This window comes from Centroberyx affinis, unplaced genomic scaffold (genome assembly GCF_046629955.1).
Source record: "Centroberyx affinis isolate AG114_WGS23_722 - 3 ecotype Tasmania unplaced genomic scaffold, CSIRO-AGI_Caff_v1 ptg001600l_1, whole genome shotgun sequence".
NCBI classification, from domain to species: Eukaryota; Metazoa; Chordata; class Actinopteri; order Beryciformes; family Berycidae; genus Centroberyx; species Centroberyx affinis.
In genome coordinates, this window is record NW_027280046.1 from 1 (window position 1) to 144,179 (window position 144,179).

Below are 144,179 nucleotides of genomic sequence, written 5' to 3' on the forward strand. Positions count from 1 at the left end.
GTCGTTTTTTCACATGGGTGCACGTTGTGCATTCAAAGGTTGTGATTGGTCAGGTGTAATGGAACCACACCAGGACATTTAGGGGAATTGACAATATAACACTTAAATATCAGCAAATGGCATGAACATTAACTGTGGAAAAATGAAACAGCGATATATGATTATCTATGATTAATTGTGCAGCCCTACCTGCACCTAGCATCTTTAAACGGTGTAGTACATGAATCTCAGCCACCCATGTCTAAGAGGGAGAGATACAAAACACAATCCTAGTAACAGGTGTCCGCTACATTCTGTTAGCTAACAGGCTGTCACAAGCGTCATAATACCAGCCTAATGGGAGTCATTATGGACCAACATCATGGCTTTTAACTTTAACTACCCTTAGCTAACAAATAAGAGTGTGTGTGTGTGTGTGTGGGTGGTGTGTGTGCGTGTATGTGTGTGCGTGTATGTGTGTGTGTGTGTGTGTGTTTGCTTACTTACAAGTGCACAAGTCCAAAGCCTTCCTATATAGTCACTGCATGCTTTCCGGCCGGTGCGGTGTTTGCATGTACAAGTACATGCCATGCAGTGCAGACATATCTGTGTGTGTTTTTTTTGGTATGTGCGCCTGTGTCTCTTTGTCTGTGTTTACGTGCGTGTTTGTGTGTGTCTAAGTGAACGAGCGTGTGTTGCAGAGGGTTTAAATGCCCCAGCGCCTGCCCGGGCACATCCGTAGGATGGTTTCCGCATAAATGGAACGCTGCAGTGGATTAATGGGGAAGGGCTGGCAAGCCGACAGGCAGCGCGGGGCCGACAGGGCTGAGAGGCTGGACGTGGGCGCACTGGGTTTATTTTAAGTAGAAATGCCTTCCAGTGCCTCTCTGGAGAGCTGGAATTGCCAAGCTGCACCCTAGCACACTGAATAGACAGTAGACGCATTGCAGGCGAACTAGCCAACCACGCAACAGCTAGCTCAATGATACTAATACTAATGCTGGAGGAGCAGCTACTCAGTGCTGTGGGTATCACATTGTTATTTCAAAGTCCCCATAAGCCTCTCCACATGGCATGTAAAAACATTGTATCAAGGCAGTCTAAATGTACGTTGTGGAAGTAAACACCCAGAAGTCCAAGGGTGTAACTGAGAGAAGAGGCATTTTGTAGGGCCAGTGTTGGAAAAACATGTTTTTGAAAATTGAAAGGGCACAGAAAAAGGTCCTTTTTAAAGGCCTTGAAATAGTTATGACTTCCAGGTTTCCTCAATTCCTTTGTTGTATGAACATTTTGGAAGTGAAACCAATTTGCTGTCCCTGCACAAAGAACACTGTTGTGTTGCATAATGTCAGCCTATAGTTAGTGTAACTAACTAACTAGTATAGCTAGTCTAGTTAGTGACCTCTAGCTTGCAAACACTTTCCTCTTTGAGAACAACAAAGGGATTGAAGTTATAGTACAGTCAGGTTGTTTAATCAGAACAAATGTCTGTCTGACGTGGGACATGAGGAAATATCAGAGGACAAAGTATGAAACGTCATTGAAGTGACAACCACATGTTACATAATAATGCTGATTGCTTCAACAGATGGCATTAAATCTAATTTTCTGGACTTGGTTGGCCAATAAGTTAATGTCAAGGATTGCACAAACTTTGCCAGGGTTTTGTCATGGACTTGAACTCCATACATTTGAAATGCCTTTTGTCTGTGTATCATATTTTGATTCATTTAATCCATGGCTGAGCCTAGCCAAATCTGTGTCATGCAGAGTCTAATCCTGACTTACAACCTGGAGAAAAGTAGTAACGGTATAATATCTCAACCTGGACCACCCAGCTGAAGAATATAGATGTCTGACTGTTTGGATGGCATGAAGCAAGCCAAGCAGGAAGCCAGCCAGTGATCACATAATAGTGTTTGAATGTAGGTAACCACAATCCTCGTACTTTGTGCTTATCTGCAGGTGCTTTGTGTTTGGATTTGACTGAAAAATGTACTGATTCGTTTTTAGGAAAAAAGTCAACAGTACATGCAATAGTTAAACTTCCTGCAACCTTGAGTAATCTCATTGTGGACAAAAGATAATCTAGCCAGCCACTGTACTGTAGCTGCTGCTGCTGGGGCATCAGAGCCATAACTGTGAAGGTAAATGAAGCTTGCTAATTACAGCTGCAGCTGGGGGCCCCATCATCGTTGACAGTATTGTGAGGTTAAATGCTCATAATTGCATTGAATGGTGTCAGGAGTGTTTAGTCATCACCACAAGCATAATTTTGACCGGTTCCTTCTCTCTCTGGCGGTGCTAACTTTGAGCGCACGCGTTCAAGAGCTGCTGAGCCCATGAGAAGGTTCGAAAGAGAAATGAAAGCTGCGAAAGAGATCCTGTTTTCTGTTGTGATAATCACACCCACACCCACGCACACAACCTTGAGTTTAATGACCAGAGATGACCGTAGCATGATCAGAACAGTGTCTCTCCTCCTGCCTGCGTCTCATCTTGTCGCTCCAATGAAAATATAACGAGGGGTCGGAGGAATGTTGATACTGTATAGTTGGACTGACCTGTCCTCGTGAAAAACGGTGCCAAATTCCCTGGTTTCTCCAGAGGATTGCGAAAGGCTGTAACTCAACACACAGCCTGACTGAGTACAGACGGTAATGATGATCGCCGAGACCTTGGCCAGGGATTGAGAGAGCGTGCCTTGGCCCCGGCCTCGCTCTCATTGTTCATTTCCAGCGCTCTCGTAGAGATAGGGGGCCGTCGGAGTTGTTCGCGAGTCACGGAGAGTTTTGCAAGATGCGGGTGTGTGGGCCGAGCAATGCCTCAGTCCAAAATGGGAGTCAATAAAGTACACTGACAAAGAGTGGTCAAAGAGCATTCTGGAGAGCGTGCCTGCTTCTTTCCCTGTTGCACCATGACTCTGATGTTTGAGCTTAAGCCGTCTGGAAGCACAAAGATTTAGCTTAACCCAGAGCAAAGCTAAGTTAGCCATCGGGTTTAGCTAGTTAGAGTGCTGCCAGCAAACACTCCTGCTGACTCGTGCTTTTAGACACCAAAAGCAGTGTGGTGGCAGAGGTTAGCCCAGGGGTTTTAACTGTGAATGCTTTGCTCACCATTTTGTGCTGCCACTGTTTCTTTAGAGGGCTCCTTTGGAAAAGCTAAACGCAAGGTAATGATTGGCCCTCGGTTACTCTCTTCTCCCTCTCTTTCTCTCTCTCTCTCTGTTAACACACACTTACCCAGACACACACTCATACACACACACATATACACACACATGGACCCTCTCTATAGGGGACGAGGATAATAGGGCCTCCAGTCGTGCTGCTGGCTATCGGTAAGGGGCTGAATTCCACAGCGCTGCTAATTGCTCTCAGGAATGGCTCAGGAAATGGACACATTTGGTTGAGCTGAAGACAGATAGAGTATGTGAGCGGAGAAACTCAGGGATTTTAATATATATATATAGGACACACTGCCTGTACACTCACTTATATGGCCCCTCACACACACACACACACACCTATGCACACGCACACACACTTTGACACTCACACACACACTCTTTTCACGCACACCTCCACCTAGCCGTGGCTCGCATGCAGTTGGATTGGTCTTGGGCCGCTGCCAGAGCCCGCTTTGAGTGCAGTTCTATATTTCATAACTAATACATGACATTTCCGCTCCCCACCCTTGGTGCGCTTGGCTTCAGCTCCTCTCCTCTCAGCGGCCCTGAGCAGCAGCAGTGCCCACACCGCTGCTAGGCTGTGTAGGTGTCTTTGTTTGAGGGCAGAGTGGGCCTAAGCCGTGGCACTGGCTTTTCTGCTTGACTGCAAAAACACAGTAACGGCGTTGCATCATCAAACGCTGACCACTAATCCTGGGCAGCAGGCTGCCGGTGACAAAAAAAAAGAAAAATACCCCTCTTTTGAAAAGTGTAAAATCTCTTTGACTCATGCTTTTGGGTATAATTATCGCAGTCCAGCAAATGCATGAGCTAAGTTTCCCTGTGTTGCACAGATGAGACTTATTTAGGGTTTCATGTTTTGACTGCATGTTGTTGAGGCTTGAAGCGATGTTGGTTTTGCAAGGGGGATTTTTAAATACTTTTGTGGCAGGTTGAAAGAGGCTGAACAGACTAAACACAAAACAAACGTTCTACTACTTGACTTAAAAGTCGAGTTGAACTCAAAAGCCAGCCATGTCAAGAGTCGATCTGATGCTTTAGTTTACAACAGTATTATAAGTCGTCTGGAATGGTGTGCGATCCACTTTTATGTTTCATAATTGAAAGGAATCTTACTATATACTTTGTTCCATCTGTACTTTGCAACCCTCTGGCAAATCTATCTCTTCTCTGTGGATTTTTTGTGTGTGATCTCATTTCATGCAGATAAATACTAGACAACAGGTGTGTATGTGTGTGTGTGTGTGTGTGTGTGTATATGGGGTGGGAGGTGGGGGGCTTCGGTGGCAGCAGAGGTGGCCTCAGATGAGCTAGCATGTTTGAACAAGCCATACTCAAGAATGGGGGCTTTCCTTGCAATGTGTCTGACTGAAAACATAAAGTATACAGTAGGCTGCATTATAATGTTCTGTGCATGAGCCAGTTGAATAGACATGAAATAAGGTTAGTCCCTAACTGACTTATTTTGTTAGTGTCAGTTTCCATTGAAAAATCATGTTTGTCTAGGACAGAGCCTAATCCATGTCTGTAAACCGGTCCTGAGTGTCTGGCCAACTTAGGATATTGGACTCCATTTTGGCTCTGAAAGCGATTTGCTCAGTCATTCCTAATGGGTGCTTTAGTTCCTGTGGCTGTTCTTTTGGCTCAGGGGCGAAGTTGGATTCCATCTTTTGAATTCCAGCGCAGTTATTGGTCAGCAATGAGCAATGCGAGAAAAAAACATGACATGCTGTTGAATCCCATGTCAGCATCTTTAACTGTTCATGTTTGCCTGATTTCTGGATGGACAGAGTAGAACCTACAGACACTTGAAAGTAGACGTAAGACTTGAAACTTGCACTATAACTACAAGTTCAGTCTACTTTCGCTTCTGTAGGGACTGTGGTTATTCAAAGAATTTTTTGATGGTTGTGAAATATAGATCAGTTGTGAACAGCATCATTACCAGCTCTCGGTTTGAGTACAGTAATCAATGTTACAGTACAGATGTCACTGTGTTGTAAACTTACTGAGGTCAAGTCTCTAACAAAAGACTTGATGGTGGATGTGGCCCAGAATGTCTGAGCCCTAATGAACAGCGACGGTTCAACAGTCCAACAGTTCATAGCGCTGTCTGGCTATTTTTATAATCTCTTTCTCTCCCGCTCACCCCCTGTATTAGCGAGCATATGGTTTGCCTTGTTCTTCGACAGTCTCTCTGTAGAATGAGCAGACCTTGGCACCTTCCAATGCCTAAACCTCTGCTGGGAGTTAAGAGAGAGGGAATTTTGTCTGAGACAGATTTTTACCAGGGCTGTCTTGTTCTTTTCCTCTCCAGAAAAAACAACAGGCTGCTGCCAAGTGCAGTGTAAATGGGAGTATACATACAGTTGGAGAGGGAGAAGGAGAGAGAGGGAGAAAGAGAGAGAGAGAGAAAGAGAGAGAGAGAAAGAAGGGTGAGGAATTAAATAATCAAATGCCTCATTGCAGACTGGCTCCACACACCAACTTCTCCTTGGGGCCAATAAATCATGCAGGCTGAAGGTGGTAGATGACAGGTCAAGAGAAGTCTGGAGATGAACTGAAAGGTCTTTGACCATAGATGTTTAATCATATCTTCAATCTAGATGTACTGTAATATCTTAGAACAAAGATATTAAGTACTTAATGCTGGACGGTTAGCATCTCCAAACTGTTGATAGATGCTTACATAATTGCCCAATTAACAAAAGTTGTAAGGTAACGGATTCTGGGTGTATTTCTGCCTCAAACTTGATTTGTTTTACTATTTTTCACCATCACCTTTTCTCTAATGACTATTGCACATTGTAACTCCAATGAGTTATAATGAAGATGATATAACTTAATTATGTGACAGATATCTCCTTGTCCTGAGACCAAATCCAAACTATTACAACTCGAAAGTGATCACTCCCCAGTAAAATAGAGCTGATTCGGTCTCACCATGCTCGACAGTAAACTCCAGTCCAACTACAAAAACACTTTGAGACCAGCCCATAGCAGGGTGGAGTACATTAGAATAGAGTTACATAACCCTGCTTTTTTCATTACCTCCTCTATGGCTTTTGTAATAGAGCAAGTCTTTCAGCAGTGAAAAAAAAAATTGCCAAGAAAGAAAAACTTGGTCTTACAATACAGTCAGCCTGTCAGCGAGTCACCCACCAGCAAAGTCAGCTGTCTCGCACCAGCTCACAATAGATGTCTTTGTTGGGCCCATATGAGAGGGGCTTTGTACAGTTTGTGCCCAACCTGTAGAGGTTGAGCGCCAGCTGAATACTCAGGAGGCAAATGTGACTTAAGCTTTTAATGTGGCAGACGTGTTGATATCATCAGTCTTTTTAAACTCTGTCCTGATGGCTCTAGGTATGGCCGGTAATCCTAGCTGACATTTTATCCATGTGCCAAAATGACTATTGTTTAATTGTATCAGTCATGCTAGGGTCTCACCAAAAACAAGTTGGATCCAGTGAGCCTGTTGCTTTTCTCCCATTTCATCAGCAGAAATCTGTGAGATGGCAGCTGAACATTTTGCCTCCATTACCTATCTTTTATTCATTTTACATATTTGATCTGACATATTTCATCTGGATACTTCATGTATCTTAAGTGTTTATTTTCCTACATAACAAACACTATACGGTGAGAGAGAGACGATTTGTAGTCTGACTTCTGAAATCCAGTGGTCTCGCTCTGCCTCTCCGCTGAGATTGCAGGGATGGGCAGGGTAGAGTCGGCTCATGTTGCACTGTTCCCATCTGTAACATTTGTTTTTTATTTGGCCATCAGAAGTTTTCCAAGTCTTGGTCTTACAGTAATTAGAGAGACGTCTTAATTCTCCAGCCACTTCCTCTAGGCCTGCACAAGCTCTCCTTTTTCTCCTTTCTCTCCTTCATTCCTCCCTGATTACATTAAAAAGTACTGTGGTCAAACCCTCTAAACTGCCCAAAATTGTTGAAAGAGGGTGGCGGTGGAATGCATGAGTGTTATCCACTCTGTTTCAACATGAATGCTTTTGATGTCCTTTAAACTCTCTTCACAAAAAAGTAAATGAATATTCAAGCTGAATTCATTCAATAAATTACGAGAAGCTTGTTAACATAAGAGGTGAGCCTCAGTTTATGTGATCTTATTAAGAAACGAGTTTCATAGCTTCCCTTTTCATGTCAAGCTACAGAAATTAGAGTGTGACTGTGGACAGTGTGATGTTTGTTTCTTTATCTGTTGCTGACTGAGAAGAGAACACAGCTGTCAAAGCTGTCAAAGTGTGAACGTAGTCTTGGATATTACAACTAGCAGTTATTCAAGTATTTGATGATATGGGCAACAGGCAGTAAATCAGTCTTATTGTGGATTTACGGCCATTAGGCATTTACTATAAGATCACACAGAAGCTACTCTGTGCATACAGGATACTGTCACATTACTACAGCGTGACAGTGGATGAAGGGTATAGCTTTACGGCTTGCACTATGACTGTGATTAGTCACAGAACGGGTGAAAGAAAAATGAATCTATTTATACAACACGATGCCATAGAAAATGCTGCTCTCTTTCAGGCCAGCACACAGTGCATACACATGCAAATGCAAGCCTACACACTGTAGCATTTGCAGTATATATACATATACATAACGCTGATTGCAAATATTGTGGATATCAAAAGTCTACACACCATTTCAAGTTTTCTTGTTTTACGCAACCGAGGTGTTTTAGCGCTTTGGGCCTTTTGTTTGTACCTTGATTTTGCTGTTTACGATATCTGAATGAAAATGAAAAACAGCTGATTTAATGGGCTTTTATTTCTTCCCGCAAGGCAATAAAAACATAAAAGGGTGTGTAGACTTTTGTATCCACTTACTTAAAAAGTTGCATAGTACTTTCATTGTCAGTGAGTTCTTTTTAATCTTGACTCTCTCCTCCCAACCCATTCCTTCTCTTCCTCCCTCCTCCCTCTCTCCTCCCTCCCTCCCTCCCTCCCCACAGCGGCGGTGGCGGCCGGGTCGGACATGATGCCGGGACAGATACCTGACCCCTCGCTGGCGGCGGGCTCCCTGCCCAGCCTGGGCCCGCTGGCGGGCATCTCGGCCACCACGCTCACCGATCAGCTTAAGCTGGCTGACTTCCGCCAGCTGGGCGCCATGCTCTCCCCGCTGCACTTCCTGGGGAGGCTGGGGAAGAGGCCGCTGGCCATCAAGACAGAGGTGAGAGAGGAGAAAAGAGGAAGGAGTGCAGAGCTTTACTAGGGAGTGCAGTTGTTGTAACCCAAGCGATGTATACAGCTATTACATTTTTTTTGTTCAATTTGCATTCCATTTGGAAGACATACATCTAGTCGGAGGGGAGAAAGGAGAAGGAGGGAGAAGTCAAAGGTTCAGTTCAGGAGGTTTTGAATTCCCCTCTCAAGACATAACATTTTTTTTTAAATCATTTTTGCTTCTTAGAAAATGTCATCAGTCTCCGGGTAGCATCTGTCTGTTAGTGGGGAATCACACTATTTGTCATCATCACATGCAATTTCATTTACTTCCATGAGCTTAAGTGATGGAAAGAATAAGAAACAGAGCTATTTGAAATGATTGAAATGATTTCATACCTTATTGCCAGTTTCTCAGAAACAAACACCATCATAAAAACATTTTGAATGTCCTGAGAGGGGCTGGATCAGTCAGTAGCATAAACTTTAGAGGCTTCTTCTGAACTTTTTCCTTCAAGTGGAAGATAAATGGAACTGATCTGGAAAGTCAAATGTTGTTGTGGATGCACCGCTCAGAGTGGCCCACTTAGCTTGTTATTTTAAAAAGTTTACAAAGTAAAACTATTTAGCGTAATCCATTTAAATAAATTACATATATATTTGGGCATGTGTTTAGTTGTCATGGTACAGTCCTGGGCTTTAGGTTAAAATTTTGCCCCCTCTAGTGCTGGATACAAGAATTACTTTAGAGGTTACACAACATGAATTACCACAGTAGTTGTCTTCACACAGTCTTTGCTTCATGATGATCACTACCACTGGTTTCGGGCTGATCTAATAATAATTTAGATAATTGAGATAATTATCTGATTTCTTTTTGAAACAAAATATAAACCTGTAATATCTGCTGTTCTAAGATCCCAACAGTAAATACTATTATATTGTCTCTATCAGAACATCTTCTAGATATAAAGATAGATTATCTGTTACTGGTTGTTCATGCTGTATGTCATCCTACATAAGCCTCATGTCTCCAGGCAGCTAATCGTATGCTCTCTTTGCAGATGGATGAGGATGAGGAAAGGAGGAAAAGAAGAAGAGAGAAAAACAAAGTGGCAGCAGCGCGATGCCGAAACAAAAAGAAGGAAAGGACTGACTTCCTTCAAAGGGTGAGTTCACAAGGCGGCACAGCATACTGATGTGAAGGAGCAGAGCAGCCTGAGTCCTTATAAGCCTCAATATTTCCCTTGGTCGAGTGGGGACTCCCCTTGGATGACTTTTCCATTCCTACTTTTAGTCAGTAGAGTAGTTTAAGTTCAAGCTGCGGAAGAAAATAGTGTGTTTTTTAGACGATCCAGATGAATCCCTCACCATTTTCTCCACTAATTAAATTTATTTAACATAGGCAAACTTGGACAGTCTTTTTCACCAACCTCCTTTTTCTACTTCTTTTCCCCTCTTTCAGTTGACGTTTCTTTCTTATCTTCAGAGTTAACAGACTTATACTTAAACAAAGATGAATTGTTGCTAGCCCAACATTTCGACCATCATCTTATAATTCGATGTCTCTGTCCAGGAATCGGAGCGTCTGGAGATGGTGAACTCGGAGCTGAAGGCCCAGATCGAGGAGCTGCGCCTCGAGAGGCAGCAGCTCATGGTCATGCTCAATCTGCACCGGCCCACCTGCATCGTGCGGACGGACAGCGTCAAAACGCCTGAGAGCGAGGCCAACCCCCTGCTGGAGCAGCTGGCCGCCGACGCCAAGTGAAACCAGGAATGTAGAATCTCTGGAACCCAACTAGCACCGCCGTGGCAGCCATTTTTTTTAAAGAAAAAACACGTAACTGGCAATACATTTCTAAGTAAGCACTTGAGCTCCGAGCTGGAGATTTTCGGAGACTCTGCCCAAAGACCCGGGGTTGTAGGGCTTCCTCAGTATTGCCACATGAGCTGGCTCTGTCCATTGGAAGACTGGAACAAAATCCGGTTTCATCTCTGCATTAAGTGTTGTTGTTGACACCCGCTGTGCCTCGTTGTTACTTCAACCATCTCTACATAAAGGGACCGATGGAAAAGTAGTGTACGACTGGAAACAACACTGAGGAAACACACTAATATCAACATGGTGCTCTGTTACAAAAAGCCCTGAGTAGGTTTGTGTGGCATTGTTTTGATGTAGAGGCCCACAAAGGCTTAGTGTTCTGCAGTTTTCCTTTGTATGCTAGCTGAAATATACAGGTGTAGTGTTTTTAGGATTCGATACTCGATACATGTACACCAGATGGAATAGAGTTTTTGTTTTTATAACGTTGATTTTTATACCCTGCCTTGACGATGGCAGTTACCGGTTGATCCGATCTGTGGTGACGCTGGCGTCATGAAAAGCACATATACACAAAATGTTTACACTCTTGTTTTTTTTGCCTTGTTGTATGTCCATTATTGTACTTGTTTTATACTGCTTTATATACATAAACCTATATGAAATGCTTGTTAATCACTTGATGTGATTTGTTTTAACTTCTCGATCTTTCCAGTCTTTCTATGTCATCAATATTGCGCTGTCAAACAGCTGTGAAAATAAGCAGAAATCTTATCAGCTGAGCAGTATTTCAATGTCTGTTTTGGACCTGTACCTACTATGTATGACTTTGTTACTCTGAATAGATTAAATTCTATTTTCTAACTACAGAAAATAGCATTTCTTTTTTCTGCATCATGTAATTTGCAAGGCTAGTCAAGGTGTTGGAGAAGGAACATCAGTTGGAGCCTCACTTTCACTTCACTCAAGTATCTGATGGAGATAATAAGATGGAAGAGAGCGGTATAGAGTCTGAGAGGAGAGGAGCTTCTGGTGGGATTTCTTTATGTTGGCCAGCAAGACGCTCCCATCTTCACCTCTGGCTCAGTGCGTAGGTAGATCATGGCACCAGTGTTGCTACAGTTAGGATTTGTAGTCCTAGTGGAAATACCCCTACTGTTTTTCAGCCATGGCATTTTCATAGCAGTTGACTGTTTTTAATTATGTCAGCACTAAGAGGTCACTGTAGTTTGAAGTGCCACTGCCTTGGAAATCATTTTCTCTTTTGTCTCATGTACATAGATAATACAGACAGATATAGACAGAGAGAACACTCACACACACACACACACACACATAGGCCTACACAAAATATTTGGAGGTAAAAAATAAAAATCTTCCGCATATTTTAACCACTAAAAGTCCTTGGATAATACCTAAACCTAATACCTAAACACTTAAAGTCAGTTCATCTTTTGTAATTTAGGAATACACTGATTTGTCATATTGTTACAAAAATAAGAAAAAAAAAGAAATGGTGATGATCGGTAAATGTATCTTTAAACACCCAATGTGTGTAATGGTGAGGAAATGCAATCCTAATCAAGGGACATGAACTCTACTATAAATTTGTGTTCATCTGACATGGTTCACCGAGACTCTGTTCACGGTCAACATCTCCATCTAGTGGAGGTGTTGGAGAACTACATGATTGTGGTAAACTAAACAATCGGCTATTGTCAAGACAAACGTTAAAATGGTGTCTCCTGGTTGTGGGTTTTTAACTTTTCTGTCAACAGTAGCCTACTCAACTGGATCCTTGCTCGTGAATTTAAATGGATTCTTTCACCTAGGCAACAGAGTCTTGAAATTCTGCGGTTCTTCGATGATCTTTCTACAACTCAGAAAGTGACACAACTCAGGTATTGTTTTTTTACACTTGTTAGTTTGGACAATAAGGTACATTTTGGTAGATGACTTGATTAACTGCCATAGCCTACTAAATAAATGAAGGAATTATGAACAGCGAGCCCGGTCATTATAGCGACGCGGAGCGGTCTTTATCACACACTGGTTTATCTTTTACTAGGCTACGCAACCTGTCTAATCGCGTTTATCACGCCTGCTTTCCAAACACTAATCATTTGACACGAAATACCTATTCAAAATTATTTTATTACAAGCCAAAGTAGGAACAAACTTCGCCAAAAATATGCACTAACCAACATCTTCCATATCATCAGAAATCAACAAAATGAACTTTGAACTTGCTGCAGACTGCAGTCACGGTAACTGTCAAAAAAACAACGAATATTGACCCTCTTTTATGCCTCATAACATTTCGGCTCGTAATGAAGCAATATAACTATATATAGGCCTAACAACTATTCATTAAACAACCATCAATATGAGTGATAACTGCCATTCTCATCCACTCACTGCACTCCTCCTCAGGGCTTATTGTTGGTGTGTTGTTGGTCCAGGTGAGAGTCTCATGGTCTACTGATGGCTCAGTGTGAGGAAGACATCATGGTCCTGAAGAGTGGTGAAGAAAAGGACCAGTCATCTGAACAGTCAGACGCCCAGGACCAGATGGAGGGCAAGGAGCCCACCCAAGGGCCAGAGGTGGACAGTAGAGACGAGTGGGACACTGATCTGGAAACAGACGGTAGGTTACAGTCACCATACAGTTAGTCTCATTTATGAATATAAAATGAGGATGGACATTTTTTTGCAATACTCCTTTTCCCCCCCTTATATGTGTACGATAACTCACCTGTAAAAAATGATTTGTTTCATCTGTTCTCATGTATATCCGTTTTTTCTTTATTTTTATTTCTCATGTTTTCTCTATATCTGCATTGAAAATTCTTTTTCCTATTTTCGACTGTATGTCTAACTCTGAAAACCCCAATAAAAAGAGTTGTAAAAAAATAAAATAAAGTGAGGATGGAGAATGTGCAAATCACATTGGTGATGGTGAAGAGAATATCACAATTCAATGTATTGTGGCTGCGGAGCTAAAAATATAGATTGATCGCCTGCACATTCAACTTTTAACATGCTACTTTATTCAGAATGTTTTGACAGCTTTTTTCATCAGGTCAGTCGCTCAGTAAGCATGTGCAGTGTGTTCAGTTATGAATACAATGTGAAGAACAACTGTATTTGCTTGGAAAGCGTACTGCTCAAAACAAAAGTATCATCGCAGCTTGGACAACAGTCAGGCTGCAGCTGGGCCTTCTGACATTTTCAGTATAAGTTCCCAAGTCTTTCTGACATATTCTTTCCAAGGCTCTCAGTTTCTGTCACTCCCTTGCCTTTTTCTCTCTTCCCCTCTTTCTTTTCTCCCCTTTCCCTCCATCTCTGCCTCCCTCCAGACACCGACCAGCGGAGCCGGCTTGTCTCCCGCAGGGAGACGTACCTGCAGGCCTGCCTGCAGACGGGTACTGTTCCTGCATCCTGCTGCCTCCGTCAGCTGGGCGAAGCCTCTCTCCACCTCAACCACTACGGCCTGGGACCGCCGGGGGCCAGAGCTGTGGCCATGGCCCTGCTGGTACGAGCCCAAACTCTGCTCTTCTCTTCTGCGTGTTCATTTTCTATCTATATACACCAATTATCACTTTTTTTTCATCACTATATAATGTTTGTGTTAGGCATGAGGTCTCCAGTGAGGTTATGGTTTGGGTTAAGGTATGGTTTAGGTTGATGCTAAGATTTTTAGGTGAAAGTGAAGTCTTCTTCCTCTCTTTTTTCTACTTTTTCTCCTCTTTTTGTGCCCCTTTTGAGGTAATAATAATGTGATGTTGGACCTGATAGATAGGATCCCTTTTTAAGAGGCAGGAGGCTGCCTTGCCTCTCCTTGTCTTTCCAGGCAGTTTATAAATTGAAGAGAAAATGGGAGAGAGAGATGTGTGTTACGAGAAACAGATCTGTTCACTTTGTTCTTCAGTGTTGAGTATTTTCTTTCATTTGTTTAATTTGTGAGTTTTTTTGTTACTGTGTTTAGGCTGACATTCATATCACCAGCCTTGAACTGGAGGGAAACTTTCTCCTGGCAGAAGGGACACGCTCTGTGATGGAGATGCTCCAAGAAAACTGCAGCATCCAGAGTCTTGTAACTACTCTAAATCTGTGACATCAAATGCATCAGTATTGCCTCACTGCAAAAGTGCAGAGAGTAAATGATGTATAATTTGCTTGAAAAACTTGTATTTAATTGCAATATGAATATGTGCTTTTTATGTATTTAATTATATTTTGGTTACTCTAATGCTTTTTCATCTCAGCATTATTTGCTACACCTTATATTTATCATAATTATAACTTTTTAAGGTCATTTTTTCCTCTCTGCCTGAGAAATGACTGAACATCAATTTGTTTACTCCAGAATCTGTCCAACAATCGCCTGCGTCTGGCAGGAGCTGACAGCGTCTCCAAAATGCTTCTGGAGAATATTTTCATCAAATCCATCAAACTCTCAGGTGCTGTATGGAATAATTTTCATAGTCTGAGTTAAGAACAGACAAAAAAAATACTGCAATGTGCAATGTAACCCATGCTTACCAAGTGTGTGGCCTTCCCTGCATTGTTGAAACAGTCAGAATGAATGGGCCTGGATAAGTGGTTTCTTGGTAATTTTTGATTATTACATTAATCTGAATCACAAAGAAGTTTTTATTTGTTGTCCCTCAGGAAATGAGTTCAATGATGATGCTGCTAAATGCCTTGCTGATGCTTTAGCGGTAAGTCCCAGACATCGACTGTAGAATCAATGAGCCAAATGAGCAAAACTGAGTTGAGTTCCTGCTCTGTCTTCACATGCCCGACCTTTCCTTCCCTAATTCTCCAGGTAACTAATGAAATGAGTACCTGAAACCTAGATCTACATTAAGTTTTCTTTTCTTTTCTGCCAGAGCGACAATGTGGTAAACGAGCTGGACCTCAGTCACAACAAGTTCTGTGAGACCGGAGGAGAGCAGCTGGGTCAGATGCTAGGTACAGTGACTGAACTGTATTAGGAAAAGGTCACTGCTGCTGCCATGAATTAATAAATCAATTTATCTTATAAGTCTGGACCAACTGCAAAAGAAACACACAACTACAGATATAGATAGAAGATGGTTAAGACTTTGACTGTGCATAATAGAATCTATGAGTCTATTGTATGTTTTACCAGCACCTTGCTAATCCCCTCCCTTATAGCCACTAATGAAGGTCTTGAGGTACTAAATCTGAGCTGGAATCACCTTCGGATGAGTGGTGCGGTGGCTCTGTGTGCTGGGCTGAAGGTGATGCATGGCAGCACACACACACACACACACACACACACACATACCAGGTGATGTCATCACCTGTTGTACTCTATAGAAGCTATAGATCAGCCAATAGCAGATGGCAGTTTCAATAGCAAGTTTTTTACCACTAGATGTCAGGCTTTACACAGATTTGGGTTTGGAGTTTAGTTACTCCTCAAGTCCGTTTCATGTTATATTCATTCGTTATTCATATTTCACCTCTCTCTGCCTCTCTCTCTCTCTCCTTCTGCCCTGCAGGTAAACTCGACTCTGAAGCAGCTGGACCTGTCGTGGAACGGTTTTGGCCGCCCCGGGGCTCAGGCGCTGGGACAGGCGCTGCAGCACAACACCACCCTGCTGCTGCTGGACCTCGGCAACAACCACATCGACGACGAGGCCGCCGCGCTGCTCTGCCAGGGCCTCGCCGCCAACGACACCCTCAGGGTCCTCAGGGTGAGCGGACGGGTGACGCCACCTGCCTGTGGGCATTAGTGAAAGCCTGTTAATGTAATAATGGGTCTTTAGAGTAGGATGGTGCGATCCTTTGTGGAACTGACTGGTGCTGTTGGGTGAATGAGGCGGGTATGGTGTCAGCATAAAGGCATACACTCAAATATTCACTTTTTACTAGACTGTATGTCTGTTTCATGAGTGGGTTCAGTTTCTAGACTTTTCTGCTCTTGTGAGAATATACATTAACATATACATAAACATTGTACAGCTTTCTCAGGTAATGACGGTCTGAAGTCTTTTGCATTCTAAGAAACAGCAGATTCAACACTAAAGTGAAAGTTTGTGTTGAATCTTTTCAATTTGTGTGTGTGTGTATTTTGTTCAGTTGTCCCATAACCCCTTGACGCACATTGGGGCTCTGACGCTGCTCACCACGGTCAAGAAGAACATGAAATCAGCATTGGAGGAGATCAATATTTCTGTAAGTGAAGCAAAACTGCTTTCACCTCAGCATATGAACTACAGTGTATCTGTGAATGAATATTATATAGTATATCATGTTTATACATGTCTCCTATGCTGAAGATGTCTGTGTTTATGTATGTCTCTCTCTGCCTGTGTGTGTCGGTGAGTGTAGACGGTGTGGGTGAACGAGGCCTTTGTGGAGCTGTTGGCAGCAGTCTGTCAGGATCGCTCGTCTCTGGACGTCCGGTACAGAGGCATTATGGGTTCCATCACCAGGACCAAGACGCCCTCTGCTGCCCTCCAGATCTTCCAGGTCAGCGGTCAGGAAAGGAGGGAAATCACCTGACAGGCATTTTTTTTTTTACTGCAGGGAAGAGAGATTTTCTTCTGGGATTTGACACACTGTGTATTAGTGGCATACATGTGTTAATATTTGAATGAAATATATGGCATGACAACAAATTGAGAAAACCTTACCAAATGGTGTACAATCAAGATATCCAGATATATTTAAATTTTGTATGAGCATTTCTTAAACATCTAAAAATTTTGAAAAAATATAAAATATATTATATAAAATAATATATTATATAAAATAATGTATTAGTCTTTGATAAATGATGAAAACAAACAGTTCTTGGTAGTGGACTTTGGACCCCACTGCATACTGTGAAGACAGAACCACCTTTCCTTTTTGCTCTGTTGAAACTTTTTTTTAGAAAAGAATTAAAACAGTTTCCGAATGGTATTTGAAACAGATGATCTGGATTCTTGTCACAGAAATACTTTGAGGAGCGAGAAGAGAGCATCATGGATTTCTTCCAGGCTTTGGATAAAGAAGGAACCATGAAGGTCTCCAACTCTGCCTTTAGGAAGACAGTACAGGTTTGGGGTAGCAGTTTATTAAACTGCACTGATAATGTCATACAGTTGCTCTTAATGCTTTCAAGAATTAAATAAATTCTCTACTGCACATCAGTGTGCACAACAAAGCTATTGTAGAAAAGTGGCTCTAAACTAAGAATGTTCCCATATTCACTAAAGCACGGATGATGGTCTGAGGAAATAATGTTGTCATGCGTTGCAGGCAGCTAACATTCCTCTGGATCAGCACCAGCTTGAGTGGTTTATCAAGACGTTTGACAAGGACTGCACAGGCACCATAAGCTACAGGTCTGTCTCTGAACAGGTGTACTGCAGGAAAATGACAATAATCCTGCTGCCATTATCATGTTATCATCACATCATGCAAAAATCTGATTAACTTTACTTAAAACAGCCTGTTTGAAGAGAAAGCTTGAGCAAAAAAGTGTTTAGTTTTAACAGTTGTGTGGACACGCACTTGGTAACACATTTGGTAACACTTTACAACAATGAATATTCGATTTTGCCCCAAGTAACCGATAAACAAATTTAGTGCTGAACATCTTATTCTTACAGTGCCCATGGTCTAGAAAATTTGGCCGGTGTGGCAACTCTGTGCTGAATATTTTGAAGAGATCTTGTTTTATTCATCCAGCCCAAGATAAATACATAGCCAGATGTGTTTTCCCCTAAGCTAAACTGAGACCAGCCGCTCAAATACAGCTTCAAGAAGATCTTGTCTTGTACTTTGAAGAGTAAGCATCGCCGAACTCCCTAAATCCATCTTGACTGAAAGCCTGGAGTTATGCAGCTGTATTCATTACTCAGGGAGTAATATAATATCCAGTTTTCTCTTTGAGCTGTCTCTCTTTCTTGCAGTCAGTTTGCTGAGCAGTCATAGGTTCAGGGACATTCAACAGCGCTAACATGAGGATTGAGGATGACAGATGAGAGATCTTCAAATAAAGGCAGATGAAGTTTGTATTGCATTGAGAATTTGTGTTATTCCCCTGTGTTATACTGTAATTGCATCATCACTCAGTGACAGATTAAACACTCATTAATTCACAGCCACATAATTTGTCCAAAGCAGTATAGACTACGAGTGCAAATCTCTGAAGCCCAAGAGGAAAAGAGAAGGAGGGGCACATGACATCACAAACCCAATGACATCACGCACCAATGAGAGCAGCACCCTAACACCGGCCTCCTGTGACGTCAGTGGCTCCACCTTCACTTCTCCTTCCCCTGCAGTTCTTAGCTCAACCCAATTCTCTCCGGTGTGAATACTTTAACCTCTAACCCCGGCCAGCTGCACCCGCATCGGCTCTGCCAGCTGTGCCCGCCGTCGGGCCACGGGGGCCTCCGCCTCATTCTCTCCATCCAAAAATAATCTTCTGGTATGACAACAGAACAAGAGGAGGAAGAAAAGGAGAGCCAGCCTCCATATCAAAGGGCCGAGAGGAGAGAAAGAATAGGGCCAGATGCGAGGTAGCCGTTTCGCCACATTGGTTCGGCTTTGTAGGAAACGGCCTGTAAAGGAAACAACACGCTTGTGAATATGCATGTGCACCATTACTTATGCAGGCCCCCGCAGAGTGGGATTATTAAAGGCGTGTTGATGAATTGTGTCTCAAGGTGGGCAAGCTGTTCATGTCAGGTGCCTCCGGTGGTATAACAAGGCTGGGCCTAACTGTCATGTTGTGACGCTCCTGGGTATTCTACCAGCCCGTTACCTTTCAGTCAGAGCTGGCTGACAGCTTACTCACAATATTAACAGTTTTCAAATGTCCAAGGCAAAATTTCTTCTTCTTACTTAAAAGAAAGCTACCTGACACATGTAGAGCTGCAAAAAATCAAATGTCTAAGTTGGGTTGTGTTTGTATTGGTCTGTGACTGAGTGTCCTCATGTTGTCAATTCCAAATAAATTGCGGCAACCCTTCAGTGATTTTCAGCCGTCGTTCTGCTTAGTCTTTATATACTGTCTCCATCCCTCTCTCTCATACTATATATTTGACCAAGTCACAACTGATAGACCTGCGCATCACTGGCTGAGCTGCCTCTTCACGATTATGAGTCATTTCATACTTTTTTGTCCATGTTTGATCTGACAGCTGTGTGTCCAGATAAAATAATAATACAAAAACATTAGCACTTAGTGCTCTTAGCCTGTTGATTCGGTCCATTTGCTGCTGGACAGCCATGTGAGGATTTGGGTTCAAAGGGTTTTTACCCCCAAAATGTATCATTTGGCTCCGTAACTCCATCCACAGAAGAAGCTTACACGTACAAAAAACGACAACAAGTGGATCTGATACACTTGAAACCAAGGTGAGATGTTCCTGAGGGCGTCTCTTATCAGATTATTCCTGAAGTCAGTTTTAACATGCATACAAGGGATGTGCATTTTTTAAAAAACAAACTGAAAATGTTCTACCAAAGTAAAAGAGCTGTTTAAAGCCTTTTCACACTCAAAGTTTCTGGGGAAAGGCCTCAAAGTAAAAAATAAAATAAATATATACAACCAGTCCAATTTTGTTGGTGATATATTATCAAATTAAAGTCCAAATACACTTTTGCAATAGGACTAAAATATAATTCTTTACATAAGGGTATTGATATAATTGGCTTATTTGAAAGATGGAAAAAAATAACAGAATAATTTAGGTAAATTATCCCTCTGATGTGGCTTAATGAAAACAAACAGCTAGCTGCCAATTTCTAATGGGCCATCTTTCATCTGAATGGACACAAAGACTTAAAACCCACATCTTATTTAGCAGTCCAATTGGAAATTCACAAATTTGGCCAAATTTTAAAGACAAAACAAAAACCCGCCAACAAACCCCTCAGATATCTATGCACCCACTGGCACACGCTGCCAATTAACATGATCTCGAAAGCGCTAATGGAATCTTGAGTGGTAATAAAAGTAAATAATTTAATTAAAGGATCCGTTGTACCATTGTCTGCTGTATTCAAGCCCATTAGGACCTCCAGTATTCTCATGGTAATCTAATGTTTGGGTTTTTTTGTGTTCCCATAATGAATTCTGTGTTTTTCCTCCAAATGGCGTTGTTCAGACATTTGTGTAGGTGCTGGCAGGGAAACAAAGACGTACATTAGGACCCATTGTCCTCCGCGATTATTAAAGTAAACAGAAATACTGAAGGGGTATCATACACAGCTGCACACACTTGAGTCAGTGTTTGTGAAGTGGGAGGAAGGGCCAAGCAACCCTCAAGACTTTGTCAGAGATGATCCCATTATTGTGGCGCTCCTCAAGAGCCGAGCGCCAGGCTCGCTAATGAGGCTTTGAAGATCCATCTTTGGCACAGAATTCATCTGCAATTGGCCCAGCAGAGAATTCAGGAGCAAAATAGGTTTGGCACGGGATAAAATGCTTCAGCCAAGATTAACCATGAAGATGTTCCCTGCTTGATCTTTATGCTTTCTATTGTGCCATTTTGGGCTATTTGAAAGGGGCTATTTTGCAGCTCTTTTCAAAAAGATGATGGTGCCAGTTCTTAATAGATGCCAGTCAAGGAGAAATACGGTCAACAGTTTCTCTGATGCAGACTAAGCTTAACACTACAGTCATTGTCGGATTTTGGGAGTAAAAGACCAGACCAATGGCAAATACAGAATATATACACAATGTTCAAAAAGGAAACGGTCAATGCGAGTTTAAGTACATAAAACTCTGAGATGTTTAATGTTTAAAACTGTTTTCTTTAAATAGATACAAGTATTTTATATAGGGTAGCACAATGAGAATCTGTTCCCCAGACACTGGAGAGCTCATGAGAAAACCCTGCTGCCAAATTGTGCGTCTTCAACACTACTCCCAACATGAAATGCTGCCTATGTAGTTGTTTATACAATATATATATATAAAAAAAAAACATCCTGAAAGGAATAGTGTCTGGTTTTGCATGGTTTCTGCTCATGAACTGTGAATTCATGTAGGAGGAAGTGCGTTCTGTTCTACTTAAAGCCCATACAATATTTTGATCAACATTCATCAACAGATTTGAGATTTGGACCTTTGTTGGACTCGACTCAAAAACAGGGGATGTTGTAGGAAAGAGAAAAAAACAACAGGACAGGCAGTACGGCTGAGCTGACTCCAACACATGCTCATCAAATGGTTTACATGGATTTAAAGGCATGGAGCTGCTATCCGGATGTTGCTGGTTTCCACTAACAGTTCAGCTAGGTTCCAGTGTCACTCAAATCCTACCCCAGGCAACATTGTTGCGATTATTTTTTGCAGCTTGTTGCCAGCAACGACGACTAGCGATAGTTTCAAATAAACTAAGGAATTCTTTCAATCCTTTGTTAACATTAAAACATCTTGAACTGGTTTGAGCGAGCTCCACTTGGCTCCACTTGAAAAAGCGCCTCAGGAGTCCTAACCGATGAGCAGAAATGCCGAGTCAGGCAGTCAACTCTACTGCCTGGAAAAGACATTTTGTTTTACGATTACACAGCTGAGACAAGAGTATAGTGAGGTGTCAATCTAATGCTTCATATGTTCAACTTAAGAGCACATGGGAATCATTACACAACACTTGCTAGCTTCAACATGTTCAGCCTGTGTGCATGCCAGTTAGAGTTTCCATTTCTTATCTATGTTGAGGATTTAAATTGTGACTTGTTTCTTTGTGCAATTGTTACAAGACAATTATTGATACAGAGAGCACAGGATTCAAAAAGAACAAAATGCTTGTTTAAACTTTCCAATCCAATATTGAAATTAGAGTAAATTTTTGCCAAAGCCCATATTAAACCTATTCCTGTAATCATGGATTTTTCATGTTACAATCAAGCACCCTTTACTCAAGCTTCATGAGTGTTGGAGCCCAACCTTAATTTCCCCCTGCAGTCTCGTCCAATTGAACACTTAAAAAGAAGACAATGGTTTATAGGCGATTTTGTGCGATGTTTTTGGAGGGGGGTTCATGTTATGCAGGTGAGCTATCTCTAAATACAGCATAGTGGTGAAAGGGAAATCACATGTCCAGCAGCAGCACCCGTGGGTCTTCCACCACGGCTTTGATCTTGCGCAAGAAGGTGACCGCTTCTCTGCCGTCGACGAGTCGGTGGTCGTACGTCAGCGCCACGTACATCATGGGCCGGATCTCAACCTGCCAAAGCAAAAAGCCTTGTGTGTTACGGTTTACTCGCATACAAGTAGATCAGATCTGGATCAAAGAGTAGTTGCAAATTATTTGTAGTGTCTGTTTTAAACCATGACAACAACAGGGTTTACCACATCAGGACAATTCAGATAGTGTCACATAAGATATCAATCACAAAGAAAGTATACTAAACTGACTTCTAATAAGTCTTGCATTTCTAACGTTCATTGTATTGTACTATGTGGCAAACTCCGTACTGTTTTTGTACCCCAAGCAGGTTAAAACAAAACACTAAGCATTTGTTTATGCAAACACTACTTGCAAAATACCAGGTCTATGGTGAATACAAAGAGAACATCAATACAGTGAAGAAAAGTTTCACTTCTTGCACAGTTATTAAGCTTGTAGGGCAGTATGCATTAAATGAATGAATCTATTTTTTAACAAAGCACAAGATACTAATTGTTTCACCATCTGTATCTCGGGATACAATTCATGACTCACCTTGCCATTGATGGCCACAGGTCGGTCGAAGATGCCGTGCATGCCGAGGATGGCGGACTGCGGCGGGTTGATGATGGGCGTTCCAAACATGGAGCCAAACACTCCGCCGTTGCTGATGGTGAAGGTTCCGCCATCCATATCCTCAACAGCCAGCTCGTTTTTACGAGCCTGAGACACACAACACAATCAATCCACTTATTTTCTCATGACTTCCATGATGAAGAAGGTAAAATAATAAGACATATAATAGATTTTTTTTCTAAATTACGTTGAGGTCGAGGTTGACATCAATATCAGGGACGTAATTCTAACCACAACGGAAATTTAAAAACCATATACAATAATCTTAGGCGGTCACTGTGTCCAAACATTTGCACAAAGCTTTTTACCTTTTCTCCCAGTGCACTAATGGTTTTCTCAATGTCAGCAAAGTTCATGGTCTCAGCATTGCGGATCACTGGTACAACAAGTCCCTAACGGAGGTTATAGAAAGAAAATATGAGAATGGCTACACACAAAGTATCTTAGATGCCAATTTATTTACAAGGCATTAGAGTGCTACATCCAACATTTACCAGCAATTGCTTTTTAAAACACATAAAACTTTAAAAAAAGGTTTTGTAGATCCAAGAAGTCATACCTTTGGAGTTGCCACAGCCACACTAATGTCTACGTAATCCCTGTAGACGATCTCTTTGGTTGTATCATCAATAACTGAGGGAAGAAAAAGAAATAACTTAAAATTAATAAATGTAACATCTAGTTAAAGATTTTTTCCTGACAAAGTAGAATATAAGATAAAAAATTAAATGTTTCAAAGCAATGCAACAATGTAATTAGGGAATAAAGCTCCTTTGTGGCTTAAGAAAGCTACATGACATTACTTAAGCTGGTTGACCTCTAAATAAAAACAGTGGAAGTAATTTCTTATGGCGTCTTACCCGCATTAACAGCAGGCTGGTCAGTCAGAGCGTGCGCTGCCGCCTTCACAAACGCTGACATAAAACCCAGCTTCATGTTGTGCTTCTTTAAGAAAGCATCCTTGTGGATTTTCCTCATCTCCTGGATGTTGCTGAAGCAAAATTGAGGATATATCAATGAGTTTGTTTAGCAAAAAACACATTAGTCAATGAATCCCTTGTGTGATACTGATCTTATGGTTATATCTTGATAGCGACATGCAAATCTTGCAAGCACCACTGCCATGAAATGTGAATCAAGTTCTTCTGCATTGAGACTTGCAGCCCTAACTGGCGAGGGTCTAGACCAGTACACACACACACACACACACACACACACACAGGAGACAGTTGTATTCACTGATTTTAGAGATACTGTGGCTGACCTCATGTCCACCTCGTTGAAGGTGGTCAGCATGGCGCAGGTGTTCTGAGCCTCCTTCAGCCTCTGGGCGATCCTCAACCTCATGCGGTTCATCTTCACCTGAATAGGAAGAAAGGAATTAAATACATGTGAGTGAAAATACTAGATGACACTGATACATCCTTCTCTCCTTTAAGTGGTATATATTTTAGGTTGAAGAAGAAGAAGAATAAAACCATGCAGCATAATAAGGTCCTTGTTTGAGCATTGCTTGCATGTGCGTTACCCTGTTCTCTGCTCTGACTCCTGCTGGTGAAGGGGCAGCAGCCGGAGCTGGAGCTGCAGCAGTGGGCTTGATAGCAGAAACTATAAGGAGAGAGAGGGATTGACACAAGATGAGCTCAAGAAATTTCTCAAAAAATGAAACAAAACATCTATAATAAAACATGGGTTAACAAGCTGTCATCAGAGCCAATAAGAGTGCTAGTCAGCTGCTCAGATACTCAATTCTAGAAATATCTGTATAATGATCCTTAAATGATGCTACTTGTAGCAGAACTAAGTAGATTTGTGTGGCAGAGTGTGAAACACACCAGGTTTGGCTTGGGCAGCTTGTGCTGGCACTGGGGGCACTGGAGGCATGGTGGTAGGGACTGGGGTTGGAGGAGGTGGAGGTGGAGGAGGGGCTGCAGCAGCCGCAGCGGGGGCTTCTGCAGCCGGGGAAGGGGCAGCTTTGGCAGCACCAGCTGAGGAGACAGAAGGAAAGAAAGATAGATAGTCGTTCTGTTAGTCAGGTTTGCCATCAGTCTCTAGATTGTGTGCAGTAGTCGAGGGGGACACAATTGATTCCAACATTATAAGTATTCCTGAGATCCCATTAAATCTTGAATCCAGAATGTGACAGCAACTGGTGAGATCTATACAGAAACTTTGTATTACATACAATTTAATGAAATATAAAAACTTCTGGTATGTGCCTTTACTAGTTAGTTTACCGCACTGATACAAAGTAAACAAGTGCGCACCTCCTTTCCGGAGTTTGAAGAGGGGCGTTCCTCCCTCCACTCTCCCTCCATCGGGCACCAGCAGTTCCTCAATCACACCAGCGGCTGGAGCGGGTACTTGTACCGAGGTCTGGAGATACAAAACACAAACAATTTTAGCAGTTCAGCATCTAACATTTTCTTTTACTCTGTTAAAAAGTAAAAAGTTGTGTTCTTCATATTTAGATGATTTTTTCATACCTTGTCCGTCTCGATTTCGCACACCACTTCATCTTCTGTCACAGAGTCACCCACAGCTGAAGGAAAAACAATTAATGACCATTTATTTTACGTGCAGAAATACGATACAATCATCGTTTGGCTCAGTGTGGGACATTGGCATCTGTGAAATACTGATTACATTTTACTTCACTTTTACCAACCTTTTTCCCACCTGACGTCCCCCTCTGAAACAGATTCTGCAAACGCAGGAGTTTTGACAGTGACTACTTCGTCCCCTGTACAAAAACAAACACAAGAGTTAACTCAAGTTAAACATTAAACAAACAGTTGAGTTCAACTCATTATGTTGACAGTCGAGTATATATATGTTTTGGTACGTACTGTGAACAGCAGATGTCTTGAAGTATCGGATGTGGAAGACATTGGCTGATGACAGCGATTCACATCTAAAAAGACAAAAATATGTTTAAAAAAAAGGGCATTTATTTTTAGATACATGTAATAAGATGCAATTCTACAATACAAATTACTTTGTGAAAAAACATTATAATGGGCAGATCTCCCAATTTTTTATTCTTACTTTATATTTACAACACACCAAAGCAACATTAAGCCAATATTTGCTGCATAAGCCTATAGCTGAGCTTGTCATAAAAACATAAACAGGTAATACAGATCTTACACCAACAACACAGCATTGTGCTGAAGGGTTTCTAGATAATGAGGTTATTGTAGGGCATTCAAAGGTAACAGAATGGAGGAGAGCACTTACGGCTGAGAGTTCCTGTAAACAACCCGGTTGCACACGGAGAGGCCTTAAGGTGAAGATAAGAAGAGAGAGGAAAAACAAAGAAAATGAAAGAAAAGGGGTTGTTATTGGCTAGATGATAACAGAAGCAGCGACCACTGAGGCTCTCGAGGGTCTGATATATATACGTGAGTGGAGTTCTGCAAAAGGTACGTCTAACCACTTGTGGGCTCCTCAGGCATCTCTGCCACTCAACAGGCATTATCCCATTCTGCGTAGGATGACCCATTTAAAGAGCGTGTTTATTCAAGAAAAACAAAGACAGCAGTCTTAGATGTTGCATTACTCCTGAGGTCCTCAACCCCAGCTGAAGGACTAGACTACTTAGTTAAAGGCGTACTTACCAGATGCACATCGTCGAACCAACACATTATTACCCTGAAAAGATTGGAAAGTACACAAATCAGTTTCATTCGCTCAGTTACCCATTCATTTATTTGTGTATTGTATATCAAAATACCAAGAATCACTATTGTTCTCAATGTAGGCAGGCTGTGACAGCCCTTCACTGGTAGCCTCTCAAACCACAGTAGCATGATTTAGATTAACTGTGCTTCCCCAACCAGATAAAACAGTTCTGATTAAAGACTCTGAAAACAGGTCGGCCGTCAAGGCTGAGCATTCAAATCATATCCTTATGTTTTTTTAGCTGAGAGACAATAAGGCTAAAAGACAAAATCTTGTGAGCCGCCATAAAGCGGAGTACCAGAGCTGTCACGGTTAGTTTTGTCCTCAACACGCAACCGAGTCATAAAATCTAGGGCCTGAGGTATAAAACTTCAAGAACATTAACCACTATGAAGCTGAATGTGCAAAAACACAAACAAATGCATAAACACATTCATCCTTAGATTTCCAAATTGCTGTGCACACTCTCCCACTGTGCAATTTCTTGTTATGAATTAAACAGCAGATTGAAGCAGATTTGTGTGTACATGACTGATCTCAATATTTACACCCTGTTAACACACACGATTGGATAGAAACGGCTGTTGGAAGGCCCCATATTTGTCTACGTGGCATTTAGTGTTTCATTCAACTCATTCAGTCTTGCCAAGAAAATAGAAAAAAAAAAAAAAAAGCACCAAACAGTAAACCTAAGCAACCACAGCATAGCCAATTGTGAAGTTGAGCAGTGTTGACAAGGTTGACAATGGGCTCACAGAAAAAGATATCTGGAGGCATTTCCTCGCATTACTAAGTATGAATTAATGAACATTTGCCAAAGAAGAAGCGATGGCAAAAGATGTAAAGTTTGCACAACATCAAGATCACTGCTAAATACACTTTCTATTAAGTCTGCCAGTCTTCCAACAGCGGCAAAGCAGTTACTGTATATCATTATGCTTGAATATAATGTGATTAGTAGCTTCACCCAAATCAATGGAAAATGTACACATATCTTGTAGAAATGCAGTGTAAGACACTCATGTCAAATCCCAAACTTTGTCTGGAAATAAGTACCTGCATGTATTACTTTTTATATGCACTGATTTTATATAAAGAGACAAATGCTAAGATCATCTATGGGCTGGACATGAACTACACTAGATCACTTTTTTACTCAAATGTGTGGTGATTAATCACACCCTTCTCCTTAATGGGAAAATGAGGAACTCTCAACTAACAAGGTTTAGTTAGACTTTCTAGACTTTTCAATGATCAGTTACACCACTTTTCAGTTATACCACTGGATTTTCTTCTTACTTTCGTTTTACACTGACAAAGGCTGGCCACTGTAAAGATTTTAATTACACTGATATGTTTATAGGACTTTTGAGGGTGGAGGCCCGAGCCACAGCACTGACAAGCTTAGGCTTCTTCACACTGTCTTTAGTCTGTTGTATTCACTAAGCCCACAAACTATGTTCTTACTGGTGAGCTGATGTTGACTGCCAGAGTAGGGTGGAGTTGTCAGAAAGTGAGTCATAATATATAGCAGAACACAGCATATACAGGCATGCACGCAAGATCTATTTGTGTTTCCACTGTCTATACCAGTGGTGTCCAATCATGTGCTATGGAGGGCCAAGAGTCTGCAGGTTTTCCTTCCAACCAACCACTACACTAGGTGATTTATGACCGAAACCAGTGTCAAATTGACTAGATATTTCGTATCTTTTCCTTACATTAAGTTTTTTAATGTGTTCCAGTAGACTCATTTCCTTAGAGCTTCTTGATGGATCCCAATGTCCTTGTGCTTATTTTCAAAGGTTGCATTATGCCATTACAGATTTCTCAAACAACCATGCAGCGAAAAACCAACTATGTTGGCAACATTACCACCTAAGCCTCTCTATGAGTTATGCAGAGGAATTGTGGGAAGGCACCTGATCTACTAGTCGGACAAGACAAGCATATTGCTATTGTGAGTTCCTGCTGAAAGTAATGACAAGGCAGCTGAACTTGAGGGCAAACCTTGCTCCTCACGGCACATTCATGTCTAACATGACATGGGCTATTTCTGGCTGTCAGGTCAGCTGCACACACCAAGCGCCGCCATAACATACTTACATTACTTTGTCAAGAAATTAAGGCTGCTCCATATGCTGTGAAGCCATTCATGGATAAAAAAAAATTGCACACTGATACGACAGACGGGGGCAGAGGTTAGTTTCAGAGCTAGTTAGGTTAGCTGCTCTGACCTGCTCGCTAAAGCTAACATTAGCTAGGCAGCTATGTCGGACATAACTATGTTGAAAATTTAATTTTAAATGAACATTTACATATTTTGACGATAGCCCCAAGTCTAATCGGATAGCATGCTCAGTTTCTTCAGAAAACCGCTCACTAGCTAACTTTGCGGGTGTCAGTGTGGCTCTGCCCTTGGTGGATGAGGCCTTGCTTGACATGAAGCTAAGTTAACGTCAGTTGCTCGCTGTGGCCTTGAACTACCCGGTCGAAACCCTTCAGAGCTCAAAGAACCGGGACATTTCAGTGACCTTTCCATCCTACCTGGCTTAGCGCGGACACCGAGCGGCCAAGCGTCCGGTAAAGACATCGGGATTGCGATAACATAGCTGACGTCTCTGTTGTTTGGCAGCGACCGAGGGAGCGGCTGAGAGGCTCGCGCTACTCCCGATACGTGGGCGGTCCGAGGCTCGTGAGGCCGAGTCACTCTGGGAGATACCACTGTGGCTGGCAGAGAGGGGGGCAGTCTGTACCATAATGAAATAAATTACTTTGCAGTTCCCTATTATTTACTGGCCATTCGTTATACTTCAAATTGACCAAAACTATGACTGGGGAGATATAAATAGTAGACTGAATTCTCTGATGATGAATATGTATTTTAAACGTAACAGGATTGTGCCATAGATTAAATAGAGTAGGGCTACTACTCAATGAATTCAAAGTTTAGGAAATTTGCAATGAGCCACACTATTCTGAGCAAGTTCAGTTCAGTAGAAACTGGACAAACAAGTCAATTTTAAGAAAACATAGCATTAGATAAATATTTAATTCTTCAACCTTTTGTCTAATCTTTGGTTGTCTGGTACACATAATGGATTCGGTGTAATTATGGGCCAGGCAAAGGGATGGGATAGGGTGGCAAATTTGACCACACCTCCTCGTTTCTGGTCCGGCTCAGTCGGGCTAGTAGAAATACTTGAGACGTCCTCTCCTCCAGCAAGCATCCGACCTGCAGGCTCTACTGCTCTCTCCGAAAAGCAACAGGTAGGGTGTCAGTTATTTATTTGCATGATGTCTTTGAATTCTGCATGTTATAGTTTCATAAGGTGACAGCAAAATAGGCTACACGGTGTTTCTCTCAGTCTTTGACAATAGTTTGAGAATCTGATCTGAGAAACGGATACATGTAAACTGAAGAGACGCAACAAGAAAACTTACAGGACAGACTAAAGCATTTCTTGGATATAGAAGGATGAGAAGAAATCAATTTCTTGCATTTTGAAGACTAGTTTCTTACAGTGGCTCTGTTATAGCTGTGCCAAGTAGGCTACATTTTCAAATGTAACTCAAATTAGTCACAAATACTCAATTGACACTTTAAATGTCTTACAGGTTAACCTTACATCTAGACAAGACATATTAGTATGATTTAACGGTTTAATAAAGTTCAAGTAGCATACATGTCAATTAAATCAATCCAAAATAAATAAGCAGTAGCCTATGAGAATTTAAAAAAGTATTTAATATTAGCAACAATTAACAATGAACCCTTTTGATAGAATGAATCTAAAACAACATTTTTCATTGTGACATCTCCAAGCACTTTGATTTTTGATTTATTACAATACTTATGCTATATAATGACGTTTAGTATTCTTTTTCACTGCTGTCTTTCTTAATTCAACAAGCATGAATTCAAGTCTTTGGGACAAAGGCATGTATTCCAGCAACATCTACCTTGACAGCTGCAGTGCAGAGCATCTCCCCTCTTTTCAACCTGATCCCACTCTGTCATCACATTCAGATGAATCAGGTATTTCTGTGCTGTTGCACAAAGACATTGGAAGCAATAGGATTCTACCGGAGAGCGCTTATTACAGCAGCAATGATATTGGTTCAAGTGTGATCAGTTCAAGCCAGGTGGAGCCCAGCAGCAGTCCGTCCACAGACGGCACCGTTGGACCTTTGTCCACAAGACGGCACTTATCCCCCGCAGCCAATTCTTGCGCTCCCCATGACTGGACCCTGAATAGTGGCCATCAGGCAAAGCGTGCCAGAGTGGAAAACATCATCAAAGGCATGACAGGCTCCCCTGGTATGCATTTCACAGATGTGGCGGCGGCAGCGGGTCAGCATGAGGAATCAGACAGCGTGCGGGAAAACCAAAGGACACAGGACCTGCCTCTCCATCAGGACCACATGCAGAGAAGTGGAGCTGGTGGCACCAGTCACAGGAGTCAAGAGAACCAGACAACAAGGAGGCAGATTCAAAGCGGGCATCAGCCACTCAGACAACTCCGGACAAGGTTTACCCATGTGGACGTGGTAAATGAAGCTGAAGAGGTCAGTAGGGAAAGTTTTGTGGAGGAAAATGATCCCACCTGGAGCGATTCTCCCAGCATATCTCCAAGAGATACGTTTACAGATCCATCCAATGAGTTTGAGAGCACCTCAAGTAGAAAATACCAAGGGTGGAAAAAGGTGAAGCTGATGAACTACTTCCAATCCAAACCTGACAAAATAAAGTTGATGGCAGATATTTTAAAGTACGAACTGTCAAGAGCTGTCAGTATGAGCGTTGACTCTATTTTCAAAAGCATGCCGCTTTTACAGGGGCCGCCAAATGATAAGGGGAGTGTAGACACTGATAATATGTCTCTTCTTAATCTTAATCAGAAGAACAATAAATCAAGACTCCCATGTTGTGAGAGAGCAGAGGTCCAAGTCCCAGATGTTCAAACGGAAGCGCTTTCTCTGGTTGTGCAAAAGCCTCCACAGGCCAGATGTGGTGCGGTTAACCTCCAGCCCAAAACAAGACCTCACCATTGTCCAAAGCCTCCGTTCCCCTTCGGTCATCACATTGCTCTTCATGAAGATCGGGCGTCAGAGAATATTCATAACGGCGGCCATCAGAACGCCCTCAGATGCTTCCAAGATGGATATCCTGGAGTTGATCAAGCAAAGTTGGAGAGATTCGATGCATCTTGGAACCCGGTCAAAGTGAGATCCAAAGTCAACTCCAGATCTGTCAGAAGTCCCCAGACTCATCCTGTGTCGGTGGATCCCATGCTTTTGGAAAGCCTGTGTCTCCCTCATGTCAAGATCGAGTCAGATGGCCTGCAGACTATGGTGAAGAATAACTTGTACGTGCTGAATGTATCCTTTAGAAGTTTTCTAATCAAAACATTGTTGTATAAAATGCTTGACTAATATTTGACCGCTTAATCAATTGTATTCTGACTTTCACATGTACCTTTAAGATGAGTGAACAGCAAAATGCTAGGGCTCGAAACGGTCTGATATTTCTTTCATAAAAGAACTGTCTGTAGCTTTTGAAGCAATTGTCTTTAGATACCAGTATTATTATACCTCACAAGACAACTTCTACCTCTGCTTCTTTGAGGTTCAAGTGCCAAATAACAAACTGGCATGTGCTCACAAACCTTCTCATCACCCCAGGTATCTGCTATAAAATGAGTCTGTTCATCAACACCAATTTTCCTGTCTTTTCTAAAGAGGGCAATAACTTTGCGACTTGGTTTGGCCTAGAGACTCCAATAAGTGCCTCCTTTGATCTTGTGAGCTCTGAAGAAAATTGCAATGTCTCCCTCTATCTTGAGTCGTAATGATTGCCGAGAGAGAAAATGTTTCCAAAGAATGCTGGGCTTTCTAAAAGAGAAAGGTCATGCTGTTTCTTATGTGTAAGATGTGTGTATTGTGTCCTTAATACTGGTGCATTTAGGAGGGTCTGACCACAAATCATCTGAAGAAAGCGAAGCTCATGTTCTTCTACACTCGCTACCCCAGCTCACTAGTGCTGAAAACCTTTTTCCATGATGTGCAGGTGAGGAGGTTTTGTAGAGATGCAACAAAATTGTTGTGTACATTTGTGTCATTTTAAGTGACAGGATAGAAAGCATGAAAACATGATGAATCTTGGCTAATCACAACACTACATGTTTATAGCATTCATCAAAATCTTGGAAAAGTTATTCTGCATATGCAGCAATGCATATTGCTGCTGTCGTGAAATCCCATAATTCATAAATTACTTCAAAGCTTTCATGATCCTTAATGTGCCGGACAGGTTCTATCACCCTAGGGTCCATGAAAACAATTTCAAACCAATTGTGTGTTTTCAAAAATGTATCATTGTGAAAGAAAGAATCAATTCCTGAAAAATGTACTTATGATATGATATGATGTTTCTGAGCGACAACAGCAATATAATTCAACAACTAGAGATTAGGATTACCAAAATTACACCATCTTGAGTATTGCATGTCTGTAAAATACAGAGGTGTAAAAATGACAATACAATGATGTGGTAAAAAACTTTATTGCCATTTTATTTTCATCACATTGAAAACATTTTACACTGTAAACCACACTTTAAGTACATAACAGTTAATCTCTCACACAGACAAAACATTAAACATTACAACAATCCTAAAAATTAGCTCCAAGATGCAGTGACTCGTTACCTTCAGACATCGCAGCAACTCACTTACCCTTGTTCTGTTTCGTTCCCAGTTCACGCGCTGCATCACCTCCCAGCTGATCAAGTGGTTCAGTAACTTCAGGGAGTTCTACTACATCCAGATGGAGAAGTTCGCCCGCCATGCCATCCTGGAAGGAGCGGCCGATGTGATGGATCTGACTGTGGGAAGAGAATCGGAACTTTTTAGAGCTCTCAACATGCACTACAACAAGGCCAACGACTTCCAGGTGAAGTACAAGGGAAATCACCAAGTAATTCTATACACTGATATACACTGAATGGACAAAATATTGGGGACATCTTCCTGATATTGAGCTGCACAATCCACTTCTCAATTGTCTCAAAGCTGAAAAATCCTTCTCTAACATGTTTGCTGCTCTTTATCTGCATCTCCTCCGTTGTGATTGGTTTAGATTTAATAAGGGAAATCAATAAGGGATAATGGATTTTACCTGCATTCACCTCATTAGTGTACTTCATGAAAAAAGTAAGTGTCCCTGATATTTTGTACATTCAGTGTACATTCCAACATGATACAAAACTTTTTTTTTTTTTTTTTTTACTGCAAGTCCAGTGAAAAAGACTTCAACAAAAGGCCTTTTGCTGTACAGGAAGAGGTCTTGCAGTTATGTTGTATTTGGCACATTAGATAGGGAAACACCGACAGATAATTCCAAGATGATGGATAAACAATACAAATTGAGTTGTGCTTGGTAGCCAGTGTTTTACATTTATTAGTTTCATCCATATACTAATAGTATTGAACCCACATTAACCAGGAAATGTGCAGTTTGTCATCTGTGCCTAAAAACATGTAGACCTTTATGCACCAAAACCTTCTTGGTTCTCACAGATTTATGATTTTAATCTCTTAACAAGTTAATAAGTCTATACTGTCTCTACTGTATTAGTGAAGATGACATACACTTTATTAGGAACACCTGCTTATTCATGCAATTATCCATTCAGCCAATCATGTGGCAGCAGTGCAATTCTCTTCAATTCCAAGATATTGCCTTAAAAATGTCAATTTTGTCCTAAAACACTGCATTTTGCTTGCGGAGACTGTCACATATTGCAGGGAAATTGTTGTTATTTTTAGGAACGAGAATTAAAATGATAAAAAATAGATTCTGAATTTCTGTTGCGGAGGTTTCAGTTGCATTGTCAAGCAAATGGCTAGTTAGAGGCAAGTTGAAAACTGTTTAATTGCAAGACTACATAGATAATAAATGTAATTTATGATAATCAGTTCCAGTTGCATTACAGTAAACGCAAGCTGGTAGGACCTCATTCTTTTAACACTGTTAAAATTTAAAATTAAATAAAACTGTTACAAACGGCCAGTTCTTACAGCTTACCTGGTAAAGTTGATTACATTCTTCTGGTGTCCCAGGTCTCATTCAGCCCCTGATAATACACCAGGTGAACATAATTAACTACCAGGTAAAATAGAAAAACAGCAGGCCTGTGGGGGTCTCTGGGGGTACAGGCACCCTCTCTGTTAGGGATCAGAGAGCAACACTGTCAAATGCATCTCATTTAGGTGTAAAAGCAGAAACACACATTGCCTGTCACAAAACTTAAGTCTCATTCATTCACCGCATCTCATTTTCTTGGTATGCCTCTGTTGTCTGATTTTATGATAATCTTATTAATGTATGCAAATTCTTAAATTGAGTGGTATTCCCCTACATGTTCCAGGAGGATCTCTCTGGTCATGTGATCAGACCAGTGAATCCAGTTCAGTACCACTATTGTGAGAAGTTTAATAAAAATGGGCCAGATGCTGTTAGAGCGTCTACATGGGGGAGACATGTTGGCAATTGGAGAGTTACTACACTTAAAACACACTTTTTGTCTCCTGAAGACTCCCAATCAGTGTACTAAAGTGATCTTTACATTATGTGCATCGCTTACCAGCTCCAACAGTCAATTAATCCAACAATATCACCCTGGAAGAAATTAAATTTCTGTGGATGCTCTGTATTAAAGTACTTGAATTCCTAGAAAAAACACAACTGCAGTTACATGAAAGCGTAATAGAGCAAAGAAAGGTGTAGACAGTAGGTCAGACTATAATTTTGATTATTGGTTTTATTTGATTCTCACCTGAGAATAGTTAAGTCCCTCTGTTAAGTTTCCACTCATGACTTACCTTAAACGGACATGCACAATTAGTAATATCAGAAATATATTGTAAATCTACCCACTTCTCTTTTTCTGTCACACAAACACACACACACAGAATCTTTAGAGCATTAGAGTATCAACAGCTAGTTTATAAGGCCTTATGTATTTTTTTTTTTTTGACAGGTCCCTGACAGATTCCTTGAAGTTGCTGAGATTACACTGAGAGAATTTTACATTGCTATTTCGATGGGCAAAGACCGTGATCCATCCTGGAAGAAGGCGATCTACAAGGTAATATGTAAACTGGACAGTGACGTACCAGCTGAATTCAAAAGTCACCACTCTGGATAAGAGTCATAACCTTTCACGTTCTGCATAATGCCTCGAGAGACGTACAGTACTGTGGATGTATTTAGGCCCTGATGAGCCAGCTACTGTATTATTTATTATGGATGATGAAGATATGCTGTACATCACATAGCTTACCTGAAAAGTAAAGTGGAGCCCATCTCCTATTTGTAATATCCAAAATAACTATTCCTGAGGACAATACTATTGCTAATCATGACATATGCTGGTGCAGTTGAACAGAATATGTATTTTTGCTATATCAAATAAATAAACAGCAATAATACACATTTTGTTTGATTGTAAATTTGATTTTAGTTTGGGATACGTCTTGAAGGCACAAAGGGCAACAGAGAATAGATGTTTTCTGTGTTTACAAGAGCATGTGCTCGTTAGTAAACACAAAACAAATGATGTCCACACCACATAAGAAAAAAGTTATTTAATATTCAGAAGAGCTGTTTTCTTACTGTTCATTCTGTAAGTATGTACATAACACAAATACCAATTTAACGATAAATGCATGATTTCAAAAAGAACAGAATGAATAATGCTAATATTCATAATATTTACACCATCTGTGCCACAACTCCACAAGCCCCTCACAGTCTGGTGTTGAGATGGGAACGTTTCTTTCTCTCCATACTTACCATGAAGATCCATCCAGCCCTTAAACAACACTATCCAGGAGCTAATCAAACATGGTCTTCATCAGCAGAGCTGTGTGTTCCAACATGATTCCTTGCTTTGTCTTCATTTATTCCAGTAACATTGCTGATAGGATACTCAATGCAGAAATTTCTGTTGTGCGCATTTCTGGAATCTTTGGTTCTGCAGTACAAAGTTAGCAAATGTTTTCCTTTTAAAAAGGGAATATACCTGTGTTTATATTGCCATATATTGTTGTACGTCACATACTGTCACCATGATAATCACATTCAGTAGGAGCAATTGATTGTATTTGATTAATTTGAATACTTACAAATATACATACAATGTGCACATAGGCATTTCCACTGAACAAACTGCTAGTTCACAAAGAGCTTGTAGTGAAGTTCCACAGAAAACTCAAATACAACTGCAGCATGAAAACGCAAAACGACCACAAGCACACTTCAATGTGTGATACGGAGTTACTTTTTTATCAAAACTGCTCTCAACAACAATGAGAACAATAATGGTCGAACAAGCAAAGATATGTGATGTAAAGCTTTTCCCTTATACATGTGATGTGTGCACCGTTACGTTGTCTGGACAGTTTTTCTGCCACATTTTGCAGCTGCTTTGTATCACAGCTAAACTAAACGCACTGATTATACTCAGCAGCTCTGACCAACTTGCAGGCAACCAACCAATCGCTGTATTTTTATAGATTACCGCACTAAGAAAATATAGAAATAAATTAATTCAGATGAGAAATAAATCTTTTTGACTTGCAGATTGTCCTGTTTTTCTTTGTTTACAATTTCAACTGGCTTGTGAGACTTTTTGATACACCAGTAAACAAAAATAAGGCACCTCAGTTGCATTGTACTTGCTTATACACACTGATATTATGGTTGCTTGTAGGCATTGGATGGTATGGTATTACATTTTAGTATCATGTATAATACTACTGTGATATCTATTCATTGTCAATTTAGCAGCGGTAGGGTAACCGTTATGCCAGTTTAATCTTTTGTGTGACTTAAAATTTTAATGTAAGGTTCTTAAATAGGACCCAAGTGAGAAGTTTTGTCTGTCATACAGGTCATAAATAAAATATTCTTGTCATTAAAGGCCACAACCCAATTTGGGTCCTGAATTATAATGCAAGAAATCAGGCTTTAAAGTGAACAAAGCCCACACAGCACCCAACATGTCCTGCCCAATTCACAGTTTTCTCAAAATAAAGGAAACACCATTACAATTTCTCTGAGCTAGTGGCTTAAATGTGTGACACTTTTTCTGGCATGGTGTTGCTCCACTAAGGGCAAAGTCAAAGCCAATCACTACAACTGTAATGATTTGGACTTTGAATGATTTGATTATCTGGCATGGACACTGGATTTCAGCATCTCCCATACATGCTCAACTAACATCACAACTGGTTATTAATAAAGCCTTAGCTTATGGCTAACATTATCATCATGCTCTTCAAACAGTGAAGTGGACAGTCATGCCTTGGTAGGTGCATTGTTATCCTGGAAGACACCCATTAAGAAAATTAATACATCATGTGGTAGGAATTTTCCAAGCCAACTTAGAGATAACTGGATATATTACAAGTATGGGAAGCACTCCACAGTACAATTTCACATTGTTAGCTCTATTTTAACTATACTCTACAATGATGTACCTGATTACAGCCAGGACTCTCTGAAACGAGGCTGAATTACAGAGAAAGATACTGTAGTGTTGTCCTGTATGAGATGGACATCCCCAAAGGCTTAAATGGGATAGTTAGCTTTGTAAGAATATTGTCCGATTTTTATTTTTAGCAATGTCGGTGAAACGCTAAAAAAACATGTCCATGAAAAGTCACATGTAGAACCATGATTAAAGTAATAGTTCAAGGATAATTTTGCCTTCGTGACAATGGCAGCTTGACGTAGCTTCAGTTCACCGGGAGCGCTGCTCTCCAATACGCACTCAAGGGCCAAAGCAATATCCAACAGTTGAACCCAAAAATTAAAACACGTCCTTTCAACACAAAAACACTCAGACTGCAATGGGACCTGCCTACATCAGATTTCTGATTATCCATGGCCTGAAACTTGCATATATTGCGGCATTAGATGTTATTTTAACTAGCGTGAGCTAGTTGGCAAGTAGATCGCTCAAGTACTCTGATGCTGCGTTTATGTCAAATCGGATTTTCTGTAGATACAAACTTCCAAGTGGGAAAAAACGTTCACGTCAGCCTCCTTGTGGCGATTACAAGTAGGACATGTGGGAATTTTTTGCGGGCTTCAATATCTCCCGCCTGGCATCATGAATTGTAGCAGTGTGTCAACATAAGTGTTAAACACAGCAGGGAATCCACCGGTGTCGCCTGTCCAAGGTATTCAAAATCAAAATGATCCGTTGTATTGACACTAATAGAAACAACCATACTTACGAAAAGCAACAAATATCTGCTGTAGTTTGCTTATGGTTGATTTTAAATTCATACATACAAATGATTTTAAATGTGGGCGTTCCAACAAGTAAAACACGTTAAGAATTCTTTAAAGCTGAAGCAACAAAATCCTGTTTTTGCACTTATTGCGATATGGCGTGAACGCGACAGAATAACGGCAGCTAGCAAAGTAAATAAGGAAATGTGCGAGCAACGCTAAAAAGTAGCAAATGGGCTATTATAAATGTCATAATTGTTCAATCACAGCTATTTAATGACGTGTAATTGCAGTGTGAGTGTTACTGTGTTGATAGGACGTGTTTTAATACATTTTTGGGTTCTACTGTTGGAAATTGCTTCGGCTCTCTGTGTGTACTGGACAGCAAGGTACACAAAGCTCTGCAGTGAAGTGACACCAGAATTATCCTTTTACTATGAAGGGACATGACCTTCCAGATAATTCTTTTTCAGCTCTACTGACTTGCACTATCATCACTAGCACCTCCTGCTTCCACTTTCTTGATAGCAAAAACACTGTTCTGAGGACTTTGTGTGGACTGAGGACGCCTTGATAGTGATCAATCAGATAGCCTTCTGAAAATGTAAGCTATTTCGCAAAGCTGAAACGATAACTCAAGTAAGCCACTCCAAAATCGGTAATTTTGTGAAACTTTTATTCTTTCTTCACTTATTCATGGACAAAGCAACAGTGCTACATGTATACACAGAGCACGTAGAGTATAAAACAGCAAAGCAAACATGACTTGATATAGAATACATCACCAGAAGAAGCACAGAATTGAAAATAAACTATACATTTATTTGTGAATATCAAGAACGCCTGCTTAAAACTTAACAAAAAAGCTATATTGTATCCCTAGCACTGAAATAAACAACTAAGAATTTCATACATATTGGTAACATCATCTTGATGAGTTGAGTTCGATGTTTCACAAGTAAGGTTCAGTGTTTTCAGAAAGTGGACACCTGAGGGAAAAAATAAATGATTGATAATTGTGCCACGGACAGAGTTATATTTGTGCTATCTCTACTTTAATTGTGTACCAAAAACTTGAACTTAATTTAATTAGCTGACTTTTAGGCAATATAAATTCAGGTTCACATCGCAATTCACAAGTCCTGATTACTGTCTTATTACACAGAAAAAGGACTGTTATAAATGTGTGAGTCATTAGAAATGCATTTTTCAGCAAGGTTATTGATTCATTCAAAGCATTTTAGCCACGATATATTGAGCTTAAGTTTGGAAATATAAGCACAATCTTTTCAGGGCAATGACTTGCTAAACAGTAGTGGGATAAGTCTGTCTGGATGAATCAAATATTTTGCCAAATGGGTAACCATGTTATATTGTTTTGAACTAATAGGAATTGATTTCAACTTCAATTTTATAAACTACTGGTCCACAGGGTACAGTTCAAATGGAAGGCACAGCATGCAATAGGAAAAGGTATTAAACATTTCTTTATGACATCATTAAAAGTGCAGCACTAGGAAAATATCCAAATGGCATAATTAAGCCGCTAAAATAGGTTTTAAGTCGTATTTTCACAACACATATTTCCTTTCTCTTGTTTCTTTTATCAGCTATCAGTAACATCTATAGCCCTCGTAACAACAATGTAATTCAGTAGACGAACATACAAACCTTTTAATGAAGGGACAAGACAAGGGGAGTAAGATTCTCTTCTTAGAAATACTTAGTGCGGTTGAGAGCTCTCTGTGCCAGCTGGCCACTCTCGTCGGTTATTCTCTCCCAGTCCGTTTGACCCACCACAAAGCCGATAGCACGCTTTCGATCTGCTTCCTTCTGCTCTTCAAGATCAGCCCACCGAACCTTTAACAAGAATGAGAACGACCAAGATGTGTTATGAGCAGGAAATGGACAAATGAGCATCATTCCGGCTAAATGCTACAACTTTATTAGTTGTTAAAAGACTTAATTTGTATAGTAGGTCTCAATACAAACTGAAAAACAAACTTGGAGCACTAGGCATATGATATTCAATTTTTTTGTGTTACCTCATTGGCAAACAAATAGATTCTAAGATTACCAAAGAAACAGGTTTGTAGTGTGGCAATTTACCCTTTTCTTTCCCGGTTCTGACATGCGTGTGGCATAGTCGTCTGGCAGCTGAAGGAAGTCCTCAATGCCTGCCACGCCTTCGCCTTCACGTTTCCTCTTCCCACCCCCCTTCAGGCCATCCAACTTGTCTGTATACAAGGAAAGATGCTGTCCAGGTCACCTCTGCCCTCACACCAAAAGATCCTTTTTAGCAGCTGCCAAAGTACAACCACAGTCTTCTTCTATTGACGACTAAGCAGTTCCATTGGAGCAATTTGGGGTTTAGTGCCTTACTCAAGGGCACCTCGATAGTTAGTCGCAGTTTAGAGAGGGGAGTGTTTCTTATTCACTTTCCCCTCTCACTTGCCTGGCTTGGGACTTAGGAATGATGGCCACTTGTGTATGCCAAAGGCAGGAACGGATGGGCATTTTCCCAACTCTGCTTTACATGCAGCACGATGCTCTGATTCTTACACATTTCCATGGATAAAAAAATCATGATTTTACCAGTTAAATGGGAACTATTTGAGGAATTGCTATCAGTTTTTGCTGAATTTAATTAACTTTAGTAGCATGTCTCAATCTATACTGACAACATGAATGGAAAATTAGCTTTGAGCAACAATAAATGAATCCCAAAGATCATTTTAGTTGTCAATACATTCTCCATTTATACTATTTTATATAGTGGTCTATATAATGCCACCTTTTCTGTGAACTTATGCGGTGTATTAAGCAGACTGAGAGAAAGACAGACAAAGTAATCACCATGTGATAAATTGATGGACCATTTCTCCTCAGACATCGTCATGACAAACATAATTCACATATTTACACAGCATACATTAAATAAAAAGTTTGATGGCTGTAGGATAAATGAGCAAATTATTTTGACTACTGGACCATCATGTGGTGCAGCTTATTCTCTGCATCCAATTTCAATGTCATACATATTGGAATTTAACTCAAACAAATATAGCGAGAGAAATAAAATGCATACAAGCACAAATATCAAAATATGAAAAGCTGAAACTGATGAATCCTCTATATTATGTGATCTATATCAAAGAGTGAGCCAATCAAAGTCATAAAATAAAGTCCACCAACAAAAGGGAATACCTACCGAGTTTTGCCTCAGATGTGTCCATCTCCCATTTGCTTTTTGGAATGTAACCCTATATTATACAGAAAAACACTGCAACAGTTAAACCTCTGAGTGGCAAAGGGAAAAGGGAAAGGGAGAGAAAGAGGGGAAAGGGGTTGGCTGAAAAGAGAGGAAATTTCTTTAGAGGTTAAAAGAACAAATGTCAGCAAGGACAAGTGCAGGAATGAAACTGCATGAGTAATTATGTAGTACAGACATTTTTAGGTTACATACTGGCATGCAAACATTTTTGATGTAATGACATCTTGTAAGTTGAGATAAACGTATGCGTTCAGGCTAAGCCTGATTCTAGGGAACATGCAAAAGAAAAGTTAGCATTGACAGCAGCTGTGCTCTGCTTTATAAAACAAGTTCTGTGCCACAGTGCTTCACTTACAAATGGCCTTAAAGTGACAGAGGCAGACGTCTATTTGCTTCCAAGTCAGAGGATCAGCAAACACTCATGCCTACGTTAACTAATGATCATATGATCAATACATTACATTTCCAGTTTTTTTCCCAAATCTTTCCAATTCCTGACATGGTAACAAAATGATGCCTGACACTACAAAGAGCAAAGGCACTTGGGTCCCATCCTGAGTTTGCATTATCGTTGCTTGGAAAAACTATGTTTCAAGGTCAAGAATTTGCAACATTAATTATATATAGTTTATGGACCTGGCATCAATACAACTTTTTATTGACAAATTTCTAATTGTTAAGTTACAATGCTTTTAAGGAAAGCTATTTGGCTGGCTAGCTAACAGCAAATTGCTGACTGTCCATAGCACTTGCCAGCTGGTCAGTAAGGACACACTGATGTATGCTTTTGAGACATTTACCAATTTACCATTTAGGCTAGCTAGAAGGAGCTGGGTGGGAATTATGGAGGTAAAGTGCCAACTAGACCCCTGCTGGCAACGGTCATTGCTGAGATAAATTTCCATTTATGTCCCTATAGACTAATGCAAAAATATTTTTTCAAATTAAGAACTTAATAAACTTTGTCACAAATGTCATTTTCAAGGAGATAATATTATATTTAAATGAAGTGCAATTAAATCTAGCCGAAAATCCGATTTTTGTTCATAGCCAGTAGCCACTCAGTAGCCAGTTTATTAGGTATAACACCCATTCATGATAATGGATTGCTATAGACTTGCGGGGACATGGTTTGCTGTATAAAGTAGGTATTAAGGGATTTAGTTATTATTTGATTCAATGTTAGACTGCCCAAAAGGAGTAACCAAGGTAATTGTGAGTGGTATTGTTGGTGCCAAATGCCCAGTTCCAGTATCTTGGAAACTGACACCCTCCTGAGTTTTTCCATGCATAGCAGAGTCTGAGGTTTATCATGAATGCTGCGGCAAAGAAAAAATATCCAGTCAGTGGTAGTCCTGTGGGTTTAAACAGCCTGTTGATGACGTTGAAGGAGAATGGCAAGAATTGATTAAGCCAACAGACTGGCCACAAAGGATGGCAAATAACAGTTCAGTTTATCAGTGGTGCGAAGAAAGACAACTCAGAATGCATCGTTCGCAAGTCCTATAGACTGTAGAAAGTATTGGACAGAGTGACTGTGACGTCACCTGATGACCTTGTCCTGGCCTGTATGCAGCCTGGGAAATGGGATTTCTGGGTGCCAACTTGTATTTTAGGAGTAAGGGAATGTGCAACAAAGTACAAAGGTGGAGCAGGTGGAGCCCACAACTGCAGGAATAGTCAGCCCATATTGCCTTATATGGTTATAAAGCATGGCTGTGTAGCTCAGATCCATCGTCACTGCCAAGAACAGGATTATGCAGATACGCCCAGTTACATGCACCACCAAAAAGAATAGGTAACCATGTGCCATGGAGGGCCGGGAGTCTGCAGATTTTCATTCCAACCAGACCTACAGCAGGTGACTTCACTGATTAGTTCCTCCTTTCTGGTTGAAGAGGTGCTATCGGTGAAACCACCTGCTATATGTCTGGTTGGAATGAAAACCTGCAGACTCTCAGCCCTCCATGGCAAAATGGTTGCCTATCCCAGCAGTACAGCGATGCTTCAAAAGCCAAGGCCAGTTTTGGCCCCTTGGCCAGTCCTTATCACATACAGGTCATGGTAGGAAACAACCACCCAGTACTAAAGGAGTGTACCTAATAAACTGGCTACTGAGTGTATAAGGAAATGGAACTACTGTCATGTGTATGCTGAAATGTATTTTCATCATTCTCATTACCTATTGAGTGATTAAGCTGGTTTTAGCAAATTTTGAATGTAATCACGATGGGGCGGAATGACGATTTTCCCCTCATAGCCCCTCTCTAGTACAGGGTTTCCCACAGTGCTTTATAGTCAAAGTGGTCTGCCTTAACCAAAGAATACACTGGTTTGACTGTAAAACCCTAAAAAATCCCAAACTCACAGACAACAAAACCATGCTGACATGGGTACGACCACATCTGCTGGCCAAAAGCAAAAATGTGACCCATGAGGAGCATATCATCACATTGTGTGAGTAAAGTTAATTGTTATAGCTTCAGCTAGTGTTGAAGCCATAATATCAGCATACTCTGTCTAAAATGTTGGTATGTAGCTCCATTAGCAAGTAAGTCCGTTAATTAAATATGTTAGCAACCTTCAATTATTTCCTTCATGCTATTGCAAACCATGACTTTGCACTGTGATCCTTTTTGTATTTTCTGGTATGGTTATGGTTGTATTTTCTGGTATGGTTATATGGTTATGGTCTTTGTTAGCTACAAGTAAGATGATAAGAATTTGACACAATGCAAACTAATTTAATTAAGTTTATGTGCTCCTGTATTTTAAAACAGAATTGGCAGATCGAAAACTTTAAAAGAGTGTGTTATTTATTTAGGTATTTAGATTAGTCAGCTACCAACACATTTCCTGCGGGAACTGTTGAAGTAACAAATTTGTGGCCATAGCAGAGGTTTTGTGGGTAATAGGTCACATGATGACCTATTTAAGGCTTAGAGATATTTGCTTAAAATCAGTATGTGAACAAAATATTGCACTTTGCTTTAAGACAGACAAATACAGCATTCTTTCTATCAAAGTTAACTCAGCAGTATTGTATAATCCAAGGGTCCCCAAACAGATGCCCCCATTTGATCGAGGGTTTATCTCCCACATCTTTGAGTTGTGTTGTGTCTGTCTACACTGTGGATCTAGATCTACTGCGGACCCTCTGACTCTCAAGCACCCCTGGGGGATCGGTTTGGGGAGAACTGGTAAAACCTCCAACAGTGCAGCAACAACAGTGTCTGTAACCAACAATATAGACACCGAGTCTCAGTGTGAGTCTGAGTGAAATATTTAGGGATTTTTTGGGGAATCTAGATCATCAGTGTAATTTTAGAGGCACTCATTTCCTTTTCATTCAGCTCATTAAAAAGGCAGTGTGTAGTTCACACACTCACAATTTTTAAAGCATTGTGGTTTGAATCTAGACATCTGGATGGAATGTCTCATCTGAGAATCTATGGCCGTGTCTGAATATCAGTTCCTTCCTTTTCTTGTAATCGTTTCTTGATCTCTTGAACAAAAGTCTATTAGAGATGTCAAGGAAAATGTACAACAAAAGGAAAAAGCGTAATTTTTTTATACACTCAAAACAGCAGCCATCTCCACTCTGTGGAAAGTGTATGAGATAAACCACTTAAGAGTTCATTTGTCAAGTCCTGACAGACACGCATTATACAAGTTACCACAGTTTTCCACAATCAGAGATTATGTCTAGGAATGCATCAATATTGGTATTAGATATCAGGCCCTATGAAGCCTCAGAATTATCAGACTTTCTCCAATACTCAAGTCTTGTACCAAAAGCCACGTGTAACAAACCAGAAATCAAAGTTGGTCTAAGATTATGATTAAAATGCTTTTTGGTGATCTGAATGCCTGCTCACAATTGGTATAAGAAGTGGAAAAAAGATTGAGTATATAGTAATATATAGAGTATTGATTCAAATTTAATACAACATCATGTTTAAAGGATTCATTAGCCACCATTTGAAATCAATATGATCTAAACACATTAATTCTAAATCATGATTTGGGTAAAGCTACATTCACACTGTGAGATTCTGTCCTAGACAAAAAACTTGATGTCTTGGACAAAATCATCTGGGGCTCCGAGGTGCTCGGACTCTTCCGGTTAGTGACGACTCGCAGCACGACCGGCTCTGACATCGTGCTAGAGCACCATGCTGATGCCAGGTGCTTGGCCCTGTTTCACTACTCATTTCAACATGCCCTCGTCGACTTCCCCTTGGCACTCCCCCTTGGGGGAATCCCCGCTGCCATTTAAGTGCTGTTCCTGCACCCTGATAAATCAAGTAACATTTCGGAAATCAACCCTTTGAGGGCCGAGGGAGCAAGTCAACAATTATGCAGACTTCAGGAGCGAATCTCGTCCAGGACACATTGTGATCGTTCGTAATTTCCTGAGAAAACATATTACTATACAAAATTATTATGTGTCATTTTTCTTCTCTCCGATTTTTGCTTTTTCTTGTTAAATACTGAATAGTTAGCCTTTAGTAGCCTTTAGGCCTCCTCTGATAATGAAATGAAACAACCTGATGCAGATGCAGCCTGTAACAGGGGTCGCAAATAGGCATCGCTTCCTTTTAAGGGGCCATGAGCCCAAAGAACCACTGTTCTAAACCACATGTTGATAACCATGTGAATAGTTGAATGGATGGAAAACTGAAATCAGGGTTTTAGTTTTTTTTTCAGTCCAGAGAAAGATTTATATTTGCAGTTGCAGAGCATTCTTACCTGTGCTTGTCTATAAAGCTCTCTCTTATATGAATGCATCACCTCAATGCCAGGGCATGTTGGATGTTGTTTATCATAGTGTGTTCAGTAACTGTTATGATACAGTGTATTGTAGTGTAGTTCAGTAACTGTTATGCCCTCACTCGTCATTGTACTTTGAATTCCAGGGCTGGTTGGTAATCTCTATCCATACATGGGCTCGATGACTGTTTATGAGGCCACACATAAATTTGAAGGACATCATAGTCTGAGGAACCAAGAGTCATTCTGCTGACTATGATCATGCACCATCTGCATGGACTAGCCAGTAGAAAGATTTGAAACTTGGAATTGGTTACTTGTTGCGAGTTTAAAGCAGTTGTTCAGACATGAAAGAAAGGTCTATTGGAAATTAAATTAAGTTTATTCTCATAGGATAAGGTCATTGTTTAAGGTTGAGTTGATTTGTTGTTTTGTTTTTGATTATTTTGTTTTGGGACTGTTCAACCATTTAGTCTCTCTTTATCCTTCTCCTCTCTCTTCTGTTCTTCTCACTTTACTTTAGATTATTTGTTACTTGTGTAATTTCGAACAGTTTTTCTGTGCTGCTGCTGGCCTGGTCTCTGTTGTAAAAGAGAGCCTTGATCTCGATGCAAGATAATGGATAAATATAAAGAAATTAAAAATCTGTAAAAATACTTTTCTAAAAATTTTGAACAGCTTTCATTTTCCACGATTTTTTTTAACCTGCTTATCAATTTCACTTATTTAAATCCTACCTTAATAATAAAAGTTATTAAAAGACTAAAAGCTAATGTTTTGGTGACAGTTAAACTGACAAATCTGATGAAGAAGAAGCACAAAGAAACACCAAAGACATTAAGCCTCTTCCTACAAAACCTCAAACATTCATAGCTTATAAAGACAGCATTGATACTGAATCAGAGACTTGAATCATCCTTGTGTGGTAGATGTGAGTACACATCAGTGAAAAATGAGGTTGACAACTATGTGGCTACAAATACAAGCTTTTCATATCCTACCAGATCACCCTCTTCTTCCTCCTCCCTCTTGGGCTCCTTGGGCTCATCATCAGGATTGAAGTCCTCCATTTCAACCTAAGAACACAAGTACATTTGAGCTTATTTTCATCTTTGATTTAATTAATATTCAGAGCAAAAATATGGCTTCTTATTTCATTCAGAAGTCTGAAAACTGTGAAATGAAAAAGATCTCACCTCCTCAATAGCAGCATCCTGAAGCAGGGATCGGACATCCAAGCGCACCATATGACGTGGCGAAGACTCCCAATTACTGGACATCTGTGTGAAGAATATTTCATGAGCAAAGTATCTATCACCTTTATGTACCTAGGTGGAAATTATGAATGTTTAAAAATGTATTTGAGGTGTCTAGATTCCCATACTGACCTTCATTATGTCCTTGAGTGTGCGGCCATGGACATTTCTCTTTGTACACGTCTGATTGTCTGCAGTGATTTCAGCCACATACACCTAGAAAAACATAACTATCTTTAGCATACTGCAGATTAAAATGACTTTTGTTTCCAACTCATTCATTAAAATCAACTCACCTCAAATCCTTTCGTTTTGGCTGCACTCCAGAACTGATCAAAATGTTTAACCCTGTCATTAATAGTGTCTATAATAATGAAGGGGAAAAAGCCGTCGTCCAGAGTTTTCTTAAATGTTTTAAGCATGCTGCTCCGGTATGTGTCCTCCATCTCTGGTTCATACTCGTACTCAAGAACCTGCAAAACAGAATTTTAGGTTATTTTGTTGTTAATATTTACAATAAAAGTCGTAATACATCTGTGCATTGATGTTCTGTCCCACTGATGTTGAGATCAGAAACATGATTTTCAATCCATATCCTTTTCCATTAATATTGGGCTAAACTCACCTTGTTTTTGACTCTTTTCCCTGTGTCTGGGTCCTTTTCAACTTTCTCGACCTCCGTCATGAAGTAGTCATCCAAAACAAGAACTCTTGGTGGGGCACCACCGCAATCTACTTCCTTGTCCTTAACATTGCAAACAAGATTAGAAAGCAAAGTTTGTCAGAGAAGGCAAAATATTTGTGATCTTGTCAAAAAAGATTTTTGTCTTGGAAAAGCATAGAAAACAGGCTTTATTTGTATTGTTCCTACTACTTTTCCAAAAGTAATTTCTTATCACAAACAAAAAAGTAGTCATTCAAGAAAGCAATCCTGCCATTACAAAATGCCACAATTACATTACCATATAATTTGCTGTTCTGATTCCACTCACCCGTATAAGCTTTGCTACATGGCTTTTGCCACTTCCTGGAAGCCCTCTCATTATGATGACAATCTGGAAAAACATGTTATTTGTATAAATACTTAATATTATACAACAAAAAATGTGATACTGTAGCACTGAGAAACATGGCAGCAGTAATTACGTACTCTTTCTGGCCGAGATAATCTGCCTGGTGGTTTGAGGAGATCGTCAATATTCTTGATTTCTGGTTTCTTCTCGACTCGTGGGGGAGGCTGAGGTGGAGGTGGTAGAGATGATCCAGAGCCAGACCCTCGCTCCTCTGGATAACTCCTTCTGTCCACTGTATGATATTATATGCAATTCAAGTATTTCTTGACTTGGCATAATTGTTTCATTGTAGATTCTAGCAATGTATACCAGCAAAATGTGTTTTAGCAATTGAGAAATAAACTGAACTAAACCTGGCACTAGAGTGAAACCAGTATCAATCAAATCCTATCACCATAGACCAGGTCTGTGAACAACACTGTATATTGGATGGGGGACTTCACGTACTGTAAGGTGAGGAGCCATGGCCATAACGCTCCGGCCCACTGCGTTCGTGTCCGCTGCGCTCGTAAGGAGGTCTATCGTAGCCAGACCTTCCATAATGCTCGTCTCGATCTCGACTGCCACTGCCCTCCCTCTCTCGCAGGTCCCTCTCTCTTTCCCTGTAGCCTGGGCGCGGTGGGGGTCCCAGTGGAGGTCTGTACAGATGAAAACGGGATGATTAGGTTTCAGGTTCCCAACAGAATTTCCTATTTCAAACTGGCACACACCGATGACTAATCACAATGTATGGTACAATGTGATATAATACCTTTCTTCAACAACCATGGGCTGTGTGCTTGAAGCAAAAACAGACAAAAAGAAAAGAATATTACATATGTACGGAAGCAGCAGTAGTTCCCGACAGTTTGGATAAAGGGGATGTCGAAACCCTGAGAGAAGACATACTACCTGTCGTCTCTAGGGGGGTAGCGCTCTCTCTCAAATCTCTCTCTTTCATAATCCGATGGAGGCTTGTCTCTGTACATCTCCCTCTCTCTGCTGTACTCCCGGCGGTCCATGTAAGGGTCTGGTCGTCTTTCATAGTATGAGTCTCTGCTATAAGGCTCTCTGGGGCCAAGAGGTTCTAGGAGGAAGATAAAATAGTTCAACAATAAGCATGGCTAAAAAAATAACATACCACCCCGGTCACAATAAATGCAAGCTTTATTTGATTGGCACAAGATATGCTTTATGGTGTTGATAAACTTGCTGCATAACACGATTAAACTCACCTTTTTCATACCCCCTCTCTGATGGCACCGGGTCAGGCCTCAACACAATCCTCTCACCATAGGAGATCCGCTCAACAGTGGTACCAGGTTCTAAATATTGAGAGAGTTAATTTTACAAACAATGTCCTGAAACCTTCCCTGTCACATTTCTATGAAATGATGATGCCTTCTTTGCTGTTCCTACCATGCCCATGGCCATAATCCACAGTCTTTGGAATCACTGGAGGCTTGGGTGCAGCAGGGAGAGATGTCTGGTAACTTGTGGTGACAGGCTTGGTATCCCAAGATGCAGGGTCAGTCGTAGTCTGTCCAGATGCAGCCATGCCCTAAGGATGAAAAAAAGATGCAATTTGATATAGATCTAAGAGTAAAATACATTATGTTAAATATGTAAATGTAAAATAAAAATATATAAATAAATAAATAAATATAAATTATAAAAATAAATGTAAAATGAATAAATAAATAATAATAGTTATCATTTACCTTTAGAGCATTCCTCACTTCTGGAGGGATCTCCAAACCCAGAAGACCAGCAGGAAGCTCAGGTGTGACTTCAGGTGCAGCAGGCTCGGTTCCAGGCGTCTTCCCCTCCTGCATTTCTCTGTAGAACAAAGGAATGTTAGTTAAATGCTCATAAAAGTTCCCCCAAAACCATCTTTGATCGTAAAATAAGTCATGCAGATGTCACATGTATGCAGAGGGGTCACCTTTGCATTTCAAAGATAATGAAAGAGTAGTAATATAATTTACAATTAAAGAGTTATTATTTTCTGATCACAATTTTTAGTCAGTTTTTATTTCTGACTTTCACATATTGCCTGTTTAAAATATGGAATTTGTCATTTAGTGCACCAAAAAAATCTGGTCAAAAATAAGCTTAAGTCTAAATATAACAAATGCAATGATTAACTTTTTCTTGCTTTTTTTTTTTTAAATGTTAAAATTCAAACATCAATAATGAAATGTAAATTACCTTATCAATTTAAGCTCTTGTGCAGCTTTCAGGATGATTTCATGCTGACGCTGGGAGAGAGCAAGTACACCTGCTGCGTTTGCTGCTTGAGCTGCCGAGTCATGTGTGCTCTCAGGCACCTTTGTGATAGGTGCAGCCGGGGGTGGTGGAGGAGGAATATCCAAAGGAGGCTCTTCTCTGTGGTCTTCATAGTGGGGTCTACGATCCTCATAGTCTGGAGGATACCCTCTCTCAGCTGGTGGAGGAGGTCTTGGAGGCCTATCCCACTCAGGAGGGGGTGCTGTGTATGGTGGTTCTTCTTGCCGATATGGTGGCTCATCCCTGTACTCGCGTATTCTAAGCTCTCCTCTTCCCCTTTCGTGCTCTTCATATGGATATGGGCGACCTCTTTCCCTTTCCTCTGGCCAATGGTCATCTCTGAAGCGCTCTGGTGGTGGCGGCATGCGGGGAGGGTACTCCCTCTCTGGTGGGGCACGCTCTCTGTCCCATTCAGTCTCATAGAACTGATCCTCATGTTCATACTCCTCAGAGGGATAGTCCCGTGGTGGTCGCCAGCCATATCTGTCCTCCCCATGGCCATAATCCTCGACAAAACCCTCACTGTACCCCTCTTCATATTCCTCATGAGGTAGACCTGGACGCCGCATCCCTCTTGCTATGCCTCGACCCATAGGTCGCCTCCTAATCCCTCCCCTCTCCATCATCTCATGTGGAGGCGGAGGAGGACCTCTGCCGTGGGGGGGTTGATGCCATCCTAGTTCTCTCTCCATGCCTTCATCATACAACGGCTCTCCCATTGGATCCATCATATCATGAGATGGTGGCAGACGCCGCCTGCCTCTTACCATATCAGGATGCATAGGATGGCCACGAGGGTCATGGCCACGGTGCATAGGGCGCCTCATTGGATCCATTTCTATGCCATCAGGGTCCATTAAAGGACCTAATGGATCGTGATCCATTGCCCCATGTGCTGGGTGAGGGGGGCGTCCTCGACCCGGGTGCATGAAACTGGGATGGCCCCGTGGAGGACGACCCCGACCAGGTGGAAACGGGGGTCTCATACCTCTCATTGGAGGTCTCCTTTCTCCCCAATAAGGGTCTCCTTCCTCCAAGTACTCCGCTGTCTCAGGCTCTTCCCAGTGCCTATCCATTGGCTCTCCTCTTCCCATAGGTGGTCCTCCTCTTCCCATAGGCGGTCCTCCTCTTCCCATAGGCGGTCCTCCTCTCCCCAAAGGCGGTCCTCCTCTCCCCAAAGGTGGTCCTCCTCTCCCCAAAGGCGGTCCTCCTCTCCCCAAAGGCAGTCCACCTCTCCCCAAAGGTGGTCCCCCTCTCCTCATAGGGGGTAGTCCTCTCCCCATAGGGGGTCCTACCATTGGCTCATCATAATAGTCCTCCTCTGCTGGAAAGTGATGTTCCTCTGGCATCCACATGTCTTCTTCAGGGGGCGCCTCTGATTCCTCACCGCCAGGTTCCTCATATGAAGGATCTTGCCACTGGTAGTCTTCCTGCTCTTCCTGAATCCCAATGTCCTCATGTGGTGGCATGTAGTCATAAGACATTTCATCCACCTCCTCCCCAAGTGGCAAAGTGTTAGGACCCCTGAACTCTCCACGCCCCCTTTGCCCGAGTCCTCGTCCACGCCCTTGGACAGGTACTGGCGGCTGGCCTCGTCCCCTGCCATGTACCATTGCAGGTGGAGGCTTTGGAGGCTCTGGTCTTGATTGTGCTTGCCCAGAAGGTTGTGCCTCCTGTTGGACTCCATGGGGCTTTGGCCCCAGCTGGGGTTTGTTGTTATTTGGCGCGGGTCCACCTGGTTTGAGATTATTCTGCACAGCTGTATTTTTTGGAGGCACAGGCAAGGGAGCTGTTACAGAGGGCTTGGTGCTGACAGGTTTGGATTTATCACTGGTAGCAGAATCATTACTGCCATCTGAATTCTCAGGCTTTGTGTCTGTTTGTAATGTCTGAGGAATGGGGTCACTTTGAACAAAGAAGCCCTCATTTCCGAGTAGGTTGTCGTCTGCCATGTCTTCTGGATTGATCGTCTTATCTGATTTTGATTCATTTTCTTTTGCAGTCTGCAGTTGCCCTGTTGATTTTACTGGAGCCTTGGAATCAGTATTGGTCGGTTGTTTAGTGACTGGTTCTGTCTTAGGCTGAGGACCTTGCTGTACTCTTTGCTGGGGCCCAGGAGGCCGTTCAAAGCGAGGTGGAGGGCCAGTTTGCCTTGGGGGCGGTTCAAATCTAGGCTGCTGCCCAAACCGAGGTTGGCCTCCTCTTGGGGACTGATCAAACTGCGGACGGTCAAATCGGGGGGGACCATCAAAGCGCTGCTGCGGTTGGTTAAATCTGGGGGGACCATCAAAGCGCTGCTGCGGTTGGTCAAATCTAGAGGGACCATCAAACCGCTTCTGCGGTTGGTCAAATCTGGGGGGACCATCAAAGCGCTGCTGTGGTTGGTCAAATCTGGGGGGACCATCAAATCGCTGCTGCGGTTGGTCAAATCTGGGGGGACCATCAAAGCGCTGCTGCGGTTGGTCAAATCTGGGGGGACCATCAAACCGCTGCTGCGGTTGGTCAAATCTGGAGGGACCATCAAACCGCTGTGGCTGTTCAAATCTTGGGGTGTTTCCTCTGGGACCATCAAGCCTGTTGGAAAATTAAATGCAAGGGTTAGGGTTACGGTAATGTTGTTACACATTGTTATTCAGATACAAGGATGCTCAATGATAAACTAACAATGACTATGTACACATGACAGAATTTGTTAATGACAACCAAATTTATGAATGAGAGTGAATGCACATATGTATGGTACACATTGGAGCAGACTGGAGTGAAATGACTAGACTGTGTGGTAACCGGAGTCACTTTATCCATAAGATCTTAATAAACCGCCACTGACAGCAGCGTTGTATTCTCTTTTTCCACCGCATGAACCACATGAAATAGTTTTAAGCTATGTGGACCACAACATTTAGGTTGCCCCAAGACAATTGCCGCCTGCAATCTTGAGGAAACAGGCTAGATAGAAAATCTGTGAATGTCTCACTCTCACAACACTTACCTCAGTCTCTTTAAAATTAACGATGATAATATTACATAACGTAATGAATGTTGCGCCTTACGTCACGTAACAACCAGTTGTCCAATGCAGTTCTGGTTCACACTACTTGGACTAACGGAATCCACTCTCAAATTTGGTCGTCAATACCAATTTTTCAGGTAGCAAGTTTGGTTGTAGAATGTGGTTGTTATAGGGTTGGTCCGATGGCATCGTCCATCACCGATGGCCGACAGTCATCGACCACTGAGCCCTCTACATCGCAACATTGTGATTTAAAGCCCCCCTCCCCCCGTTACTGAAAGTGCAATAAAAGCTTTGCGAGTAAAAAGCCAGTAAGGGTACTTTATCAAAACATTTATCCTTAGAACTGATGAAAATGTTTTTTAAGGAGTGTCAGCCAGAGAGCGCAAAAATGAAGGATGGGTTTATTCTAATTATTATAATAGCTCCTTGCACCTGATTTACTAAAGGAAAAATGGCTTATTTATTAATAATAATAATAATAATAATAGTATTTCCTGCCCAGTGAAAGCATGTTTTAATTTAGGCGCAGACATAAAATTTATTTTTAAATCTACCTGGTTTGCGCCTGCCTTAGTAAATCAGGGGGTGAGTCTTTATTTGTAGCCTATTTCAAAACTGAGGATTCAAACTTACCTACAGAGCGAACTCCGGCCACACTGATCCGTCAGAAAACGGACAGAATTACTAACGGATGGATTTCTGTCCGTTGGGTTGTTTTGGAACGTCAACGCTATTTTTAAACAAACGCCTCTGATTTGCGGTGACGAATCCGTCAAGAAAAAGCAACCCAGTGCAAATGGGTTGCACTGCCCGGCGCTGCCCGGACAACGGACAGCTCTCATTGAAAATGAATTGAAATAAACAGAGACGGACAGACACAACAGACTACTCTCCCGTTCTCTCCTAGGAGCCGAAATTTAAAAAAGGTAGAAGTCGGACTACTACGCCTACCAAACATGAAGCAAAGTGCGGCAGTTATGCAGTTACATCACTATTGCCGCTTTTCCACTGCATAGTACCGGCTCAACTCGCCTCGCCTCGACTCGCTTTTGGTAGTACCACTTTGGTTTTCCACTGCAGATAGTACCCCCTCAATGTGCCCCACCCCCCAAAAATATTTTTTTATAATCAGATGATCTGCTTAATGAGGTTGCTTAAGCATAGGCTATAGGAAGGAAAAGTAAGGACAGACCGGGTGAGTAGGTGGGGATGGGCTGTGGGCTCAAATGTGCAAAAAATAGAAATAGTAATTAATATCCAACATAGGCTACATACATGTAAAAAGTATAAAAGAGTAAGTATATATAAAACTTTTAGTACCAGAGCAGCTCACATGAGAGCCTTGTCCGTTTCATTACGGACATATGGAAGAACATCTTTTCTTCATCGTCATATGCCAATTTGGTAGACATCGCCCAACCCTAGGTTGTCACTCTCCTTAATAACTGAACTGTGTGTGAACTAAGCACTACAGTGAGGACTGATACCCATATTTTGTGAAACTTGCACACAGACAACAAGATCTATTAAATATCAAACAGTTTCTTACACAATATTCCATCATCTGATAGCCAAAAAAACATAACGTTTATCTCAGCCCAGGATCATTTCTATTCACAATTATAATATTCAAATTTGTAAAATTGTTCTGTTCAACGTGGACTTCCATTTGTCTAGAAAATAATGTGTTCATTCTGCTGTTCGAAAAATTCATTCCATTAATAACTGTAGGCTAAATCATAGCAGCTTGAAAACTCCTAACCAAAACATCCCTTCTATTTTTCCATTCAACATTACCCCAAATCCCAAGGTTGCTGCTCACCTTGGACCTCTAGGGCCGGTGAAGCGCGGTGGTTGACCGGTGGGGGGGGCTGGTGGTCTGACTCCTCTAGCAGCAGGGCCCCCTCCTCCCACAGCGGGTCCAGTGGGTGATTCTGAATGCGGCCCAAAACCAGTGGGCCGCGGACCTTGGGACCTAGGACCAACAGCACCAGGGGAATGCTGCATACCTGGGCTCACCATGCCTGGCTGCTGCACTTGCATGTCTTGTCCAGAGTACTGCCCATACTGTCCCATTATCCCACTACTGTACTGGCTCGAGGGGTACGGCACCATGGCTCTGAGAGCGGCCACCCGCTCTTGCAGGTGGGCATGGGTGGCGTTCATCTGCTCTTTCCACTGCTTCCATTGGAGTTCATAGTCCTGGAGTTGGTCTTTGTGTGGGTACGTCTGGAACTGTTCGTACCAGAGGCTGAAAGTGTGTTCCCAGTCTTTGAACAATGGGGTGAACTTCTGCTGTTGCATTTCGTAGTGCCTGAGCTGCATTTCGGCAGACATTGACTGCAACAAATTACATTAAAGGAGGAGATGTTGTTATTCATGTTTGGTTTAAAGTATAATTATAATAATGGTACATGTTTAACAAAGAGATCACTGAGAAATCCCATGAGAAAATAAAATCAGTTTGAGTTTATTGAGATTTCCAAGATGGCGCCATGGTAGTGGATGCCAGTCACAGCAGCTTCGGCATTCGTTGCCGCTATAATTCTATTTTTCTACTTTTATCAGCACCCAAAGCATGTATAAAACGTACTATTGCTTTATTTTCTCCTTTCTCTTTTTACAGAGGTCATGTATGTAAAGTGTTAGACAAGGGAGAATAAGAACTGAACGTGTAATATAATGCTCTTTGTAGGCCCATAAAGAGCACATTGTTGTACTTTCTGTAAATTAGCTGTAATTTTTCACCTAGTCTTTTTATCCTATGATGCTTTGGAATTCATACTTATTTGCACATTGTTATTGATACATTTCTACTTAAGATGTCGGTTGCATATGTTTATATAATCCCCATTCGCTCTATTCTTATTTCTATCCTTTTTTTCTTTGATGTATCATATTATTTCTTGCACTGCAACAGCTCAATTTCCTGGCTCAACTTCCTGGTAGCTCAATAAAGTTTCAGCTAATCTAATCCAATTCATAGTAAAAGCTACTATCTGTGCAGTCAATGAAAACGCCATCGAGCTACCTGTAGGTCCGCTGGCTGTTGAATCAACTGTTGGTACTGTTCCAGGATCTGCTGTAGCTTTTCATGCTGTTGCATGAGAGCCTGGTATTGTATGCCTGCCCTCTGCTGCTGCACCTGCTGCCACTGTGCTGCTGCAGCCTGCAGCTGCTGCAGGCGGGCGGCCTCCTCCGGGTCCTGGGGGACCTCCGGCTGCAAAAAGAAACAAAGCAAGAATGGAGGAAAATATTCTTTCTATAATTCAGTCAACATCTTTGTTATAAAGAAAGGCAGTCTGTGATGGAAGGGGTGACAGACATTTTCACAAGTTTCTGACAAAACACTAACACGCTATTGTACAATGCTATTTACTTATTTCCAAAACATGACAAGTTTGCATCCCTGACACACACACTAACACTTGTCTATATAGGGCATAATTACCTCGTCAGGTGGTGGAGGTGGTGCTGGTGGCTCCTCTTTCGGTGGGGGTGGAGGCGGTGCGTTTTTCGGTGGCTCTGATGGGAGAGGAGGAGGCGGCAGGTTCTGGGGTGGTGGCGGCGCAGGACCATCCCCCTCTTTCTGATTCTGCTTGGCTTTCTCATGTTTCAACTTCTGTAGATTCTGAAGGTGTTGTTGGTACCAGTATTGTTGTTGCTCCTGAGTGAAATAAAGACAAGGAAATCGATCAGACAAGACAGATGGGGAACCTTTTTCCTTTCTCATGAAGACAAAACACTGACAGTGAATGAATGCTGACTGTGAATGAATTAAAATACAAAAAATTAAAGATGAGTTAAGCAATTCACACTAACTAGCGTCTCATACGTGACGACTGCCATCTGCATATGTTAAGGTAAACACTGCTTGCTGCTCTACCACTGACTTAACTTTAAAATGAAAGAAAACTAATTTACTAAATACCAAGAAACAAATGGTGTGTTTTGGGAGTACAAATTAAATTAATCCAAAAGCACCAAACAGGAAATAGAATGTACAAGGCTATGCATTAGTGGTTAAATAGATGTAGTCATATGGATAGATTTACTGGTGTCTGATTAACTATCAAGAGCAGATATTTACACCTGAGTTTAGTACAGTACAATCTAAGTTCAAGCCTTTTGTGGAACTTAAACTACAGGCAGACCATGAACTGTAATGAAGTAACTGATAGTGGGAAATCTGGTAGTACAAAATGGACGGGTGCCACACTCTTTCCATGACACACAACAAAGTAGTATCATTTCTCTGGTATGCAAATATAGATGTAGTAGTCAACAGAGGATGAATTATGTCAAGAGAGAAATGGGAAGAGAGAGTGAGATAGAATGATACAATAATTTTACAATAAAATTGTTGAGCTTTTAACACTATCCACATTAGTCCAGCATTGAAGCAGCATTACATTTGAGAATGCAAGTAGAATGAATTATACAATTTGAATGAGCACTTATCTGAAAATCCACCATCAAGAAATTTCCCAACTTTCCTAATTTCTAACTCTCTCTTTGCATGTGTAGGCATATGTTAGGGTAGCATCTGTATTTCCAAACATTATATTCAGAGGATTAATCTGCAGAATGCTTTTAATGTGCCAGGGATATTGAGGGAATATACCCATGTATATTTTCTTTATTTGCTTGCTTGCTTACTTCACTAGCCTCGGAAAGATGAAATTCCAGCAACTCTTGCAGTTGGTAAAACCAACACGTTTTGGCACATGGCATTTACAAACCCTAACAGAGGCAACGTGCTGAAATATATTGGCTCTACCAATAAAACTTTGTTCTCAGTACTGTACTGCAAGTGTTACTGGAATTTCCCCTTTCGCTGTGTTACATGTCCATTCCAGGCACCTTGTTAGTGGGTGAAGTTGTGCCAGAATATTTTTTCAACCTTTACGTCACCAGACTAAAACAGAAATTGGTTAAACAATTCTTTTAATTCGTATGGCCTAACCATATTTATGGCCTTAGATTACCATCTACATTTACTGATGAATTTTGACAATGAATTAAGCATATTAATACACATTTCTTACTATTAGCCTAGTAAAAATGTACTTACCACATCAATATAGCCTAATGGCACTCATTGAGGATTCCCACACTGAACAGAGCTGACTTTAAACAGATTGTCAATCTTTTTTTTGCAGTAATTATTGTTCTCTAACCTCAGAACTGATGCTCTTTGATATGCACACTTAAACTGAAAATCCAAACGAAAACAACCTTGTGACCTTGCTCCTACATTACTAACACTGATTGATTTACAACTGAACATGATATTCCATTCCCTATTTCACAATCGCATACACCAAATTTTAGCAAAAGAAAGTGATTTAGGTTGATAGGTTCAAACTCCATAGCCTTTTCTTCTCCTATTAACTAACATAACATTTTTGAAATTGTACACCATATAGCCTAACCTGTTCTTTCATTTTAAATTGACCACTACAGATGTGAACAAAGCCTGGCTGCGCTAATGACATAACAGCTATACCTGTGAGTTTAAAGTGAAATGCTGCTAGATTTCTATTACTTGCAACAGAGTTGGATGGCTCCGTTCCATCCGTTTGTCTGTTAGCAAGATAACTCCAAAAAGTATGAATGGATTTGCATGAAACTTTTTGGAAAGATTGGCCATGGGGCAAGGAAGAACTGATTAACTTTTCACACTAAACTGGGGGCGTGGCAGTGGGCGTGGCTTCTCGTGAAAAGGCATATAACTTCAGAACGGATTCATGTCACACACCATCAAACTTTGTGTGCCTGTGTGCCATCTAGTTTGAAATATGCTATTCTGATACTTCAAGATAGGTTGCTCTGTATTGATGAATGATCACTGTCGTCTCCCACAGTTATGAACAACAGAAAACTGCCCCCCATCCCCAACCTGTGAGATAATTTGGGAATGTATTTTAAAGAGGAAAAGGTGGTTTATGACTTAAAGCAGTAAAACTAAAATGTATCACAAACACTCAACCACCATTGTCAGTGAATAATCCCCAGGTTGTATTTTAGACTTAGTTCCCTGGTTTGTAGCATTATTGATTAGACTGTTCTGAGCAGGGGTCGCAAACCATGTGCCACTTAGGGCCGAGAGTCTGCAGGTTTTCCTTCCAACCAAAGACTACTAGCTGATTTCACTGATTAGCAAACCTTCAACCAGAGGAGGAACTAATCAGTGAAATCAGCTGGTGTTTGGTTGGAATGAAAATGAAAAGACTGCTTGTTCTGGGCCATATGAATAACATCTGGATTCCTAAATGTGCCAATCCCCTTTAAAGGGTTATCAACAAATCAAATGCCCTTGATTTAGATTGAATACTAAGAACACTGTGGTCACAGTACTGAAATTCTTCCACTGGAAGTGAGGATTTGGCTTTGACTTCCTACTTCCTTGGTCCTGGCCAGTGATATAAACTAAGAAACCCAGTTGGTGAACATGGTAGGGCAAAAATAAACAAAAATCAAATATATTTTCAAGGAAAGCATCAAATTTTGTGCTTATGTGTACTTTAATGGCTCTATCCATGCATAACCTAGATCCATTTGATATTTTTTTACTATGATGTATGAGATAATTTAGTCCTATGAATTTATGTCGTTAAGATTATGCCAGCATAGAATGGTGGCTAAAATTACTTTAGGTGTGTTTAGCCTTCCCTTTATCCCTGGTCCAGACTGTTGGTAGATCAACGAGTAATGCTGGAGTAATGAAGGCCTGGTGATCAAAGCTTTGATATTGCCTTTCACACCACAGAACAAACACTTGCAAGGTATTACCTGCAAAGGTACAGACGCACAATCGGATTTTTCGTCCTCTGGCGTGGAGGAATCTTTCTTGTTTACCTCTTTTGATTTAGGAGCACCGTTATTCTGGGGGGTCTTCGGTGACGTTGGCTGCGGCGGGGGAGGCTTTGGCAGCGCCTCTTTAGGCTGCGGTGGAGGAGGCTGAGGCTGAGGCTGGTCCTGCGGAGGACCCGGCGGGCCTCGCACCGAGGGAGCCTCGTCTTGTTCATAGTACGACGGTCCACCAAAGTCGCCGGCTGCATGTCCGGGACCTTCGGGCGGCCATGATGATCCGGAATATCCGGCTGCAGCTCCACCACCGTACGCACCTGCAGTATTGTTGTGATGCAACACCGACTGAAGCTGTTTCTGGTGAAGCATCTGCAGCTGCTGCATCTGCTGGAGGTGCTGCTCCTGCAGGCTGGAGAAAAGGGAGTCGGTCGTCGGGGCCTCGAAGCCGCCGAACCCCCCTGCCGGGGCAGCCTGGCCCCCAGCTGGCTGCTTTCGGGGTCCTGGCCCTCCAAAGTTTTGCGGTTGATGGCCACCATAATTTCCCCATGAGGGATACATGGTGGAAAGCGAGGCGGTGTATCACGGCCTTTGTGCTCACATACAGCCGTCCCTGTGTGGCTAACAAAGCTAGCTAGCTAGCTAACGCTGACCTACCTTTCATAAAAGCGATATATTTTAATCATACTACTAACGTTGGGCCAGGCCGCATACAAATAAATATTATAGATACTCTCTCTGTACTGAGCAACAATTATCCAAAAGACAAAGAAAACAGGTTAAAATGTATCTAGGAAATGAATATCCCGTTGAATTGCTACCGCTTGAGTGAGGGGCGCACGCACGGCCCGGAAACACGTCACCGGCCATCATATGACGGTATCCGGTAAACGTTACCGTCGGTCTCGGGTCAGATATCTATCTATCTATCTGTCTAATTTTGCATAGCACTGTTCAAAATACAGTTATAAAGTGATTTGCATAGGCTACAATAAAACATAGACTAAATCGGAAATATAATCCAATAAAATATAGGCTACAACACATAATGCAGGACATAAACTAAAAACTAAAAAGAATAAAAAGGTGAAATAGCCTAAAACCACAAAACTGGTAAAACAAAATAAACCCGTTCAACCTGTTAAGAAGTAATTTAAAGATTTTAAAGACACTGATTTTGTCCTCATTAGGGTTAGGAGGACTTCGAAAGCCTGGGGCTGGAATAGCAAAAGCCAGATGGAGAGAACAGGATTCCATGACAAAACCTACAGCTATTGTAACTCACATTAGTGTGATGTTGCTTAGGCCACTATAGGCTAATTTATACTATTTTATAGCCTACCAGGGCCTATATAAATTATTAAAAGGTGGATGAATTCTATTTAAAAAATGGGAGTAAACATAGCTTGCTCCACTTTGTATCTAAAGATAAAAGTAAAAATCAGAAGGTTCACAGTGAAAACGACAATGGAAGGCCCCTTATTTGTGCAGGTGGTCAGTTGAATAGCCCAGATATAGCCTACACTTTTGGCCCATGCTTTCATGGCTGCCTACAGATTAATTAAATCATGATTTGAGGACCCCGACAGCTGACCCTGGATCTGTGCCTGGACCCATTTCCGAACATGTTGCTCCATGTTGCAATGTGAATTTCCACAAGAGGGAGACATTTATAAAGAAATTTCTCTCCAAGAGGAGACGGAATAAGCCTCATAGATGTAATAAGGTGTAATGTAATAATAATAATAACAATAATAATAATAATAGTAATAATAACAACAACAACACATTTTTGTTGCAGTTTTGTATTCCAGGCTATTACCTGCAAAACATTTCAGGCCATATGGACATTTGTTATTGTTCATAAGTTTTGCTTTCTTAAGAAGTAATATAATGTTATTTAACAATGAAATTCATTAATATAAAGATTGTAACTTAGTGATGATGAGAGCTTCCTTATGAAACATTAAAATCAAAACAGGCCAGAGTCTATTTTCTTTTTAAATGTGTGTCCATTCCATCCACAGTGGCGTGTTGTCAGAGAAGCAGTGACCAACTGTGTGAGTTGTGAAGTGTGAGAGACTTTGTCAGTGTTTAGCAACAGAGAGCAGGGTGGGAGGGAGTACACTGGGAGGTAAAAGGCCAGTGACTTTAGATTGCCCTTGAGGTCTGGTACACATAAGAGTATTTTTTCTCTTAAGATCACCAGTAAATCTGTATTAATTTTGACCAGAACCACTTAAAAAGAATCGTTAAAGCGGATTAATCAAGCCCGTCCTGTTTAATGTCTCCCGTTAATTAGTTTGTCAGCAGTGTTTTAATATCGCCTAATGACTTCATATTTCACTGATGACATTAAAGGGGTGTTAAAAGAGGGGAAATGGCCCATTCAGGATTCAGTTCTTTCGCTCAAGACGCCCTCGCTGAATAAGACAAGGTCACGGAGGCCTAGCCTTTAGGGAGAGATACATTATCAGGGGATGGGGGTGGGAGAAATCCCATAGAGGAAGCTCTCTCCCCTCTAAAACAGCATGACGGGCACAATGTGATACAGTTCTGTCTTAGAACAATACACTGCACAGGGAATTGCATGATACAGCTTAGGGCAGCCACGCTGTATAGAATGGCAGGATAGCCCCACAGTGTACAATAATACTGATACTGGGGACTAATGCCTTGTGCTTTCTGCATGGGAGGGGCGAGATTGATTGTTCACTGCATCATTAAGCTGCACAATATACTGTAAATTTGTGTGGTATATCAATGAAATGCATGAAATTAGGATTAAAGTTTTAAGTGTTTTTTGACCTAGTACAATATTTAATTTCATCAAGGAATCATTTTTGGCTGGGGATAGCAGGAGCAGGTCAAAATTATATAGTTCTGATATTTTGTGATGAATATATCTGCATATCAAAGAGAAAAAAAAGGTATTTTCAATGAAATACATTAGAAGTTCGCCCCTTTTCAATCTCGATCAGCACTTTCTAAAACTATCTAAAGCGAGAACAAAGAAATCAGAAATCGTAAAGTTGTAGCTCACAATATTGAGGACACTGCATTTTCTCTGTGATGAAAATCCTATGTTAAACAAAATGCTCAATGGAGGCTAATGGATCCCGAACAAGTCCATGCACTGCTTCCAAAATGCTTTGTTTGACAAATCAATTTTCCCATAACCCGGTGAGGGGAAAAGTGATGCGGATTGATCGCCCCCCCTGACTTTGTTTCCAGAATATTGTTTGATGGCTGGATAGATTAATTGGTATGACATTTGAAAGCCTTCTCTTGACTGTCAGCATCCAAGCCTCTCTACGCCAATCGAACCCAGGTCTAATTGTCTCCTCTGTAATACCCCACTTCACAAATTAGAGAAGGGTGCCTCTAAAAACTATCCCCAATGTAAAACCCAAACCGCATCGCACTGCTCAATCAAACGGCGGTTTGAATAGGGTGATGCTGGCTTGATAAGATAGAGCGCATTAAAGGGCATCACCCATATCGCTGTGCCAGCACATATCCTCTCAGCACAGTAGATCTGAAATACACAAATCAGATCCCAGGAGCTGCTCCAAGTAAGAAGGCCTCAGACCCATCAATCTGCAGCAATTTATACTCATTGAATAATCTTATAGCCAGGAGCCTGAGTTTGAATTAGGACAATTACAGTGAGAAACACAACAGGAATAGAGATCAATGTCCATGTTGGGACTTAATATTAAATGCTGTTTATATAGTAGAACATACAGTTCTCAGATCAGATATTTTATTTTATATGTGGCAGTGAACTCAGGGAGCTAAAGAAACAAACCCCCTGTTACATGGATAATATATGGAAACATCCTTGATATTAAAGTGCAATGGAAAATAGAAATCCAGCCCTGCAGAGCTGTTTGAGATACAGTACAATAATACTGTTTACATTTAACTTTGTATACAGTGTGTAGGTCTGTGGTTCTCAATGGAGAGTTCAGGTAACTCCAGAGGTTGCTGAGCAAACTGAGGAAGATTGAATTACCTAATCTAGTAGAAGTTAGCAAAATGAGCAAATACGTAGGAATTGCTCCCAAGTTTTTTACTCTGTCACTGTTATCTCTCAATGCACAGTATAGAGAGTTATCATATATGGACAGTTATCATCTCATAAATCACAAATAATATCTAAAAACAAAAATGTTCTCAACTGAGGGTCCCTAGATTCAGTTTTTCAGCTTATGGTTCTTGATCCTGATCTAATACAAATCTGTTTTGGGGTTTGTAGCATGATAAAACAGAATGTGTAGTTTAGACTGGTACAGTAACAGCCAATAACAGTCAGTTATTACTACTATTATTATTCTTTTTTTTTTTAGAAATGAACAGACTTCAGTGAATCAAAAGAAACAGTTAGCTGGGTATCTGCCCTCCACATTTCATCATCATTTATTTATCATTCACAATGACTAATTGCCTGACTTGACTTCAATTTTGTGGGCTGGTTCCTCGCAGAGCAAGCTGCTCCGCTGCCACCTCCCTTCACACGCTGCACCTCCCTATCACCCCAACACACCCACTTGCCTTTGAAAAACTGTAATTGAATGAGTTTATGTCGTCAAATTGATTAATCATATTAATTTGTACTTATTAGTGGGATGGTTGAAAGCGATGACAATTAGATTAATGAAATTAGTTAATTCTTCCTACCCACACCATACTTCCAGCTATAACGAACCAAAAAAAAGCATAGAATGGGAGACTGTTATGACAAAATTGGCAATCAAGATTTGGGTGCTAATTGAATGTCTGCTTTTATTAATGATGAGGTTTATAAAAAGACCTTGAGAGAGAGAATATTAATTAATTAATCAAAGTGTTCCAAATTAAAGGGGGAGTATACAATGCAGAGGTCTCTCAAATTTTCTTCACATTTGATTGTAAAGACTGTACTGCAGTGTCTTTCACTATATGCAAACATACATGCTTCATTAACAACATACTGTTTGCTAACATTTGACTATACATGTGTTGTTTGAATTTACTTGTGGGCTGCTGTGTCTGAAATATGTTTTGGAAGTTTTTACAGTGAACATTAAATTGAAAAAGGAAGGCAAGGCTTTTCCTGTAAATCTCATCAATAATTTTGTTTACTTTTTTACAGTCAGTTGTGATCATTGTAACTGACAAGTTGTGTATTACTATATTTTGCATATATTATACAGCAATAATGCAATCAATAGGCTACATTACTACATTACTACATTACTTTTACTGTTGAAAAGGGAACATTATTAAAGTCTTTATTTGTCAGTACAACACATGCTGAGATAGAGAAGACATCACACTGTAATAAGACGTTGAACAGACTGAGGCTCTCCACACTTCACAGTAAAGCTGCAACTTTCCTGACCTCAAATACATTCAGCAGGGAGCCACATGTCCCAGCGGGACCGCAGCCATACATTCATCATGCCTGTTTGCCTGTTGTTGAAAAACAAATACACATAAATATATGTAAATGTGAGTAAACAGAGTGGGAGATCCCTCAAGCCGATAGACTGCTTTGAATTTCATTACGCAACAAGCTGTCCAGCGGTTATAAACGATCCTCGTGAAAAAGAAGTGATTGTTCGGTATGATAAAGATGAAATGTAATAGTTTATGCCACCATGAATCTGATTGTAACGTCCACACTATTAGAAAGGCCGATAAGAGCATTTATGACTATTTGCTTTGTGTCATAAAGGGAAGTGGGCTGTTTGATTAATATGAGCAGCTGGCCGGCTCTGGGTTCAACAGATTGTGTTGTTGCATATAACTTAAAGAGGCAGTAATGGGTTGGTATATATACTAAACTGTGAGCTGTCACACAGATAAGCAGAATTATGAATAACACATTCTGCATTTAAAAGTATGATGTTTGATATGCATAGAGTGTAAATGTAAGAGAATAATGTTTTTGTTTTCACTGAAAGAATATTGACTAGAGGCTGGATGGCTAGATGTTATCTGCTCATGTGGTTTATACAAAAGTCTGAAATATGTTGGATACATATGCAAAAAAAACAGAAAATCTTATTCTTGGTAATGCCAAAGGTATAAACTGCATCATGACTTCGCTCTTTGTTGGATTTTCTTAAATCCAGTCTGATGCCTCCTTTAAAAACAGAGAGCATTGGACAAGAGCAGCCAATATTTATAAATTGGTTTAGATTGCAGAGAAGATGGAAGTGTCAAATTATTGTAAGATTTAATAACACTAATAATAAATAAACCTTCTGGATAGCCGGTAAATTAAAAGGCTATGATGAGTTCTGGTCTGAGGAAGAGTTTATTCACATTGTGCAGTGGCAGCTAGTTTGTGAACGAGCCTAGTCAGATAGATAAGTTAGTTTTATATATTTTATCAGATCTGTATTTAATCTCAATTATGAAACTGTTAAATGAATTCAGTCAATCAATCCATCAGCTTGATGTCATTTGGCTGCTGTTGAATACATTAAAATGCTCTGCTGCACCTTCTTCTACTTCTTCTTCTTCTTCTTCTTCTCTACCACCAAACATTCAGAGGGTGACGCTGTATATACGAACAGGAAGCCTGACCGAGTGCTTTGAATTTCCAAACGACCCCATTTGGTGCCCAACTTCGGCACTCTGAGTGCCGGTGTATAAACGCACCTGAAGGTTAGAAGCTGTTTGCCGAGGGATGGGCATGGTAACTGTTACGCCATCAAACTGGGAGGCTGTAAACCATATAAATAATCATACATATGGTCCATTAAAACTGCTGTTAAGAGGAATATCGCACAAAAACAAACTGGTATGCCCCTGGAAATATGGTGACGCAAGTCTGCAAAGATGCAGTAAAATGTTTTATTTATAATTAATCACTTTTTAAAATGTGTGGTATCCAGGTTTTATCTAAGTATTGCAACCTGATGCATCATAAATTGCGCAAAACTTCTTATTTTGTCTCCATAAAGAACTGTATGCTCACATTACAGAGTGATTTTCCTATAATGCTGGTAGATAAAAGAATAAACATATGAAATACATTTTTGGGGGACAACAGAGAAGCGGTCCTTATCAATCAGATGATATAGACACCACATTAAAGCCCATGCATTCATCTGCATCTGACTGGAATGTCTGTAAAATTTGCCACAACTTATAACTTACTACATTGGCCTTAGTTTGATATGAAAGACCAATTACGCGTCTGGCTATATTCCTTTCATTTTCACTCTGCAATTTGCTGTGAATGTGCACAGAGAAGCACTGCACGGTTAGGTTCAGTGTTGGCATGCCTTAATTTTTTTTAAACAATCAGAAAGATAAGAGGCGTGTGTGTGTCAGTCACGGAGAACTGAACAAGGTGAAGCTGCACACTAGACACCCATGGGATACTGTTATTGGATGCTCAATTGCCAATACCTGATTGCAATTCCAGACCCCTAATGGCCTCAGTGTAGCCTGGCTGTAACACTAAAATAGAAAATAATCCTATCTTTTGGCCCTATCCATATACATTTCAAGATCTTGATGTCCCGCTGACAGAATCCAAACCTCCTCCCTGCCTCATGTATTGACAGCCATCAATATTAGACTTGATCAAATCCTACCACACCAGTCAGAGGCCATCAGTGGTCAAGGCATCCTCATCGGCAGGATCTATCGTCTCTATTTACACAGTCCATCCTCTTTAAACTGTGCTATTGATCTTGGCCTAGGTCATGGAGGTTTGGCATCAAGGTAGTGGGGAAAGGGGGGAGGGAACACTTGAATGGGAGAGTTAAGGACAGAGAAGGAGGACAGGAAAGAGGAGGCTTCCCCTGGGTGTCCCTATAGTGCCCGTTCACTCTTATTTACCATTTGACCCTGGTCTTGGCTTTACTTCTCAAAGCAGCTGGCCTTTTTTTTTTTTTTTTTACAACATATAGTCAATGGCTGCCAATATTTTGAATGAAGACTTGTCACTACTGGTCGACAAAAGCTTAGAAATACTCTAAACAAACAGATTCCATGTATCTGAGGTCAGAGGTTTGGAATATGTCAGCCTTTCTATTCCTTCCAAAGTCCCTTTCTCTCTTGTTAAAGTCCATATGTTAGTGAATGAGAATATAGACTGTGGTTTGGGTTATGTTTGTGGTTTAAATTTGACTTTTATTATAGATCATGCCAGATGTGGATGCACAAATATAGTGTTTTTCTCATTATTATAGGATCTTCAAAACAGATATGGAGGTAGTCCGACTCACATTGTGATTGGATTTCTATGTAGTGTGGACACAATCCAACCACAAATTACATAGAATGTTACATTTACAATCACATAGCAATGTAAAGAGATGGAGGGTGAGAGCGGGAAAAATGAATGCACACAAAGATTTGCATAAATACAGAAACAGGAGTTGCATAACTGCCGTTTTCAGGCCAATCGTGGACATGCAGCAATGTGAAGTCATGAAATCTGATCTCTGGAATCAGATTGAATTGACAAGTGTAACTGTAGCCTAAGTAACAGTGACACTGGATACCAAGCTCAGTTCATTCTACATACGTAAACTCTAAGTTCCTAAAACTCAGCCAAAACCTCTGAGTATCAAAATGACCTCACCATTTGTCATTGAATGAGTTTCAGTCAGGTTTCAATAGATATTCAGTGGGTTTTTTCATCATCGGTCTTTACCTCCATTACATGTGCAACAACAACAAGCCACCTTTTCGAGTCAGGTGTCCTTGTGTGCATGGTGACACTGCTGTTCACAGTGTGACAGGTGCTCCGTACCTCCACAATTACTTTTCAATTAGTGCGATGGGCATTTCTGGTGGTTGCCCGTTGCCGACGTTATTTTACAGCTCCGCGCTTTAGTCCATTAGCAACACCGCTGCCGGAGCGGAGCCGATAAACCATCTGGCCAGGCTCCTGAAAGAGATAGCAGCCACTTAATGGAGTGAAAAAGTAAAAGCAATTAATGTCACATTAGCACATCACTAATAAGGCCTGCCCTCCAGTATGCTGCAGCAAGAATAATCAGTTGGTCAGGACTGAGATGCATCCCACCAACACTTTGCTGTTAGCATTGCCACTGAGTGCTGAGGAAGCCATGTTCCCATTGTGAAATGCAACTGAAATGAAACCACTCACAGAGATGAAAAACTTCTTGATCAATTGATTTGGAATGCAATGTCAATGACAGGTGATAGTTATAACTCTAATATCACAGTAAAAAAAAATGAAATTTTTAAACAGTAACTGCAAATTTTGCTCCCAGAAGATGTTGCTGAATTATGCAAAACGACACATGGCTCTAAACTGTGTAGCCTGTGTCTTCTGGAGTCAATAGATCCCCCACATTGCTGTCATGACCTCTCTCACTTTCAGCTCTTGTCTTTGAACTGTAATTCAAACTTCACACAACAGCAGCAGTCTCAAGAGTCTTTTCTGAAACAATACATGCCCTCTCTGGTTTGAATGAGGCTGCGGGGGTTTTAAGATCTGGCTTAATTGTTGTCTTTTCCAGTGTTTAATTATAAAAACACCAAAGCACTGTCATTGCTGCTGTCTAATTCCACTATGTTCCGCTAATTATGTTGTGTTAATAGGGGTTTTTCTGTTACACCGTCACACTCATTAACTCAGCGGTGACACTGCCCTTAATTGGATAAGAGGCCATTAAGTCACTTTTCTTTGATTAAAGTCATTGGTTCCTTATAAACATCAAACCCCAACACCAACTGGGTAGAAAGACATGACAGACAACATAAGTTAAGTTGAATATATGAACTATATTGCCCTTCTTGGACAGCAATAATGTTTAGTGTTGGTTCTACGCTTCTGAGAGACATTACTGAGATGTAGGAAAGTGATGCCAGCTGCTGCAAAACATTTTCAAATTTCTGAATGTAGTTTCACTGGCCATTGAGTTTGTGCTGCAAATTCAAAGTCTATCTTCCTCACTGTTGCACATACTATTGGATACCAACATAAAGAAAAATTAATATTCTCACACAATGACTATGTCAAGGGAGAAGTGTCACTTACCATTACATATTCTGTTGCAAATACAACGCAACTCTATAGATTTAATAAGCATCAGTCTGAAAAGAGAAGCTCCACAGACCTCCGAAATGTCAGACACTGCAGTATCATCACTCACAATAAGTGGGCTTCTTTCTCTGGCTTCTCCCTTTGTCTTTTTTGTGATCCTCTTGGGTCTGGTGCACAGCAGTGATGCTGTGAACTGATATGCAATTATTTAAAGCAGCTTGTAAAATACAACATGGGCTATTTTTTCCTCTCAGGTCAACTGAAGGAGCAGGAAAGTGACGTCTCTTCCAGCGGCCCGTTGCACTGGCATCATGTAGTAGAAATTCACCAGTTCTTACAGTTAATTTATGCAAAGTTCAACTTATCCCATTTTGAGCTTAAGCAAAACCCAATCAGCCCCTGAAACCGGACTTGCCATGTTGTTGTCAGTCAAATCAATAGCACTGTATAACGCCAACACTAAATATTTCAAAGTTAACATCAAGCAGACCTCCATTTAACATTAGGCCCAAAATAGACAGAAAACAGTCTGACACACCACTGCCTTCCAATCCCCAATACCCCTGTTCCCAAACCCAAACATGCCCTCAATTACCCTATGAGCACCACATGTGCAACATCATTAATAAGATCCACTAATAATTGTGGTGAGCTCCATTGGCCGTGAGTGAGATTTGACTAATTACTGTAATTGTATTGGAGTCATGCTCATTAAATATGAAAATTGTGTTCTGTGGAATGACTGGGTTTTCATGATCAATCTTGTATGGACAGGCGAGAAATAAATTAGAGAACAGTTTCTCATCCTGCAATTAACTGCAGCGCAAACGGCACAAACAACCGTTTGCCACACCCACCAGTCTGGTTATATGGTATCTGCGTGTGTGCGTGTGGATGTACGTGCGTGCATGTGTGTGTGTGTGTGTGTGTGTGGCCGCACATATGTGGGTGTGGGTGTGTTTTTGTGGGTGTTTGCCTATTTGCCATTACTTGTTGCTTATGTCTTTCTTTATGTACATGCAAGACCATTACACCTGAAAAGATTAAAAGTGTAAAAAGAGTAGAAAATCAAATGACTAGCCACCAACTGCCAAGTAAATATTTTTTTGCCAAGGAAACTGTTTTGTTTACTGTTTACAGAGAAGTTGTAAGTGATATTTCATATATAAATGGAATCGAGGTTCCCATGACTTGAGGCAACCCAAAACATTTCAATCATAAAAAAAAAATCCCTTTAATGCAATATATTTTAACCACTTTTAGATAACCTGGAAATGCACAATCTCTTGTTTTTACAGTAAACGACTCTGCAACCCAATATTGAGTAATCACTGTACACTTACAGTCAACTTAGCCACAGTGGAGCGAACCTGTTAGCAAGTGTGACCTGTGAATGTAATGTGTAACATCAGGCACTTGGGACTACTGTTGGCCATGAACACTAACAATTAGTGGTGAACAGCCTCCAATCCAAACACAATAACAGTCTTAACACGATGGGATGTGCCAGTGACTCTTTACCGTAACTTTTGTTCATACTTCTTTCTATCATCTCTTGGGATTTCAGCAGCTGTCAGGACTCAGGAGCCTAGACGGCAGTGTCTGGGAGTGGCTATGTCCCCGAGGAGCCCAGCATCCCCCACCCCCCCCGTTTCTGCATGCTCAAGTTGTTTGAGAAATTTCGAAATGCAAATGTGGTACTTACCTTTACCGCCCAGCAACAAAACTGTGTCACACTCCGAGCCTTGTGTGAAAGCCCTGATTTTGTCTGAGGAGATATAGAGGTGAGGAGAGGCAGGTAAACAAAGCATAATGTAGAGGTCAAATGCTAATGAGATCTCCATTTGTTATGTCTGGCTCCCTCCAAAGGCAAAGTAACAACGTCAGAGGCACCCAGACATAATAAATCATCCAAATAAATAATAAACTTGAAGATTCAGAGAAGACTTCATCGTATTCATTGTGCCACCTAGCATGAATTTACAGCCCAGTCCTGATTTCTCTCATGTGTCCCTATTTAAAATGTCCTATTTTAAACTGCATACTGGTGACAGCAAGATGCTTGCAAGTCCACTTTCAGGCCTCTCACTCTCCCCCAACACACACACACACACACACACCCGCCATGCCATATAATTTCCATCTGCTCACTGGTTAATAGGGTAAGACCGGAGAGAACACCACAAAGAACTGTAATGTGACTTGCTTTACTTGCGATACAGACCATGATGCGACGACTAGAACAGATGCAATGCCATGCGTGGTTTGCAGCTGTTGTGCAGCCTTAGAAAACCCACAGCTGTCCCCTCTCTATCTGAGTCCCCCAGTAAAAAGACACTGCGAGACCAGCTTGACTGATGAGGTGACGAAAAACTGAAAGAGGCTGCTGGATTAAGAACATCACAGGTAGACCAGAGTGCACCATTTCAATGTATATCTCACATAATGTAGACATAGTAATTCTTTGTTTCTTTCTTTTTCTCCAGATTCTGACCAACTGTGAACCAGACGTACCACAGCTCAGTCTCAGTTGAGCTCTCTCACAGCATTTGGCTGCCTATAGATGGCGCTCAACTCATTTTGAAAAACCCCGTCCTTTTCCCGAGGCTGTCCATCACCCGGTGCCACCGCCTGCATGGTGGGGATGAGCTGCGGAGAAAGGCACCCTTACCTGTCCTTGAGCCAGCCGAGGAAAAAAGAGTAGATTCAGCATGTATGGACGCTGTAGCCGGGAGCCATAAATCATGACCTTCTTCAATTTACACAGGGAGCATATTGATGGTTTCCTATCTCCTTCACTCACTTTCACCTAGTTACATTGTCTAAGACAACACCACTCCAGCTAACCATGACTGACACTTTACAGCCTATTCTCAGTGGACTTTCACCTCAGCCATTGAATAATCCTCACATGAGGTAGTGAGTGTGAGGATGTGGTGGAGGAGCTAAACCCGGCGGTGACAGTACAAGGTTGCACTAACTGTGTGATCATAGATTTTCTGAAAGAGGTAGGCAACAAGGTTGGCTGATTAACAGGCCGCTGCGTGACAGTGTCAACGCCCCTCCCCACGCACAGATAGGCCTGACGACTCGTGACGATTTAAGGAGAATAAAAAAGCTTTATAAGATGGAAAGTCACTCTGAGGACAGTGGGCCATGCTCTAATTCCCTTCTACACAGACGTGACTGAAAACAGAGGAGAAAAAAACCAACGAGGAAACAGTTGCGATGATTAGCAAAGTTGACGAGACAAATTTCTGTCTGTTTAACCATTTTTCTGCTTAATTTTCTTTTCTCGCAATTGTTTGTGTCTGAGTTATTTCTTAACAGTCCTTAAGTGGCAGTTTGCAATGGGCAACACCGACACATAGACTACTGGTAGATATACTGTACAATACAATGGTACCACAAGTTAACACACAGCTGTCATTTCCAGCAACAATATGGGAGCGGTAGCGCGCTTATAGCCGTGCCAAGAGAGTAAACCAAAAATGAAAAATTGACAAGCCCATTTATATGTTTAATTCAATCTTGCGTTGAGAGAGATCTTTTCACTGCACTTCATAGTTGATTTTGTTTGGGGGGGAAGGGTTTGTGGCAGGCTGATTAAACATAGACTTACTCCCCAACCCCCACGCTGGCTGAAGTTGAAAGCCCAGTAAATGAAATGACTTCCACAGGATTGCACCACAAAGGAAGGGAGTGTGTCAGATGTGCATTCAGCCAGTGTTGTAGCCAACACAAGGTCAAACGGGACATTGTGTAGACAGCTAACCAACTGACAGTCAGGGCAGGAGGATGCCGTTACACCCCAAGGCACTGTCTTGCTAAACATACAAGCGCGCTTGCACACACACACACACACACACACACACACACACACACACACGGTCATGCCAAGCACTGTTTGACTATACATTTCTTCTTCCCAATAAGAGATCAAGGCCAGCCCATGTTTCCCCGCAAAGATGGACCACATGACTTACTGTAAAACTGGATATGGATGCTGCTGTATTTCAACAGGCAACATGATAATGACAACATGAAAGATGTTGCATTGTTCTCTTTACCAGCTGATGTTTTATCCATAAACCAAAAAATGTCAATGTCCAAACCCATCTAAAATTGGTCATAATATAGAATAGCTTAATGTAATAGTGCATTACAGCACGCTATTATAAAATATATAGTATTAATATCAGCATTGTTGGGTCAAAACCTTATATCTCCTAAATGTTTTTTTAGGAGCTACGAGCAGCCCTGGTTTTAGATTGATCACCATGCATTTTTCAGTTTATACAAGTTTACAGTTTATACAATGGTTTTTGAATGTTTTTTGGATTATGAATTGATTATGAATGAAAATCACGATAACTGGAGTTATGAGGTTTTCACATGACAACAGCCTGCTTATGAGACTCTACCCGTTGTTTTCTGTTGACTTGAAAATATAGGAAAAAAAATAATTTGCAGTGATTTACATAAACCATGTGATTTTATTGTCACTGTACATTCAGTGCACTGTTAGATCTGGCTCACTCCAAAAAAAGCATATATTTACACATGGGGTACAGTAGGCATGAACACAACAAACAAAACACAGGAAAATGCCACACGATACTGTCCAATACAAACCCAACTGTGGTTGGCTTTTTGCTTTTCCGTTCCAACATATTAACATTATTCCATTTGTCTTCCCAGGATTGTGAATGTGTGTGCATAGTTACCCTGTCCTTTTCCGAGCATAGGGTAAGTTCATAATTAAAATGAACCAAAGCTCCCTTTTAACTTGATTCATATATCACAATTGCTAACATATTGCTTTTGAGGGGAGTAAACCTCTTGGGTAATCAAATGTCTATGGTACATGTGCCTGGCTGGGTCCTTTATACACCGCGGACCAGAATGGCCAGGGAGGTTCCTCCATGTTTTATGTAAATCTCGTCATCTCAGAGTGCATGGAGATAAGATAAGTCCGCAAATGGAACAGCGAATAAGCAGCTTTCTCCTCCGAGGAATGTGTTCCCCAATTGCAGTAGGTTCATCTACATTTTTTTTAATACCCAGTCAGTGATGTCACTTTATTTCTGTGCCACTGATTCCCAGGAGAAACCCATGGCCCGCTTCCAAACCCAGTGTAATTTTCAAAATATGAATTGAGGTATAGGGTCTAGACTATTTCACTTGCTATACGTCCTGCTGTGCCAATAACCAAAATGCATGATAACACAAAGCATGTGTGCCAGCGTTGTGAGACACAAAGACAAGAAAAAAACCCAACATAAAGCAAGAATATCCCACCTTAAACTAAATATAACTGATTTATGCTCACTTGTTTAATTACCCTTTGATTGATACAGTGGTTAGTACTATGCAGGCGTTCAGGTGGGTGCTAAATTTCACTTGTGTTTGATGTTGCTAATACAGAATTAAACACAGTAAAACACATTAAAAAGTCATTAAATGGCCAAATGAAACAAAGTAAAACAAGTGCAATATCTGATCATAATTGTACCAATGCACAGCAGCTACAGTATAGTACGGTGAAATATGCACAATACATTTGCAGTGTACAGCACTGTAATGTCCACATTGTAAACAAAGCACAACTAAATGTCAGTCGGATGCTCCACAAACACAAGGTACATAGGCGGCCATATTTGCCTTGCATAGCCCAGTGATCATTCTGTTATGAAACTATTACAGACACCCATGAAATCGCCTTTGTAAAGGTTTAGACAAACCCTCCCCACAGTCAACCGAAATAAAATGTCTCTTGTCCCCAAGGTAGAGCCAAAGCAGAAATTTAATTGCTCCATTTCTATTGAGAATTTCAGCTTAGGAGACAATTAGAATTAATTGGATGTAGTAGAACCATTTTAGCCTCTTAAAATAAATTAAGCATTTTCCTTTTTATTTTCTTATATTAATTTGAGAAAAGGGAAAGTTGGGAAACAATTATCTGCTATCACTCAAAGTGAACAGAAGATGAACCTGAACTAACTCTGATCCGGGCTGGGAAGGTCGTTTTATCTCTTCCCGTTTTGGATGTCAACATGTTCGTAAATACTTAGCACAACATGAACTGACGAGGATATTGTGACGCTTTAACTGAATCTGTATCTGAACAAACGTGAATGTTCACACTCTAGCATTTGAAACATTGCTGTTTTATGGTAACTTGTTTCATCTATTAGGTATAGGATGAGTCTCATATTGACAAGGAAACATGTTCAATGTTCAATCAATGCAAGTATTGACTGAACTAAAAACATAAAAGCTAGCCATCATGTATCTATGCCATCATCATCATCATAGGTCATCATCATAACGGATGCTCAAAAATAATGGATGGACAGTTGGATACTCAGCAGAATGAAGGTCCAACCATGAAAACAGAAGAGTTAATACAAATGAGATTCCATCATTTCAATGTGGAACCAGCAATCAAGTTCAATGGCTGGCTGAAAATGCAACATGTATTATATCTTAGTTTTCTCAGCGTTACTTGCCCACATTCACATTTTCAACTGCTTCTCATGGTAAAAGTACTTGAAGACACTACGCTTTGGTTTGCTACTGTACAGAGGTGATACATCCCTAACTCAACTGGGGACGGATTAGCTGGTTACACATTTGGGGAAGTGCATTGTAGGATTTGTATTCTCTACTGTATTGAGTTATAGTTATCTATGCATTACATTACAGTGAGTCAGTAGCGGTTCAGGTCTGCTCCTGTGGGGGAACTGGACTAAGTCTGTAGTTGCGGGTTGCTTGGCCTTACGTCGGATCGTCTATGTTTTCTTCTAGCTACCTGGTAGGAGAGAAGCTAATGGCACTTTACACTTTAAAGACACTCTACCACTTTAAAGTGTTCGTAAGGGACAAAATCCTAAGAGCAGCTGATTAATCTATCATTGTGTTATTCTGATCTAATGATAATATGTTCCGTCTAACCTGCTCAGGTTATCAGGAGTTTGTTCAGTAAGAATTATGTTAATAACTGTATCACATTACTCTGATTGCTTCCTTTGAATATTTTGGCAATTGGTTTAAAGATTTATAGATATTACGCTCTAAAATTCTAATATAATTTATGGAATACATGTTTGGATTTATGTAGTTAGTTTGTGCACCTCAGTGAGTGTCAAAGTGTCAGTGTACACAGAAAAAGTGCCAGTCTGAATTATTAGCACCTTCAATAAAGATGAGCTAAAAAACTGTATAAGATACAGAACAATGAGCTATATTCTGTGCTCAGCAAACTGAGAATATATTCAGTTGTAATTATTGTGAAAGTTTTAATTCAATGTGTGATTGAGCTTATTCTCAGAAAGACAAGTGTCATAATGTTGTTGCACAGACAGTTAAACCTCTGGTAATCTGTTATTAGCAGAAGCAAGATGTATGTCCTAACAGCTTGAGAACAAGGTGCCGTCTTAAATGAAAAACAATGTGGAAGAGGAAGGGGCTGAACACGCTCAATTACACAAAATAATAAATTATTTTTATTTGAATTGAAAGAATGGCTTTTGGTCTTGGCCTTCAGCAGATGAGAAACAACCTGGCGAGTTTGTAATTGGTCAAATTGCAATAACCTGCACCATGACTGCTTCAGGTATCGATCACAAGACTCAAGAAGAAGAATATTTGTGAGATGCTCTGCCAAGCTTCAGTTGTTGTATTTGCATATGAATACATCTTCATGGGCTTTCGGGTATATAGACCAGTTTTGGCCAATTCTTACCCTGGTAAAGTGTGGAAAACTTGTTTCAAATATGGCAACTTGTCCCAAAAAGGGAGGAATTAAGGCTAATAGTGCCACCACCATTCATTAAGACATGGGGGCTATTTTAAGGTGTTTTTTTCATGCTCTTGAACTCCAAGGGGTAATTTGCAAGTCAAGTAAAGTAAAGTATTCCCTCAGCGGCAGCTCAGAGTCAAAATTTCAGCTTCCTCTCTCAGAGCCTCAATATCTTATTTCATTAAGCTAACACGTATCCACACTATATAAGAGAAAAAACACAGGATCTTAAAAAGAAAGGTTCAGATGCACGAGGCGAGAGTAGACTTCAATATCAACAGTCTCATGATATAAAGGAGTTTTTCTTGAACCAGTTTTGTTGGCTGCAACATGCTGGACTTTGACCAAAAACAAACTAAGGAGGAATGTGATTAGCTGTGCAACTAAAAGCTACTGAAAACAGTGACACTTCTCCTTTAAACTTAAGTAAATTTATATCGTTTTGACCAGTTTCTTAGCGTAGAATATAGCTCGTCTTTTGTGATGTATGCTTTACAGCCCTTTTAGTTGCCGATATTTCTGGAGGACACTGAATATAATCTAGACTGAGCACAGAGAGGGCGGGGTTGGGGGGTGTTGGGTGTTAGTTTCTATAAGCAATAACCACTGACGGACACTCAGACACTACCAGACAGAGCTTGTTAGCACAATACCCATTATTGCCACATTATTTATAGACCAGATGCTTAGTGCAAACTCTTTGTGAACTATGATCACTAGCCAACCACTTTCCTCCTGTAAGCACCAAGTTGACTATAACCACCGAGTCGATGAAGCTACTACGAGGTAAATATGTTACGAGGAAATCGAGAATCTTACATACCCATGGCGGGCGCCCCCCCTTTCTTTGAGGTTGATGACGAATATAAGAATATGTCTAACAAGTCTTCCCCCCACCCAGTGCAATGTCACACAATATACAGTACACGTATTATATGTAGACCAGTTAGAGACTATTGCTTTAACAACTGAGATTAGAAAATATGAAAGAAAGAAAAAACAAAAACAAAACACATATGTGGCCATATTAGCCGTACAGTTCATTAGGACATTTATATTAACACACTTTCCATTTCGAGATGAAAATAAGATAAGAAACAAATTCACAGAAGCTTCAGGTGATATAGAGCAATGGGTCTGTGGTTATAACAAGACCTCGGTTGCCTGATTTCTGTACACAGCATCTTTATATACATTATCGTGATCCCACACCAATCAGGTTGATATTCACCCTTTTCAAACCACTTCTCGTTGTCCCTTTTATTTTTATTACTATCTGAAGGTGTTAAAATGACCGACGAGTCTGAGCTTCATCCTTCAGTTGGCAAACCGCCTCATTTTCACGGGCCGTCCATCGCCTCGACTGGGTGATGCAGCTGTCCGTCAAACATCGGGCCCCAATCGTCAAGCCTTGGCCTCCAACATCTCCAGGAATAGTTTGTGCATGGGGACTTTGCCCTGCATCTTGATGCTGTAGAAGTGCTGCACGGCCTTGGCGGCGGTCTGGCGGAGCAGCGGCAGGGTCATTAGCAGCTTGCCCGCCCGCCGAGGGTCCTCCGCATGCTGGGAGCCCTCAAAGTCCTGCAGAGCCTCGTGGAGAGAGTCCTGGAGCCTCTGGACCGCCTCGATATCTTCTATGTGCATGGAGTCTGGAGGAGGGAGGGTGGAAGAAAAGGAAGGAGGGAAGGAAGGAGGGAAGGAAGGAATGAAGGTGAGAAAGCAGGAAGGAAGAAAAAGAAAGCAAGAAAAAAAGAAAGAAAGAAAGAAAAAAGAAAGGAAGACAGAAAGAGAGGAAGAAAGAAAGATCATTATTTTTTCAATGCCACATTTTAATAATACACAGATTAAATAATACATTTATAGCTCCGTTGATTGCTGTCATGCTTAAGAAATAACTTGAAAATCAAAACAGCATTTTCTATTAACCTATGCTGTGACAAAATACGAAGTCTACAGCTACAGCAGGACCTCTGTGTTTTGCAGCAGCATTGGCCGGCTTTAAATTCTGCAGCCTGTCTTTGCAAACATGCAATTTTGGAGAGAGGTTTTCTCTTGTTAGTGGTTAATGACGCTCCTTAAATAAATGCCTATGCATGGCCAGGACTCTAGGGAGAGAGAGAGAGGGAGAGGCACTGTAGGGCTGTATAAATATACGGTGGGACAGGAAAAAGATTCATTTCTTTTGGTATCATGGACCACATACATCCCCCCGCTAATGAATTCAGATGGCTGCATTACTAGGATATCGTTCAGCTGAATGATGGCGGCAGATGGCCTTCATTTCCATAAGAAAGAGCAGTTGGCCCCCTTATGTATAGGCTCTAAAATAAAACCAGTTGAGACTTATTAAAAACTGCTCTCTATAAGTATATGTATAAGTCTGCAAGTTGGAAAAAAAATATATACTTGTCCTCCAAAGGACGGGCAGACTGAGAATGTCAGAATGGACAAGCAGCTTGGCTTCCTTTCAGCCGATTTCACCGTACAGACTCACAGCGATGTGAGCAACAATCAGCATTTACTGTCATTTCTAATCTGTATGTGTATAATATCCACCATCCACTAACTGATAGATGCACTGGAAAAACATATTGTGCAAAACAAGATGTGAATTTAACTCTACTAGAATTGAAGCTAAAGAATTCTTCTCTCAACAGTAACAGTAAAGTTTGACTCATCTAATCCTAAACGTTGTTCATTGCTAAAGCTAAACCAAACTTGATTGAAGTGTGTGAGTGAATTAAATCAGTCTCTGCTCTGCTATGTGTCTCAAAAGTTGCAGAGTGGAGTAAGATCGTGTATGAACGTGTAAATGAGGCAGAAAAAAGGAAAGTACAAGGCTAATTATGTTCCTAACTGACTGATTAAGTCTCTTTTACCAGTCGCCTTCTGTGTAAATTGCGTTTCTATCTTGGGAAATTAAGTAGGCTATGTGGACCGCACATGTGTTCCAGCACTCTTCATTTGAAACCTTCATGTTAATACTGATCTGAGCCTCGTTTGGCTGCCTGAACGTGCGTGTGTGTGTGTGGTGTGGTTGTGTGTATGTGAAACAGAGGGAGAGAGAGAGAGAGAGAGAGAGAGAGAGAGAGAGAGAAAGAACACATTTTCATATGTGTGTCAGTGTGTGTAAATGGCAGAGAGAGCGTGAACATTTTCGCATGTGCGCGTGTGCGTCCGTGTTCAAGGAGGTTAGGGGCGGAATGCAAAACTAACTTTGAAGAAACAATTTCCATGTAATCCGTCAGCAGCCTGGCGTCAATCCCGTCGATACTCCGCTAATTACAAAATCAATGGCCATGAATTTCCACAGCTGTCACACCCACAGGACCCCCGGAGCCCAAGCTCTCCGAGACGGTGTTCAAACGAGCCGAGGCTGCCCTCTCGCCCTTCCTTGAGCCTCCCGCTCAACCCGTCCTTTCCTCTCTCACACTTCTCCCTTACCTTTCCAAACATCCCCGTGTCTTTCCACCCCATCCCCCCCTTACCCCACCCTCTCCCCCCCGTTTATCCTTCCCTCTCTCCTCCTGCCGCATCCCACTCTCCCGTGGAGAGTTTGTCATCTGAAGACTAAAGCTCTGGGCTCAGCATTTTTCATTTTTCAGTCAGGCAGGAGAAAAGACTCCTAACAGGCATTGATTAGTCGGGGGGACAGGCCCGGCCTCATGAAAAGCAAACTGTCGATACGAGCGCGGCATCTTCACATCGGAACAAACGAGGCCCGTCGCTCCCCAACGCTCATTCCACTCCACTTAACACATTTTATTGACAGCCCCTGTTTTCCTAATGAAATGCTAAATATATCTCCCTCGGCTGTGGCGCGCTGGCAGCTACTGTTATGGAGATGGAGAGAATGGGAGCGCAATGTGACAATCACACATGTACGCAGGCATGTGCACACACACACACACACACACACACACACACACACACACACACACACACAAACATGTGTACGCACGCACAAATTAAAATATAGATAGACAGGCATATACACACACACACACACACACACACACACATCACACACACACAAACCTGCATACGCACACACAAATTAAAATATAGATACTCAGGTGTAGACACACACACACACACACACACACACACACACGGGGGGGGGGGGATTTAATTAAATAGCCATGTTCCTGACCTTTTTGTCCCTTCTTATCACCTAACCTTCATTATGGAGCTGATCGGCTCAGAAGATAGACAGTCACCTGACCATTTTTGTTTTATTTCTTTGTTTGTTTTAATTGAATACCAAGTACCTAGATTCATTTGAGATACACCATAGAGATGTATCTTCCTGTCAGGCTCACTGAGACTTCGGTCTTATAGGACGAAATACAGAAGTTGTTGATGATAAATAAATCATTCCATACAAACTGGAGTAGGTAGACTTACAAGTGGAAACTTTATCTTTCTATTATTCACTGTCAAGTTCAAGTGTCCCAACCAATACTCACTTACACTATACCCTAATTTTTGTCTGTAACTGGTGAAATGATATTTGTTGTGTGTGTCTGTGTGTGCACATGTACATGTCTGTGTGTGTAAATCTATGTGTGTGTGACCTCACCTGAGTTGGCGAGGGCGATGGCTTTGAGCGTGACAAACTCCTCCTTCTCCATGCGCAGCTTCTTGTAGCGTCGGACCAGTGGCAGGATGGCCACATGCAGGTCCAGCAGGCCGGACAGCCTGGCCTGCTCCTCGTCCACCACGTAGTCCTCTGCGTACACTATCTCCTCCTCACAGGGCAGCGAGCGAAACACGATGCTCAGCACCAGGATCTCCATCCAGGCGCTCTGCAGTAGACTCATCTGGTCTGCCAGTGAGAGAGTGGAAAAACCTGCCGGATTAAGAAAAAAAAAAATCAGTGCTTTTGGCTGCTTTTCTGAGTTTTTTCTGATTTTTTTTCCAGATAGTCCAGGTACTACTGGGCGCTCATACTGTACAAACACATGACAAAGCATGAGATCAACCCGTTAACCTCGCTGCACTGTCATTGGCAGTCTCAAGCCCTCCATATGCTTTAAGGGCTGTGTGTGCCGTATGCCTCCAGAAAAGCCTGACTTGAAACAGAGGCCGCTGTACGGGGCAGCTTAAGAGAAGGATATAAATCAGCCAAGTGTTAAGGCCTTTGAAACATGACCCCGGGCCACTTCAACCCTCAGCCGTCAACAGACAGTCCTTCTGCTGCCCAGTACAGAACTGCCTGAGTCGCCCCTGACTGAGGACAAATCCACTCGTCAGTGTTGACTGCTCAGGATTTGGGGCGGTTCATAAATTTGAACTGAAACGTGAACAACAAACACAAAAAATAAGAAAGTAATTCTGGATTATTTTAGAGAATAGATATATGAAGTATTTTAAGAGCAATCATTTTGGATTTTATAGAAATTCCACTTCCTGAATGGGCTGAAATGAAAGTGACCTCAATGTCCATTGGTCCAGTGACCATTACTTCTACTTTGCGTCATTGTCTGCCATAACAAAGTCACACTGAAATGAAAAATGACTTTTTTGCCTTTTTAGCTTTTTATAACTATCATATTATACTCCTATTTGACAATTCATGCCAAAGAAATGACAAAAATGTATTTTATTGTATTTTTATATCAAACTCTCATTACTTTTACTTCGTGGAAAATGGAAAATCTTCAGTGGTGACTTCATCAGGAGGCAAAATAAAAATTCCAACCAAAAAAACCATCACAGATTTTTAAACAAGTGCTCTGCCCCTCCCATCAAATAAAACTGCACTTCTCTCCCTAAATGATCTCCCATTGGTTTACACTTTTGAATGATCTCTCACTGCATTATGTTCCGCACCAATATCCTGGAAATACATCACATTAAGGAAGCAAGGTGTCTTCAAAATGCAGTTTCGTTGTGACTTTAAGTTGATCATTTCAGCCAGAGAAGCAGTTATTGGAATTCTTTTAAAATTAATTACATTATTAATACTAGGTGACATATAACATTATTACCAGAAACATTTTGTGAATCCACCAAAACAGAGGTCCAAGAGAAAACAAAAAAAGCAAACCTGTTTTTACCTATAACCCCTCCTTCATTCTTTAGTCCCAAGTGTTCGACCTTCTGAACTCAGAGTAACAAAACCTCTGCCGTCGCCCCGAGAGGTCGACCCATCAACTCTCCCTACTAACATTCACACACACCACATCAAACAGACAGACGACTGAAAGGACTTCAACCACCACAATACCTTTCACTTCTCTATGGTGAATAGGAAGGTGATTGGGGGTATTGACCAGGGCCTTGAACCCACCACTGTGCTTACTTAAATCTGAGGCTGCATGGATGGGAATGGGGCAGGTTGACTTAAAAGGAGGCCCTCCCAATGGCTCTTATCAAGCAAATAGAGAAAACGATGGGGAGAGAGAGAATGAGGGAGAGCGAGAGAGAGAAAAGAGTGCTGGGGGTGTCATTGATTAGTAGATTGTAATCAGTCCACCAAATGCGAAAGGGGGATCGATCCAAGCCTCAGATCTGACAAACAGACAGTTGATGGAGGACATCCGGTACACGTTTAGCAGGGGGATGGGAGGGCTGTGGGACCGCACAGTGTAGATACTGTAGGCCGCATCAGGAATTCATAAATTTACTCTCTATTCCCACTAGAATCTGTAATATATTTTGCAACTGTTGCAAGAAAATGAATGGCCTGTACTCTGCAAGGGGTATTTACAATAATGAGGCAAGATCATTCACTTTAAACCTTACATGTCACTTTTCTGGAAAAATATATATTTGCAACCTAAAGCGAGTTAAAAGGAACAGTATGCAGTAAGACCAATCGAACACGATTAATTATGCTTATGAACAATGCATCAAGCTTCTCATAAAGCATACCAGAAAACCAATAATGAATGAGTTATATTAAATATAATGAAGTGCACTATCTACGTTTGGAGCACTATTTCATTTGCATGTGCTCAGTTGGTAATGTTTTTTTTTTTTTTTTTTTGCACTACATCGTTTTATACATTGTGTGACAGAACACTCAACTATCTGTCACCAACTTCAACTGTCTCCTTCTTTTCTTCATCATTCCTTTCTTTTCCACAGCCTGTTTTTTTTTTCCTTTCCACTCAATTTACTGAAGTGATGGAGTGACTTCCTGGCTCCCTGGGGGTCACCCCGGAGCTTCAGGTGCGGCGCCCGGAGGTGGCTGAGTTAAGTGTCGCTGTGGAGGGTGATTCTCCCTGATGAAATATCAATATTTCACCCCACTGATTTACTGCCGTTTGACCAAACATGACACAATATCGAGCAAACTGGGGAACGTCTATATCTCTGTCGCTCCTGTTTCCTTCCCTTGCAGTGACAAAAAGCATGAGAAGAGACCGGGGATACCACAGGGTTCCACTGCACTCAAAGTAATGGAATTAATATCTGCGATGTGTTTAGATAAGGCCAGTGAATGAAAATTTTAATTTCTACCAGAAAATAAATTCATGGTTTCTTTTGCATTCTACTTGCAATGAAATACTGTATGTGGCAGTTCATCCGACTGTTATTACTACTGCTAATGATTTTCACCAACATCTATTTCTATGATAAGGTACCAAAGCCTCAAAACACCAAGTAACGTTTAGCTATTGTTTGTAGCCCTACACAGCAAAAAGGAAAATGGTTCCGGTACTGCAACAGTACAGTAAAGGTACAGATCAGATAAGTAATTGAATCCCTATTCAGTACAATCGAGTGACTGAGTGGTTGGCAGTGAAGCTTGAAGCTGTCATTGAGAGCTAGGTCTAAAACAGACAGCAGTTCACTCTCTATTCATTTAGTATCATTACAGGCCTCCTAAGAGCCCTAATGGGCCTAATAAAAAGACAGAGGTAATAATGAGACTAGAGGGCCCTATATGAGCAGGAGGAGTAGGAGGGGGAGAGCCAGGGGAACAAGAGAACAAGGAAGAGAGAGAGTGTGTGAGAGATATGATGGTAGAGAGAGTCTGTGCATGTGAGTGACAGAGAAAGAGAGAAAGAGAAAGAAAGAGATGCTCTGAACTGCGTGAACATTAAGTACCAGAGGGTGATGAAAGCTGTTGCCTAGCATGTAAATGTGCACATGTAGCGCGTGCGTCTGAGACGGTGTGTGTTAGCAGCTGCACAAATTAGTGGCCACCCCTGACCCCCAACAACCGTGCAATGATTCCTCTTCCATTTTCATGACAGTGTGTGTAAGTGTAGCATCCAATCAATGGCTGCCTGGTGATGAGTTACAGCCATGCGCACAAACATGTTGAACTCAGGCCTTTGCTACGCACGCACAAGGATACCATGTCTCCTAACAGTTGCGCCACTAACTGGTGGCCAATTTTTGTTTACAACTACAAAATGTGTCACGTAGTGGTAGTATCCTGTGATTATTTTGAGAAATACTGTACATTGGAGTCAAAGTACATCAAATTAAGTTGCAATTGTCACACACCAGCTTTTCACCACAAATATTTAAGCCTTCAAACTGACAAAGAGTAACAGAAAAACTGTCCAACATTGCATGTTTCTTCCCAGGTCTCTGCATTTAGGTGTTGAAGGACTTTTACATTAATGGAGCGATCGGTGGTAATGACTCTTATTACCTCATCGTTAAAGCCATTTGTGCAGTGGGCTATGAGTGTAATGGTAGGAGTGGACTGTTAAACTGTAGGGACCCCTTTTGTCTTAATCGTCTCTTGGTGACATTCTGACCTGGTGGCCCGGGGTAAAATGTCCCCAGAGTGTCACATCCCCCTTTAATATCTCTGTGCTCCCCTTGTCAGGTCTGGATTTAGATCTTCACAGCATACAAGATCAATAGTTACACACAGAAATGTTCAAGTGCAGTTTTTTGTTTTAGATTTTCGAGATTGAAGTCCAAAAAATGTGACAGTGAGTTTCTTGAATTCATCTCTACACCCCTACAGCTAAAATGCTTATGATGCTTACATAGCAAGATCTGATTCTCATTCGCCCTCATTTTCTCTCCCAGAAAAAAAAAAAAAGCCAGCTAACACATATCCACATTCTCAAGATGTTGGACCAAAAAGAGGTCAGGGAGGGAAGTGGGCATTTGGGTCAGTGATGTTCCCTCTGTCCCTGTTTGAGCCTGTTCCCAGTGTAAATTGCAGAGTGGTGAGACAGCACCCCTGCCTCCTTCCCCAGGGTCACTCCGCAGCCTAATCTCCTAATCAGACTACACAACTCCCATGTATCTTTGGAAAGTCTATCCTCCACACCAAATTGCATTAATTAAGTAAATCTGACCACAGATTATGATTCAGGGTAACACTGGACAGTCCGGAGAGTCAAGCAGCTGCCCAGAGTAGTGCCAGGTGGGAAATGAGTGAATAATGTGAAATCTACAGGTAGAAAAAGAAAAGTCCAATAGCTATGTTCTTCGCTATGGTGAAGATATAAATATACTACAAGGTGTAAGAACACATATTCAAAAACTTCAAAGTAGTTTTTTTTCTACACTACAGAAGTAGTAGAAATGTATATTTTTGTATAGAAAGATGGCATTTCTAAAATATTGTTATGTCTTATGATTCCTACAATACATTTTAAACACTGTGCATGACACTGCTGCACCTTATTGAGCTGGCTCCATGTGCAATTTTGGGTACAGATATATGTTCATTTGATGCATGCTTTTTGAGCACACCCTGTGCTCCCTTTAAGCACATTAGGTTCAAAAGTGTCTTTTTATTTTCAAACTGATAGAGATAAAAAGAAAAGAAGATCTAAGAGTATTTGCATAACAAGTTGTATTTAAGAATTCGTCAACACGGACGGGAGAAATCCATAAGTATTTCCCTAAATAAATCAATTTTACCACACAGGCCCTGTGTAGTCCCTTTAAGTAAGTAAGAGGATTGCCTTCTTTAAGTCTGGGATTGAAATGGAATACATTGACATAGGGGCGGACCCCCCCCTCCTCCTCCCACCCTACCCAGTCAAATCAAAGGTTTCAGCTGCTCTTTATTGATTAGATTTTAGAATATGGGACTAGCTTCTCCCTTAGGTGCAGATGAGTAGCAGATGTTAATTATCCTGTGTGTGTGCATCAGTGTGTGTGTGTGTGTGTGTCTCTCGCTGTATGCATGTGTGTGTGTGTGTGTGTGTGTGTGATTGTGTATGCGTGAGCTCAGACACGTGAGTGTGTGCAATAGTCAGTGAACTACTTTAATAATGTCATACTGTATGGTTTCAGCAAATTTAACAGTGAATTTGGATCTTCTTCCTTAATTTACCAACAGCATAAGAACTATTATGTTTCCTTACATTACTCATGTTACCACAGCCCATGAGCAATTTACCACATTTGTGATACAGTTTGAGAATTTAATTAGAAAGAATTTAACAGAGTTAATATAGCTGGTCAGATAAATCCACATCTATTTGCGATATGTCATTATTTTATAATTTATGAATTCAAAATATGATCAAAGTAGGTTTGTTATAGTTTGTGCTACTATCAATTGTTGGTAGTAGTGTTGAATGTGTTTAATTCACTTAATTGGCATAGCTCCAAGCATTGCACACTTTTGGCATAGTAGAAAAATATTTTACGTGTTAGGAAATATTGAGGCATCCCATTAAGAAATTTGAATGTTAAGAAAACCAGATCCTGGACAACACAGAGCTAAGGGTGAGAAGTCATCAGCCATTCATATCAGTCATGTCTTTCTACCTGGGATATGTTTCGCCCAGCCGATGATGACCACCAGCTCGCGGTCGGCCAAGTCGCACAGCGTGGTCAGGGCCTTGATGTCCCCGTCGGGCATAGTGGGGTCAGGCATGGCATAGATCTTCTCTGGCTCCACCACCAACAGATGGGAAACGATCTTAGTCACTGAGAGAGAGAGGGGGGTGGATGGAGGGATGAGAAAGAGAGGAAAAAAGAGAGAGAAGGTAGTGTGTTGTGTGACTATAATTTCCTCTGACAGAATAGCAAGATTTTTTTTTTATCAAGGAAAAATAGAAAGCATACCGGGGAAGAAAATGAGACATTAAATGATACCCTAGCATGCCATAATAGATTTTGCAAGGTCTAAAAGGGAGACAGGTAGGTCTGCTGGTAAGTCTGACTGTCGCATAACTGAAATTTCTGTGCAATATGGCAATTTAATGATTTAAATTAGAAAAATTCTACCATGTTACACTATATGCAATTAAACAAAATGAAGCCTATCAGTAATGTTATGGTACAAGCCAAGTTCGCAATATTTGACTAGGTGGGATAATCAGACAGAAACCTTTGCGTGACTCACATGGTTTTTTGGCAGGAGGGGGGATGGTGAGGCCGAGGTAGGACCCGTTCTCCGTGTCCAACCTCCGCTTGTACTTCTGCCGCCCCCCTCTCACCCGGTCCAGACGCACACCTGCAAAACATCATCATATTATTTTCAGCAAAACCAAATACACTCATGAATAGAACAATATAGAATAGAATAGAATAAAATAGAATAGAATAGAATAGAATAGAATAGAATTGCTGAAATAGACTTTTTTCTGTGAAAACTATATTGCAGCCTGAAAAGCTCTGTAAGACAGTCCCATAAATGAACACAATATATAACACACATAGAACAGAGAGAAACATAAAATTAAAACATTGTTTCATTGTAGTTTAATATCTAACACTTTAAAGTAACAAAAGGAGGTTGCTGACTAAATCCAACATTTTTAAGATTAATTGAAATACAGTCCATTTTATACTATTACTATTGCTACAACTACTACTAATAATAGCTTCTTCAATGGCAGTGCAACTAACGGTATTGAGAAACATGACTTCTTTGCATATATTTTGCTGAGTCATAATCCTCTGTCAAGAATTTCACTGTTTTTGTACTTCCTGAATAAAATCAAAACTGGAGTATTTCTTTAGTATCATATACAACTCCATCCCAATTTTTTTTTTCAACCATAGCACATTTCAAACAGGATATAACCATAACTACCATATACCAACCACATGCAGGAAGTGAATTCTTTTCAATAATGTAGTAATTTATTTGTGATTATATGCATATACTGTAACTGGGACAACAGAGTTTGTTTCCTTCACTCTTAACCTTCTGACTGGAAAGAGGGACTGTTCAATACTTTCTCGTTAACGGTGGAAGAGTGTAAGTACCTAGTTAGTATACAAACGTGACATATCTGGGATTATCTTGAAAGCCATCTCAAAGGACACGGGCAACATCAAATGCACTTCATGTGCTGGCGTTACACTGTTGTATTAAAAGTTGTTTGCACATAGAGGGAGAGCAAACAGATTTTACATGGTCAAGTGGAATTGAGTCGTGTGAGATTTCCCAGTGACTCATATAAATTCCTTTGATTCCCCTGGAAACAAAAGAATCCGATTAGGATGGTCTTTCAATTTCCTGACACCGACTATCCACTAACCTAATTACCCACCATGCCCAGAGGGAGCTCATTCTTCCCAGCAAACACAGTGAGATCATTTTATGCCTGGCAGATTGAAGCTAAATCGAGAGCCCCTCTCCTAACACAGCTTTCCATTTGTACGCCTTAAAGTAATCAATAAGGCTTGCAAATAGACTTCTTGTTCTTTGAACACATGTGGATGTGGTTTTAATTAGTCAGTTAGGCGGCTAGGCACTTGGTTTGGGATAGATGGAGCTTTAGTAGTTGTTTTAACCATTATTCTTGGTTAAGATAAATTTAAAAGTATAAATTGCACTAGGAAACTGTGTGCAGTACTCCAGATATTTAAATCAATTCAATACTTCCTCTCTATTTAATGACACACATAGGCCTAATTTACAAGAGGATATGCAGTTAGTAAAGGCTTACAGAACAATAAGCTTGTCTGATACAAAAATATATTAAGCAGGTGTATCCTCTAAATTCACTTAACATAGACTTGTCAAGCTAAGTGACAGTGAATTGTTGCTCCTTTTGTCCCTGACATCTACCACCATGCATACACATACGCATAAGCATGCGGTTGCACACACACACACACACACACACACACACACACACACACACACACACACTGGCTTCCCTGCTGCGGGCTGCAGGGTCATGTGGCTGCGACAAGCGACAAGTGCCCAAACAGCCGGAGTCAGAATTCCAAGATCCGCGGGGGCTGTTTCAACTGGAACATCCAACTGGTCCATAATTAATAGACGCTGACAAGAATTAAGAGCTCAGCGCTAACCAGTTTCAGTTTACAGCTTAGCAGCACAGCTCACGGCAGAGACCAGAGAGCCAAAGCAGAAAAACAGAACGAATGAGGGAGGGAAAAGACGAAGAGAATAGAATAAAAGGTTCAAAACTGATAAAGGAATGGGAGGGATAGGGAATAAGAAAGAACAAGCTCTGTTTTTGGCTAAACTTATCGGTTTTCTGCAAGATATCTCTTTCTCTCTCTCTCTCTTTCTCCTTTCCCCCTCTCTCTCTCTCTTTCTCTTTTCCTCTCTCTTTCCCATCCTCAGCATCGGGTATACGTCTCCTCCCCGACAGCCCTCCCTGTCCCGGCCAGTGCCTGATCCAACCAGTGCAGGATTATCTCCTCCCCATGTGATACGGCCCAGTACTGAGAATCTGACCACAACAAGACAGCTGGATGAGGCCCTTGGAGAGGGAGGGAGGGATGGGGGAGGTGGGGGTGGGGGGGGGCAAGTCTCTGGGCTTGTGTCATCATCCATACCGCATTCCACACCTCTCAGGCCCAAGCCACAGCGCCCTATATGTTTCAAGACAATGCAGCCCAGAAGAGAGCCTGTGTCTTGGTAGTGAGAGAGCCTGGGACATCGGGGCCAGTCGGGTGCACAGATCATCTTAAAAGCATCCAGCCCCATTTTTTATGGCTGTGGGCCCCTAAAGTGTGGCAGCCAAAATATGGATGGAGGGGGTTAGGTGGTGTGGCGGGGGGGGGATATATGTGTGTGTGTGTGTATGTGGTTGTGTGTGTGCTGGATGTTACGAGCTCGGCGAGATCTATGCACATGACTGTTTTACTGCAGGCTATGAGCGAGATGGGCTGGGACACAAAGTTATTGGGTGACAGTCCATCATTGCTGTGGGCGTGAGCATGTGCATGTGTGTGAGTGTGTGTGTGTGTGTGTGCATGTGTGTGTGGAAAGAGGATGAGGCGTGTTTGCATAGGAATCAGAGCAATCCTTAGGGCCACCTGACCCCCAGCTTCCCTTTCACATTCAATATCTGTATTGACCGGCGCTACCTTGAAGTGCATTCCAGGTGAAGCGGCTGTTTTGCTTTGTGTGGCTGCCAGCGTGTGTCATGTGGTATCATTTCTTTTGCGTATATGTGTGTGGTTCATACAGTACGTATCATGCTTGTAAGTGTGTGTGTACGAACATATGCGCGTGTGCGTCTCACACAACTATTTTCAGCCCCCTCACCTGTCAGAGGCACTTCTTTCTAGAGAATGTGTCAGAATGGGCTGGCTGGCTAACACTGCCAAAGGGAGATTAGGAGGACCCTATTTTAGCTGGGAAAAATCGGAGGGATGCAGCATATGCCCCCCTCCTCCATGGCTGCTCGCCCCTCTCAAGGCAGTGGGACCCTGCCCTTCCAATGCGACTTCCATCGGACAGCCTCTGTTTGATTGCGTGGAGTCTGGGTGGGATGGAGAGAGGGAGCGAGGGAGGGCAGGAGAAAGCGGGTATGGGACGAGGGGGGGTGGGATTGTATCAAGATGGCGTCCCACCTGCTCTAACCCCCAATGGGCTGACGGGACAAAGCCGGGGTTGTTCTCCCATGACAGCACACACTGGCATCCTTCTCTTTATCATGTTTTACACTTTTCATAAATCTGAGCCACCGTGTCCAGAAGGGGTATTACTGTGTATTACAGAGCCACCCTGACCGCAAATGTGCTGGTAATCGAAAACATCTGCACGGCTGGAGATGGCCGGGTCGATTCGGGATCCCTGGTGTATTGGCGTGGCATGTGTTTAACTGGCTGCGTGGTGTTCACACAAGTGTGTGTGTGTGAGAGTGGGTGAAAGAGAGAAACAGAGAGAGAGAGAGAGAGAGAGAGAGAGAGAGAGAGAGAGGTGCCAGCAGGAAACATGTTCCTCAGGGTCTTATTCCATGTCACTTGTCAGAGGTGATATACATTTGGCGTGTGTGTACATGAACACGCGAGTGTGTGTTGTGAGCTGAGTGTGTGTAGCGGAGGGTTGTAAAGGGGTCAACACCTCGCTAAATCCCCTTCTTCAGAGGAACACGTGTTAGCCTCCGTGTCTGATCTATCACCTGCCAGACAGTGAGGACAGGCCAACCCAGACCCTCCGGGTGGGCGCACAGTCCGCCTGCTACTTTGACGCCCTTAAAAGCACACAAGGCCCCATACATGCGCTGATAGATAGGCAGGCTTGTGGTACAACAAGGGGAAAAAAAAAAAAGCAAAGTGTCAAGGGCTCACATAACGTTCTGTCCTTAAAGTTCAGCTCCCTTGAGTTTACAGATGTGCCTTGAGCAACAGAAAAATAGACTAACTTGCCTTTGTAGACAAAACATAAGCTGTGCTGTTCAAATGTATTGGCCTGGGTAAGACTTTATAGGCAGCCATACATTATAGACTTTTGCTATATCTTTATTTTGATGATGTAATCTTGGTGTATAGATTGGTTTCTGATCTAAGCCTATTGATTGGGAAGGGACCTGACAGTCTGTGATATTGGATATGGCTTTACTAATCTTTTGTGTATGTGGCTGGAGGAAAATAAGGCTGTAACGTTACCCCGCTAGCCACGTTCGCTCAGGAAAGACTGCTGATTCCTATCTGTGGTCGGGGCGAGGGCGAGACAGCGGTGTAGGTTGCCAAAATAGTCTGGCCACTTGCATTCATCCACCACATTACAGTGGTGTCAGAAAATACCCACCAGCACAGAATACGCCACATACACCGCAGAAACACTGGGATAGGTTGACGCTAAAATTAGCAAGCATTAACTTCAGAATAACGCAGGCTAAACAAGAGTGTCTTCTATTCATTTTGGTTGAAAATTTGAATTACATGAAAGAAAATCAGCAGAAGAGTTGTCTACACTTCTATTTACAGTACATACTTTTTTATAACATGCTAATTTGTTAACATAATCATGTGATTAGTAGAGCACAGACATATGCAAATTTTACAGCACTAAAATTGTTAAATTGAAAAAAAAAAAATTATCTGTACTAAAAAATAACAAGAGTCACAATAAAACATCAAGGAGAAAAAAAAAATTGGTTCACTATTTCTTACAACATTAAACGCCATACAGTAATGCTACGGGGTATTAGCACCGCCATTAGCTATGGGCACTGAGTGCTGGCAATGGTGAGCGACACCATACCTTCTGCGAGTTATAATTACGTGAGAGTTTTTCCATTGAGCCTGTGACCTTTTATCAGGCTCAGCTGGACATTTAAGGGGCCAATGAGCAAGGCTGCTTTACTCAGACAGCCGCCCGCTACCTTCCACCCAAATCCAGGCAGCATGCTGCAGCAAGGCAGTGAAGCCTGATCTGGAAAGCAGCCTGTCATCCACTATGTTCCCATGATTTTTATTTATTTTGCCCTCAGGTACAACATACAAAATACATTCATTGTCACAAAAAACTGTACACCCCTACACATATTAGTCACACCCACTGAGACTTACATTACATGCACTTACACATGCTAGAAAACACACACACACACACACACACACACACACACTATCAAGCAGACTTAATACACACCGGACACCTCCCACTGCATTAAGTAGATGAGGGATGTAACTCACACTCCCTCATCAATTGCCTAATTGTATTTACTGACTCATTATGCCTCTCCCACTCCCTGCTGAACTGCGTTGTGGTCGTAGTTTTCTTTGCGCTCCTGAACAGTTGATTTGTTTGGGCCTCCTCTCCACTCCAAACACACCTGAAGCCACCTAAATGAACTTTGCAAGGCCTGAGGTGGTGACTGAGGGCAGTCAGATGATTAGTGGTGGGTGTTATGGGAGGGAGGGGTTCCCCTGCCACCAATGGCACTAGTCTAACCCCGGCAGCTGGCACTTTATAATTCAGGATGGCATGCTCAGAGGGGAGCTTATAGGCTCCTGGTGGAAATATTAGATACATTTAGAAAGACAGATCGCGTAAGTTCTTTCAGCACCTTCTACAGTGCGAGGCATTTCATATGATATTGTCTCACCATAGAAAGTATAAACAGGACTTTGGGATGTTGTGAGCAACGGAGGTTTGTAAGTTGTCAAGTAAGAAAAAAAGAGCCATAAAGAAATGAATAGTGACAACAAAAAATTACTAATATGAGGGTATTGTCTGTGTACTAATAATCACACAAATAAAATCACATCTTATAAAATATTAAGTTTGCATAGTATAAATAAGTTGGTGAATCTAGACCTACCTGATAAATCAGTAATATTATCCTATATGTAATACATCATCTTTTCCATTTCCAATATTTTCCTAATTTATCCAGTGGATGTCACGTTGTTTGTTATCTCTTCTCAACATGACTCAAGACTACACTGCATCCTATAAGACACTTGCCGTTTATCTTTCACTATGTGATTATTCGTTTTCCATGACCAGCCCTCGGCCACTTGCTCGACGGTGATCTCATTACATGAAGTAGGGCATGCCTCGATCCCCCACTGATACCACGATCAAAGCCCCCCCAAGTCTGCGAGAGGCCAGGCCACCGCACTGTGCCGCGATTAAATGTCCTTTTTCCTTTTAATTGAATGCCGTCACTTTCAGAGAATCACCTACAGCGGCAACTCATGTGATGCTATATCTCAAGAGCGGCAGGCAGTGGAGGCTATGGAGTCAAATTCCCCTCTGCACACTGAGTCTCCACACCGACGGCTTAGCGTGGCCCGCCACAGACAATACCCAGCCATTTTACCCCTAAGCATGCGCTAATAGTTTCAGCTTTATTTCTGAGGCAACATTATTTGTTTTGGCTCAGGGTCAAAGCCTCAGTGTGAGATATTTAGGATGGGATGAAGACATCAGACTGTTGAAAAAAGGCTAGGTGCATGTATAAATAGGATTTGCAATGGGCAATACACTGGACGACCCTTCATTCTGAGATGGACAAACACAGCTACGCACATTGTGAAAGGTGAGTTATATTAGTGGAAGTCTACCAAGACCCTGACATACAATCTTGTGTTAGATTGCAGCTAACTGTCGTTGGCTTCTATTATGAGATGAGTTCAGCGCTGGCAGAGCACAAAGAAACTGGATGTATTTCCATTTATATTTTAGCAAATTTATGACTGTTGTGTCTCTAAGTCAAGCCCATAAAGAAATTCTCAAAATGCTCTTTTTTTATATTCGGACATATATCATACAATAAATGTGGATGACAGTGGGCTGAACTCCACCACTTATTCTTTTGTTGACATGGTGTGATAATACCTTCTATGTGCAAAAGGTCAGCTCAAAACCAAAGTCTTCATGCATCAGCTTAGAATGGTTATTCTAGCTAAACACACAAATGTAAAAAAAAAACAAAAAAAAAACGCCTCTTCCCTTGAAAAAAAGAAAAAAAAATCTATCGGCTAGATTTTCCCTCTGTACTCCCAATGGTCCCTCACTGGAGGAGAAACAACACATGCAGGAAGTGAGGTGGGATGTTCGGAAAGCATTTAGCGGATCAATATGCCAGGCAAGAGGGGGGGAGGGAGATGGAGAGAGGGAGAGAGGGAGAGAGAGAGAGAGAGAGAGAGAGAGAGAGAGAGAGAGAGAGAGAGAGAGAGAGACACCCAGAGCCCAGAGGAGGGAAGTCTTGGGGGAACAGCTTGTGCTTTTCAAGAGTACTGTTACACTTCTCTCCTCAGTCAGACTTGGTAGGAACAACCTAGTCAGCAGGTTTTCCACCCGTCCGAGCTCAGCGGTGAGCGGCTCGGCGGTGTGTGGAGAGGTGAGGCTTGCGGGTGATGTCATTGGTGTCTCCCTAAGGCCGCAGCCAGCTTCCCTATCCGATCGCTGACCATTCCTCTAGCCTTGCCCAGAGTGAGTCTGTAGGACTGTGTGGGTTTGCTGTCTCAGAAGAGATACTTGTCAAGACATCTTGAAAAGTTTGGTCTTGATTCCCCAGCTCAAGACTGAAGTGGAAATGATCTGAGGTTTGAGTCTGAAGTCCACATGACTTTACGAATGTTTGTCTTGATTCTATGATATCTTATATTTCGTCACTGTCGGGTGAAAAGCTCCTATCTCCGAAAGTGTCAACTTTTTAGGAACTAAAAAACAGATTTGTTTTTAGCTTGACCACCATGCTTTTTTGACGTTATCCAATGGGTTTTGAAATGGTTTTTGTAAGCCCAAAGTTTGTAGTATTTTCTCAACCCATAGAAAACCATTTACTCCTTCAATTCAAGTTAAAACACAAAAATCACCAAAATTGGAGTTTCGAGATTTTCACATGACAACAGTGATTTGTTGTCTTTATTGAGCTACTTTCATCATGCTATCATGTAACTTTATCATGTTCAGTGCTGAGACCCAGCTAACAACATAACCCACACATCGCATCTGAAGTTGAAAGAGATAATGAAAGGAGCAAAACCCAAACAAATGACCAGTTGATAAAATTAGTACTCACCCTCTTTCAGCATGCCAACTTTGAGACATTTCATGAAGCGGCAGGCCTGGCAAGACTTGCGTCTCCTTTTGGTGATCTCACATTCATTGGTGGCCGGACAGCTGTACTCAATATTCCCTGGAGAAGATTAGGAAAAAAAAGATTTCTTCATTAATTCTGTGTGCATATATAAGGAAGAATTTGCTCTTACATTTTTGCATATAATAGAACACAAAATCAAAATTATAGTTTCTCTGGCCGGATACACTGAATCAAAATTGTGAACAACAGACACACAGACACAAAAGAAACACACACACACACATACACCTGTCCCAAGGTGACCCCATGTGACACTCTCGAAGGAGAGGAGGGTTTAGTGGCATTTTGATGGGACATGTAAAAAGCACCTCCCCGCCCCAGAGTCCCACCCCCACTTTGATTCACAGATAAATTAGCTTCATTAATGCAGAGCGTCCTCTCCGCAAGGCTCACCACGACCCCTTCTAACCCATCCTTCTTAACCTAAAGGATGATGGGAAAGCTGCCCTCCCACAACAGCACAAGGGCTACGAGATGGACACACACCCCAGCACTCTGCATAATGTTTTCCAGCAGACCGAGAGCTGTTGTTAGAGTTGCCAATCTAAGGCTCCCATATCGTGTAGCAAAGCTCGATGTATTATTCAAGTCCGTCTCGACAGTTGTTGGCTCACTATGGGAAATATTTCCTATGCAATATAATCACTCCGATCCAAAAACAGCCAGAAAAGCAGACATATTGTATCTGCTGCCATGTAACTGCTGCCATGTTTTTATTTATTTATATGTTTTTTTAGCTTGCCATGGTTCCGGTTAACACATTTTTTTTCCGGATCATTACGCTCTCGCTCAAAAGTTGATGTGACCTCGAGAATCCAATGACAAAACCTCTCTCCCAAGCATCCAAATCCCTTGATTGAATGTTTAAACAATGTCCCGTAAGTCCAAAGATGTATTAATGGTACCTAAAAACAGCAAACCAGGTGTTGTCTGTTGCAGATCTGCCAGAGCCAACCCCCCCCCCACCCCACCCCCCTGTTGGTCAAGGAGAAGGTGCCAACATTTGTCAGGATCCCTGGCATCAATGGTGCCAGCAGGGTCACATGCACAGTGAGGGGCCTGTGGCATCATGCCAGGATGTTGGCAGAGGCTGCTGCGGGTTTTAGGATGGGTAAAGTCGTTTAAACTGAGAGGTGTTAGCAGAGGGAACATTACAGCACCAGTGAAAAGAGAGAGTGCTAGAGTATAGAAACTATAAGAGACGCAGTGTTGGTGTGCAGGTACAGTATAGGGTTGTTTTTCCGTAATCTTTGGCTAACCTTTCATGTACATAAACAGTTAAGTTGCAGTCATATCCATTTAAATTGATGCAGATATTATAGCTGAATGCAACCATTCAACAATAATAGAATGAAGGAGTAAATTCATTCATTCATTCGGTTTAGATGCAACGACTGAGGTCAAATTCACTTAATATTTTTTTTAACATTAGTAAACAAAACATGTTCTCATACAGGAATTGTATCCGAATAACAGCAACCATTGTGTGTGTGTGTGTGTGTGTGTGTGTGTGTGTGTGTGCTGGTGAGGGATGAGGGGGGGTGGGGGTCCAGAATCGCCTTAAATTGCCTACCTCTAAAAGCTCACTGTCGGCATACCCTCTTAGTTAATCAGGTCTCGTGTCCACCTTTATTTCTCAAAGGACATTTCAACCACTCTAATATCCTTCCTTAACCTCTCTTATTTTCCCTCTAAATTTTGATATATTATTATGCCATGCTATTATCCACGCGCTCATCTCCACTCAAGCTGGACCTCTCCTTGTCCTCCTCCTTCCTGAGGCCGGGACCCCCCTTCCTGATTACCATTCCATTAAAGGGGCTTCTCCTTTCAGTGAGTGACCATGTCCCTCGTCCCTTGTGCCTCTCTCTTTTATTTAGAGGACTCCTCCGCGTCTCTCTCCTCTCCCCTTCCTCTGTTATTGCCCCGACGACACGTGCCTGAGCTTCTAATTGGCCCCCCATCTCCTCCCCCTTGGGTGTGGGCTGGAGGGGCCCGGGGGCAAAGAACAGATCCACATCTCCCACCCTCCTTGCTGACTTTCTCCCAATGAAATGCCTGGTTCTTAATTACAGTCACCCAACACTGATTGTTATTGACTGAAACTCCCGGGGCTCAGGACGAATGACGGACAGATTAGGTTCATTACGGGTCTGTCCTCCACGAAGGAGAACAAGAAAAAGAAGAAGGGGGATTTGTGCAAGACAACACAAAGTCAGACATGAGCACTATTTACAGTCCTTACCTGTGTTGCTATTCAGACTGAGACACATGTAGCCTTTAAACTACAAAAAATAATCATATATTCAGGATATCCCTGAATGTCAATGCTATGTTGAAACAATGATTTGCATTTGTCTTGAAGCGTTTTGGATAAGCACTCGAGAAGCTGTGAGCAACTCGAGAAATTTGTCACCAGAAGTCATTTGTTTTGCTCAAACTGACAGAGGCTGTGACCACCAAAGAAAAGTAATACATTTTTTCATCATCATCACTCATCAGCAGCCACTCACATGTTAATATCGCCACATGTCCCATGAATCCCTGCAGCACCATTAGGACTGCAGCTAGCAATCAGTGAGTGGATGGTGTCTTAGCCGGCTGTCTGCATGCATGGTGACGGTCACAAACGCTGCAGATGAATCGCATAATTCTGCATCTCAGTTTGTGGGATATTATCTCTGTTTGAGTGATTATTGTGGAACATTACCCACACATGGCAGAAGCGATGCCAATCGGGGAATTCACACGCAAACACATCAAAAATCATAACCCATCAGATTTACAGTCTGGGCCTAATGCCTGCTGCAGACACTCGTAATCACCACAGCGTATTATTCCCATAAGGGCACAGGGTTGGACCAGCACAGGGGAACACGTGCCACCTTTGACAGTGGATCCCTCATCAGGTCAATATGCATTCCTGGTAATCACAAGTGTCATGGTAATGGAAATAAAGTATTTAGAATAATTATGACACAAAAAAACAGCACTGTGTTAACACTGCAGGTGTCTCCATAATATTATATTGTGACAACAGTGACAGCAGACCTAGGTTAAAGAGTAGTAGCTTATTTTGCAAGCTATTCTCATGTTTTGCAGACTATTCAATTGCCTGGAAAATTAAAAAAAAATAAAAATTTCCAGTCTATTATTGCCCATGTTTGACTGAGAGGGTGCGGACCTGGGGGGTCAGCTGAGGTGAGTCAGTGAAAGTGGAAAGAGGAAGTGGGAAATACCTTGTATCGTCCTTTTGAAAAAGGCTTTGCAGGCCTCGCAGGAGGCCACCCCATAGTGGTACCCTGAGGCGATGTCGCCACACACCAGGCAGAGCCTCTTGGGAATGGCATTGAGCATGTACTCGCACTTGATCGGCGAGTCGTCCACCACGCCGCCGGAACACTCCTCGTAGCGGCGTAGGCAGGCGCCGCCGCTCCCGAGCATGCCTGGGTTGAACATTGGCGGGGAGTCGAGGGCGTGTGAGCGTCCGTTACTGCCGTTAATGTAGCCGCCGCTGGCGTCGGAGTTGCCACTGGGACTGTGGTGACTGCCGGTGTCTACTAGTGATGAGGAGGGACTGGAAGGCTCGGTTTTGATGTAAGAACCACAGCTAGAGGATAGGTGGCGGTCCTCAGAGGGCATTCTGGTTAGCAACCTGGGAAAACACACACAGAGCCAGGGCTGCAGTCAGTTTCAGTAATGATATATAATGATGCATTAAACAGGGAGAAACACTGAGTAAAAGAGCCATTGTCAAATTTAGAACTGATACATATTGTAACACAATACTCAGCAACCTGGTAATCATGGTAATTTGCATGGTAATGTCTAGTACCATGCAAATAATTAAGCATTTCCAGAGAACAGAGACACAGAGGTACTGATACAGCCATACACAATAGTAGAAATATGCTGTAAGAAAAAGCAGCAACAATGAAATTGTCACCACTAACTAGTCTGACAAGCTGTACTGAACATTGCTTTCTTCCATAATCTTGTGATTACTCCATAAGAGATTCATCAAGAGTGATGGAGCACGCCGCTCATGCACGTAACTGGTTCATCAGAGTTTGATAGATTATGTTACGGACACAACCATTAATGTGTTGGAATGTGAAGTGATATACTACAGTAGCTTATTTCTCTCAGGCAAAATGGTAACTAACGACCATGTCAACAGAAGCCCCATACATCTCGCAAACAATGCCCACAATTGGTTGGCTGCCAGAAGTAAATGAATGAATGAAACTCCAGACGGCTGTTAATGGACAGAGAGAGGTGTTACACTCAGCATATGCAAGATCATGGGGTAATACATGACCCAATCAATAGTCCTGGTTAGTTTGCCAATGGATGGTGCCGGGTTACGGTGGACTTAAGTGAGATGTTGGAGGGGGTGAAGAAGATGTGATGAGGGTGGCAGTGGGGGTGAAGTTTCCCCTGACCACTGACCTGGGATTAGGTTCCCTAAATCCCAATTTTAATTATAACCTTTGGGAATAAACAGTGTTACAGATACAATACATTCTTATATTTAATGTTGCTTAAATTAAAAGTGACTGTTTTTGCTACAAATGTTACTTTTATTATATCACTTTTGTGCTACCAACAACAAAAGGTTCCTGGAAGACTTCTTGCATTGCTGCAGGTATTGTTGGCAAATAATTGCTCTTCATGGCAGTAGCCTTTGTATGTTATTGTACTTCCAGTAGCCCAAATAATATGACAATCCATTCAAACAAAGCATGAAATCACAACTGGCAAGAAATCCACCTGACACTGGACTGGTGGTAGAACTGCTGTCGCTGTCCGTCACAGTTGGTGCTGATCTTCGGCTTACATGCTTGTGAATTGTAAATATTGGGTGAGAGCTGAGGAATGTCTGAAACTAGAACACGCTAATGCAGGCCAGAGCCTTCTCAGCGCGTCCCTCTGAACTTTTTGCCTTTCGCTGCGCGGCTGCCCTTTTTAAATTCGGTATTTGCGGCTATACATATATTTTACCACTGTTGCCTCTTTGCATGTGTGTTTATATAAAGCCATGAAGTCATCAGGTCCTGACAACATGAAACCTCTCTTTTAACTGCTAAGGGGTAGAGGGTAGAGGGAGGAGGAGATAGCCTCTACCCCAGGGCCCAGATCAGATCTATTGATCCTCTGCTTCCTTCCTGTTTCAGATGAGGCATGAAAAAATAAACCCTCCTCTTACGGGTCCCAGACATTCCTTATGCATTTTTAATCAGGCGGGACTGTTAACATAGTTTGAGATGGAGCGATACTACATTATGCTAGTCTTGATTCAGAGGCTGTTGCGGTTAATAAAAGATTCAAAGGACTCAAGTTAAATCTTGTTAACAATCAGCATGCACCTATAGTCAATTGGAAGGTATATTTTTTTCCCATCGGAGGGAATTGGAGAGAGCGGCGTGGTAACAGTTAATACATCATCGCAGCCAGATAGGGGGATTCCCTATGGAATAGTACATTGTGGCATATGTAAAAAGTAGTTCATTCCACACTTAGCACGCAGTAACGCTAGGGAGCTGTTTTTTGTTAGGTTTAATGGAAATTTCTAATGGGTCCTTTCAAATCTGTCGAAATGAAATAATGGCACGAACCACCAATTCTCGCAGACAGAAATAGCTTCATAGTTTCATAATTTGGTTTCCCTTCTTATTATAAAGAGACATAGAGTTTTCTTAGCGCAGCCCTGCCTCCCCTCCGCCCGCCCGCTCCCCTGACAACACACACACACACACACACACACACACACGAACGCACTGCACCTAATATCTAATGGGGTAATGTTTGCTCCACCGCGCAGAAAAATGGTACAAACCGAGCAGACAAGCAAGACTCATCAGACAGAAGTGAAGGTCACCTGCCTTCTCTGTTCTGTCCTGTTCTTACAGGTCCAGACGGTCCCACAATGGATGCCTCTAAGCAACAGACGTGCAGCTTTCTGTCTGTCCACCACGCTGAAAGAGAGTGTCTAGACGCTACTGCATGTAAGAACTAGGGAGCACTCCAGAATGGATAATATGACCAAGTACTGAGACAGTGTCTGAAATGCCATACACGCTCAGATCAGTGACCACTGTTTTTTTTTTTTTTTCATGTAAGCCAAAGTGTGATGGGTGTGAAAATGTCCCGCCAGAGCAGCTTAAAATCTCAAATGTTTTGTGTGTGTGTGTGCGGGGGTGCACGTGTGTGTGTGTGTGTGTTTTGGCGTGCCTACTCATACTGGCAGTGTTGCAGATCCCCTGCTCCCCTACATAAATCCTGAATCCATCCACCTCTTTTCTAAACCATGAAATATGTGTCCAGGCTCAGAATTTTAGCACAATAAATATTACCAGCTGCCAAAAAAAATAACTGTCTAAAATGCATATTATAAGCAATACACAACAATGACCTCATGCTATGCTTGGCTGGACATATGAAGGGGTTAAAAATCCGGTTCCCCATATTTCACTATATATTTTTCCACCGGGGGGAAATATTATTGTTAAGCTTGGGGTTAAGCTTGTAGCGGGGAACACAACGTAAATCATGGTGCTGAACACACATTCGAACATGGAAGCGCAGAAGGACAGAGGCAAGGAGCCATGCATGAAATTAGTTCATTAATCTTTCTATGATAGGCTGTCCTTGTTTGGGGCAAACTCTATCAGCTTTAAACTGAGTGCCCCTTCCCGTCTGACACATAGATTACACTGTTAGTCAGCGGCCGGGATGACTGGGAAATGAATGGAAATGTGAGGGGGGAAAATGGGGTTGTGTGTGTCGCTGAAGTGTTAAGTAGTAACAACAACATGCACATGACACAGCATTGGCACAAATGAAGGTCATCAAAAAAATGCATGCGTTCTAAAAAATTGCGTGATTTGTATGCCACTGCAAATAATGTAGCGTTGTTTTTAAATAGGACAGAGACATTGATCAATGTACACTGGTAAGCCATGTGAGTAAGAAAACATCTAAGGTAATTTGTTGATTTAACATTTTGAACTAACATGTTTATACCATGTAAAATCTGCATACTTTGCATGCCTTCACCGTCTTTGGCATGTTTGCTCAAAGCTCGCAGTTTCCGTTGAGCACAAACACACCTGGCTCACCACCTCTCGGCCATAAATCCCTCCTACTTCTGATTTGGCATTACTGGTGAATGTTACCACTCCTTACCAAGTTTGCCTTGCAAACAACGCTACTGTTACAGTGCATGGCAGATGTAGTCTCTCTCTCTCTCTCTCTCTCTCTCTCTGTCTCTCGCCCTCACTCACTCTCTCTCACACACACACATACACACACACACACACACATACAAAGAACTTCCAGCATATGGCCTCTTCAATGTCATTGCCACAAGGAGAGATTGCATAGATTTCCCACATGGATGATGTCTCCTTACCTGGAGTATCAACCCCCATCTACATACACATCAACCACCTCCAGGAAATTGCTCTCCCTGCAAAGTCAAACACACCCCTAACTGCCTTTAAAAAAGACTGAAGAAGGAGGTTATGGGGGAGAAAGAATAAACGAGCAAAGACTTAAGCCGTCATTGGGAATCAGAGGGGGACTCATGAGGGACAGTTACGATATTGATTTCATAAATAAACAGAGATGGCCATCGATCCTAATGTTATTTTGCATTTCAATTACTGCCCAGAAACATAACCTTCAAACGTCTGCTTCTCCACAGTAATAACATCCACTGATAATCACAAGCGAGTCTTGTCCGGCGCAAATTGGCTTTTCTCTCTTTCTCTTTTTTTTCCCAAATGTGTAAATGACACAACTTTGCATTTGCCTAATGGTATTAGGGCATGGGCTGAATTTCAAGTGAGACTCAAGCTGATACAGTAAGCGCTCCGGTCAATTGACACAATGCAAATTAACGTGGTGAAGAGGAATTAAGTTCACAATGTGAGACCTCGTGAAGCTACGATGAGGCCCATTAAATTAAACATGCTGGCTAACCCACACTCCATGATTAGACGCATTGTGTGAGTGTGTGTGTGTGTGTCTGTGTTAATTTCATTTGATCAATAAAACAAACTCATTCTAATTCTAAGAAGTCCTCTCCAAAGCTTGCCTTCCCCAGCCTGAGCCCACGAAACCCGCATTCATGTTTTGAATGAATAGTGGCCGCAGAAAGCGTCCATCTACATCCTGATGAATTCAGAGTCCTTGACAGCCTGCCTAAAGGATATATCTATATCAAGAGGGGGTCATGACATGTAATGAAGTTATTTCTCCTCTGATGCCGTCACACAGCACCACTCTGCCATAGAGCTCAGCTGTACCCTCACAGCAGCCATCGTCATTAATAAACATGTCACTCTGAACACGAGGAAACGGCTGCCATGCACAAAACACAAGGATGCGCTTAAATGTTTTCTTTTTCGCTTCCGGTGAATTTTTTTCTTCAACTTCATTATTAAAAAGTCTATAAGGGCTTTAAACGGAAAATTGAAGGGAAGCAGCACATTTGCTTTTTTCCACTATGTGAACAACACAGCCCAGCACTATTCCACCACCTGCTCCCTCCATCCGTCAGTAGACTCATAGGTTCTCTTGGCTTCTGGTTACTTAGCTCGATTTTACCGGTTGCGACACCCACCAATCCAGTTTAACAAGGGGGACAGATCGCACCCCTGTGGGATCTTGTTTTCATCCATTCCGTCCATTCCGGCACAAATATGGCAGTGTCATTTACAGTGCAGTGGTTTTGCCCATGCGGTGCAGGAAGGTGTGCTGGATGTTGTGGGAAGTGGAGCCGGATCACAGCAGCACTGCACCAAGTTTGGCCACTCACTCACTCACAGCTGCAGAGTGACGAGGGAGGCTGTGAGACGCTGGTGTTCACAAGTGACAAAACCAGATTTCCACTAATAATGTCATCATGACTGAACATGTTTTCAAGCGATAAAAGACCTTTCAGAGCTTTTGAAATTCAATGTAATAATCTCACATGTACAAAAATCCTTTGACTGTTAGGCAAAAAGCGTTTGGAATTTACCAAAAACAGTAACAGCAGCAAATCCCACACAGATAAAAGGAGAATAATTTCTCTACAAACCTACAAAATATCATATTATCTTCAAACGCAAAATACCTAGCAGACAAACTTTAACATTACAACTACCACAACATCTCATGTTTTTCAAAGCCATCTCTCATTGATGCTGGTATTGGATTTTTACTCTTATATTATGGCTGTTTACAGTGCAAATACTGAACTTTGGCACAACGCAATATATGTCAGTAAGATCAATTTCAGCTGGTGGAGACATGGAAGACCTCAAGTTACATACTATAAGGCCTGCATGTGCACCGCTTACTGCCTGCCAGCACCATGCACGTCCAGGAATCGTTTAGATATTGTACACTCGGGGTATTAATATCTAGCTATTATTTAATTAATAAATACGTTACATTGTTTTTCAGAATTTGCACATTTAAAACTATTTCTCTGGATTGATTTAATGCTTTAAGGTGCACAGAGAAAATACAGAAGAAGAAATAAACATAATAAAATAACAAATTCAATCTGAACTGAGCCTCTTTGTCTAATCTCTACTTTACTCCTAGTTCTGGAAAGCAGCATATCCTCAAGAAAGACAGCAGTGTCGTTGTCGCACTCATGTAAATCTTTTGCAAACAGGACGATCCTCTCACAAGAGAAGTTATTATATCATGCAAATTTTTTTTTTAGCCATTGACGCTAAGCAAGGGAATATTTTTTCTGATGCATTATACAGCACGACCATAAATGCATAACTAGCCTAATAAATGCCAAAGAAATTTCTTCAGATTCATGATGAGATTATCTGTTTCTCTTAACAGACACAGTCAGGTGTTTCCATGATATGGCACCGCTAAAATTAGACCCCAGGTCAGTGTGTAATTCTTTGGTCTCATCCGTGTGTGCGCGCACATGTGTGTGTGTGTGTGTGTGTGTGTGTGTGCGTGTGTGTTTGGCCACTGGTGCTTATGCATTCCTGTGTGTTTGCTTGGTGAGGGCACCTACATGTGAACGCCAGGTGGGACGAGAGAATAAAATGGAGCAAATTGAACATAAACTGCAGTTACCACTGTCATGGCAAATCATATTGAAAATATCAGCGTATCACAGAGACATAATGGGAGATCTATTGTTGACTCTCTTGAGAATAGCACACAATTACTTGTAGAATATGTAGAGAATAATGTGAATGATGTGGTTGGTTTAATAATTAAGATTTAAAATTCCATTTATGTGTCTAGGAACGGGAGTGCTGGTCATGAATAAGTCTGTAGAAACATTTTTTAGCTAGATATAAATCTCTCCCCAAAATTTTCAAATGGACTGACTGAATCCAGTGAAGGTGCCTGCAGATGGTCCAGGCTCTGTACAACACACTCTGGTTCAGTGTTTCTCCTGTAATCCACACTGATAGTCGCGGGTAATTTTGTTTTTTGGTTACATATCAGTCCCAGTTTTGTTCAAATTTGGTTCCAGAAACACTAACACTGTTCTTATTTGGATACGTTATTAAGATAAAATCACTAATTCTTAAAATTAGAATACAATAGTATTAAAATTTAGATTTTCTCTGGCAGTGGTGGAAATGTTCTGCCTGTCGTGGCTCAACACTAATGCAGGTAGAGGAAACACTACTGGTGTACAGTGAAATTGTTCTGAAGACGGATCCAGACATAAAACACCTCTGGACTGATTTATAACCCAAAGTCACTTAAAGTCATCCTTAAAAAGCAGTCTTCCATGAGGACAAAATACAACAATGGAGATCGATAAATATATATTTTTTAATGCAGACACATTTTTTTCTAGCACTAATCTGAGAAGCCTGATTAGCACGAAATAGTTTGCTGGTAGAAGAACTTATTTCCCATCCCCCTTCAGGAGAGCTGTAGCGTGAGAAGTGGACACTACAGACTGCAGACCTCTTGCCCTCAGCTAATAGGTTGGTTGTTGGGGCCAAAAATCCCCGTGGGGTTAATGCCATTCCCTGAGGCCAAACCTACCTAAGCACAGCTTTATGCAACCCCAAAGGCACAGATTTATACAAGATTTACAGTACATGAACAGCTACATTCATTTCAGGTGACACACTGTAAAACAGTATTGGCGATAATACTGCAACATAAAGACTTTTTTGAGATTGTTTTTACATCACATATTGTAACTTCAGTTGTGATATAGCTAGAGATAGAAGGTGTAATTTTCCTACAGTATATTTACAGACTCATTGTTCAGTATCTTAAACTTAAATAAACAGTTTAACAACTACCTGAGAAAACACGGCATTAATCCCAGGATGAATTTGTTTCTAATCAGTAGAAACAGCTAGAATGAAGATAGGTGTTTGTAAAAGGTCAGTATTTGCAGAATGAGGGGTTTTTGGGTAATGGCCATGTTACAGTTGATATTGCAGTGTGGACACACTGTGCCATATCAAGTGCTGCCCTATCACATGGGACACAGATTCAACTGTCCCGCAATAAACTGAGTGCCACACTTGATCAAACATTCACATTCACACATTCACACGTAACCAACTACTGACTCACCCACACACACACTTGTACACTTATGCATGCATCCATATATACATACATGTAGGGGCACGCAAACATACACAGTCACACACACGTTGTACACACTTACACACAAATGCCTCACGGCCACCACACTTTAACTGAAGTATATTGTTTAACTTTTTTTCAACTTCAAAGGTTTTTTAACATGTGATAAACAATACAATAACTTTATCCTTCTGTCTAAATTCAACGGATGTTTTAAATGCTATTTTGCAGCATTTAGCCTCTGGAATTGATGATTGTGCAAAAAATAAGAGATCTGGGTTGTGGGATTTTTTTTCTACTGCACTGCAATTTGCACAGGAATTGCAATATTGAATATCAAAGCTTTAAAAAGACAAGACATGAAACTGATATATTTAAACACATTAAAAGGGAATGAAATCCAGCTCAATTACTTTTGTGTGAGATATCAAAACAATTGACAAATTCTCTCTTATACAGAACAGTGATACTATAGATAAACACTTGTGCTTAAGCTTCATGCCAATTTCTGTCCATTTAATTTTAGTTAATTTTACGTACTGTCTTTCACTGGTGTGTACTGTTTGAAAACAGTTTGAATAGTTGACATAGTGTCTCACTTACACTCTAATCCTGATTGTTATTGCAACATAATTGTCTCTAGTCTGTGTGCCAATACAAAAGCAAACCACGTAAAAAAAAAAAAGAGGACAATCAACAACACCTACATTTTTAATGCTGTATGGAAATATAGAAAAATACTGAGTAGAATATGGCAAAACATATAAAATCTAGAGCTATACTAAAATAATTATCTCCAGACCCTTCAAATAAAACCAATTACTTTTATATGTAATTGAGATAATTTGGCTGTCAGTCTCAGTCTCTCCTTGCCAAACAAAAGTCATACACAGCAATAAGCTCATTTTATTTAATTTTTTAAGAGCTTTTCCCTGATACATACCTTGGGAGAAAGAGTTGTAATGCAGTTATAAACTGTTTAGAATTATAATACACTTGTTTAACATCGCACACAACAGGTTTTCCTGTGTGTCTGATGTGCAGGGAGCTTGAAATGTCCCTTCTCACAGTCCTGTAAAAAGTGCTAAGCAGGTTAAACCTTTCCAATCCCATCTACAGCTTAACATTAAGAGGATCCCAATGAAGGGTTTCCTCATCAAGTCATATTTAGTTGAAAGAAAGGGCCGCTTTCCAGGCATGCAAGGAGTCTAGCAGTGTAGTAGAAAGCTTTGGTGTTCTATAAATTTAAGCATTTATTCGACTTGACATTTCCTAAGTTAATGCAGGCTGCTTAATCACTGCAAATAGGAACTTTATATTGTTTTGAATTTGATTTACCGTGCTTCTTTTTGGGCTACACTGAAAACGCATACAAGCACACACATGATTCAGTTTTGATGATTTCCTAGTCCTCTTCTCATGGTGCACCGCTTTATTCCTTTTCATTGAGAATAAACAGCATTTTCTTTAACTTAGTGCCAGTTTGGAGGTTATCATATTCCTCACCATCGATATAATTTTAAAATCATCATTACTTCATCATGCACGGCAGGAAAAGTAAACTAAAGTGTAAAAACACAATCCCCATAAACATCTTTTAAAATGGATCAAAGATAATTATGTGGCTACTCATTTATTATTTATAATAAAATAGTTCAAGCAAACACCAATCTGTCCCGCCACATACACTCTCGCTCTCACTGTCCCTCTCTCCCCCTATTACAAACACACACTGTCACACACACACACTGGGCTATAATCACAGCTTTCTTTGCATGGGCCACTGTTGGACTCCAACCGCTGCCAGAGGATTGTTTATTTATTTGTCTGAATATCATTCCTATTAAATCTGCCTCTGGCTCTATCCTGTAGCTGAGTGTAAAAACTGTATCCTGATGCAGAGCTGGAGAGCTGTGGGGCAACAGTCAGTCCTATCGTACCCCAAACTCCCCACTTACAACCTCTGCCTCACACCACTGCGATCTGCTGTCCCATTAATGGGGAGGTGGAGCTGAGGAGCCCCCCTGTCAATTCAAATTGTTTACTTTTTACACCAAGAAACCCTACAAATGACTTACGCCCAGTTTTGCCTGATGAGATTTTTTTTTTAATTTCTTTTGACAAACATCCAGGCAAACAGAAAAGAAAAGCGTGCCACCTCAGACGGAGACAACAGTAGAGAAGAAAGGATAAAAAGATGCCAAAAGAGATGCACCTACTGGTTGTGGTAGCAGAGGGGGTCTGGGATGCAGAGTTCGGAAACATCCATCAGTCCACGTTAAGCATTCCAGGTGTTGCAGTAAAAAAAAAAGATAAACAAACAGCAGAGGAAAAGCTGGAGGAGGAGATCAGTTCCTAAGTCTCCACATCTCTTTGACGAAATGTTGATCAGGTGTTCCTGGGTGTTGTCTCCCCTCCCTCCCCTGTTCACCCCCCTCACACACACACACACTCACACACACACACGCACACAAAAACCCTCTGCCTCGGCCCGACAAACTCCAGTCTGCACAGGTGCTGCACCTCAGGCTGTGTGTATGAAGAGAGATAGAGAGAGCGGATTTAGTGGTGATATATAGAAGACAAGAGGAAAAAGAAACTGAGGTAGAGGTGAAGAGAGGGAACAGGGAGCAGATTTAAAGAAGGGGAAAAAGAATGAAGAACGGGGGGAGTGACAGGTAGAGAGAGAAAGAGAGAAAGAGAGAGACAGATGGATAGAGAGCAGCAGTGGTGAGAGCGTACTAATCCTGAGCAAGTCAGTGAGAGGATTGAGTCTCCATTGAAGGGACGGGGGCTCTTTAAGAGGAGGAGGGCGTGGCTTGACTGATATGGAGCCGCTGCCATTGGTCGGTTCCAGGAAGGCTGTCCTGGCAGCGGCCAATGGGGTTCAAGGATTACTGTAATGGGGATGGGCTAATGGACAACCAGTCGGTGTCCAGTCATTCACAAGGGAACTCTGATAGAAGATACAGACACAGGCACACACCCCTCCCACCACACACACACACACACACACACACACACACACACACACACACACACACACACACACACATACGGATACAAAAACATAATTAATCATAATCCTATGTTGCCTTTCTAATCAGTGCCAGACAAAAATGTTAAGGTACAGCTTAAGAGTACTTGCATCAAAATTATAAAGCAGATAGACAGATAGATAGATAGATAGATAGATAGAAATGGAAATGACCACATCAATTTGCAATTACAGTACTTAGTTCACATAGAAATTTCAACAGTTGCATTTTTGTCATGTTTACAACTGCAGAAGTAAACTGAAGTGGACAGTAGTAATTGTAGTAGTAGAAGAAGAAGCAGAATATTCACTAAGGTGAATTTAAACAGGTGTGTTTACTGTGTTCGGCACCAACTTATAGGGCTAAAATGTTTTACTTTACTTTAAATGATTCACCATTTACACTATTAAAGGGATCTAATAGATCTAATGACAATGGTAAGAATGATAATAATGATGATGATGATAGATACGTTTGAGTGGACCTTCACTACAGTATGTGTGTAATGTGGCAGCCACCAGAGGGGAAGCAAAGTCCCCCCATACTTCATCAACCCACATTTTCCTGATCAATACAAAACCCATCACACACTGTTATTGATCACAGTGTTGCCATGTCGCCAGGAGCCTCGGGACAGAGTCTGTTTCCCCAACCGTCTTTTAAATAAAAGGAATTATAAATTAGAACATTCTCTTTTCATGTCAGTCCAAATCAGAGTCATAGGAGCAAACGCTGATTGCTTTAATAAAAGAGTCCTGCGTTCTCAATTAAATTTTTGATCAATATTTTAGGCATTTGATGTACTTTCCTACAGAGGAAAAGCAGGATATTCTGCTGATCAGATGAAGACATCCAGACATAATCAATAGGAGAGATATGTTTTTGTTTTTAATGAGAGAGAGAGAGAGAGAGAGAGAGAGAGAGAGAGAGAGAGAGAGAGAGAGAGACTCTAATTTGAGCTCAGATGACATGTATGATTTCACCCCAGAGTTGAATATTGGAACAGAAGCGAATAAAACAAATGTGGAAATGCATTCTATTCCATTTATTTCAGTTGACAACTCAAAGATATACTATGCAGCACAATTTACATTAGAAAATCTCTCTCCCTTTAGATTTTCATTTGTTCATGTTATTCTAGTTGTATTATAGCTAAAGCAAAATTTTAAATTAAGCATATTTTCAACTGGAGAAAGGTAAACAATGCTGAAATTCTCAGCTCCCAGTGTGTGGTTTTATTTAATTCCTCTGCGATTGATCCCCATATTCACTTGAAAAATCCAGTGCATTTAATTTTCAGGCTTCACACTGGTTTGTGTGGTCAGTTTTCTGAGGAGGGCCGTTTTGTGGGGCTAAAGCTGAGCTCCCTCCCTCCCTCTCAGCCAGCCAGCTTACACAGAGGAGGGACACTGGGCTTCATGGCATCTGACAGGAAATCCATAGACCGCGCAGTCTGTAATCCCGCCATCACGCTATCGCCAAATGAAGGAACAGTAATCCAATCATTTAGTCTGTATTTAACCAAAACAGATTTTCAGCTCTACAACTAAGAGTGTGGTTCTTTAAGCAGACCGCCGTGAACTTGGGATCTAACTACTGTGCATGGGCAGTGTATCTTTCATTATACTTAATACTATGCTATTTCATTACACCATTTGCTGCCTTTCATTCCTGTTGATGTGTTCTCCATCTCCAGTGCCTCTGAAAGTCGAATTACAGCCTGGATATAGTAGAGAACAGTTGAATAAAGTATTTTGTTTATTATTACAGTGAGTTTAAAGTCAAAGTTTAGGCTAGTAGGCTTATGCAATACATCTGCATGCACATTTGCATTCACACACACACATGCACACGCACACACACACAGTGACACACAAGTATTGCTACACCTATAAAAACATAATTAATTGTAATTGAAAAAGAATGTTTCCAAAAGCAGATCAAAAATGCTGAGATTTGATTGTGTGCAATCAGCAGCTTGTTTCTGAAAAGTGAAAAAAGGGCCAATCATTATCTGTCAATAAATAGTAATTAGATATTGTGTTGGGTTGAGGGACGCAATCTCCCTGTCACACAGGGTGTATATAATTAAATTCCTGATTCATGGGCAAACTGGCCTCTTATGTCTGACCTCCTGACCTCTGCACAGAGACACTGTATCCTGCGCGGCCCAGTGGATTAGTGGGGTAAAGACTGCGCCATGTACTCAGAACACTGTGGGACTGAATCCAACTCAGGATATGTGTTGCATGTCAGCTCCCCTATTGACAGAAAACTCAACACATCAATTTGAAACTACAATATAACTAATTAATGTAAATTCCATTTTTATTTACTGATGTAGTTTCCTTGTTGCTCTCAGGCAATAAGTTTGACGCAACTGGCAGTGAGTTGCCAGACAAGAAGTGTTTGAATTAATGACTAAGGAGCAATATAGTTTGCACTGGAATTGATAGCTATAAACTTTTATTTGACATATATTTTACATCAACCAAAAAACACTCTAATAGCTGCCTCTTCCTTGGTTTTTATGAACTCATCACATGACCTTTCATTAAAGACCACTTTAATTAAATTACTAATAGTTACTAACAAGTCTATGCAATGGGAAATGTGCTGCAATGGGAAATATGCTGGCTATGATGGTTGAAATGAAGCAAAATTATGTAATGTAAAATGTATTCTCCTTTAAATTAAAATACATTTTGTCAATGTCTCCACTCATTTCAATGTATCTGAGAATTTACATTCAGCTCTTAATTTCAGTACAATATGAAAATACATGACTGTTACAAGTTAACAAGTGTTTGAGACATCAGATCATGGACGCTTCTCTTACAGAACTTCATGAGTGACCGGATTGTGTTACCAGTCATTTCAAGCAATTTCCCCTTAGTTCAACAGAATAATTAATAAAGAGAAACAACTGCTAAAGTGATCCATATCTGTCATATCTCCTATCTTGTGAAGCCCCGTAAACAAGAATATGATTATTTGAGGTACATTTGATACCTGAGATTCTTGTTTACTTGTTGTTATTAAACCAACAATATATTTCACACTGCAGTAGAAGTGAGAGCAAAATGTAGTGTTCAGCTCCATCCTCAAAGGAATCAATGGAACACAGACATAAATGGCTGGAAGAACAACTGAAAATAAGATATTAAGAGTCTGATAATGTTTGTGTTTTACACTTTTATATCACTACATATCAATATTTTTTGATTACACTATAAAAATACCTTTTTTTTAATCTTCATGTATGTAAATATATCTACCTGCCTGAAATAGTAGAACATTGTACACAAATTATAAACCGCTCATCCTATACCATACAGATAAAAACCCTTGAATTAAAGCTGGAAGGCTTTAACCGCAAAGGCATTATATAACTCTGCATCCACAGAGAGCCAAAACATCCAAAATGTGTCTTTATCCGACTACTTACATGAAGCTCACTAAATAGAATCTTGAATCTTACAGATCCATCATTTACACATTTCCCTTTCGATGCCACACACTTGTTTGCCTCGTCTGCTGGAGGAGTGTGGAGAGGGATAATTACTATCGCCACAGGGCTGCATTAATCAGCTGGGTGCATTTGTTGGGTTTTATTATGTTCCCCTCCCCTCCTTGGGCCACGCCGACTGTGTCACCGGGACTAGACGGGGCCGGCGGAGGGCCACGGTCGCCCCGCTGCCCATTCACGCTGGGTTAATAAATGCTATTAGCCTCTATCTCTAGCCTCTTAATTTCTCATTTAACTGAGGACGGTTCAAACAAAACCACATAAGCGCTGGTGTTAATCAGGGACTCATAGCAGGACTCAAATATCTTGATTGAGAGCGCTGGACTCACACGATGAGGGAATGTTGTGTTTGCTGCGATCTCCGTTGCAGAGGAACGACCTGTTTTCCCTGCGACACTGCTCCGTCATGTGGAATTTCCATGCAGTCAATCCACAATCGATCACTTTAGTGGGAGTGGGATTTGATATCATTAACAGCAAACAACAGGCAAAATACTTCCAAAATGCTATGTGGAATATTAATGGAGCAGGTGTTTATTTTTCAACTGCTTTGCCTATTGTTGAACAAGTAAAGAATGATATGTATAGTCTGTGTGTGCCAATATTTCTCTGCACCGGTGTCACCAAGACAAATTTGTATACATTCATTGTAATTGTATTTAGGTTAGGAGTCAATATTATTGTCAGTTGAGCAGTCTTCATCAGAGTCATAGTTTAATCCAGTGCAAAGAATGCAATATTTCTATATTATCATTATTATGAAAGAAAAACATTTTTATGAATTGCAGAATGTAGTTTACTTTCATTTGTTTGAAAAGGTGTTATCCTGTTTAGCTCAATGGGTAGAATGTGGCACTAACACTCATTCCCATTCATTTTAAAAATGTTTCCAATCATGGTAGTATAAGACACTTTGGATAAAGGCATTTATTATGTTAAGGGGATTTTTCTATCCTAAGATGCACCTGGGTGGAACTATGAACTAATGAAAGCCTGTGATTCTAGCGACAGCAAATGGTTTACGCAGCGTTTAATCACATCAAATATAAACAAAATCAATTGTACCCCCTCGCTCTATTTTTAAATGGTTTCTTGACACCAGTCAAATCCTTGGCCACTGCTCTACGTCACCTGCATAAACCAAGAGGGTCTCGATGGATTCACCTCTAAAACGAAGCCAGGTTGTGTCATTGCCATCCAGAAAAAAGATCAATACATTCATCTCAAGTTCATTCCAATAAGATAGCTGGCAAAAACTGTCCTCATGGTGTCAGCTCTTTAAAGCTCTATGACGCTTGTGTGTACGTAGCAAGGCTGCTGCGTCTAGACCCTACAGATAAAACAGCTAGCACTAAGACAAGTGGGCAACTTCGCTCGGTTCCTTTGGGAGTCAGCTGGACAAACAAGCCCAACAAAGAGACTAATGATATAAAAAGATAATTACACTTTTTTTTTTCTCAGAGAAAAATATGTTTCGATTGTCCAACATTAAAATAAACTGTGCAGCATATGTAATTATTGACGCAGGGAAATTAATGAGCAGCTGATCGCTGCTGCAGAAAAGTGCGAAAAGCATTGCACTGAAAACGCAATGACCTTGCAAGCTTGGATGCATAAAACAAATTAGCCACATGCCATACGACACTATTCATGCTAGTTATACCATAACTGACTATTTACAGACATAGTTACTGTGTACAGTGAGGAATAGACAAAGCAAAGTCTTGTGTTCACTGATTTCACATCATAGAACTCAAAGAACAAATATTTATGCATGTGTGTATACTTGTGTGTGTTTATAAGTGTGGGTGTGAATGTTGTGTGTGCACATTGGTCTGTGCAGTTACGTTCGTGACTACCTGCTGTATTAGTAAGCTTTTCAAAACGTCTGAAAGAGGGAAAACTGTGCGTTCATTGAATTCACGTCACGGAGCTGGCGGCTGGGCTCCTACCTACTTCAACGTCTCAACACCCACAGGGCAACAGTAACTCTTCAATTACCAGCTCCACTCTGTGGAATGGTTAACTTGAGTACAAAACTTTATATTTCAAATGACTTAGAGTGTGTTTGATAAGGAAATTATCCCCTTAGCTTGTGCCAGTCCCAGGATAAAATAGACGGTATCTGTATAAATTACCTCATGGGCAGGGGGATTGTCAAAATACTCAAACTGAGTCATGGCATATCCTGAGGAACAATAGTCTTCTAGATCATGGTTTAAGTCGGTAATATTTCTATAGTTTTATTAACAGTTTGTTCTGTGCCTCGTAAGTGAGAGAAGATGGATTTTAAATTGTGAGCGTTGCAGCATGTTTACATGCCGTCGATGAATATGGCACTAAAAATACTCATAAGAACAAACATTTATGTAAAGCAGCCTCCGTTGGCAGTAAATCTCATTTATGAAGAGAGGCTTGGTATTCCAGACTTGGCTCCCCTAAGATCCAGGGATGACTTTCATTTAGTCTCACCTCTCCATCCAACTGGGGTCACCCCTGTTGGTATAGCAAGCACAGCAGTCACATTGCTCCACCATGCGCGCAGATTGCTTACTAGAACCGCCTGGAACCTTTCATATTTCCCAGTCAGCATTTTTACAGGATAATTTTGGCAGCCTTTAAGGATATCGCTGCCTTAATAGAGGATAAAAATAAACGGGTGGTGGAAGGGCTATATCAGGCCGGTATAATCTTGTATTCTACACTGTGTGGAGCTAAACGTCTGGCTTTGGCTCCATTCAATGAGATTAAACTTCTCCCTGGTTGATTCCAAAAGACCATTTGTCTATTTTTAAAACCAGAAAGAGTGTTTTGAGCCAAGTGTATCTGAAAAGGCCAGTTAAATTGATTAAAATACTATGGTGTAAATAGCATTATAGAACAGCTTCGAAGAATGTCTTTGGTCTATATCCCATTGAACGATTCTGGTCAGCAGATTTGTATAGATGGTTTGTCAGATTCAGTTTGTGTGTGTATTTGTACATGTGTGCATGTTTTTTATGTGTATGTGTGCATATATGTGTGTGTGTGCATACATGTACATGTGTTTGTGTGTGTGTTGTGTGTGCACATCAGTATGGGTCTGTGTAGTATGGTGGTGACTGACTGCTGTGTAAGTAAGCTTGTCAAAATGTCTCAAAGACGGAAACAGCTTAATTCAATCAGCGTTCCCGCTTTCAAGACCACGAGGGAGCCAGCTAATGGTGTTAGAAACTTGAAAAAGTTGGAAAAATAAGCTTGAGGAAGTTCTCGCTACCTGGGAAAGAAGTCTGTTCCTTGAGGCTTTCCTATACTGTATGATAGTAAAAGCTCCACTCTTCTGGGCCTTGTTGCTTCTCTGTGAGCTCAAATGCTGGATTTTAGTTTGTGCTCCTCCCATGAGGGGCAAAGCTTTGCAGAAGTTAGAGGAGGGTTATATGAAGTTCAGTGGAAATGTTTTCGAGTACTGAGCCAACTTTTTAATAAAAGACAAGAATGTGGATCGAGATGTTCTGCAGAAGCATGTTTGGAACTGAGTGGATAGGGAGTTGGAGAGTATACAGGTTTGGTTAAGCGTGAAAAAAAGGTACCCCTCCTTCTAAATAGTCATCCTGTGGGCATTCCCTTTCAGGATTTACGAGAAAGAGATGCATTTTTTTTGGCAGGATCTTGAGAAAACATGCCAGTGACGGTCTCTGTCTATGACAATACCGTGCAGTGAAAAACTGCGGGTCTGTATGGCATGCACCTCGTTTGTTTAATGCGCCCTTCCCCCTTCTCCGACATTCACCCGCATTAATTCCATGATTGTGTCTCCCTCTCATTTTCTCCCTCGTTATGCATTTAATGTTTCCAATTTGCCGTCATCACAGAAAAACGCCACAAGAAGCTATAAATTCTTTTCTAATTCCAAATAATTAGGATTACACGGACCAGTGGTTTTCAATCAGTGAGATCATCTCAATGATAGATGGTAGGATAACTGGTCATTGCCGAGACATAAATATTGTGTCGTTCAATTAATCTGGTCTAATGAGGTGTCAAAGCTGCCAGTCATCCATCAAATACAATTAGGAATAAACACATATGCATGGAGATGGGTAATTAATAATTAGCAAAGCAAAGAAAACAGTATTGGTTTCAGTGGCCACATTCACAGAGCAATTTACCACAGCACTTTCTTCATTCAATTTTTCAAGTGAGTGAGACAATGCCACATCATTGGAATTTGAATCAATTTTTACCCGTTTTTGTGTCGTTGTGTTGTTTGCCATGCTTGGTAATTCTGCCATGTTGTGTGTAAGTTTGGTTTTGAATACTGTTATGAGCATTAAAGGGATGGTGAGAAATCCCATTAAATAAACAGTTTAAAAAAAATCGAATGCTGTCTCTCCAGGTCCCTTTCATCTAAATGAGCTACAACTAGAACTAAAAAAAAATAAGAGCACACTTTTGTTAAGAGTGCTACTAAAACTTAATGATGGATAGAGTTCTTTTCTGGACCAAAAAAGAAGAAAACATTTATTCTAGAACTTGGGAATTGGGGACTGTCATCAACAGTTTGTCTTCATCTCTCTCTAAAGCCCATAAGGCTCATTGTCCTAAAAAAGACATTTCATACAGAGTATTCATTGTCTTCCATTTTCTGGAGGCAGTCAAGCATTCTGACAGACTTTAAGTGCAGTCCTGGGAAGAGACCCCACTCTTGCCCACAAGTATGAAAATAATAATTTATTGTGCTAAGTTCAAAACATAATGTTCCCCTGTCAAAGGCCTTCATCACAATCTGTAGCACAGAGGTAGAAATATTTGTGACCCACTTATTGTGTAACCTCGCGGCCAAGGGTCCTGCCTATTAAGCCCCATAGGGTGTCAAACCAAAGTTGACACCTGTCAAACAGTAGCAATGGGGCTGGTATGCCTTTGACACGGCACAATTATAAACCCTCACCTCTTGACCTTTGGTCATGCTTGTTGAAACCTGAAACACGACATTTAGAGGAACAGAAATCAGACGTCCACAATGCTGTCACAGTATGATAATAATTAAAAGTTAATCAAGTAAGGATTTGAGCAAAAGCAATACATAGAAGGAGCTATGTGGTGTGTCTTATGCCTGTGTGCTATGTTGTTAATATAGAATAATGCAAAGACACATTTGGATTTTATCTTATTAAAATCCCTGTAGACAGTTGCTTTACAACACCTATGTTTTAATTTGGAAGAACCTTGCAGTATCATGACTGCACAGATTTATTAGAACAGGAGGCCGAGGTGGGAGTCAAATTCCTACTATAAGTAACGCTTCTGGTATGCTGTTCCGCTCACTGAAGTATACCAGACATTAAAAAGTTTCTCTCAACCTTCTTGCCCTAAAACTAAATTTTCCAGGGTTGGATTAATTCTCTAAGTCTCCTAACTGATGATGCCGGAGACACGTGACGCTACAGAACTTGGTGGTATTGTCTTCCTGATGTAAGAGTCTACATAACAGGCCAGAGACACCAAGACACCCTGACGGTTCGGTGCAGCTGTAGCAGTAGCGGCAGCAAAGAGGCAATTACCCAGAGGCATCGGGGCGAAAGACAGGAGGAAAATCAATACATAATTTCAGCATTTCAGAGAGTGTTTCCTTCAACTGAGTCGATGTCTCAATTCATCGGTGTGAGTTTGTTTTTAAGTTAATCTCCTTTTGTATTTGATATTGTACAATGAACATATTAATAAATAATGATTTACCCATAATGCCTTCATCTCGTGTTATATAAGACAGTTTCAAGTGGATAAATGCAAATGCAGTTGGAATTTGAATCTATTGAGTGTGAGGTCTAGCATTAATAAGGACTGACAGCATATTCCCATGAATTTTGAGATTGAAAAAACTGATTCTAAATTCACAAAAAATGTTATACAGACACTCGGTGCACTTTAGCGTTGCATATTTGGGAGAAACTCACTTCATTTGACCCCGGGTTAAGTGTCTGCGAGGAAATTCATCTGCTCTTTATGGCACAGGCGTGTGGTGTAAGTTCACGCAAAGTTTACGGCTACCACACAATGCCATTTTGTGCCCTGTCACACTCTATTACGGAGGCAGGCAGATGGGCAACCCCTGCCTGCCCAGCACCGAGATGCCATGGTTAAGTGACAGCAGCCAGACACAAAAATGAAACAAATCAATAGTGGCGTCTCCTATGGAGAAGACCAAACCACAGCACAACATGATAATTCCACCCATGACCACAGATCCACTCAACCGTTGTGGCTACCCCCAGAGAGGCGCTTGTTTAAATGAATGTAGGTTAGTATGATTGACTAATCGCCTACTAAATTAGAATAGACAATATCATGTGGCTTTGTGCTGGTTGTAAGAGCACTCTGCTCCGTCTCCTCTGACTCATAGGAGCACAAGAGACCTATGGCCCATGATGATTGTTAAACACAGTGATACACCTTCTTCCATAACCTGGCAATTATACAGCCTGCAAAACTTCAGGCATCATCTCCTTACAAAATAGTAAAAGACCCATTTTTAGGATTAGATATGGCTAACTTTTATGTTGTGGATTTGAATATGAAAAGGAGAGTGGTGGGGAGTGCCGGGAGCCCAAGGGACCCAAACACAGACTTCCTCTAAAATGCTAATCGTTGGCTAATTGAAGGTATGTTCTTTGTCTGCTCTGCGTTTTGGAGGGTCCCTTCTATGGACCTAGCGAGCACAAGGTAGCAGGGCTTTCAGATGTTATTGTATTTGACTGCTGCCGCACCGGGGTGCCAGTGGATTTAGGTGCTTTTAAGTTAAGTTACGGGGACGCACACGCATATCCACAGATGTGCATGCAGACATGCACGCACACACACATACACACACACACACACATACACACACACACGCATACTCACCCACCCAGCCGCACACACATACGTGCACACACACACACACACGCACACAAATACACACACACACAAACACTAATGCATGTACATACCAAACATTTGCATTTCAAAAGAGCATAATTGCCCAGGGCGGTGGCAGGGGGAGTGTGGCCTCAGGATTCCCCGAGAGCGCCTGTGAAGTTACGAATCACGAGTCTAGACTCAACCATATCTCCTCTTTCACACAAGCACATTCACATCCACATCCTCCTGAGCAATAGGCAGGTAGAGTAGTAATACACCATTACAGACAGCCCACTTACTCCTTGTTGCATTTCAGGCAATAGCCATTGAAACCATCCTCTTTGTAAATAGCTTTTCTCTTTCTCTTCCTTCAGGGATAATGATTAATTACCTGAAACGGTAAGCTCAATCATTTTGCATTTTATGTTCAAGGTGACTAGATGGAAATGTCCAAAGACAGACAGCATGTAAAAGCTTTGATTTCCATGTGAACATGTGGTTTCCTTTACTCATGGTCACTGTAGCAGCTGGATATTCTTGCACATCCGAGCCAGATTGTGGGCAGTCCGATGGGGACAGTTAGGGAGTGATAGAGGAAGCAGAGGTGATGCTGAGTCTGGTGCTACATGGACTACAGTCAACTGAAAGGTAAGCTGCCTTGTTGCTGGTAAGAGTGATGGCCTGGCAGAAGTGTTATTTGTCTTGTGTTGCTGGGTGAGCCCTCACGTCCACTCAGGAAGAGATGAAAAAGGGACGGTCTGTCTGGGAGAAGTGCTAGCAATGTGGTGGAGGACAATCTGTCACCAGCAGTCATCACTTTACCAAGCTCTGAACTGCACCACTCACTCAATGAGAACCTCACCAGACTTAAATGGGAACGCTGGGCAGAGTCAGAGGGAGACAAGATTAAAAACATGCACCAAATGAAACGCAAATCCTTCATTCCTTTGCTCTGGAGCTTCACAAAAACCCTAGACAACAGACGTACTTTGACAATGTAGGAAGGACATGACAACCAATCCTTAGTAAACAACATGACGGCAATAACAAAGCAAATTGAAAGTGATAAAATTAGGCTAGTTAGTTAAGATGGACACTAGAATTAGGGAAATACATTTTATTCTCATTTTGCAATTTTTCCGCACACAGTCAATATCCAACTGTGGTTATGCACCAAGTTTTCCAACGTCCATATGTTTCGCGCAATAACACACAAACACTCTTAAGCATTTAATGGGAGCTGGCATTGCATGTGGAGGTGAAGGACGTGCAGAGGGGCTGCCCTGTCTCATGGCACAATAAATGACTGTGATCCGACTTCCAGCAAAAACAAGGACTGCTTTTCAATTCCACCTCTTTTACCCGGATGAATGATGAACCCTAGGTAAGAGGCGCAGTGTTGTGGTATTAATATACATCAGGGGCCAGAGCACCACACTAAATCAAGAGCCCCAGTGAATTTGTTATTCTAATGACAAGCAATAGCCACCTTCTGGCTGCACGGACTTGGGAGATCCTCAGCCGCGAGGTGTGAAGACTAAAGATTCGAAGACAAAATTCTCAGCCATTCTATTAATTTCTGTATGGTCATTGTGTTGTAATGTATTTCACTTTACATTTCTTTGGCTACTGAATAACAAAATAAGCTGAAAAAGGGAAAAGATGACAGAGAATGATAAAAAGATGATTTGCTACCATGTCACACCACGTACACAAATAATACACAAAAGTATATTCTATAATGAGTGCTGGAATTTAAAATGTTACCTTAATAAGTCACATTTTTATTGAGGTCACAAAATGAAGTCACATTTTGAAATCAAATTAAAGCTTCATTTTTGGCAGATAAGATTGTTTTTTTTGTTGTTGTTGTCCTGGAGGTGCTTTAACCAACAGCTGTTCATCTGACCCATTAGATCATAAATCAGCTTTCAGAAAAAGATAGAGTGAAAGGAGAGGCGAAGACAGACGATTCTAGTGAACTCTCTGGATTGTATAATCAATACTGACAAAAATAAATGGCTTGACCATTTATCTAAGTCTGTTGGCCAGCGCTATAGCAAAATCCCTGTAATGCATATTTCATACACTTTTATACCCATTGATTACTTGCCCTGTAGTTTGTAAATCACGTGTATATTGATCTGCTGATCATACATCTGTGGGACGACTTGTACCAACGGTCATTTGCACCACTGATAAAGAGATCAGGGTTGAACTCTGCACTATAAATCTTTAAGTATTTTTTATTATTACAAGGTTATCAGGCAAAATAATGATAGATATTGTCACATTGTTTTTATATATCTTTCAGAGATTATCATCAACAGCAGCTGATCATTACATTCCCTAAAAAAAATGTGTTCTGTTGTGATAAACACATTTAAACAGGCTGACTGTTTGCTGAAAATAGTTTACACATGATGACTGTAAGACAATTTTATAGAAAGTAAAAATTGCTGCACACGCAAAATGTAGGGTCTCCTACACCTTGAAAGGCTCAGATTGAGTACGGATTTCATCATGTTGTCTTACAACTTTTACTGAGATAAAATCCTCAACAGAGAGACCGAAGGAGGTTCTCCTCATGCAGCATCACTACTGCAGGTGATTCCTGCACCTAAAGTCAGAAATATTGATTAAGGGCGATAAATCAAACAAGGAGGAGAGAAATACCCATGGCAGTCTGAACTGCCATCTATTCTCATTATATGGGCTTAGGTGTATATTCCATGGGGGGATTGGAGTCAAAAGATGAACAAGAGTGTCCCCACGAATCGAAAGGATTACACTCCTACTGCCTGGGAGGGAGAGAGAGTTAGGGTGGGAGGGACAGAGGCAAGGTTTGGATCGATGGCGCCAGATCAATGATCAATAGGCCGCTCACACCAATACACTTCCTGCTGACGCTCAGAGCTCTGGTTACACAGATGAAAATGGGTGGGCAGGACCAGAGTGTGATGATGATTTATGTTAGAGGGGCAGATGTGTCATTTTGGAGAGAGATTGTCTGATAGAGATGCCTGAATGTCACCGCCTGGACCCAGTGAGTGAGTGAGCGTCTTTCACTTCTCGCCAATGGATTGATGCTGGTGTGCAGGTGATGACCCACACACACGCATGATAACAATTTACAGAAAGTGGCACAAAGTGACGGGTAAATTAAGCAGTGGTTTTAGTGATAGTTTATTTCAAGATTAATCAACAGAATAGAAGTAAAAAAAATTAAAATATCCTCGGAGACATTAGAGAATGGCTGTGAAAATAAATTACTGTATATCAGATATCTCTCGATGAAATAAAGTAAATTTGTCATCCAAGATCGAACACCGCTCATCACCCTAGTGTAGAATATTTGACAAAAGGAAGAGAGACTGCTTATTAAGTACTTAATTTGGCTTATCTTGCAAGTGATGTCAAGTAATTTTTAATATTTTTTAGCCAAAGCATGCTGTAGTAAGCCCAAATCCCTTCACTATAGGCACTCCACTCGATGAAGAGGATGCAGCACCTTACACAGTAACTGAAGGGGGGGAGATAGCAAATAAGATCAAAATCAATATCAAACAGGCTGTGCAACCAAGAACAAGGCAATAGATCATTTCCCTGCAGTATCATGGATGATATTTTATCATTATCGATAACAGATATATCTTTGTCATGGTTTATATTATAGTTTCTCCTCTATATAAGCTCTTTTTCTGGGAAGAAGCGACTTCCCATCTTGTACAAGATGTAAAACAAACCACTATGAAAATACTAAAACTTAAAATCTGAAATTACCTTTAAATCGAACATTTCTCACACAGTATATTTTTTTTATTTGCATATATTTTGTATATACAAATATTTCAATTTTGTATGTCACTGCATGCGTGAATTGGTGTCGTACACAAGTGTTGCTGATATCACCTAATGTCTCCTGGAACAACACGCTTTTGTTCCCGGTATCCAAGGTTAGACAGACTAAAAGGGAATGAAGAAAGGAAAGCAAAGCTCACAATGCACCTTTCGATACCTCTCTCACATTCTCACAACACACACAAAGACACACACAGGTACACACACATGCACACACACACTTTTCACAGATGAGGGCCTCCTTTCGACCTGTCAGTCACCCATGCCTCTCACAGCCAAGGTCTAGTGACAACTGTTAAATCGGAGCATGCCTTCATCACTGCCATGGCTAATGCTGTTAGCTGTACAGCAGCATCTCTGCTAACACATCCTGGGGAACTCTAATTGCCAGCGGATGAGTCCTGCTCCTCCTCCTACCCACATGGTGCCCAACATGTCTTCAACTGCAGGATGCGGTGGGGGGAAACAGGCCGGACCGCTTCTCGTCACTGGACAGTTTCTTAATTCTTGTAAATTCCACATCCAAGTGCTGAACTTCCAGTCAACCTCAAGAGGCCTACCTCTGTGCTTCTGTGACGAGGGGCGGGGCTAAATGAAGACGTGGCCCCCAGCCCACCTTAAGTTACCCCTTGCAACCGTGTCCACCCAGCTCTTAGCCGTGGTAAATTGGGTTAACGCTCACTAAGTGTCCCATCGTTAGCGTTGTTAATTGACTACTGCGTGTGATAATTAACAGGGAGCGGACTGCCTACCTCGCTAATCTTATTTAGGTCATTTGCATTTAAAATGGTTTTTGGTCTCTCTGGCAAATTGACAAAAAAAAAAAAGAAAACGCTCTTGGAAATCACGCTTGATACGCAAGCCCGCTTGTACATCCACTAAACCATCAAAGCCTGCGAAATTGTGAACAGTTGATGCATTTTGTGTAAAATCTGGCACATTGTCAAAAACTGTACTTTCTACTGTCTGAATAGAATAAAGAGTTGTAATTTTACCATGAAAGAAAGGGAACAAGAACTTTCAAATAACTACTGTACAGGATGAGAAGGACACACAGACTTTGCGGTTTGAAGTTCGGTGCTCTTCTGACCCTGGCTGGGTTTCCCAAAGGCATCTCGGGACCTAAAAGTTCACCGTATCCCAGTTCACTTACAAAACTATTGCTGGGAATTCTTAATGTACAAAGGTTGACGTTGTTGCAGCGCTGTGATACCTTCAGATGAGCGCTTCCTTTGTTGAAACACCTTCTGTCCTATTTTGGCAATGACATGCATGCTCGGTAGCTACAGGGAAGACACACGACTGAGCACTCCTCCTGATTCACACAAGCATTAACACAGCACATTAGCTCGGCGGAGGAGTGGGAATGAAAGATGGGCTAACACCGCTGCCCCAGGCAAAGTGAAGACGTACACTAAAGCCAGCTGCCATCTATTATGGATAGCCAGTGCCGACCCCCACTGTTGGTGTTATGGGGGTGACAGTACTGTCCTTGCCGAGGCGTTGACCTTCCTTAGTGGGGAGAGGGCGCTGGGCAGATTAAAAGTGGACTGGCTCACCATGCAGTCCAGGCGTGCCCCTGATGTTCTGCCCAGATGGTAACCACACACACACACACACACTCGGACGCGCACAAACAAATACACACACCCACACGCGCGCACACACTGCTGCATCTTGGGAGGGCAGATGTGGGCTATGAGCACAGCCGCTCCTCGGGGCGCTCAGCCTTCAGCGCCTATACACACACCATGTCTACATTCTTCCCCACACCCAGCTACCCTCAACACACACACACACACACGCACACACACACACACACACACACCACATGCAGTCCTCAGAGGTCTAACCAACCCTCCCCTCCTCCGCTCTCCTTCTGAGTGTTTCTCCATCACTTAATTCTGGCTGTATGTATGTGAATCATCCATCACTCACTCAATCAGTCCATTGAATTTCATTTAGTGCGGTGTTACACAGGGCAAGTGATTGATTCACTGGTACCTTTTCACTGAAGCTTGAATGACACACAATGCTGGTTTGTGGACGCGAGTACACACACACACACACACACACACTGACACACACACACACATATCGCTTGCTTGTATGCTTCTGCTGTGGGTCTCCATTGCCAGGGGGAGAGTTGGGTGCCCATGCTGCCAAGGAAGACCCCTTTGAGATTTACTCAAGGTCGCAATGTCCAGCTGGCTGTGCCAACATCTGTTCAGAATGGCCTGAAGACTGGCATGAGAGAGGCCTGTCTACACAGCTTGACCTTGGATCAACAGCCATGTTTGGAAAAATAACTGTCGCCGCAGTTACCGCAAGAGTGGTTGATGTTGTATGAAGTGTATGCAGGGGAAACATGATTTTTCCTTTAACTGTAACAACATTCACCGTAATCAATAGGTAGACTCGACCATTTGGCATCCCTTCCAACTGAGGCCAAATGGTTTCTATGAACTGTGAGTGTCTACAGTTGGTGCAGTGGGTAACAAGACTTTTAATCACACTGCAGCACACATCATAAGTCAAAAGCTGAGTGAGATCCAGGCTAATGCTGTTACCTGCTGTTCTTTTGATTTCAGCATGGCTTAGAATATTTGACATATCTTGCATTCTTATTTGATCTCGCCTCTTTGAAATTACGATCATAATCAAGTTCGCATCAGGAGTGACTTCAATATATCTCCATCATCTAAACATCATCATTGCATTGCTTTGAATCGAGGCTAAAGTGAGGATTTCATTCCACAACTGAAAAAAAAAAATAAGTTACCTATTATTAATTGCTCGATATTTCAAAACATTACAGCTTATTACATCATCTAAAATGTTATGATTTTGTAGCCAAAGGTCTTTTTGTAAGGTGGTAATTTCAATAATACTCCATGCTGAGTTTTATTTTCATGCCAGTAATCATTCTGGTGGCTGTCTCATTTTGGAATGAATCTCTGGAATGAATCAAATATTTGCCGCGTCATCAACTGTACCTCTGAGTTCTGCACTTGTCCCACTTCAGGGTGACAGCAAGTTTCTGAAAGGCAAGCGACATTTATTCATAGCCACATCAGAACTGTGGCGTTAGTGGACAGAAAAATGATTGACCGCTACCAACACTTTCCCTGTTTTAATTCTTCACGGAGGTTGTTCTCTGCCAGCAAGCCTATCGATTTTTCTATCAAATACGAAAACAGGCATTGTGGAGGGGCCACAAAGGTCAGTGTGAATTAGAGCAGAGGTGTGTGTGTGTGTGTGTGTGTGTCTGTGCTTGGATGCGTCCCCTCCTCCTCCCCTACATCCCCATTGTCACTCCCCAAAGGCCTCTCTGTTAAATTGGCTGACAGATAATAAGATCATACAGGAGAGTACAGACACAGAGACCTTTGTCCCACAATCCAACAGTCTTACTTCTGGTGAAACCGCCGGTCTGCGTCACACACACACTGTCACACTGTGGGTGCAGTGTGGAAGAGACCTGAGCTGAACTAGGGAAATTTAATTTTTTTTTAAACTCCTAAAGTCTGCTGGGTATTTTCTGTTGAAGATTCAATCAGGATTTTTTGTTGATCGAGCCTTTTTAGTATCAATTGAATTTGTTTTGATTCACTTAAAATGAAGCTTACCTGACATGACATTGTTTCTTTTGAAATGAGATGGTTCTGACCTGGCAAACACATTCCTTTGGTTAAAGCCTGGAATTTACAATATATTTCACAAATATTTAATCGCCATCAAACCATGTTTCATGTCCCCCTTCGTTTTTCATGACCTTTTTAGAGCAAACCCCATTTGACCTTGCGCATATTTATGGGATCATAACTTCTGTTCTATAAATCATACCGGGAGAAATAATGGAAGATAATATAGGTATGGTTAACTTGCACACAGCATGTTATGATATTTGTGCATGCACTGTTCGTAATGGATGGCATTTTTTTTTAGACAGATTTTCAGTGTGACCACTGAAGCTTTGTCATAGAAACATACAACACATTCTGATTGGTTGAAAACCAACATACCGACTATTTTCAAAAGTGTTTTCTATTCCAATTACTATTAATTACCATTAAGTGATGAATGTCAAATTGAACTGAAATGTGTAGACTCACTTACAGTACAATGCAGTTGCTGCCTATGTCATCAGTCATGTTAATCTCCAGCCCTTGTGAGTGATGAACGATTCACTTATTCACACAGCAACAGTGAATGCTTGCCCATAATTATTTAGTGGATGTTTACAACAATCTTTCAGTCTCAGTGGCTTCTTAATGTGAACATCAGCTCACTCAGCTTGGCATTTTTCTTAAACATTTTCTCATTTTGTTTACTTGTTTGGTCTTTTTGTTCAATCATTTTGACTGAAAGAAAGAAAACCTGTTTTAGGTAATGACATGATAACCTCAAGACTACGGGAAATTAGACGCAGATTAATAGTGTTTGGAGTCTCTCTGTGTCTGTATTTCCATGTGGGACGATTCACCCTTTCCCTTTTCCTTGCTCATCTGCTTGTGGCTTCCGTCTTTATAATAGCTGGTCCTGCTTTGTGCCATTATCTCTAAATCTCTTTTGCTAAAATCCCAAATGGGCTAATTCTATTCATCCACCATCTACTTTACATTTATCTATAGTATTCATATTGAGATGCACAGCTCTCCCCGCAAAACCCCTCAATACATCCCCATAGCATGTCCTCGGGCCTTCTGCCCCAAGGGCTCATGGGATACAGATACTCCCTGGGGCTGCTGTTTTCACAGCCTGTGAGAGAAGCACTCAAGAGAGAAGGAAAGGGAACAGGAGAGAAGCGGCAGCAGCGTTTCTGTGTGTTTGCTTGATGTCACTATAATGGAAATATGCATAAGTGAGAAAAGGCATAGTGGGCCTTTGGGGCCCAGGAAGTACAAATATTTTAATAACAAACACTTTCAGTGTTTGCCTCCTGTAACGGCACCTGGGTATTATTTCACATTGAATGCAGTCAGTCAGTGTTGAATACTGTATGCATAAAGATACAGCAGTTTTCTTCTTTTACTGGAAGTGATTTTCATGCTGTGGAAAGTTTTCCTGGTGATATGTCCTTTGGAGAGCTGTCATTAATCAAAAGTCAAAGTCACCTCAGATCTCACATTAGAATAGACCAGTTTAGCTACGGCTGAAATTGCAGCTGACCCCACTCGCCCTAAGCACTTATTCAAAATCAGCAACACGGCCATAGGGGGCTAAAACAACTAAATTGAGTGAGGTTGCAAGAAGCTAGTAAGAGTACTGGGGGAAAATACCCCATAAACCAATGCCAACTGGCAATCTCCAGGGTTTCTTTGAGCTTTCTCATGTCCTGATGGGTGACTTTTAACTTTGTATACTCTATACTTTATAAATGGAAATTGCACTAAATGACAAAGGGGTTATACTGTAAAAAAAAAAAAAACAGAAAATGAGCTCATGTCTAAACAGTTCAGTAACTTGTGTCGAAAAATGGAACTGAAATGGGTCTGACAAAGGTGGCAAACTCCAGCCTCCCAAGGTGAAGCTCAACTAACCCGCCCACAACCTGAACTATAACCAATAGAGAGGGAATTACAAAACTCTACCCACATAAGTGTCAGAAAACTTTGTTATACTCACTTACAATACATACTTGATTAGTTATACAGAGAAAACAAGTTTCCTCCTTTCAATTCGTATAACATTTCCATCAAATTGTAGACATAAGTGATATCAGACACTGCAGTAATCCCCCCAGTATTAAGCAACATAGGACATAAAAGATCTGAGACAATTTACAAAACAGTTTCACCTGAACCAGCCGACTACAAAAGGCTTATAATTCAAGTCTTGTAAATATCAGCAGGCTCTTTGCAGGCCGTTCAAATGGAGAGATTTGCTTTTGACATTCTGCTATTCTTGCCTATTACTCTGAACATGGCTGAGAGGAAGACAGACACACAGAGCCAACAGAAAACCACAGCATTAGTGGAAAGTTGTCCGTTTTTGCTGTGAATTCTCGACTGAAAAAAAAAAAAAAAGAAAATAAAGAAAAGGCTTTGACTGAATAAGTTAGATTCCCTTCTCGGATCGTCATAATGAGCTGTCAGTCATTTTTCAGTGCCCAACAACTTTCATCTGCCCTGATTCCTCCCAGCCTCCCCCATTTATCACTCCTTTCTCTCTTCTGCGACGCACTCCTCCGACGCCCCGTGTCGTTTATCACGTCCGGTGGAATAGAGTTTCTCCAGCTGTCAATTTAGGAAATGGAGTGACGAGCGAGACCCGTGGGACCCTGCACTAATCTCGGGCTTCGATGTTACGGAAAATGATGTACATCGCCAGTAGCCAGTTACACGCACAGCCACAGGCGCGCGTGTGTACGTCAATTACCTGCCCTCACCCCAAATTCATCCAGCTGGTAAACAAACAACTAATCAAACGCTGAAGTAGGGCAAAAGTCAACTCAACTCTGTGTTTACATCTCATAGTGATCTGTCCATGAAATCACACATACTTGCACTTTAACAGCCCCCATATAAGACTTTTGGATTTATACCTGCATTAGCTGAAGAGTCTACTCTACTCTCTACACTCTACTGCTCTTTCACCTGCATGATAGCGTTCAATAAACGGCCGCCTGCCCCGGGGTTTTTCAGCGGTCAGCGCTGTTGTGCGCTGTCAGAACCCACGGTGAAAAATGCCGGTGTCACACAGTTATGCGTCCCTACGGGGAACAGATATCACGGACGGTTACATGACAGGTGTGGCAGATGAGCAGTGAGTGAGATCTCCGCACTCCGCTGACCGGTTAAAATGGCAGGAGACAGTAAGCTGCATGCTACTGTGTCCCACCAACACCTCATGTCCACTGATAAAGGCAATTATGTCTTAAATTGAAAATTGAAAAATTGAAAATGTATTATTTTAAGGCAGATAATGAAACAGCTGGTCAATGGGTTGGTGTTTCTTTTTTCACTTTCTGTAAATTACCTAGAGAAAGTGGCATGAGATGGCAGCTAAATAACAAATGCAAGATTTAATTCAGGGATTTATTTTAAACATTTTTATATCATGCAGTTTAATTTCCTGTTTTTTTTTTTTTTTAGCGGATAGATCTCTGAAACAAATACTACAATTCTGCATCCAAAATGTACCAGCTACGCCACTGTGCCAGCTTGCTTGAAACAGTATTCTAATGACCATAGTATAGCAGTTATTTCATTGGCCAGCCAATTGTAATCACCCTTGTGGTTTAAAAGGTCGAGGGGTCAGGGGTTACGGGAGATAAGGACCCATGGGACCGTCATAAAACACTTGCGACACCTCAGCCCTCGTTTGTCTTGCCAGAGCTCGATATCACTCATTCATCTTGGTTAGGAAAGTCTTTTCCTTTAATAGCCATCTTGCGTCATAATCCCACATCCTGACCGAGGTCCGCATTCTCCAAGACCAGTTTTCAGATATTTATACAGACGTTTCTATTTCGAGTATGACGGCGTATTGCTGTGCTGCGCTACAAAACAGAATCCCTGACTTATTGCTTAGTGTTCAGAATGAGCTGTAGTCTCAGGTGAATGTGTGTGTTTTTGTGTGCGAGAGTGTGTGCACACGTCTCTGCGTGGCATGCAAGATCCTATTTAAATCCAGCTTTATTTAAAATTATTTTACCTCTCAATGTCTTACAATTGTAAAGCATGTGCTTCTGGTTTTCAAAGTCAAAACATACTTGCTCAGATTGGGTGGTAACAGTGACTGCTCGCCCTGTTCCACATCTGCAGTGTATTTTCTTCTATTTGCCAGCGCAGAAAGGAACAATCAAACGGCCGACAAAACAAATGAGATTCCCTTACATTAGGCAACCATGTAATCGTATTTCCCATGTTGTCCCTTTCCCTATATGGTATGCGCTGTGGAAATTGGAGCCCGAATGTAGGAGTTTGCATCAGGAGGGTCACAGTGCAGCCTGGTGCGGGCCTTCTCCTGTTAGCTCTACATGCAGAGAGGATCTCTCCCGCTGAGACATCTCATTTAGTGCATCTGCAAACAACATTACAGGTGGAAACGCTTTAGGAGATGTCTTGCAAGCATTAATCCCATTTGTGTCCTAACCCATTTCAAATGTGCATTCCGCTGCACTCATGAAATGAGAGAGATGGTACTGCGATCAAATGGATGCAGCACAAACATTTCCAAGGACTTCCGCGGACACACAAAGGTAATGTCATCACTAAGGGTTCAAGGAAAAGAAAAGAAACTGGTGGAATAAAATGTTTAGCAATGAGTGATTGATTTAATAAGATATACGTGGAAACAGAATGTGGTAAAAAAAAAACTCAACAGCTGTTGTAGATGTGAAATTATGGTGTAACTAGACAGTAACAACGTCTAATTAATTGTAAAATAAGAGTTGTTATGCACAAACTACTAATACTACAAGAAAGAGCAAGTCTATTAGGCAATGGTATTTTTCTAAAGGTGTAACCAAATCCAACAATCTTATCAGTAAATATTCAGCTGTCACCCTTCTTACACCAGTTTGAAGAAACTGCTATCCCTAATGAAATAAATTTTAAATCAAAGACGCAGTTTCCAAATCCATGTAATTCATTTAAAATGGAGAGAAACTGACTATAATTCAATACCACAACATTTCGTCTGGTAATTTTGTAAGTTCACATAGCTGAGTTAAAATAATTTTATGTGATTTTATGTGAACATGATTGGAACAAAACATTCTGGCAATGATAAAACATATGGTTGGCCATATTCCTAAAAACAAAAAAGAAAAAAAGAGACAAAAAAAGGAAACAAACCTTTCAATTAATACTTACTCTACAACTCCAAGCTGTACATCTATCTGCCATGAGATTTTAAATCCAGGTGGAAATGGTTTTAGCTGTTTGGCGCTATGAAGATTAAAATTCATCAAAAGCTTAAAGATATGTTTATCCGTGGAAGCAATGGATACAGCATGCATGGGAGTGAGCATGAATAAATGCTAACAACGCTGCCTATAGACAAACACTACCCTCTAGTGGACATTAGGACATTCCTGGACCACTAGTCATGACCTACTATAGGAAGGCTGCAGTTTGATTTCCTGAAAGAGGGAGGTTTTTCATTACACGTCTTTCTTGACCTCCTTCCTTAACCTGATCTCAAATAAAAGGTAGAAAAACAACAAAAATGTGAACATTGCCAAAGTTTATGGGTCTGAAAAGTAACCTTAAAAACCAAAAACCAAATTCACTCAATTCTGGTAAATCTAGGTAAATACAGACGAGCTAATGGTTTTGATCTGTTCAGTACTTTAAATACTTAAATAATTGTTTGGTGAGATGAATGCAAAAACCCAACCTTAACAAGATGTGTGGTGGAACGACATTGGAAGATATTCGCTGTACACTAGATGAACATAAACATCAACCATTTGTGAGCGGATACTGATTTCATCATTCTGTTCCGGTTAACCAGGCACAAACTAACAAGAAGTCAGTTGTTTTTTCAAAAACCCATACACCTCAGCACACTCTGGGGCGTTGTCAGTGAGCTGTATAGGGGGATGAAGAGAGTGTCAAGTCTGAGCCACTCAAAAAAGGCACTTTGTCTGGAATTTGTGGCAACACACCTGTACTTCTTCAACTTGTTCTCCCCCATTCCTTCCCTCACCGCTTTACTTCCACGCTGCTAGTTAGGCTACTGCCGACTGAATGACATATGCCACCCAGTCCCCATCTCTGCCTGCTCTTTGCATTCTCCTCCTTGGTCACGTCCAATTAGCTCCCCCCCTAAACACTCTTTCTCATTAGGCCACCCATAATCCACTCATCGTGCCTTGATTTGGCAAATAAATCACACTCTCACTTTTTTTCATACTCTTTTTTTTTCATCCCCCCCCACCACTGCTGTCTTTTTATCCTCTGGTAAGCTCTCTCTCTCTCTCCCTCAGCCTCGTTAACCCTGTCCAGAGTTTCTACGGTGACAATCTCCGCCAGGCCTCTTCATTGGACATGGCAGCCAGCAATTTGCATGCCAGACTATTTCTCTTCATCATTGGGCCTCTTTCTCGCTCTCTCTCATTCTCTCTCTCTCCCTCTCTCTCTCTCTCTCTCTACGCTAGAAGAATAGAGAATAACTCAGCAACTGACGGCAGACGGCATGCACGTCCTTGTCCTACAAGGTTACGAATCCATTTCATCTGTGCAAGAGAGGAGTGAATTAAAATAAATGATGGCCGGACATTTATTGCATTCTGGGGGTGAAGGAGGGATTAGGGAGGAGAGGCACAAGTTGCGGAGTGAGACTTGTGTCTCATACTGAGCCCGGCCTGGCAGACAGTTGGGATATCGACTGGCATACAATGTTGGCTCACAACATCCTGCTAAGACAATGGAATGATCTGCCACAGAGCGGGGTTTGAATCTAGGTTGTCTCCGTGACCTAAGAGGTAGCCCATCATGCATCAGTCTAAGCTGTTGCTCTGGGATCATATAAGTCCACAGATCTCAATATAGCTAGAGAGTATTGCACATCATATGCTACCACTCGTGTGTGTGTATGGGGTAATCCAACAAACCACCTGTACTACAGGCTGCAATACACTGGCACTGGCCCATCAAATCTGTCTCCACCACATCTGCCCCCTTGAAGGTTTTATTGTGATCTGAAAGGCAAAAATGGATCCTTGATCAAAGGTCCTTCTTTGTGCAGCTTGATGAATGAGTCCTGTTATTATTTACCCAGTGTGATACCTGATATTACTGTGTCATCGGTCATAATGTTGGCAGTTAGAAAATGGATAAGCAGGCAAACGAAAAATTATGTGTTTGTTTCTACACACACTGTTTTTAATTGCTCTTTATTTTCCTTGTACAGTATCCTTTTTTTTTTAATTGTTGACATTCAGTGTTAACAAACGATAAATAAGGAAGAATTCTGATCTACATTCTCAATATCACATTTACAAGCTGTATCTAAAGCTTCACATAATGTACACTGTATATTAATCCATAATTAAAGATGGGATGCCCTTCTATTATGGCACTACCATTAAATTGCCATTAAAAATTTGAATATCTTAAGTCTGTTTTTATCCAAATCTGCCTTTTAGAAGATATGACATTTGTGATATTATTGGAAACGTTGGAATCACTGCTTTCATTTAAAATGCATTGTAACACTGAGAAAAGGCTGTGTGTACAGTGATAATGTTTATAGATATCATTGGGGAACCACTGTGCATCACTCCAAACCGCTCCTTTTTCCCATCTGTGCATTCCAGAAATACATCCTCGGACCCAAAGGACCCCTTGCTAAGTGACTTTTTTCCTGTTGACCACAAAGCTATCAATATGTCTGCCTCTTGACACTGCCCTATCTCTCTCTGGACACAGAGGCCGGACCCTGAATGCTGACTACTGCTCGCTGCACAACTCTCCTGGACCTGCTCCAGGACACTCTATTGTAATACAGTTATTTTTAGACAAGCCGACGCAAATAAATATTTATAGTTGTTTGCAGGTCAGGGGTCTCAATGAACCGCAGGGTGGACGGTGCTGAATAAACTACGTAAGCATGAATAAGGGCTTAATAAAGCAGGACGGGAATAATCTGGTGGGTTTTCAACTATGATCTTTTGGGCCTGGCCCCTAAACTGCTCATATAAGGCAGAAGACAGAAAATGTATGCGTAAGAATTATAGGCTATGAAGCAAAATTACAGCTGAGACCATGTATCAATAATAATACTGGCTTCAAAACAGCTTAACTAGTTGGCCAAGATGTGCTAAAGAGCTTCCTGGTGCCTTATGGGGTGAGTCTATCTTATTCATCTGCAATGTGGTGTTGGATTTTTAAACTGTTTCCCTCAATATAGCTTTCTCATTTTCCCTAACATCTGGAAGCCTGTGATAATAGCTTTGGTGTTGATCACTTTTACATTAAACTTTGGGGTGAATGGAGACGTGTTGCTGGAAATTACTTCACTTGTCACCTCACTCCGCTTCCTATTAAATTTACATACATTTGAAAGGAGGTCTTTTTTATTGCAAAGAAACTGGAAGGACCTAGACAAAGCCTTGGCTTGGGCAATGAAGGAGTAGCACAAGAAGAAGGGAAAATTAAGGGTTCAAGGAAACGAAGAAATGCTGAAGAAGCCAAAATGGTGATTGAATGGTAACATTTTCCTGCGGTCTCCTCCTTACCAGAATTTGGACAGAATTTGGGGGAATATTGTGTTTCTGTCTTTGTTCGTCTAGCATAACTTTCAGTCTAAATATAGGTTATGTAAGAAAGGTTCAGGCCACGCACACACACGCGCGCTTGCACGCTCGCACACACACACACACACACACACACACACACACACACACACACACACAATATGTGAATCACAAGAAGGAACAGCATGTTCTTTTAGATTATGATGATGTTACTGTTTGTGAGATTCCATTAAACTTGTCAGTTGTCAGCAGCTGAGTCCCTCTACCATTCAGAATAATTCAAACACTTGACTTCAAAATGCACTCATAACATAACCACAGTAGCAACATAACCACTGTATTGATGTTTATTTTGATGTTGCTCTTGTAGTTTTCAAGTCTGTTGAAAGCAATAAACCTCAGTAAAGGGGAATTTAGAGGGAATATGAAACTGATATGAAAATAATAACTACACTATGTTAATTTAATTAAGCACATGTCCATGTCTGTATAATAAATTATAGTGCAGAGTGATTCTTAAAGTTGATTCATGGAAATGCCATGTAAATATGCAGGGTGAAAGTGTATAAAATTTAAGCCAAAGAAAAACAGCAGATTCCCCTACAGCTAAAGTTGAATCTCCTGCAAAAATGTGAGTCTGTTCAGGTTTCTTTTTTTATTCATCATACAAAAGATTGCAGCCAGTATGTGCAAGCGGTCAGACGATACAGAGAATACAAAGTCGATTTTTAATTTCTGAAAGTGATGGTGTACACCTCCGTCTCTGGAACCGCATGTACTCCCGATGGCTTCGGATCAAATTCCGCCAGAACATTTTCTCCTGTGCCTCTCTCAACTTTCCGACTGTCGCAACAAAGAAAAAAAAGCTATAAATGGTTTGGACTGCCCATATTCTGCTTTTTAAAAACACAGCAATATTTACCGCTGGTGTAAGAAGGTTCTGCTTTTGTGAAAGAATTTGCAATCGCTGTTTTCAACATCTATGGTTAGACAGAGTCAACACTGGCACACTTTGACCTTCCTGTCTTCCGTGTCTGTCAAGGCCACACAAATAACCCAGCTACTCAAACACTTGTCATCATCCCTCATCAGCATCTTGATTGTTGAGGAGGACCGATCAGAGGGAACGTCCACATACATCCAGCGGCCTCTGATGTGACAGCAAGGGTTTATGGGATAGCGCCGCGTGGGCCCCACCCGCTCCACCTTGACCCCTCCGCCCCCCTTCCACCGCCGCCATCATCCCGCCCCAGGCTCCCCGGTCTGACCTCGTCATCCCGGGGCCTCTGGCCTCGCCTCTGACGGCTGAGTTATTACCATAATTACCCAGGAGGCATTGCAGGGAGCGGCCACATGGCAGAGGCCGCCCATGTTTAACAGAATATTTGGGTGTTTTATCGGCCTTAACTCAGCCCCCGGGGCAGGCGAGAGGGGGCCGCGATGATAAGAAAACCACTCATGTGGGAAATGAAGAGGACCATGTCCCAGACGGAACCAAGAAGGGGATGAAATATACTGTTAATGCAGCAGTGGCCAGTGCACATATGTCATATATTCTCCGAGACAAGGTGTAAATATGCTCATATATTCAGGCGGTGTCGAACAGGAGGACTTGACTGTGGATGACTGCTATCAGAAAATATAGCTGGTCAACTTTATATAATGAAAAAAAGACTTACAGCGGATTGTTTTGTGTCAACATAAAATGAATCATGTTGGATGGTGCAATGTATACTGCTTAAGCAAATTAATCTCTTTATTTATAAATCTCATTTAATACCTTATCTTTAATTTCTTCTTTTTTCAACACAGAGGGGTTTCTTGCTCATTCCTAATTAACAAATTTAAGAAATAGCATTCTTTTCCTCAGCCATGGTGCCATTACACTGGCAATAATAACACATTTTGGAGGGCAGGTGGAATTTTTAGTCTTTAAATCAACTTTTAGTTTCAAAACACATTTCTCAGCTATATGTTAGCTTTTTGAGAGCTCTTCATAACCCATGCCTCCGTAATCCATGCCATGTCCAACAAGCCAGGAGGCCATGCATATTCATACAGTTAGAGTGAAAAGTACAGCCCATCCTGCCACACACAGGGCACAGGGGGCATGGGCCTTGGGCCAACCAGGCCTTAACGCACAGAGAGAGAGGGTGGTATAAACAGATACAGAGAGAGTTTGAGGGGAAGAGACCTTCTCCATCGCCACTTGTATTTACACTCAGCTCAGTCAAACCAGCATACAGAAACAGCAAGCACACACACACCCACACACCCACACACACACACACACACTCAGAAAGGTCAACACATTAGCATTCCAATACATACAGTATACAGACTTTCCTGGTCCTATATACCTACCCATCAAACATGTCCAAGATGGCACTTAGCCGTGTGTGCCCGTGTCTTATTATGCAGACCCATCTGTGTGGGGTCAGAGGTCATGGCTGGGCCTGGCAGGGGCTACAGGTGAGCAGATGAGAACAGTAGGGGCTCGGTTTAATTTAGCTAAGCACTACAGGATGCGGTGCGCCCCTGTACCTGGGAAGGACAAGTTGAACTTTTCACACTGCGCCTCAGACTCATCATTTCAATGGGCGGAAAGTAGAGGAAAAATGAGTAATCGAGTCAGGAAAAAGAAGGGAAAAAAAATCTTTTGACATGGAATCTGTGTTTCTTTGTGGTTGAGATGGTTTTTATTTTGTGTGTGACAGTCATTCAAACAGAGACAGCCCAGCACATAAACACACAGACACACACAGGCACACAAATCTACATGCACACACACACAAGCCTCTCTCTCACAGTTTCTGTATCTGCCTCTCTTTCTCTTTCTCTCTCTCTCTCTCTCTCTCACACATCCACGCACACAATACACACAGACATGAGGAGACGACTGTGTCAGTGGTCTAAGCAGTGTGTGTAATGGTGTGAGGGTGTGAGGGAGAAAATCCCTACTCTGGCATGGACCAGCTTCCTGTCTAGACTCTGCATGAGGAGGCCAGCACTAACCTGGCCAGCGCTGTCTGTGTGTGTGTGTGTGTGTGTGTGTGTGTGTGTGTGTGCGTGTGTGTATGTGTGCATGCATACTTGCACATTACCATTGTGTTTGTGTGTATACCACTAATGTATGTGTGAGCATAAACCCATGTGTGTGTCCCTTAGTGAGTGTGTGAGTGTGTGTGTGTGTGTGTGTGTGTGTGGGTGCGTGCATGTGTGTGTACTTGCACACTACTGTTGTTTGTCCAAACCAGAAAACAGACATTGACCTCTGGCCTTCCAAATCTAATGTCCAATGTCTGTTTTTAATTGGACAATTTCCAATAAAGCCTCCTTTTTGTTTTCTCCTTTATTTTGACACTTTCTCTGCCATGCCTGCCAATGCTGCCATGATTCCAAAAGCCAATTCCCTCATTATCCCACTTGAAGCACTTACGGGAATACAGGAGGGCGGAGGGGGAGGGGGAGAGGGGGGGGTTAAAGTTAAGGAACTGGAAAACGGCCTGATGTGGTTTCTCTGAAATTCCACACAAAGAGCAAGGATGAGCTAGAATAAGCTACCTCGTTTTCCTTCCTCATTCTCCGGCCTTCCATAAAACAGCTGTGCTCAATAACAGTAAAATGTGGCCACAGTTAATGAAAGCTGTACGTTTTAGCTTAATCAGCATAGAATACATAGATTAAAAAACAACAGTGAAAATGAAAATGAAGCCAGGGATAAAGCGTCCCCCATGGTACAGTAACACGATTAAGACATAAAGCGAGCTGCATCATAACCATCAGTCGACAGTCTCTTACCATCAATCATTCACACAAACACCTGCCATTAATAATCATAGCTCATCACTGAGCACAGCATCTTTTTTCCCTTCTCACTCACTCTGAGTGCTAATCAAAAAATGCTAAGTGTGTTTAGCCCTAGCTTTGACAGAATTTGTCTAGAGTGTGAATCAACATCATGGACATCGCTATTTCATATTCATGCGGGGGCCCAATGACACCTTGTCCTCTGCTTTCCAAAAGGCCTTAACTCAGCAGATCCCCACCCCTTTGGACCCAGATGTAAAGTGAACAG

The 144,179-nt window shown here is 41.4% G+C and overlaps 6 protein-coding genes across 10 annotated transcripts; 3 read left to right on the forward strand and 3 right to left on the reverse strand.

The window, feature by feature from the left end:
* Positions 1-16: 16 nt before the first annotated feature.
* On the forward strand, positions 17-11,043 carry LOC139651169 (jun dimerization protein 2-like). 2 transcript variants are annotated; one of them, XM_071528021.1, is made up of 4 exons: positions 17-26; positions 8,153-8,370; positions 9,428-9,532; positions 9,940-11,043. In XM_071528021.1, the coding sequence occupies exons 2-4, from the start codon at positions 8,176-8,178 to the stop codon at positions 10,129-10,131; spliced, it is 492 nt and encodes a 163-aa protein (XP_071384122.1). In that variant the 5' UTR covers positions 17-26; positions 8,153-8,175; the 3' UTR covers positions 10,132-11,043. The 2 variants fall into 2 exon arrangements, with proteins under 2 accessions (XP_071384122.1, XP_071384121.1); XM_071528020.1 differs by lacking the exon at positions 17-26 and having other exon boundaries at positions 6,788-8,370.
* A 1,626-nt stretch (positions 11,044-12,669) lies between these two features.
* Positions 12,670-18,636, forward strand: LOC139651163 (leucine-rich repeat-containing protein 74A-like). The gene is made up of 14 exons (XM_071528011.1): positions 12,670-12,832; positions 13,545-13,720; positions 14,174-14,281; positions 14,555-14,648; positions 14,860-14,909; positions 15,081-15,162; positions 15,370-15,455; positions 15,720-15,914; positions 16,300-16,395; positions 16,552-16,692; positions 17,160-17,264; positions 17,467-17,552; positions 18,337-18,460; positions 18,556-18,636. The coding sequence occupies exons 1-14, from the start codon at positions 12,670-12,672 to the stop codon at positions 18,634-18,636; spliced, it is 1,587 nt and encodes a 528-aa protein (XP_071384112.1).
* A 2,300-nt stretch (positions 18,637-20,936) lies between these two features.
* LOC139651167 (dihydrolipoyllysine-residue succinyltransferase component of 2-oxoglutarate dehydrogenase complex, mitochondrial-like) lies at positions 20,937-29,332 on the reverse strand. The gene is made up of 15 exons (XM_071528018.1): positions 29,205-29,332; positions 26,594-26,627; positions 26,214-26,256; positions 25,823-25,887; positions 25,642-25,716; positions 25,460-25,515; positions 25,241-25,349; positions 24,809-24,961; positions 24,502-24,581; positions 24,238-24,335; positions 23,834-23,964; positions 23,533-23,606; positions 23,282-23,365; positions 22,893-23,060; positions 20,937-22,394 (listed from the first exon to the last, which is right to left on the reverse strand). Exons 1-15 carry the CDS (start codon positions 29,265-29,267, stop codon positions 22,260-22,262), a joined length of 1,368 nt encoding a protein of 455 aa, XP_071384119.1. The 5' UTR covers positions 29,268-29,332; the 3' UTR covers positions 20,937-22,259.
* A 1,267-nt stretch (positions 29,333-30,599) lies between these two features.
* On the forward strand, positions 30,600-35,868 carry LOC139651168 (prospero homeobox protein 1-like). Its single transcript, XM_071528019.1, has 4 exons — positions 30,600-32,039; positions 32,626-32,727; positions 33,417-33,611; positions 35,701-35,868. The coding sequence occupies exons 1-4, from the start codon at positions 30,600-30,602 to the stop codon at positions 35,866-35,868; spliced, it is 1,905 nt and encodes a 634-aa protein (XP_071384120.1).
* A 3,781-nt stretch (positions 35,869-39,649) lies between these two features.
* Positions 39,650-62,243, reverse strand: ylpm1 (YLP motif containing 1). The gene is made up of 22 exons (XM_071528022.1): positions 61,485-62,243; positions 58,075-58,290; positions 57,655-57,843; positions 56,446-56,963; positions 51,530-54,181; positions 51,040-51,157; positions 50,738-50,879; positions 50,554-50,643; positions 50,231-50,405; positions 50,091-50,117; positions 49,787-49,977; positions 49,417-49,571; positions 49,259-49,321; positions 48,892-49,011; positions 48,563-48,739; positions 48,399-48,482; positions 48,207-48,290; positions 48,012-48,086; positions 42,175-42,226; positions 41,073-41,200; positions 40,635-40,823; positions 39,650-39,952 (listed from the first exon to the last, which is right to left on the reverse strand). The coding sequence occupies exons 1-21, from the start codon at positions 61,992-61,994 to the stop codon at positions 40,677-40,679; spliced, it is 5,913 nt and encodes a 1,970-aa protein (XP_071384123.1). The 5' UTR covers positions 61,995-62,243; the 3' UTR covers positions 39,650-39,952; positions 40,635-40,676.
* An 18,425-nt stretch (positions 62,244-80,668) lies between these two features.
* On the reverse strand, positions 80,669-112,852 carry LOC139651166 (estrogen-related receptor gamma-like). 4 transcript variants are annotated; one of them, XM_071528013.1, is made up of 7 exons: positions 112,803-112,852; positions 102,225-102,640; positions 98,905-99,021; positions 90,555-90,665; positions 89,975-90,136; positions 83,847-84,116; positions 80,669-80,913 (listed from the first exon to the last, which is right to left on the reverse strand). In XM_071528013.1, exons 1-7 carry the CDS (start codon positions 112,850-112,852, stop codon positions 80,669-80,671), a joined length of 1,371 nt encoding a protein of 456 aa, XP_071384114.1. The 4 variants fall into 4 exon arrangements, with proteins under 4 accessions (XP_071384114.1, XP_071384117.1, XP_071384116.1 ...); XM_071528016.1 differs by lacking the exon at positions 112,803-112,852 and having other exon boundaries at positions 90,546-90,665; positions 102,225-102,639; XM_071528015.1 differs by lacking the exon at positions 112,803-112,852 and having other exon boundaries at positions 90,540-90,665; positions 102,225-102,342.
* Positions 112,853-144,179: the final 31,327 nt, after the last annotated feature.

Bases quoted from the DNA above. Each gene is read 5' to 3' on its own strand.
- LOC139651169 (XM_071528021.1), top strand. From the start codon at position 8,176: ATGATGCCGGGACAGATACCTGACCCCTCGCTGGCGGCGGGCTCCCTG. The intron at 8,371-9,427 runs GTGAGAGAGGAG...CTCTCTTTGCAG, and splicing joins CGCTGGCCATCAAGACAGAG to ATGGATGAGGATGAGGAAAG. The intron at 9,533-9,939 runs GTGAGTTCACAA...GTCTCTGTCCAG, and splicing joins GGACTGACTTCCTTCAAAGG to GAATCGGAGCGTCTGGAGAT.
- LOC139651163 (XM_071528011.1), top strand. From the start codon at position 12,670: ATGGCTCAGTGTGAGGAAGACATCATGGTCCTGAAGAGTGGTGAAGAA. The intron at 12,833-13,544 runs GTAGGTTACAGT...GCCTCCCTCCAG, and splicing joins CACTGATCTGGAAACAGACG to ACACCGACCAGCGGAGCCGG. The intron at 15,456-15,719 runs GTGATGCATGGC...TCTGCCCTGCAG, and splicing joins CTCTGTGTGCTGGGCTGAAG to GTAAACTCGACTCTGAAGCA.
- LOC139651167 (XM_071528018.1), bottom strand. From the start codon at position 29,267: ATGTTATCGCAATCCCGATGTCTTTACCGGACGCTTGGCCGCTCGGTG. The intron at 26,257-26,593 runs GTAAGTACGCCT...CTTCACCTTAAG, and splicing joins GGTTCGACGATGTGCATCTG to GCCTCTCCGTGTGCAACCGG. The intron at 24,582-24,808 runs GTGTGTTTCACA...CTCTCCTTATAG, and splicing joins AGCTGCCCAAGCCAAACCTG to TTTCTGCTATCAAGCCCACT.
- LOC139651168 (XM_071528019.1), top strand. From the start codon at position 30,600: ATGTATTCCAGCAACATCTACCTTGACAGCTGCAGTGCAGAGCATCTC. The intron at 32,040-32,625 runs GTATCCTTTAGA...TGGTGCATTTAG, and splicing joins ATAACTTGTACGTGCTGAAT to GAGGGTCTGACCACAAATCA. The intron at 32,728-33,416 runs GTGAGGAGGTTT...TTTCGTTCCCAG, and splicing joins CCTTTTTCCATGATGTGCAG to TTCACGCGCTGCATCACCTC.
- ylpm1 (XM_071528022.1), bottom strand. From the start codon at position 61,994: ATGTATCCCTCATGGGGAAATTATGGTGGCCATCAACCGCAAAACTTT. The intron at 49,012-49,258 runs GTGAGTGGAATC...TGCAATGTTAAG, and splicing joins ATGTAGCAAAGCTTATACGG to GACAAGGAAGTAGATTGCGG. The intron at 48,740-48,891 runs GTGAGTTTAGCC...TCTGTTTTGCAG, and splicing joins GGAAAAGAGTCAAAAACAAG to GTTCTTGAGTACGAGTATGA.
- LOC139651166 (XM_071528013.1), bottom strand. From the start codon at position 112,852: ATGGATGTTTCCGAACTCTGCATCCCAGACCCCCTCTGCTACCACAAC. The intron at 90,137-90,554 runs GTGAGTCACGCA...TCTCTCTCTCAG, and splicing joins CCCTCCTGCCAAAAAACCAT to TGACTAAGATCGTTTCCCAT. The intron at 80,914-83,846 runs GTGAGGTCACAC...TCCCTCCTCCAG, and splicing joins CATCGCCCTCGCCAACTCAG to ACTCCATGCACATAGAAGAT.